The sequence below is a fragment of the Cinclus cinclus genome, chromosome 3, assembly GCF_963662255.1.
Source record: "Cinclus cinclus chromosome 3, bCinCin1.1, whole genome shotgun sequence".
NCBI classification, from domain to species: domain Eukaryota; kingdom Metazoa; phylum Chordata; class Aves; order Passeriformes; family Cinclidae; genus Cinclus; species Cinclus cinclus.
The window spans coordinates 97,694,344-97,830,676 of record NC_085048.1 but is presented as its reverse complement, the minus strand read 5'-3'; the positions used below and the strand labels follow the sequence as shown (position 1 = coordinate 97,830,676).

At 42.3% G+C, this 136,333-nt stretch overlaps 3 protein-coding genes across 12 annotated transcripts; all 3 read right to left on the bottom strand.

Annotated features, from left to right (window-relative positions):
• Window positions 1–9,848: 9,848 nt before the first annotated feature.
• On the bottom strand, window positions 9,849–19,179 carry STON1 (stonin 1). The gene is made up of 3 exons (XM_062489366.1): window positions 17,235–19,179; window positions 10,300–10,502; window positions 9,849–9,923 (listed from the first exon to the last, which is right to left on the bottom strand). Exons 1-3 carry the CDS (start codon window positions 19,162–19,164, stop codon window positions 9,849–9,851), a joined length of 2,208 nt encoding a protein of 735 aa, XP_062345350.1. The 5' UTR covers window positions 19,165–19,179.
• A 17,150-nt stretch (window positions 19,180–36,329) lies between these two features.
• On the bottom strand, window positions 36,330–70,024 carry PPP1R21 (protein phosphatase 1 regulatory subunit 21). 8 transcript variants are annotated; one of them, XM_062490516.1, is made up of 23 exons: window positions 69,890–70,024; window positions 67,864–68,449; window positions 67,096–67,164; window positions 66,560–66,706; window positions 64,685–64,786; window positions 63,839–64,003; window positions 63,680–63,738; window positions 61,216–61,310; window positions 58,883–58,935; window positions 56,780–56,929; window positions 51,668–51,769; window positions 51,504–51,592; window positions 50,501–50,637; window positions 49,711–49,803; window positions 48,722–48,849; window positions 48,210–48,362; window positions 46,653–46,745; window positions 45,229–45,462; window positions 43,840–43,875; window positions 42,547–42,663; window positions 41,543–41,641; window positions 39,431–39,559; window positions 36,330–37,663 (listed from the first exon to the last, which is right to left on the bottom strand). In XM_062490516.1, the coding sequence occupies exons 2-23, from the start codon at window positions 68,041–68,043 to the stop codon at window positions 37,634–37,636; spliced, it is 2,460 nt and encodes an 819-aa protein (XP_062346500.1). In that variant the 5' UTR covers window positions 68,044–68,449; window positions 69,890–70,024; the 3' UTR covers window positions 36,330–37,633. The 8 variants fall into 8 exon arrangements, with proteins under 8 accessions (XP_062346500.1, XP_062346502.1, XP_062346503.1 ...); XM_062490518.1 differs by lacking the exon at window positions 69,890–70,024 and having other exon boundaries at window positions 67,864–67,944; window positions 68,239–69,715; XM_062490519.1 differs by lacking the exon at window positions 67,864–68,449 and having other exon boundaries at window positions 69,890–70,007.
• A 9,560-nt stretch (window positions 70,025–79,584) lies between these two features.
• On the bottom strand, window positions 79,585–109,144 carry FOXN2 (forkhead box N2). 3 transcript variants are annotated; one of them, XM_062490512.1, is made up of 6 exons: window positions 109,110–109,144; window positions 97,335–97,885; window positions 90,466–90,590; window positions 86,880–86,944; window positions 83,795–83,863; window positions 79,585–83,340 (listed from the first exon to the last, which is right to left on the bottom strand). In XM_062490512.1, the coding sequence occupies exons 2-6, from the start codon at window positions 97,869–97,871 to the stop codon at window positions 82,823–82,825; spliced, it is 1,314 nt and encodes a 437-aa protein (XP_062346496.1). In that variant the 5' UTR covers window positions 97,872–97,885; window positions 109,110–109,144; the 3' UTR covers window positions 79,585–82,822. The 3 variants fall into 3 exon arrangements, with proteins under 3 accessions (XP_062346496.1, XP_062346497.1, XP_062346498.1); XM_062490513.1 differs by having other exon boundaries at window positions 86,880–86,941; XM_062490514.1 differs by lacking the exon at window positions 83,795–83,863.
• Between the last annotated feature and the right edge of the window lie 27,189 nt (window positions 109,145–136,333).

Below are 136,333 nucleotides of genomic sequence, written 5' to 3'. Positions count from 1 at the left end.
TTTTTTTTTTTTTCCTGTCCTGTTAGCAGAGATAGCAGGAAGGAGCTTCAGCCTTGAGGATCTTGCTGGGCCCCGAAGGTCACAGATGGGGATCCTGCAGCTGGCTGCCACTTGCTCATCAGGCAGCCAGACCTGACAGAGCCATGGCCCTACCAGTACACTGTGCAGGGCTTCTAGAAAGGTGTAAGTGCAGAAAGAAGATCTGTGAATGAGCTCCCTGCTTCTTACCTCCCTCTGGTTATCCAGGGGTTACAAAGTGCCTTAGAATCAGAACGGTTTGTACGCCTAACCTTTAAAGGAAGGAGAGCTGGGGACCTTGATACCAAAGGACTGCTCAGCTGTCTCAGATAGTGGTCAGGTGACTTTGCCTATGTCCACAGAAAAATTTGCAGACCAAAGAAAATGATCCTTACCTGCACTTGAGGTGGATAGCAGATCTCTGCATTTGCATTCCCACAAAGCACTGTGGGCATGCCACATCTGTTCTAAATTATACTCTCTGTATTGTGAGTAACAAAGGGCCTGTCACCAGGACATGTCAGCTCCCTTCATGCTGGGACAGTAGATAAACCTACTTACAGTACACAGATATCACTGGGGATAAAGTAGAGATGGGAATTGGAATAGGACTTTCCACATTGCACATAGAGGTTGCAGAGGGCACTTCCTGCTAGCCAAGACACTTCCATTTTCATCTGTGGTCTAGCAACACACCTAATACAATTTCTTTTACAAATTCCTAAGGAAGGTGTCTTTTCTTCCAAGCACTCTCAGCTGAATAGCATGAGAAAGCCTGGTATGCACAGAAAAAAAATCAGTCGTTTCTGAACAAGGGGAAAAAGATAAAAATATCTGTGACTAGCATTACTCATACTGACTGGCTAGCTTTGATATGGTCAGCTTAACCTACTATCCATGTCCTGCCAATACTGTTGTGGTTTTCATGCTTATGGAAGTTTTTAACATTTAATGCCACTTCTAAGAGAAGAAACTGAGGCACAGACCTTTCAAATATCTTGCCCAAGCTCACAAGTGGCAGGCAGGAACAGCATCAAGGTTTCATCAGTCTTGGTTCATCTCCCAGTATAGCTCTCCCCACTGTAGTTTCTTTAAGAGCTCACAAGAGTTTTAGAGAGGAGGCCATGGAAAAAATTTGCATGCTGTTCAAACCCTCCTGATTTCGCCGGGGTTTTGTCTGCATTTGGGATAGTGCTGCTTAAGGGCACCTCAAACACTCGTTTACTAGACAGGTTTTAATTTGTAATTATTTATACTCCTTTTGGTGCATGATGTCTAGAGAAGATTTATTTTTGGATGATAAGCCTTTATTAATCATTAAAAAAATTACCATTTTCAAATGTCTTCCCTCTAAGAAACAGAGAACCCTCAGCACACTCATATGCTTGGTCACGAATGCCCTCTCCTGTTTAAATCCAGCATTGCTGCTGGAGAGGAATATGGCTGCACAACTGCAGGCTGCAAAATTCTTTCTCAAGGCGTTTTATACAAACACTATCTTGCCTTTTCTCTCCAAGTAAAGGCAATCATTCTTAGGAGGAACTGGTTGCAGAATCCAGGAAGTCCTCATGGAGATAACATGACACGAGCAGAGGTGTAATTTCATTTTAAACATATCCTCTAATATGTTCCCTTTGTTTTCAGCTGTTAACTCATAGATATATGACACTCCAGTCTCATAATCAATTTTATTAACAGCGTGATTTTGTTACAAGCTCTATCATTTCCCTCAGAGTTCTGAGACAGATAATACTGGGACCTATGATTTGTTCCTTTTTCATTTATCATGTATGACTCCTGTTTCTTCAGGAGCCTCTCTTTTTTTTAACCTGATTTAATCCTTTATCAGAACTATAGAAAGAGCTCTCCCTTAATTCAATTTAATGACAAATTTTCAGGACATTGGGTGGTTTATGAAGGGCTCTGACCTGTATGAACTGCTATATAAAAATGGCAGCGTGATGGATTGAATATACTGAATAGTACTGTATATCTCAACTCCTCAGTAAGTCCAAAGACTTATGTAGTATCAGTAAGCTAAATTAAGGATGAAACAAGCCTTGCCTCTCCTAAATACTCACCCTGATTCATATGCCTTATGTGGACAGAAAGCCTCAAAGGGAAGCAGCAGCCACCTGGGCTGGGGGGGAGGCATTTCAATGTGCTTATTCTTGTGCCTTTCTATCACCCTCCTGCTGCTGTCCGGCTCAGTGCTCAGCCCCTGATCCCTCACCTCCTTTGCTGTCTGCCTTCTTTCCCTGGGCATGATGTCCAGTGGTTCATACCACCTTTTTTTCCCAGAGAGATCCCAACCTCCTGACCTGCATCCGAAGAAATTCCACAGTCTAGCTCCCTCCTATTTTGTCCATTGTCTTTGCTTTTATGGCTCTTTAAGCCCTTTTCCTGCTATCTGGTTTTACCCTTCATCAGTGGATGAAATCTCACCCCTTCCTCACCTGTCTGTAATTGCCACAAATCTGCTCCCTGGCTCCTATGGGGAGGGATTAGCTACCAGGGGGTGCAGAACCACACAGAGGCAGGCTGCAGTGGGAGAATAAATGCCAGAAATATCATTTCTCCTTATTTGAATTAGCTGCTGGAAGTTCATTTTTGAGCAGATGATTGCAAAAGTCCAGCAATTTTAGTGTGAAGTAAGAGCAGAGCAGCATGTTTTGGTCAAGGCCAGTTTTCTCTGCCTAACTTAGCATTTGCTGATTTCAAGAGGAATAAAGCTGAGTGATTGCATCAGGCCTTTGCACCAGCAGTGGAATTTGCAGCACCAAGCAACCACTAAAATCACCCAGCAAGTGACTTTGAGAGATGGGCTGAAGCACAGCTGAGCAGTCAGGCTGTCCTTCTTACTGCCTCATTAATACCAATTTAACTCTGCTAAAGAATAATTCAGATGTATGGAGAGTAACCTTCATTGCTGTATTGGCTATGGGAAGCATTTCTGTGAGGACCCCAATATCTGTGAAAGGTCATATTCCTGATCTTCCTTTTCTGAGAAAAACGGAGGGGCCCCTGTTGTCCTAATACGCAACTGTACACACCTTTTAATTTTTCTTTGTTTTTTACTTTTCTTTTTACCCCCAGCTCCACTTCTGTGTAGACCTACCCTGAGCAGATTTTCTGCATTTTTATTTTGACATTATGATCACATCATTAATTAGCATCAAAATAATGGATTTACATGGAGGGGGTTAAAACAACCTGTTCCCTTTTCTGTTCAGGCAGCGGCTGGCTCCACTTTGGATGAAGTCTCATCTAAATCCCAGTGTCGTTACTTACATTTAGACAGTAACACCTGCTCCATGCTAGAGATGAGAGATGAAGGTCCCTTCCTAGATGGCAGTCCAAGAAGGTTACAGTGGTAGTTCACCTCTGGATATCATCAGGCTGATTCCTAAATTCTTGCTTTAAATCCTCCCTGTTGCTTTTGTTTTGGGGTTTTGGGTTTTGTTTGATTTTTTCATGCATTTCTTACAGCGTTGACCTTGTCATTTCCATGGCATTAGCAAGATTGTCCTGAGGACAGGTCACCATTGCTGAGAGCAGTGCAGATGTGACACAGGGATGCTCCAGGCCCAGCAAGTTCTGCTTGGTGCACAATGGCAGGATGTACTGCATGAAAACAAGGTCCCCCCCACCCCCCCGGCCTGGCACTGCTCTGCTCGGGTGGGAATTCTTCACTGTGCCCCCCATCAGTCTCACAGCCACCTGCAGTGGCTCTGCCCATGCTCCCCCTGTTCTTTCTCCAGCTGCTTCAGCTCCTCCTCCCCACCCCAGGAGATCATTCACTTCCTTTCCCCATCCAACCACTCGCAGCTATTCCCAACTTTGTTCTCAATACCTTTCCTTGAAGGCGCTTCTCTGTATGGGTTCCTCCCCCCACTCTTGTCTTTCAGTCCCTTTCCTCAGTAAACTTTTCAGCTTGGAGAGGCAGCAGTTCTCCTGAGACAGCTCCGTGCAAACACGCTGTGCTTGCTGCCCTCTCCTGTCAGCTCCCGGTTCATTCCCGGCTTCCTCTCTTACCCCCACTGCTGGTCACTCCTCATACATCTCTTCTACTCCCGCCACATCCCTACTTCAGACTTATTCCCCTTGTACTTTTATTGCTGGGAAGGGAAGTGAAAGTTATTCTCAATTTAAACCGGAAAGGTCATCACGATACAAAGTAATACTAGATTGTACCCATCCCCAACCAGAAATACTTCATCACGCTGGGATTTGGGATAGCAATGCAGAATTTTGAGCAAATGCTTTTATTTTTATTAGTGAGGCTTCAGCAGGGAGCATGAGCACCACTTACAACATGTTATGCTTACTATTGTAAAAAATTACAGGTTGTTTTTGCTAAGAACATTGCTATAAAATAGCACATACAAGGCATTGCAATACTGGGAAGGTGTCCCAAAATAAATGTTTTCATGTTTTTACTTATATTCCAGCAATTTGCCATCTCATTTTTTCATGTCCCTGAATCATGTTGTTCACTGATACCTTTAAACATTGCACAATGTTTAAGCTCTGTAAGGGAACTATGCTTTTGCTAGATACCTGCTTTCCATTTGCAGGTGCTTTTAAGGATAACACACCACTGAAGTGAGAATGGATGTTAACTCTATTTCCCGGTGTTTCCCAGAATAGCTGATTGCTTCACTACACACACCGCAGCACAGGACAAGTGGCACGGTTATTTTATTCTTTAAGCCCTCTCTTTGAATGCTGCCTCATAAACCTCTTGCCTCATTCCCATATTTCCCCACAGAGGTCTCACTTGTTTCCCTAGTAACAGAACTTAACAGAAGTAACAGAAGAGAACAGGCTTTGAAATTTGTGAAAGTCTTAAAGAGTTGTTGCTACATTATATTCAAATATCCCAGAGAGATCAGAGGGAGCGCTCAACAGGAAAAGCCATGGCATTCTTTGGGTTATTAGTGCTATGAAATAAGGCAGAAAAGGGTCTGCCATAAATCATTGTGAGAACCAGCCAGAGTGCTGCATCCAGCTCTGGGGCCCCCAACACAAGACAGACGTGGACCTACTGGAGCGAGTTCAGAGCGTGGCCACAGAGATGCTCAGAAGGCTGGAGCACCTCTCCTGTGAAGACAGGCTGAGAGAGCTGGGGCTGCTCAGCCTGGAGAAGAGAAGGGTTCCCGGGAGACCTTACAGCAACTTCCAGTACCTAAAGGGGGCTACAAAACGCTGTTACAAGAGAAATTAGTGATAGGACAAGGAAGAACGGTTTTAAATGGAAAGAGGGCAGGTTTGGATTAGATGTTAGGAAGAAATTCTTTACTGTGAGGGCGGTGATGTACTGGCACAGGTTGCCCAGAGAAGCTCTGGATGCCCCACCCCTGGAAGCATCCATGGTTGGCTGGGACTTTGCACAGCCTGGTCTAGGGAAAATTGTCCCTACACATGGCAGGGGGATTGGAACTGGATAATCTTCAGAGTCCCTTCCACCCCAAACCATACTATGATAAATGTAATATAGCACATTGCTGAGTTTTCTGCAACCGATTTTATCTGAGACATATTCCCTACTCACAGACTAGAACTGTTCTTTCTAATGAACTGCAATACCCGATGATCAAGATCAACCAGTTAATTATAGTAAATTCAAAACTAGCTTGATAAATTTCTAGTGAGGGGACAAGAAACTGCTAGTTTGAAATACAACTTTATTTTTTAAATCAATATACAATCTACAAAATGTTATTACAAGATTATCAGCATGATCTCTTTGCACTTATACTGACAAAAGTCTCAAATAAAATTATAGTTTCCATTAGGAGTAACAGCACTGCTTCAGAGTTATCAAAATTATTGCTAAGAGCTACTAACTGCAGCAGTTAGTTACTGTGTTAAGTATCAAAAAGACAAATAAATGCAAAATAGAAGTCTGGACACCAACACCACAGCAAAGAAGTCTGCCAAGTAAAATAAACACAACCAAAAGTAACATGTGGAAACCTATGTTCAGAAGTAAAATTATTTTGGACAATTGATACAAAATCTGGAAGAAAACAAAGCAAGGAGCCTAAGGATGACAGTGGCTTGGTATCAAGTTCAATGGTGTGCATCATCAGTCTCATTTCTGAAGTTTCTTCCCAGGGGCAGCAGAACCATTGTACCCAATCACTGCAAAGCTTCAGCTGTGGCATCCAGTAACACCTCTTTTCCTACCCTTTGTGCTCTCTTCTGGTTGGAATAAGCAAGCATTGCAGGTTTCTTACTGACATAAAAAAATCATCTACAGACCATTAACACTATTCCTTTCTTCTTTTTTTTTGCCTCTCTTTTCTTCTCAAGAGACTTTGATGCAGATCCCATTTGGTCAGTTAAAAGACTTCCACTGACTCCAGTGGGTGTTTGAATTCAAAAATACATCAAGTACCATTTACCTGGAGTAATACAATTAGTATGAGAAAGATGAATGCAAAGATAAACTTTATAAAGTTTGTCAGTTTCAGCAAATACGACATTTTGTAAGTAAGGCAAACACACTATTAAAATAGTTGTTCTCATTGATTTCTGTTTTAAATATAAAATCTCCCAAACCCTGCTGGTCCTTTGCGAAAGAAACACAGATAGCATCTAAACAGTACCCTGAAGTAAATGCTAGTGAAATGTCAGCATCTTAAGTGACCTAGACAGTTGGAAGCATTTCAGTGACTGCAGGCAGTCGCTGCAGGAAGCAGAGATCAGACACGTGTGAAACCTGGTTCCTCACATGAAGCCAATACCTCATGGGTTATTTAAAGCTCCGGTCCTTCTGCTAACTGGACACTGCTTATGCATCACAACAGCTTATAGCAACTGTTCCTCATCTCCATTCCCTTCCCAAAATTACAGTCAGACTACTTGTAGCCCAGATTTTTAAAGAATTCAGAGCCCATATGTTTACTCAGTATCAGCTGCTGTAACATTAATGGAAAATGTTAGCAATGAATTTTAAAGTTAAGAATATTTTTTTTCAGTAAATTCAGTTGGTCAAGACAACACAGAAGAAAGGAGAAGCCTGGTTATTCTGGTTTGGCATGTTGCAATATAATAGGAAGTTACAATTTGATGGCAGGGAAAAAAGTCAGACAAACCCAAATTTCCTTTCATTAAACTGCAGCCTATTTCTAAATATTCTGACATAAAGGCATATAAACATCAATGTGAGACTGAACAGGGCAATTATTCAACCTTAGGCTGCACTAATTGTCAAGTTTAAATTGAAAGCCATGTATTAAACAGAGTAACTTTCTTTCAGTGTAGCAGTATTTCTGTGGAAAAAATTCCCTGTTATCCTGATCTAATTCTGATTAATCACAAGTCTTGCAAGCCTCAGATGAAAATCCAGAGGTTTGCAGCACAGATAAAGCTGCGGCTTGACCTTTTCATGTTACTGAGTTCAGTAAGTCTGAATTATCATTTGCACCGTAACACCTTAATACAACTCTATAGCAGGAATCATGACTTGTAAGGTGGTCATTCATTATTTAAGCCACTCATTGCAAACAATAGCTTGTATCTTGAAGGGCCAACACTACATAGGCTCCTTAAACACGTCCTGAGACACACCTGAGAGCAGAAAAGCAGCCACAGCTTCTGAAGGACCTGTAATACCACCAGGTAACCAATGCCCAGGAGGCGAGTGCTGTGAATGGGGATCCTAAACTGAAAGAGATGGAATGGAGATATTCATGTTCCTCCTCCTTAAAACCAAAAATAGGGGCCAGCTGGGCGAGACAGGCTTTGGAGAGCAACCACTGTTAATAGGTTTACTGAATTAGCTGTTTAATGCCAATCAAAACAAGTCAACCTGGGACAAAGGTAACTGCAGGTAATTGCAATGCATATTTTGCTTCCTCTACCTCACTGGGCAAAGAGGTTAATAAATACTGTAGCTGTAGTACAGCCATGGACTTCAGCAAACTGCAGAGCTTGCCACATTGCTAAGAATAAACACTTTGCCCTGGTGGCAACACTGTGCCCCTTAGTTCAGATAAGCAGAATATAAACCAAAATTAAAATTAAATATTAATAAAACACACCAAATATGACTTGGAGGTGCTAATAGCTTCTCAAGTCAAAACACAGACGGAGAATGCAACAGCTGAGACATATTTGGATCACTACTATAGTCCAATGCTCGCCTAGATTTATAACAATATAATCTGCTAATAAAAAGGGATATATAGAGAAGCCCAAATACTGTAATAGTCTGTTTGGGGCTTTGGTAATACAATACCCATAAAAAACCTGCCCTCAGGACTTACTGGAGAATCTATTACCCATTTCATTCTCAGCTTCTGGATGGGGGAAGAGTTTATTGTGATGAACTAGGTTCATATTATGGTCTTCTGTTTCCTCAGACTGGTAATTTTCTCTGTGTATATCCCACATATTTCTACTTTTGGGGAATACTATTTATGTGTATTTTTACACAGTGTTCATATAAACAGTTACAAGCTGTACAAAATATAAAGATATAAAGTGAGGCAGTGCATTACTATATTTTTGTTCTCCACTAATTTTAGTTTGAAGTGAGGCTAATTTTAAGAAAACTGCAGCTGAAAAAAAAAGGGTATAAAGAGCATTTTTTATCATATTTTTGCAGACCTGAAATTACAGCCTGCAGAAAATAACAAAGGGGATAATGGCTAAAGGGAAGTATTAGAACCTTTCCCTAAAGGCCAACTGTTTGTTAAAAACACAATTAACACATTGGCATTAGTGATTAGTAACTCAGGCTGCCTAATGAAGCATCACAGCTTCATGTCTCTTATGACAGTCCATTCCTGCATTATTTCCCCATGGAAAACACCTTTAGAGCCAGAACCATGAAAACATCTCCCTTTCCATGCATGTCTTAAAAGTTGCTCAAAGCCACAGCTTCTGATGTTACCATACCAACATCTGGAACTTGCATCGTAAAGGAGACAGAGCAAATAGCAGCAACCAGGTTTTTCTCCAGCTTGTTGGGAGAAGCCTCCTCTGGTGTAAATTCTCCAAGCCTCATCAGATTAAATGGGCCTGGATTGATTTACACTCACTGAGAATCCACCCCTTATCTCACTTGCTACAGTAGTGAAATGTGTCTAATGCTGGTACACAAACTTCGGTCACATTTGACATACGGTTTTTTTCCCAAGAGATTATATTGATATTATATTATATAGTGAACTATAAAGTTCACTATAAAGGAGGAGACAGTTGCAGCCACAGAAGAATAAAGAGCATTATTGCAGAGGACCCTTTTTTCCCAATGAATTCACCCAGTTTCCAACTCATTAATTAAGGCTCTGGTCAAGAAATATTATTTGGACTTGTTCTGCTCACATACAAGGAGAGCCAAAACATAAGGAATCTTAGTTTTCAAACAGCACTAAATATGTAATTGGTCCTTCTGGACCTTACACAGGTGCTGATAGATCATAAGCACTCTGAAAGTTTTTATTACCAAATATTACATGTCCGAGTGGCATGAACCCTTTGAGTAGTGCCATTTAGGTTTCAATACGGAGTATGAGATATTTCCCAAGTCACAGATACACAAGAGGAAAATAATACATTAGAATCAGTCAATGAAGTGCTCACATCCTGCCACTCGGACAAGGAGACCTTACTCATAGCAGGTCTCCCATGACAGGATGTTTACTTGAACACAGGCCAGTCAAATGAGTACTGATTAGGAGACTCAAACCCATAAGTACTAAAAAAAGTCAATGACTGTGTTTACCCTAAACTAGGTCACTGCTTCTTCTAACAATAGAATTTCCTATGTAAATTGATTCCTACTAATATCCTGTGACGGTGCCTCATGTCCTCTTTCATTGCATTAGGCAGTTGCCAGCCTTATCTGGGTCTTCTCCATCAAGCCTAATCCACTTCTTTTCAATTTCAACCTGTAGGTAGAAAACAAAAAACAGCAGGTAGAATTAGCAAATAATTGGACACTGAAAATGTGAACTGCAGCAATGACATGGAAAAAAGCTTTGACACAAAATCAAAATATTTCCAGACCCAACAGATTTCAAAACCACTACTCCCAAAAATAGCTCAAACGAGGAAAAAAGAAGCTGCATTCACAGTTCTGTTTTCCAGTCTCATCTTTGATCAGACAAGGAATTATTATTTAATGATTCTTTTGCTCAATGTCATTATCAAAAGTGCATGCAAGATATGTTTAGAATACAAAGCACATTTTCTTTTCAAATACTATATGGGGGAGCAGGGAGGGAGAAGGGGAGGAAAATATGGGAAGCATAGCCCTGATGATACCTGGCAATTGTAAAAAGCTTTCTGAACCACGTGTTTCTGGGGCTGCAGATCACTCTCTATGCCCAGGGACTTCACTTCTGTTCCCGAGGCACAGGTATCATGAACAACAAACTGGACAGTAGCAAATGGGTACCAGTCAGATGGTATCTCCTGGTCTGATCCCAGTTCCAGTTTGTAAGAGAGGCTGTGTGGATGATCCAAACCTTGGAAAAGAAAACCACCAGACCATTAGAGAATTATCTTTTCTTTGTTTAGGTTCATCTCCCAGCAAGAGAATGCAGCTTTACCTTTTATAAATGCAGAGCTGTTGTTATGATATAAGATTATTCTATCTATAATCTTTTGCTACTTGGCATAAGGTGGCCCCTTGTTCCTTTTCTGTCAGCTTCACCATATTTGTCACAGTCATTGCAATTTTACAAATTAATTTACACAAGATTTACCATATCCTTTCAGCTTCTAATTGAGAGAATATTACAAATGTACGGCTTTGTGGCTAAATTCAAACTATTTGATGGAGTCCTGGTTTTCCCTTAAAAATATATTTCTTACTCTCACAGAAAAATAAAAACTGGAAGGTCGCAATGTAGCTAAGGCAGAGATGCTACCCTGTGTCAAATAACCCCCTTTCCAGAGCTCTCTGCTGTAGAAATTTTACTGCAGTGCTTATTTCAAGTACGACAGCTATCTTGTGTACCATCATTTATTACAGTATGTCCACGGCAGGAAGATAAAGGTGCAGCTCAGAGTGCTGCTCAAACAAGATACATCCCACCTGCCAGGATAAAGGCTACCTGGAGTCTCTGTCTAGTGTGGAAAAAAACATAGCCCACTTCTTAAAAAAAAAAAAAAAAAAAAGGAAAAAAAAAGTACTGCTAAAACAACTGTGATGCTATAAAGCAGAGTCATTAGGGATTTGTGCAGCATATTCTGAATTACTTCAATCATCCTAGGGATGATCCTAAGGATCACTTGCTTCAGCATTTCTTACATGTGGCAATGATAAGGAACTTCTGGCACACAGGAACACCAAGGTGAAAGCCTGCTTCCCAAAGTAACTGGAGTCAGCAGACCATGTGTGTGAAAGCAAGATAACACAATTTAGTATAATGAAAAGAATCTTCTCCAAATTCTTCAGGGCAAAACGTAGCAATTCTGCATTTCTCCTTCTCTCCAGGATTTTAATCATCAGCATAGATGCTGTGGCTGCAGGCAGGAAAAAATAATAAAAGAAGAGAAAGGATTGCCTGTATTTTGTCAAAGGCAAGCCTGGCAGTGTATATTTGGTTTTCATCCATTACATTGAGTGGAATCTCGAAGTTCAGGAAGAAATGTCCCATTCTTTATGCACAGGTTTACTTCAATGACAGGAATCAATTCTATGTCAGAATAAAGGCAAGACCGAAGATGGAGTTAACATAAACTGAGCTTTATCCATCCCATGGGAAAAATCATGCTAATATTCCACATCTACAGGCTCATAGGCATTTTGTAAGGCAAAAAAAAAAAAAAAAAAAAAAAAAAAGCTGCATCTCCATTGCTCCAAGGAGCCTTGGGCTGGGTGCCAGTTTGTGCTGCAGTGTTTCCCTGTAACATTACACAGATCTCTGGGCACATCTCAGGAAAGGGTCCTGAAAGACGCTGGAGCACAAAAATCCCCAGTTTGCAAGGAGTGCCATGCCAGGGACATGCAGCATGTGGCTGAAGTCTCCAGACAATAACACAAAACACAGAGACAAGTAAAACGGAAACATCAGGAATTTTATTATGGAAATAGAGGAAGGAACAAAGTCAGAAATAAGGATTGTAGCCACCTGCCAGCATCCTGAGAATGAAACTGGAGCATGGAACAAGTGTGAGGAAGAGATCGTGTTTCATCACTCATATACCCAGGGACAGGCAGATCTCTGCACCTCTGTGATGTGAACCTTGTCCATGATCTGCTCCTGGTCACCTCTTGCTGTGTCCAAGCCCAATTCTCTTGCACTAATACTCTCTTGGTCCACAGTCCCTCTTCCAGACTGCCTGGACATGATGGAATGAGCCTCTGTTGATGTGGGCCTCTCCATCCTTGAATCCTCCATCTTCCCAGCAACAGGACACTATGAGGAACATCTTGTTCCAGAGCCACATTGCAAAAATGTCATCTCACCTGAACTGTGCTCCTTCTGGCTCCCAGGACCTGCTCCTCTCTCCTATGGTGGTGCCAGGATGCAGCTAGGAAACAAACACATTTACTCGACCTGCTCTTTGTGCTGTTTGCTGGGTTGGGCTGCACAGACTGCACAGTGCCAGCCACAAGTGAAGCATCCTGGGGAGAACAGCAGGAATTGCAGCACCAAGGTGGCTTGGCATGTCTTGGCCAGGGAAAAGGCATTCTCTCTCTCTGGGGCTGTGGTTAATCAAGGATCTGAGGAAAAAGGGTTTGTTGCTTGTAGTTAATTTGTGGTAGAAGGCAACCAGCAGAGATCTAAGGGCTTCTGGAGCAAATTTAGAACCTTCCTGGGGATTTTATGAGGGAGGCCTATGAAGCAATGGGAATTGTCTAGCACATTATTTTGTCTTCTGAGAAATGGAATCCAGAAGTAATCACTGCTTGGAATTTTCCTGGGCAGATATCAGATGGTAAATGTTGGATAACAGATGTCCACTTGAGTCCAGGCATAGATGAACATACCTCTTGGGCTGTTGCCGAAGGTTTCCCTGCTAGACATGGTACAGCTGTGATTCAGGACCATCCAAAGAAACCTCTGGGTTTATATTCCAGCTGACCTACAGCCATGAGGTGGTCTTGCTGTTGGGATACAGTGAATTCTGGGGTGCTTCCGTTTTCTTAGGTGGTAACCTGCAAAGGCAGAGACAACAGGTTTGGGATTTGGATAAGGATACTGCCTTGGGTCCTCTGGAGCATCCTCCATTGGACCTTTTTGCCTATTCCTAAAACATAGGGCTTCCCTCAGCCCATCTGTCTCTTGTACCAACACCAATACCAGAGGGAGGTACTCACCCCTTCACTTGTGGAGAAGTTCTTCTGCCACTGCTGGGCTCTGCTGGGAGTGTAGAGCAACTTCTTCCCATCAGCTGTCAGACGACAAATTGACTGACCAGCATTTTGGAAGACTGTGAAGATCCCCCCAGTTTTCACCTAAAACTGAGCAGTTCTTGTCATCTCTGCTCCATGAAACCACTGTTTCCCAGTCCTTGTGTTACACTGAAGTTAGAAGAAGAAAGAGAGACTGTGTGTAGAAGATCCTTTTGCAAAAGAAACTGTAATGCTGAAAAAGCCAGATGTTGGCCAGAAGGAAAGAAAAGGTGGTGCTGTGGAAAGACAGGTGGGTTGGAGCAGGCACAGTGTGCTAAGGTGACATATTCAGAGCCCTGACATATTCAAGATGACAAATCCAAGCCCAGCTGTCCAAAATGTGGCACATCAGGCACTGTTGAGACATGATCACCTAGACTGATGTAATCAAACCACTCCTGAGAGGCAACCAGTAAAACTGGGGCAAATTACTGAGCTTTTACTGTCTGACTTATGAGACAGAAACCCTGAAGTTTAGGTATCTATGCAACTTGTTAAGACTTGTGTGACCTGAGAGATTTTAGCCCTAATCTGAAAACCTGGCTCTTATTTCCTGAAAGCATTCCATTCTTGCTCTCTGTCTCCAAAGAATACCAACAAAAAAACCCAAAACAAACAAAAGATCAGTACAACTAAAAAAGTAGATTCCAAATAACATTTAGCATTCATGTAGCATTTCAAAAGTAATTAATAACCTAACTTTGCAATTATTAACACTATTTAGCCCTTTTTCACGTGTGTAAGTAGCATTCATGCAATCTTGATCTGACAAAGGCTCGTGAAGCAAAGCAATTAAAGCCAAAATAATGTACTGGTTATCTTAGTTATGTAATAATTCTATTTTTGCCAAAAGACGTCCAGTTCTAAAACTCTTACTTTGAACATGAAAGCAAAAACAATTACTAAGAACAGATTTACATGCATTAGGGTTGTTAGTAACTCCTGCAGCTATGTCTAAATGGTTACATTTATCCAACCTGCTGCGAGAAGTGTGTGGGGAATAGAGGAGTGGGACAGTACCACCACCAACCACCACTTCACAGTGGTGCCAGTGCCAGAAGGAGGTGGCTGGGCAGGGATGGAGCCCATCTGACAAAGCCATGGCTTTGAGTTTCCACCTGGGCATCTTAGAAAATAAGAAAAGCAGCACCTTGTGGTTCTTGGGAACCACATCATCTCTCACAGCAGAGTCCATGCACAGATGCTAAAGGCAATAACAAGGCAGCCAGCAGCTACAACCCCCTGAAGCTCCAATTTGCTGTGTTGTTCAATCCCTGCTTCCTCAGTGGCTCCATGATGCAGCATGAAAGAAGAAGTAATCAGCTGAGGAACTGTTGCTTTACACAATGGCTTGAGGAGGATGGAGGCTAGAGGAGGAGCTAGCAGGCAATATTACAGAGCTCAAAATTACACAGCAAGTTATTGAAGCACAGTGCTTTGCAGTTTAGCCTCTCCCTTGCCCCCTGGGAGCTCCCTGGGAAGCAGCTGACACAGCTGCTCCACTGAGCAGTCTGGCCCCAGTACTGTGCATAAATCATAACATGTTCTGTGTTTCCTTACACAAAGCCCCAATTTCACAAACATACACCAAATTTGCAGAAATTTCACTGGATCAGTCCTTCAAAGCCTATTTCTTTTTAATTTTTTTTTGTTTTTTAAAAAAATAATGCTAAAATTCTGACTCCATACATAATATCTATATATCCAGATAGGCAAAGGCAGCTTTTAAAAGTCTGGTATTTCTTGTAGCTCCTACTGACTTCACTTGACCAGCACTTTTCCAAGAAAACACTTCAGTAGAATCTAGTGGATATTAAAATATTTCAGTGTCTATAAATGGATCCACAATGTAACTGTAGGCAATCTTTCCTTCTCCCTTCCTTTTTTATTTTTTTTGTAAGAAGCCTTGGACAAAAGCTTTTTGAAAGCAAAATCCTCAGCATATTTTTCTGCCTGCGGTAAACACATTATGAAAGTTTACATATTTGTATTAGTCTGACTGTCTCCAGACTTTTGGCACGCCTTGGGACAACTCTATTTTTAAACTCTTAACTGTGTACAGAGCACTTGATGTAAAGGTTTAAAATTTATCTGGGCAGTATTACTACCAAAATGTTTTTTCAAATGCACGAACATTTCACAGAGACAAATGATTCTGCAGATCTCAGCTAGAGGATTTATTCAAATGTCAGAAGTTTAAGCTACTGGTAGAAAACAATCTAACGCTGAGGAATGCCTCAGAAAAAAAACCCAAACAAACAAAAAAACAATCAAACAAACAAAAAAAACCCCAGTTCTTCCTTTCTAACTTAAATCTGAAGTTAATTGTACACATGAAATCTTCAGGTGAAAGAACTGCAGGGAATTCAGAAGACTTATAATCTTCTTTAAAATTGCCTAAACAGCTGACTTATTTTACAGAAGCAAACCTACACTAAATAGCAAAAAAATACTAAAAGCTACCCAAGCAGTCCTGTAAGCCTTGGGAAAACACATGGATCATAGCAACATGGTGCAAATCTCTGAAACTTGGAGCACAGGACATGGATTTTTGAAGACCTGAAGAATTTTCTTCTGCCTTCTCATTCTACATCTCGTCATCAAGACCTCTGCCCTCCCTGTCCATTTTCCAGTCTCCCCAGCCCATGCCCTTCACTTCCCTCTCTCTGTCATTGCTCTTCCCCACCATTAGTCCTGGCTTAGTAGTAGAATGTCCGAGACCAGGACATAAGAAGGTAAAATCTTTTCTGGACGTTTTAAAGAGGCAGTTAGCCCAGACAGGATAATACAAGACTAGGACAATCCATATGTTATGGATATGGATTATCCTAGTCTATATGTATGTAAGTAACATACACTTACCCCCTTTTTTAAAAGTACAGATTTTACAGATATTTTACTTGAAATGCTTTAACAGGTGCCCTTCTCTTGCACAGATCCCCAAAGCCTCAGGTACACATAATGCAAAGGATCAAGCAAAGGATCAAATGCCTTCACTCTAGTGAAGCAGGATATTGTTTTCCTCAAGAATTTTTGTGCCTTTAGAAAAGTGCTATGAAAGGTGCGGGTAACATGACTAAAAATTGGAATTTTAAACCCAAATATTTATATTTTTCTTCTCCAAAAAGTCATATTTTCTCCTTTAAATTAAAATAAATTAACTGCTTCCATGTGTGCAATTAAAAACTGTAGCTTCTTTTACTGCTACAAGTCTTCCGTGAGGTACCACCACCAGAAAGAAATGAGAATACAGTGGGAGGCATTTTTTTGTCAGCGCAGTTATTGCCATGAATGTACAATCTCAATGCACAAACCCATGAAAGAGATAATAGAAACCAGCCTTTGCAAAAGCACAGTTGCCTTCCTACAGCAAATCTAATCTCAGCACCTTCTAGTTCTGTATCATACCTACCATTTCTTAAACAATGCTAGAAAGCCAAGATCCAGCAGTGACAATACCACCTTTTCTCTTAGCTGTGTGATACTGGGTGAACAAATCATTTTACCAACTTCTGCTTCCCATCACACCCATTGCCCAGCTGGTACACGGGAAGCATAAACCCTTCCCTCAGCCTTGCTGCTACAGACTTGAGATTTACTTAGAATGATCAGCTCTGTTTCCATGATACCACACACTTGAAATGACTGACAGTACATCTGCCTCTATCAAATAAATCACAAAAACATGGTTTAAAGAAATTGATACGTCTGTATTCTCTTTTTCCTAAAAGATAACTCCGGCTTCTACCAACAGCATCCCACAGATAAAAACCCAAATCACGACATCTGATGAAGGTGCACAAGCATAAACCCAGTGAAGACACACACCCAAGCCCATAGCACAAATTATTACTTGAATTTTTATCTGGAAGCCTGTCAATCTTCCACACCACGGCCCTGTAGGCACTCTCGTATTTTGCTGTTCCAACCGAGACTTGGATAACAGGATCAGATTCAACCTCATGCAAAGCCCCAAGGCATGCTCTCCTATTCATTTTTGCTTTTAGGGACTTCTGTCTTTGGAGGTTCATGGTCCAAAGTGCTTTGATCCACTGTGTGGGAACAGGAAAGCGTATCATAACATTTTCACAGTACTTCACAGAGGGTAAACGTGTCAGGATCTGAGCAGTTGAAGAAATGTTTATGAAAGCCTGAAGTTCAATGTATGCGCCCTGAACCACCACTGCTGCCTTCACAGAAAAGGGAAGGTCTTGCCCATTGTAGCGTGTCCTGAAACGCATCAGTTCCAGCCTGCAGGCATCTGGGGGTGTAAACTTAATAATCCGTGATTGCTCAAATTCCTGTGCTTTGACACAGTTATGGAAATGGCAGTCGAGAATATTGATCCACTTCTTCTCCTGCTCCTTCTCAAAGTAACGCTCGTCCCTCCTGTGGAGTTCCAGGTCGTTCAGGGTTAGAAAACACTCGGCACTGCCGTTCACAAAACACAGGCAGTAAATGTGTGTGATCACTGCACTTTCTACGATTTTTCCTTCGGCCTTAGTGACTTTCCCCCAAAAGTTATCCACTATTTCCAGAGTCATTTCTTGCTCTTCATAATTCCTCTTTTGTCTGGAAGCAGTAGGAAGTTTCATGAGCTCCTCCTCAACCGTCATGAGGAAATCAGTGAAGTCGTTATAATCTGTGGTGCCCAGCTTTAACATCTGCTCCACCTCCGGCTCATGGATCACCTCTACTTTGGGGTGGTACCTCCTCTTCTCCAGGTAAGACACACACTCGATCTTCACAGTGTGGATTTTTCCTGAGACATTGTAGCTCTCCAGTTTAGGTTCGGACAGCTTGCACTGTGGCTGCAGCTGGAATTCCTTGAAAGGTTTCTCCAGGCCCTTTTCATAATACATCTGCAACACCCCTCCGGCCAGGACACTCAGGTAAATAGGGCCCCACTGCCGAGATGACATCATGTTCTTCTTTTCAGGAATCCTCAGCATGAATGGCCACCCATCTGATCTTTGGCTCCTGAAAAGGCTGCGTGGGATGGTGAGGGAGAGCTTGTGCCATGCGTGGGTGCTGGAGATGGATGGATTTTCCACGGCCTCACAGCTGTCAGCTTGCAGGTGTTCCAGCCTCTCACAGATGTAACTGAAGGAGCCCTGGTTAAGGCTTTTCTGATCGTGACAGGTTTCTTTGTGTCTAGGATGACACCCGCTCCTGTCAAGCACTTTGTCCTTCCTGGGCATGCTAACATTAGCTGGTGACATGCTGAGGGAACACCCTTCCTTCCAAAAAGGACTGGAAAAAGCACAGTCACTGTGAAAGTACGGAAAGTGTCCTGGAGCCAGTTCCTCACAGCTTCCTGGTGGGTTAGGGTTTCCTTCTTCTGCTGATTTGGAGACCAAAGTCTTACCTGGATGGTCACTAGGTGAGGGGTTCAAAGGAAGGCTGCTCAGTTTCTGCGAGGCTAGGGATGAGCAAATCCCAGGGGATGGAGGAGGGTTAACATTTGATGGCCATTCAGGGATAGGATAAAGCATGTGAATCCCAGACTTTGGAATGCAGGGGTTTCCCGGGTAGTCTCTGGTAGGTGTAGTAAGTGGAGAGTTGCTGGGGGGTCCAGGACTTATGTAGAAATCAACTACAGGAGATGAGAGCGGAGTGCTGCCGGTAGAGGATGACCTACTTGAAGACTCATGAACACTGGACAGGTTGAGCTTAAGGCCATTTGGTTTGCAGCTACTCTGATTGTCAGCCAGTTTCTGAGGTGACTGGAAGAGAGGCTCGTCATCAAAGGTGACCCAGTTTGCTGGATTTGGGGAACACATCTTGTAGGAGAAACTTGAGGTACTTGCACAATGCATCACCCGCAAGCCATCTATGAAGAAACAACAAACATGATTCAAATCAAACTCAAATCACACAAAACTCAAATTTGCAAGCAGTTTGCAAATTCAGTCTACTTTGTCTATAATCTGAGATAATAATATTCAGTCTATAATATTCAGTCTATAATCTGAGATAGCTGTGTAGAAACAGACAAACTGCCCATGAATCCCCACTGCTCTCCCAGATTGGGGATTGAAGGGAGTTCTAAGCTCTGCAAGCTATTCGGAACATCTGATATACAGAGCCTCTCAGAGAGCAGAGTGCCCCACAGCAGTACAGGACTGCTTAAATAATACTTTCAGCTTCTATATATATACTATTTATATTACAACATAATACTATACAGCTTATGCATAATTTGGAATATGGAGAGAGATTTTCCATACTGTGCATCTCCTCTGGGTAAGATTTCCCCTCCCTCCCCCATCAAAAAAACCCTATAATTTTACTAAGAATGGTGTAGCTGTTTCCAAAAATAGAATCAGGAGGGAGAGAGGGGATTATATTTTTTTTAGAGAAGCTGTAGCAACTCAGTGCCGATGGCAAAGGTACACATGCTGCTGCCATCAGGGCAAAAACCTGGATGCCTGCCAGACCAGGGTAGGAATCTCTGTATATCAGTTCCTTCAACCTAGGCTTATGCTCTTGGAGACTGGACATGTTATAAGGAACCACTGGAAAGTCATTAAACTTTTAAACAAGAAATTAGCCCTAAGGATGAGCAGTACATTCCTGCTGAGGAGTAGACTGCAAGCCTCCGCCGCAGACAAAACGCTGATGAAACACAAGTCAAGGCCAAGTAACAACATTCACATCTGCCAAGCACTGAATTGGCTGGTGGCCTGGAAAAAGGACAGGTCTTAAAACCAATTAATAAACTCCACTTCATCAAACAAAGTGTCTTTGGTAAAGGGCTCAGCTGGATGTCCTCGGAGCAGGACTAGAACCAGTAAATCATTAATCTTGCCTTGGGGGTTCTAAAGTGTGCGCTGAAATTTAAATGCTTGTTGCATCCTTATGCAGGGCATGTTGGCCCCCAAGTTTTTCCTGCCTACTGCTCCTGCCTGATGAGGGAGCAAGCAAAAAATTGCCAGTGCCTGAGGAGGAATCGAGTACAATGAAACACCAGGGGGGCGCATATAAACATCACTCATTTGATAGAAACTTATTCTTGTTCTGTCAGAACACATTCATGTTTGCCTGAAAGCACAAGGAAGGCAGAGTTCATATAGACAACAACCACCTGCATGTACATTACTCCATAAATTAATTCATCAAGGTCAGCTAATGATGACTTAGAGCTATTGCCCTTCATACACAGCCAGCAACAGCCAGGCTGTTTAATTGCACAGCACTACAGAATCACCTAACCATAAAAGCCATTCTTTATCTGTAGCATTTAGAGAACAGTTCACTTCTAGGCATGCTACTGTTCAGCCAAGTGAAAGTTGTGCTTCAAGTCTTCATTTTTACCATTGCTCCATTATTTCTGGGGCAGTTTGTAGCCAGTAAGAAAGTGCCATAAACTGTGGCACGATGCTTATTCTGAGGCTGAGCAACAGAGAGCTCTCAACACAGGGCTCTGGTCCTTCATTAGTTTTTGAACTCTCGACCTTTTTGTTCAGAAAAATATTTGCACTATGCTAGTTATTTTATAAGCACTCTAATCACCACTTAGAGAAAGAAGGAGAGAAAAGGAGCAAACAAGTACAAATTACCATCATAGCTCAGACACACACAACTACCAGTGTATCCTTCACCCACACAATCACTTCATTATAAAGCGCAGCAGTGGAAAGAAAAATCACAGCTATTTGGTCTCTGACTTGGTCATCATTTTTTCCTCCCATACCATACCCTTCACCTCCTCTCCCTCTGGTTGCCACCATGGCTCTTTCAGCGCTAATTATTTCTAGAGATGAAGTTTCAGAGTTTTCAGCCCTTTTTTCAAAGCTTCATTTGTTAAGAGCAGCTAATGTGATGCTAACTCAGGGCGTGGCTTTTTCGTGGAACAGCCGGGACACTGGGGCAGCCTGGTGTACAAAACATAAGGAAACAGCTTCAAAGTCTGCCATTAAAAACTCCTCTGGCATTTACAAGAGATAAGGGATGGCCAGAAAGAGAAAAAAAAAACACGCTGTGGATGGGAGAGAAGCATTTTTCTGCAGAGGGGCTCTGGGGATGCTGCTACAGTGTGACCACAGCCATGCTCAAGGGGCAAATCACACAACACTGAGATGCACCAATGGAAAAGAAATCGTAAAATCGGGTGTTTACAATAAAGAACACATTTGCAGACTGTTTCCCTTTCTTGTTAGAGACGGAGATTTTCAGTGTCCTTTATTATTCCCAGATGTTTGGGTTGTTTTTTTCTTTTTTTTTTTCCCCCAACGTCTGCTCCTATTCACTTTTTAAAATGTGATGTTGCAGATTGTTTGGGGGGGGGGGGCGGCGGGGGGGGTGTTGCCCCATTACAAACCAAAAAGATGTTTGAACTCCACCTGCCAAACATTTAACTTCTGTCAGTAAGTGTAAATGAAGAAAACCACTTTCCCACATGGAAAAAAGTGTAAAAAAACACTTTCCTGTGCAGTCACAATACTCTCCCTCAGTGTACCTGTCAGAGGCTACAGCTTTCATCTCTTGTTGCTGTTGCAGTTATGTGGGCATTTTTTGAAAGAAAAAAAGATGCTGATGATAACAAAAACACACATGCAAAAAGTGTTGAAATATATAGTGGTTCTCCTACTGTTCCTCACTGAACCCCAAAAGTTACGACTAGGAATGCAGGAAAAAAGCCCAATTGGATTTTTACAAGCTGATTGGATAAGGTAAGGCTAAGAAAAGGAAATGCACTCTCTTTCTTAAGGATAGCACCACTCATCCAGTATTAAAAAAGAAAAAAAATCAGTTTTATGCTGCTTTACATCATTTGTTCTCTGATTCTTTTACATCTGCACAATGCAATAAAGTAATGCTTTCAATTTCTATTTTCTTCTAAACCATGCTCCAAATTCCTTCCTATGAACTGGGACATTCTTCCTTGAAATCAAAATAAAATTCAGGCTTCAGGATGAATGTGTTTTGCCTCCAAAAAGCAAAGGTCCCCCATGGGACCCACATAAATGTAACACAAATGATTTGGATAAAAGGAAGATGATACAAGATACCATTGATCACAAACGCATTATATGGCCTGTGACATTTGAATTACAAGCACATGTGTTATCTTGTTCAGATATGAGGCAGGAAATACATTTTTAGAATATTGAAACTGCCAATGAAAAAGCTGGCTGAAATAACAGTTGATCCTAAGTGCATTAATTCCAGTGAACCCAAAAGTTGCAACTCATTTCAATTCATCCTCTTCTGCCTGAAAACAATCTTCCCATTTATCAAATTAAACAGTCCCTCAGCATTTAATGAGCAGTCATTGCAGCTTAATTTTTTTCATTTTAATACCTTGAGGATGGAAGGAATAGAAGTCCTATCCTATTATTGAGAGATTTCATAGGCTGTAGCTATCACTGGGTCTTTTGTTGCTTCAGAAATCCCAGATCAAATCTGCAGCAAAAATATGGCTCAACTTTCACGCCTTGCTGGGGGATGTTGTTACCTCTTCCTACACTGAGCACTAATAATAACTCCCTACTCACTCTAAGGTGTAACTCCAGGTTTTGGCTTTGTCACTTTTAATGCAGATGCAGCCGGGTGCTCATCAAGCTGAGGATGCTGACGTGTCACCAGCAATGTCCCCACCATGCTGACAGCACAGCTTTCTGTCACCTCCTCCACAGCAGCAGCACTGAACCAGCACAGTGCACCACTGGACCCCCTGCACAGCTCACTCTCAGGGGTCTTCCCTAAAATTTGGCACCAATTAAAATCCTCAAGCATGTTCAAGGCCTGTTCAAACACAGAGGCCCTCTTTTAAAATATTGGAGGAGCATGGGGTCAGCTAATGAGGAACCTCAGGGAAGCACCTCCCTTCTGCAAAGCCTGAAGCAAGTAAATGCAGTGTTTAATAGACAGTACGCACATTCCCAACACAGAGAAAAACATAATTTTATAAATACATTCCTTATTGCCTCTCTAGCTCCAGAGGCCATTGCAGCTCCAGAACTGTTAAGCTACACGTCCTCTAAACAAATTCTCTTTTTAACACCCAAGCAGTATCATGTGTGACACTTGTTCAGTGGGGCTTTACTGGGTAAATACCAGCCTCATTGCTTGTTCTAAACTCAGAAAGAACCCCGGATTTAGCTACATACAGTGTGACAAAAGAGTTAAATAACCCCTTCCAAATAAGCTGAGCTCTTTACCTGAGCTGCTCTGTTTGTGGACAGTGCCTGGTCATTTTTATTCCACCCTTTCAGAAAAACTATAGACCCCATACACTACTACACATCAATTTTATTTCCAGGAGCAAGGTTGTCTGTTGCATATAGAAATTTAATGGCCATATAGAAATTTAATGCAAAGCTCTGCATCCTGTGCATGCTGTGCTGAAGCTGTCCCATAACCACACCATGAGTTGTTGATGTTCCTTGTACAAACACCCATACAATTCTTCAAGCATTTTACCACAGAGTGCAATAGTCTCACAGGGAAGTCAAATTTCTCTGCAGCTTAAGCCATAAAGCACATATGGTATACAAAACTCCCTAAATGTTTCTAAGCCCTTGTGATATCCAAGTAAAACATGGCAGATTTATCTCTGTGTTTTACAGTCATATTTTATGTGTCACTGTTTTGGTTATTACTAAACTCTGCAAAAAAAACCCAAAAAAAAACTTGAAGCACAACTTCTACATAAAATACTGCTTGATTTATGATGATTTGCTTCAAATTTTACTTTGATATTACATGTGGCTGCACTTCTATTTAACTCTGTTCTTTCTATCCTACATACACATAAAAATTTTTATCCAGTCTATACTTCTGAAATAAATGTAAGCAAAAGCCACAGCTGATGGGAAATAGGCATTCCTTGGCATTTTCTTGTATTTGGGATATGGATTAAGCCTCCCACTGCATTACTCATTTTTGAAAATAAGGAACTGGTGTAATAGTCAAAAATACACTGACTTCAAAGTGCAATGTGACCTTTTATTTACATTGCTCACTCTCTGGGGCATAGGCACAGCTGGGAGAAGTTCGGAGCTTGCAGCTAATCTGTTTAATTTGGAATTCCTTACTCTTGGCCCCAAAAGCTGGAGGAATTAAAGCTTTCATCTTTTGACAGTGTGCACCTCCCCAGAGCAAGGGCAGGCCCAGCTCTTGCAAACACCTCCGGCTGTTGCATGTTCCTGCCTCGGTCACAGGCAGGGTTACAAATCAGGTGGTTGGTATTTGAAGGCACAAGCTTGAAAAAATTGACATTTTTAAGGGTATCAACGCAACCTATCACGATTCCCAAGCAGTGACAGCACTTACTTTCCTTGACAGGGAAAAGGGTTGGGCAGAGGCTGGAAGGCTCTGTACCAAGGATGATGTCACAGGGTTTGGGGTGCGGGGGACTCCCCAGCAGGAGGTCAGGGACCCACGGTGACATCACTGCTGGTCCCTGCACTCCGGGAGACCATCCGGAATAGGGAGGGATCCTACAGGCACTGCACCATGGGGGCCTGAGGAAATTCCAGCTCCTCTGAGGAAATTCCAACTCCTCTCAGGGACGCACCTCATGCTTTAAAAGGCTGTGAGCTGATAGGAGATTGACAGCAGAGGGAAAACCCCTGGTAAGCTCCCAAATGGAAAAGGAAAGAAAAACAGCCAGAGTGACATCTCTTTTAACCATTCAAGCCTGCTCAGCTGTGGCTGAAGTGGATCCTCCCCAAAGAAGTAGCTGTTCTTGCTGACAAGAGGAGGAGGTTGGATGGTGAGGATCTTCCGCTGTATGTGAAAATTGCCACGGATAATCACTCAAACCTCAGCTGTTATGCACTGTAAAATAACTCCTTTTCATGTGCAGATCCATTCTGGGAGTCCTTCCCTAACACTCAGATGTGAAGTCATTCCAAAGCTGCCTCGAAAAGACAACAAAACATCATGCATGACTGGCCTTGTGTGCAACACCATCAGCTTCAACCACTCTTCCCAAACACAGTGAGCCATGATTCCCACACCCTGCCTCACCCCAGCCAGCAGTCACATCACCATGGGTGACTCACATCAGCTTTGTCCTTCACTGCTTTCTTACTGGGGAATAGGAATCAAGGCAGAAAAGCCTAGAGACATTTTACTGGAAGTGTCTGTATGATACTATGGAGACAAACCAAAGGTATTTCCTAAGGAGATTCAAAGATTTTTAGAAATCACGGCCGCACAGCCACATGGGATGTCTCATCATAATCATCATCATAATCATCATCATCACTGTCATCCCTTTCAAGGATTTTTTTGCAGACCTTTTTATCAGGAACATAACTTCCAGAATGAGGTAACGTAAACTAAATGGAATAAACTAAAAATAATAATTTTTTAAAAAATTAAGAAGAAAACTGAAATAGAGATCCAATTTATGTGCCATCGGGAAAGATACTGGAATGCAGACCTGAAGCTGCAAAAAGCAGCAGAGATCCTCTTACCCCACAGTCCACCTCCCTCTCACCTGAGAAGTACCACAAGGTTTTTTTCAGCAGGTCCTGCACCACCTGCTGTGACTCAGCCATATCCAGACACCTTACAGAACACATGAACCAGTGGATATAAGAGCATGGAGAAAGAAGTCAGGCAAAAATCAGCTTCCAGCTATGAAACATCCAAGGATCAGAGGCTTGCAACTAGCACTTTCTAACATAAAAAAAAAAAAACAGTTTTCCCAAGCCACAGCTACATGTAACTGTTTTGTTTCAGGAAGATGAAAGAACATCTTACATCCCACCCCAAACTGCATAATTCTGGTACATAAAGAAGAGCCATATACAGGTACACTTAGAACCTGTTTGTCTTTCCCTTTAATGTAACAAAGTGATAAAAAACACATTTATCTCTGGCATATCTGTAAGAACAGCTAACAGCAGTGCTCAACACAAATCTGAGCACCTTTCTTGGGTACATCAGTTCAAATTTCTCAGTCTGTTCATGCAGATTTCACCCAGCAGGGTTCCACCCTGGCTGTCCAGCGTTTTCCTGTTCACTGGACAGATTGCCCATCTCAGAAGGTGACAGACTGTCCCAGGTCTCACTAGCACACATCTAGGGGCCTGTGGTTCTGTGCATCTTTGGGCTCCAGGCTGAGAATGGAGAAGGCAGGACAGGATGGACCCCTGCTCATGACCCATTTGCTGGTAAATGGGGTGGCCAGGAAAACCCAAACAGTCTGCTGTCAAAGACAGTAGGAACAGTGACTAGCTCAAATTAGAACTGGATTAAATCCTGAGAACCACAAAATGCTTCTCTATGTTTTAGTGAACATCTTTGACAGAAGAAAGTTTGCTTTTCCTAGAAGAAATATTACTACTAAATATTACTACTACTAAAAATTAACTACTCAGTGTTTTTATTCTCTTCCTTTCTGGATACCACAGTGCCTTCTCAGACATATCACTTGTGTGCAAGAGGTGACTGCAAAGTGTGATGCAAGACATGATTTCATCTTCTCAAAGCAAAATAAAGTTACACATAGCAGTGTATTGTGAAAACTTTTATGTTTTTCTAATGTTAGAAAGTGCTCATGCAAACTTGTGACTCTTAAAAGTTTTTAGCTGGAGGTTGGTTTTTGATATATGCTGTTACAATTAATTTCTTCCCATTATCTGCACAGGCAAGACAGGTAAATCATACTTAATTCACTTCACTGTGTTCCTGTCGTGTGTACAACACACCTCCCACAGGCCCCACTCACATTCAGTTCCTTGGACTAGTCCTGCTTCATCCTCTGAATCACACTCCTCTTCATCATCACCACAGTGATGGCAGAGCTTGTATTCCACAGGCAGATTTCAGAGAGGCCAGGGACAGTAGGGATTCATGTAAACTGTTAAACTGTTTATTGACACCAGCTGACATTTTACCATACAGAAGGTTTGTTGGGCTCTTTTAATTAAAAAAAAAATTGCTCTGGCCTAGAAGAGACAGGAAAACAAATCTGTTTTTATTTGCAGTACTTCTGCAGGTCACTAAGTAAATGGAATGTTACTGCATCTGCTGAAGCAATTTTTAACTGTGTTTAGGAAACATATTATTAGGAATGCACGCACATCCCGCAGGAGTGCTCTGGCCACAGTAGCTCTGCACAGGGCTCTGGCAAGTACTTTAACATGCCAAACCTCTACCTCTCTTCTCCCCCTGTGCAGAGACAGGGATTTATAATGGACTAAGAAGCAGCAGAAATGCAGTTATGAGTGACTGTCCCACTTCTTTAACAGCAACAGGCTTTTTTTTTTTTTTTTTTTCTTTTTTAGGATTAAGCAGCTCTCTGGATTAAAAAAAAAAAAAAAGCCTGAGTACTTTGGCACACAGATCACATATCAAAATATTAAGATGGCTGTTGTCAGAAAGAAGTTCAAGTCTGGTTCTCTGCTAGTGTTTGCAGTGTCCAAGGGAAGGGAGAGGGATGAAATGCCACAAAGAATACACAGCACAGAAGAACACTTCAAAACTCTTGCCACTAATCTCAGAGTGCGTAATAAAAGATAGGGAAGCTAACAGAAATACTGTAGGAAAATCACTGAACAGCATAAAGTCCCTTTTTTTTTTTAAATTTAGATTTAGTTCTGAGTCAGTTTTTATATCCACCCTTAAAATTGCCTCATGCTTTAGTGCCCAACAGATATATAGCAATACCTTCCTGGAGTATAACCCATGACATAAGATTTGCAGAGGTCTTCTAAACATGAAAAGTACTGTCTGACAGCTGTCAGGAACATTTTCTGACAGAACAGCTCTCTCCTCAGCTGTGGGATACTCCCCTTCTCCCTGCTTTAAGGCCTTGCAGGAATACTAGTACTAAGGAGAAAACATGCCAATGAAGTCCTTGTTCATTCGGATACAAGTATTTTTAATAGCAACTGATGACAGTCATGTCACAAAGTGTAATTCATGGCACAGACACCAAAAAAAGCCTCATTTGGGTTGCTCTCCAAAAGTCTTTTAAGATACACACATGGGCAGACTGATTTTCTGGAGCAGAAGATGACAGCTTATATTTATACCAATCAAAAATAGAAGAAAAGGAGTGGTGGACTAGGGGGATATTGTGCACAAAGTCAAACACTGCTCAGGATAGTGCATCTCTGCTTTCATGTTGGAGTTAATGTCCACACACAGATTAATTTACAAACCTACTTAACTTGCTATTCAAACATCATCAACCAGATGGGCCCTTAATTTTGCAAATCCCAGTAACGTTTGAAGTGATACAAAATATCACTTAATACATATTAATGAGGGAGAGGGATGAAGCAAGGACCTCATACCTTCCTTGGGGCAGGTTTTCCCAGGGGTGTGATTTACAACTCCAACACCAGGTAAATACAATCTCTGGCCATGCTCCCTGTTGTACAAATTACTCCTAAACTCAGCCACAATAGGTTACAGAGCACACTGCTCAGTTCTCCTCCACTCCCACACAGACGCAAGAAGGCAGCTCATCTTTCCTCACTGCATTTTCCCCCGTTGCACAAATCAGGCAACATGGAGTGTTGTCTTCAGCTACTGCTTTTTCTTCTTCCACAGCTACAGAAGAGTCCCAGTCCCCAGGCAGGGCAAAGCGAGTTAACACCAAAAATGAACAGTTCATGTTTAAAAGCCTCAGGCTCCAAAATTTCTGTTCCTTCCTCCCCAGTCAGTCATTACCACTCTCCCCAAAAAATGCTAAAGAGAAATCAGTCAGGGTTTCTCCATCTCACAGGAAAAAAAAAAAAAAAAAAAACCACCAAAACACTAGGGAAATATAGAATTGTGTAACTTTCACTTCGGTGCGCAAAAGAGCTTAGTCAGCAGTTTTCTCAGCACACTCGTTTGCCCCAAGCATCAGAACAGCTACACATTTTAAAAAACCTTACTGCAAAGCCCTCCTTCGGTGAGCACTTACCTAAAGCCAGAAAGGGGATGTTTTCTACTTTTGGTGTTTTTGTTTTTTTTTCATTTACACCATCCTTAAAAGTCCATCCCCGGGATGTGCACTAGGGGGATGTATGGTCAGTGCAGTTTAAACATCCCAGTCCTGTGCAGCACATCCTCTGCATCCGCTCTGTGTGTTTTCCCAAAGCCCTGCGCCCCGACTGGATTTATGGGAGAGATTTCTACAGCAACGCTTTCAAACACCGTCACCCTACGTGCATACTTTAACATCATCGCCCGAACCACTAGAAACCATGAGAAAGGCTCCAGGAATTCAATTCACTTCAAGTATTAAATAAAAACACTCCTCGCTTGCCCCAGTCTCCTCCCGAACAAGGCAAAAGTCATGGGAATACACTGCCCGGCACACAGACCCTCCCGATTTCCGCCGAGATTCAAAGCCCCGGGTACCCCTGGGCAAAACCATCCCCTTTTCCCCACTTGTACTCGAAAAGAAGAGGAAAGGGGAAAGGAATAGGGAAAGGGGAAAGGAAGAGGGAAAGGAAGAGGGAAAGGAAGAGGGAAAGGAAGAGGGAAAGGAAGAGGGAAAGGAAAGGAAAGGAAAGGAAAGGAAAGGAAAGGAAAGGAAAGGAAAGGAAAGGAAAGGAAAGGAAAGGAAGAAAGACCAAGATGGAAATAATAGGAAACAAGAAAAAAAAAGAAAAAGGAGCCAAATATTTTTGTTAAATGTATCATGTTCTTACACCAAAACAAAAGAGCCCCATCCACCGGCCCGTTTCAAGCCAGAACTTCGTGGCCGCGCCTCAAGTGCCGGGAAAATTCCACTTCGGCCGGAGTCACCCCCGTGCCCCGCTCCTCCGGCCCGTTTCCCCCGGGCAGAGCCGCTCCGTGCCCGCTCCTTACCCGCTCCGGTCCTGCCAGGCCCGCCCGCCCCGGGAGCGCAGCAGCGGCCGCGGCCGGGCTGGAGGCGGTGGCCGGGACAGGCTCCGCCCGGCGCATCCCGCGGGAGCATCCCCCGGCACGCCAGGAAAGGCAGGGCATCCCCAGGGGAGCCAGCGCGGGAAAAGCTCCTCCGGGGATAGGAGGTCCTCCAGGGACGTGAGGCACGAGGCTTGGAAAATGTCAGAATAACCAACAGGACTGTACGGTTGTGTTACCTTGAAGCGACACAAAGTCCTTCTTGTCCATTCCCCTGTGCACGCACCCACCAAAGGTGACATGGTACCGTGCAGAAAGACTGCTCCCGAAAGGCCAGAACACACAGAGAGAGGGTGGAGGATGAAGAGGGGGAAACCACTTCTAAAACCCTCCAGAGCATACCCAGGGACGTGGAGCAGAGCTGCCAGGGATTGCAGACACCCAAACTGTCCCTCCGAAAGGTTTTCAAGCAGCAGGGACAGCCCACTTAGAGCAGAGAGCTCCAACTTCTTGTGTAATCCATCCAAAATTCTTTGTCAAGCATTATACATCCATTTCAGCTCCACTGCTTTCCAGTGGTTGAAATTTCCCTTGTATTTTAATAAGGAAGGGCCTCCTTCCGCAAACCGGTTTCTTTTGTCCCAGTTATCTCCTCTGTGAAGTTTTCTTGTTTTCTGTGAAAAAGAAGCAATCCTACCTCTTTGTTTAATGCATGGGAAGTACTATTCAGGCTTTGTCTGCATTTGCAATAGAAGTGTTCAGTACAGTTTTTCCTACAAATAAATTCTTCTGTAAGCTTAACACCATTACTCAAAATGCACTGGGACAAACATTGCCCATTAGTGGTTTAAAAAGTTGTGTGTTTGTTATCTTGATTTTTAAAAAATCCAGTGCCAAATTCAGCATGATTTTTTTCACCACAATTTAACCAGTAACTTGGAAGCCGGTGAATTGTTACATCCTTCTCTCCTTGAATGAGCAGTGCCAGGCTGAGGCCTCCAGGCTCATGGCACAGGGTTAGGCATCTCCACCTGCCTCCCTCATCCCAGTTTGGCAGCCCTGGAAGTGCCAGAGCCTCATCCCAACCTCTGCCCTTGGGAACTCCATCCCTGTAAGTATTCTGCCCTTGAAATTCAGGCCTGATTTCAAAATTAGGTTACCATTAAAAAGCGTATCTTCCGTAAACAATACAGTCTTCTGCCTTCTGCCAGGACACACCCAGTCCCTTAGCAGAGGGAATCAGTGGATCAATATCTGCTCTTTTACCAAAATGCCAGGAAATTTGAAATAATTTCTAATACTTTTCTATATGCTCCAAAATGAGTCTTTCAAACTCTCATGTACTCCTGCACAACATTCAATGAAACTTTTTTTCCCGTTTAGCTTCCACATTAGCTCTTCCCAATGGTTTTCAAGTGGGAAGGGTATACATTTCTCATATCTTCTTGTCAAAGCATGCACATCTAAAAATAGATCGGGTTTTCCTTTGCTGAAACAAGCATGTATGTTTTCAAGACAAGATTATTCTTCTGCAGTAAATTCTGATCTCATTTTCTCTTCCAAAATAATTCAGTGAAATATGAACTCAAGCATCAGAGAAAAAAAAAAGCCCTGATACTAAGATTTAAAATTCCTTAATATAATTTGACTTTGATGAACAGTATATGCAGAAACAGTAAAAATATTAAAAGTTATTTCTACTGTAAGCACAATTTGAAGAGCATTTCACATAAAGATACAGTATTATATTTTGCTAGAGGCAGTTATAAAACTCATTCAACATTTTACAACACTAGCAAATTCAGTTTACATTGCTGACTATACTTAAATTGATCTTAACATGATTTGAAGTATATTAACTGTTTATAACATGTTTACCATCTATGACTATTTCATCAAAAGTGAAACCTGTCAGTTCATATCTGCTAGAACCAAATATTTGTAAACAGAGACAGAAAAACACTTGTTTCTAGACTTAAACTCTTTCTTCTACTGCTTTGCCTGTATTTTCGCAATAAATTTCTGCAAAAGTTCATCTTAACTAAGATGCATTCTGCTTTGAAAAACCAAATTCTCCTCACATTAATTTAATCCATCTTTCTCTGAGTATAAATGCTATTAAAAACTTACAAGCTTAGTATATTCACTATTTAAATGATGTATATTTATTACATATGAATTGGTTATAGAAATTTAGCATATTAATGTCCTTTTTGTGAGAAACAGTCCTTGTTGGCTTCAAATGTTCCTGACCTCATGGGCTAGATCAGAAGTCTAAGAGAAACTTGTTCTTGCCTGCTTGTTTGGACTAAAAATAAATCAGACTTCCCAGACTTCAAAATAAACTTTTGGTCAAGTTGACTGTCCCCACTCCAGGTTTGTATTTTCTGTCCCTGTATATGCTACAGACAATTTGAAAGTCACTAAGTATAACAGACAAGAAGAGATGCAGCACCAGTTCCAGGATTACAGCTGTCCCCTATGCCAAAGGCTGCAGTTAATGAAACTGCACTGAAATTCTCAGTTCAGACCTTTGCAAGCTCATAGCTTCATTAAAATAATCTTTCTTCGACACAGCTTCCTGCATTCACTATTCAAGCACAAACTGAAGACTTTTAAATACAAGAGAAAAGAAACTTGAAGCTTTAAGGGACAGCAGGCAAGGATGAAGGCTCTGTCTGGGGCAGGAAGGGTGATGTAAGGTATTCTCACATTCATTTCAGAAGCAAAGGACTTTATACAGACAGAGCCTGAAGGAAGCTACATGCCACCATTGACTAGATGCCAAGTCAGTTCATGAAAGAATCCCTAGTGCCTAAAATAACTGGAAGTTACCTGGACTCTTAAGCTTTGTGGGTTTCACTCTCCACAGGACAAAGCCATGTTGTTTATGGGAGACCATAACTACAGTTTTGACACCAGGCCTGGGGTCCAAAGGCTTCTTCATTATTTAATACCTCATCAGCTTAGAAAGTTTTGGACTCACAGGGTGAATCAGTGCTAAAACAGATAGCATAATAGTAGAAAGCATAATTTATCTCTGCAATGTCCATGGTGGAAGTTCATAACCAGAGTTCTTTTAGGGCTGCTAGTGGGGTGTCTTGCCCTGCAAATTAAGCCCAAGGCGAATCACACACTTGTTTTTTTTTTTGCAGCTCAGCATTGTAGCAATATGAGTATTTGCCTCCGTAAGGGGCTGGGTGACTCTGAATGAGCCCCGACGTGTCTAAAGCTGCCTACACAGGCAGGAGAGGCACACAGTGAGAGCTGCCCCAGGCAAGTTTCCATGGGCTGCAGTTCACAGCCCTGCTCAGGCCCTGCTTTACAAAGGTCACCCAAAACTCTTCTCTGTCCCACTCTGTAACCAAACTGGCAGCGCTGCAGGCACAACTGCACTTGAAGAAAGCTTTTAACTCTGTGATTAAAATAAATAGTCGGGAATTTGGGAAATAAAATGGCCTCTTCTAAACAAACGTGGCTTGAATTCCCAGCTGAGCAATACTGCAGGTAGTGACAGGGGCAGAAAATGCCGAGTAACACAGAACAAGCATTCTTAGAGCAGCATCCAGCCTTCGTGGGAGGAAGTAATCAGACCCCTGGCAGCAATTGCCATTTTTTACTGCACTAAGCTTTGTTTTTATTATGACCCGGCTGTTGCTAAGATAGTGCTCTCAAATTACCTTATATACAGACTGTATTAAACAACAGGTTTGCCCAATATACAGGGCCAGATTGTTTTCCAAAGTTTAATACATCATTGGATTTACACTAATAAAAAAACGCCACAGCCTTGACACTGCTCAGCCAAGCCAGTAAATAACTTCTCCCTTCTCCTGAGAGGGCACGATGTGGATACAAAGTTTATTTCCTTTCCTGTTTGCAATTGATGCCTTACATGTCGGAGCAAATCCGTTTTTTGGAGCCCTAGGAAGCAGTGTTGAACAGTGAAGTCAGCATCCAGAAAACATGCTGGGCCAAAGACCTTCACACCAAAACTTCATCTGCCAGCAAGGGAAGGTAGTGCAGGTGGAGCAGCAGGATTATAAACACAAATTAGAAATTAAGGTGGCTTGGGGAAAAGGCAAAATAACCATATAAACAGCCAAAGGTAGGAAAACAAACTGTTCCAGCCTGGATATTTTACATCCCTCAAGAAGATTCTGGCACCATCATGCTATGAGGTGTTAAAGTAGTTCAGAATGAGGCTGAAGGGATTAACCAGAGACATGACAAACACCACCAACTTTAAACCAACACTTCAGCTGACTGCTGCTTAAATTATAGACGTAGCAATTAAAAATAATCATTGTTCAAACAGCAACGAGATGCACCCTTGCACAGCTTATGAAGACAGCCTAAGATTCCTGTTTTAGAAGTTAAGCTTTCAGGCAGGGAAACCTCTGACCTCCAGGAGTTTAAAGCCCTTTTAAAATGGACAATGGCTTTGGTGCTCCTTGGGCAGCTTCAAACTGATGAAGCAGTGGTTCTTAAGAGGGCAATCTTGAAGTTATATTAATACCTGATTACAAGTATTTATTTTGAACACATAGAATAGTTACTGGGGGTGTGCTTTCAGAAATCTAGGACAGCTGAACATTTTGAAAGCCTTAAACGTGTTAGTATAACTTTAAAACAAAGCTGAGGAAGAATTTTTTTTTTTAAATCCAATTACAACCATTAAAATAGCCTGTTTGCTGAATTAGCCACTTAAGCCTGAGAGTGAGAGATTATTCATGAGGCACCTGACATTACCGAGAAGTACATTAAGCACTCAAAAAATGCTTTAAAAAGTTGTGTGTCTTAGGGAACTGCCATTAAAAAAGCTAACTGGCATTCGGGCTTTTCTTTAACCCTTCTTTTACACTGTACTGTGCTAAAGGTTTTTACACTTTACAACTCCTTCTCACTGGTTTCCCCAATTAACCACCTAGAAGGCAAACATTCACACTGTACATATTTAAAGATTAATTCTACTAGTAAAATTTCCTTGCCCAGATTTTGCACATTCCACGATACCCTGCATATACCATTGCAAACAAAGTGGTTCAAAATAATTTTTCTGGCAAACTTTGCCTCAAAGATTTTTGGCTGCAATGTTCAAACAAGTCTTCAGTTTTTTAATAGCAAAGCCGAGTGCAGTAACCATTCACACATTTAACAGCATTTGAGATATTAAGAAAGACTGAGCATCACTTGGTTAGCAAATAAGCACAAGGAGTTGGTATTTCCACTTGATCCAATTTCTAATGCCACTGAGTTAAATGTAATATCCTGTGGCCCCTTACAACACTACTACAGCAGTATCCAAAACACTGTTTTAAATTTCTTTTGCCAGATTTTATTTCTGGGTATTGATTGTTTACAGTTGTCTATAATTTACTCAAAACATTTCCTTGAAACACTGAAGGCAGCTTAAGTGACCAGAACTGTCTCTTCTTCAGCACGGTTACTGCTTGGTGAGGGTGACACCCAGATACATTCCCAAATAACACTGCAAAGAAAAAAATGCTGATAAACTGATGTACATTGGAATTGTACATAGATGCCTATACATTCTACATGAATTTCAGCTTGGCTTTTGGGGTATACTCCGAACATGCAATTGATTTTTTAATGCAAATTCTAAACACACACTATTTTTATTTAGACATGTAAAAAATGGCCTAAGCAAAATCCTTTTCTAAATGCAGCAACCTATGAAAAGCAGTATCAGCAAAAAATAGTATCAAGTTCAGCAATATGATTCAGAGAATTAAAATAAGTGGATTAGTACCTTCAGTGCAAGATGAAAATTCTCAGAAAAGGCAGCTTCAAAAGAACTGGAAGAAAACAATTAGCTTCCCAACCTCAAATGAAACAGTTGAAGCTTTATCTGCTTCCATAAAATGGCTGGAGAGAAAGCCAACACTTCCCAACCCTCGTTAGCACCAGCACATGGTTCTTAATTCAACATCAATTAAACCCTGCAGGCTCTCCCCCATTACCTCTCCCTTTCAAAACCACTTCTATTTTGCATTTCTGAAAGGAAAAACTATCAGAACAAAGAGAAGCACTGAGAGCACCTAGACTGGTGTAAGAACATCAGCAACAGCTAGAACACCCCACCACAGTGTCACACTCTGCAGCCTGGACACAGCCAGAAATAAGGAGAAAGTCAAGCTGGCTTCATGTGGTTGATTTTATTATTACATATTGATAATACATTTCAACACATCTGATATCAGAGTAAACCCCTGTGGGACAAGTAAGTGTCATAATGGAAATTATGGAATGGAAGATTGGTGTGGAAAGTGTGAAGCAGCACAGCATCTGATTAAAAAAAACAAAACAAAACCAAAACAAAAAAAAAAAAAAAAAAAAAAAATCAACCAAACAAAAACCAAACCCAACTCAAAACCAATAAACCTCACCCCCCAACAAATCAATGCCATGAAAACTCGTGATATTAAACTTCACTTGAAAAAAACATTTCAAAAAAAAAATCTTAGAAGAGGCCTAAAGTTCACAAACTTCAGAACACAGGAAATGCCATGTGCATGCCCACAGTGAATCCATCACAACTTAATTCCATGAAGACCTTTTGCAAATTCAGTGTTTAAATCTTCTACATATTTCATATTCTTCTTTACTGTAAGAGAGCACTGTAAGCTGATCTATTCTACTCACATTGTTTCACTCTTTTGGGGCAAATGACAAGCACAGTTTCCTCTAGCCTTAAACAGCTATTTCAACCAATATATATATATATATATATATACATACACACATGTGTAAACAAAATGTTATAGAAATGGCTTAAAGCAATTTCATTGAAGTAGCCCAATTCAGCTATTTGTGCTCTTTACCTCAAAATCCAAAGTGCCAAATACAAGCAGGAAAGGTTTCCACTGTTGCAGTCTAACAACGATCCCATTTACTTGGTGAATTTGTAAAAATTATTTCAAGCCACAATTCCAATTAATTCTAGAGGGCTGAGAACAGGACTAATACACTTACAGTAAGTGCACAGCTTGCATGGCCAAAGAAAGTCTCCAAACTCATTTTTAGACTGCTATTAACAAGTAATGGAATGTACATGGGCTGACCATTAAATGCAGAACTCAAAAATAAACACCTACTGCACCGATCCAAATTTGTTAATGCAGAAACATATTTGAAAATATACAAAATCTGAAGTTGTTACATGAAATCAAAACCTCGTTTTAAAAAGTGCACAGTAAAAACTGAAGGTAATTACTATATAAATTATCCACAGAATGTGTATTTCCTGGTTTAGAGCCAACATTAAGTTCTGTTTTATCTGTTACAAATTCTAAATATTTTAAAGCCATTTACAGCACCAATTCAGTTTTTACTAGACCCAACACCAGCCTCTGCTTCCTGGAACAAACAGGAACTGTATAATGAATGGTCACTGTCTGCATCCTGTGCAGCAGCAGCAGCTTCCAAAGACTCAGCTGTAAACTATCGATTTTTATTCTTTTTAGAATTTCCCTGCAAGAAGAAACAAGCAAAGAGAATGTTATCATTCAGGTAAGGAAATCCAGACGGGTAACATACAAAATCTGATGTCTGATAATTTATGCCTACAGCAAATAAGGTAGAGTCAGACTGAAAATACACAGTTCACAGACTTCCAATTTTTGACAGATTGTAAACATTTGCTCTGAAAATTCCTCTATGTCTATAAGCGCAGCAGAGGCAAGTACCAGATATTTCAAATATCCACAACAGTTCCTTACAACTGAAACCTGTGAAAGACATTTGAGGCATATCCCAAGACACTCAACTGTATTAATTACCACTAATATTGTAAGGGCAGTGAAGGCAAGTCAAATCATAATCCACATTCAGGGGGTACTCCAAATAACTTCTTATACAATAAATGCATCAAATTAAAAATTAATCCCCCACCATACTGTGTTTTTTTTATGAAATAAATTTTATTTTAATTCAGGTTGTACAGATTATTCCTAGTTCAGAACAGAGTTTGTTCCACAGCTAGCCAACTCACATTCGACCTGCAGTAACTCCACAAAGGAATTGTGGAGTTTAAAATAAAGTTTTGTGCAATAGTTACTTGCTGGCAATTCTCAGTCTTCCTATTTCCTGAAGATAACATTTGTTTTCAATCTAGCCAACAACTCCCTCCAAGTGATAAGGGCTTTAACTGCATCCCCTTCTACATTTGGTAACATCTGAAAACCTGTGTGGCTTCTGCTGTGAGATTCTGAGGTCCTTACAGACAGAGTACCAATTCAAGTTTTACAAGTATGGCAAGTGAGAAATTCTAGAAAATATTTTATAAAAACATTAAGTGCTATGGTCAGTATGCAGCCAAGAGCTTCCTTCTGGAAACACAGGGGCTTATACACCAAAAACTAATTTTAAGGAATACAATGCCAATTTAAAAGAAAGACAGGGGGAAGAATTTACTCTAAAAAATAAAATCTCCATCATGGGATTTTTAATCAGAACATGGACTTTTTATTTATTATTTTTAATCCTTCAGTGACACCTGCTTCCATGCATCCCACAGTGAAGGAGAATAATGATAATATAATTGTTTCACAGTCAGACAAGTGAAGGGCAAAGGCTTTCACAACATCTGTTCCTCCCCAGAAGAACTGGAATAGGATATAGCATGGTTTAATCACTGGCTGCTCAAAAAAGCAGACTTCTGTATTTTTCATCATTAGATAAGTTAAAAATCTGTTTCTGACAAGTGAGTAGACTACTTTCCTGGTAAAGAATTTTAAGTGTGCATTTCAAGCTCACAGAAGAATATAAGTGGCAAATTTTTAATTCCTGCACGAAGGACAGATGAGCCAAAATATGGAAATAAAACAGAGGAAGAGACCAGCTGCCAAGGACAAACCATGCTGCAACCAAAAGGAGTGCAGAAGAGACACTTCTACCAAGAACTTAATCATAACCACCCAGCCTCACCAGCTGGATTTACAAATACTTCTATTTTCACCACATTTAAATAAAAAAATCTGCCATCAGAGGGTGCATTTTGAGAGCCTAATGTGAAGCAGTGACATGAAGAGCTTGTTTTTTCCCACATGTATGTTTTGCAATAATTTTTTCTTCACTGAAACCTGAAGGAGCAAGTTTGGAGTTTTCTTTCCAACTGGCTCAGAGTGAGAATTACAGTTTGTGAGGTGGTTTGCCCAAGGGCAATACTGCAGGAACACCCAATGTAACCCTCACACCCCCAGCTGCAGCCAGGGCCCTGTGCCAGCACTGCCAGCTCACCTTACTGGTCATCTTTAGTGTATCAATCTCTTCCCTTTGCTTAGTCAAGGTTTCATTCATACTGCACAGATGGTCACTCATCATGCTTAACTGGTCCTCGTAGCTCCTCTTTGTCGTCATCAATTCATCCTAAGGGAAAAATAAAATAACCAGAGGCCCTGGCTCAGTATTAGTGATACCTGGCAAAGCAGCACACTTCCACCTCGATTTACTAAGCTCCACTTTTGATGCTGAGTATGTGTAATTCAGCTAAAAAACCCCAAAACTGTTTTTCTGAAAGGAAGTCAACAGCTACTTTTCTTTTACCTGAAGTCTGATGCATGGTTTGTTCCCTTTTCCTTTAGATTTCTCCCCCACTTTTTATGGCTTACATAAAAGAGTAACAGCTAAGTTTTCAACCATTGCTTCCAGCCAGGAAACAAGTAATGTTTATAGGGTTAAAGCATGGCTTGCACAAGAACACACATGGCATCCACAGCTGAAGGAATCCCCACTCCATATGCAGCTAGAGAGAGTTATGATCCTTCTGAGATTACAGAGACATGGGAGGATAGTGTACATGACTAGAACACAGCAATGAGGGGATACACACACCTCAGGAAGGACAAGAAGGGAAGAAATCATGCTCTGTGTGAAGAAGTGGCTTGAAGATGATTAAATCTCATAAGTAGGAGAACAACAGATAAAAATCACCCATCCACAGATCCTGATCCTCATAAGGAATTTCAACTGCTCTGACATGTCCCTGAAGGGCAGCAAGGTGGAACACAAACAACTGAGGAGTTGTCTTGAGTATGGCAAAAAATTTCTTGATTCAATGGGATCAAGAGATGCTCTCTGCTAGACATGTTACTCACAAGTAAGGAAAAGCTGGTCAGGGATGGTCAGCTGCCAATGGCAGCCTTGGCTGCAGCTACCATGAGTTAGTGGAATTCAGGATCCTGAAGGAAGGTAGATAAATAGTAGAATTACAGCAGCCCTAGACTCAAGAAGAGTAGATTCTGGCTTCTTTCAAGGTCTGTTTGGAAAAGTCCCAGGTAAAACTACCCTACAAGTTACAGGGACCCAGGAAAGCCTGAATCATCATGGACAGAATGAGGAACAATCCAATGCATAAGACATGGAATGACTGGCAGAACATCAGCATGGCTGTATAGGAAATATCCAGTTCCAAAGCTTGATCTGAACTCTCTGCTCTGACCAAAGGAAGGGGACAAATCACCTTCAGAGGATCCTTCCAACCTAAGCAAGTCTATTATTCAGTATTATGCAGACTACTAAACATAAAAATAGTGTGTGCCTGCCAGCTTTTCCTAGGAAGTTTAATATGTAGTTGGAAATCAACATCTCATGTTGAGTTCAACATCAATTGTGGAATTTCTTAACGCAACAAATAAAAAAAGTGTTTAAAAAGAATTGTTCATAGGCACAACAAAGCTTCTAACATTGTATTCACAGCCTGTATGGAGCAATTTTGCAATTGAGCTCCTGTATGGAGCATCACAGACAGATGAGCAACAATGGTATGAACTAAGTGTGAAGAAAATGAATTTATGAATTGTGTATTTATTTATACTTTACTGTACTACTGGCTCCTTTCTCAGCTGTGTAGAGGAGAAGGACAAAGGGACAGGACACTCACAGGATGGCATAAGAGTTCATTTTTGTTAACAACAGCTTCTTAAAGATTACCCCAAAACTATCTTTGCTTAGTATTAAGGTATCTATATTAAAAAAAATCCACATCAACCTGGCATTTTTTTAAAACTTTCAGGTCCAGGAGCAAGAAAGGATTAAGAACTGCTTGTGTCATCTGAAATCAGTCACACAAACATCCCTTTTGACATTACAACTCTCTCATTTTCATGAAAATCCTTGACATCAAATTTGGCCACTATAACCTTTTCTTGGAAGCATGTTCAACTTTATACCTGGAATTTCAAGTGTATTATTTAAGGCTCTCCTCTACATACCATCAGACTTTTTATATTCCACAACTCAGTGGCATGGTAATGGCATGGCCAGGCTAGATGGTTGTAATTTTTCTGCTCCAACTTCCCCTTATACATGATTACAAAATGCATCTATTACATTACAGAACAATTTACTTGCCTGTAATCTGGTGATGTTTTGACTCGAGAGCTTCAACTCTTCCGTGAGTGATTCCTTGGACTTCTCTGCCAGAGAAAGTCTTTTGGCAAGTGCTCGACACTACCAAGAACAGGATAGGGAGGGTACAAGGGACAAAAATCAGTTCCAGAATATTGCCTTGCGGCATCTTTAAGTGGTTGCTTTGGACTTTTCCATCTTTCTGTGATACTTGGATGTCAAGAAACTCAGTCAGAGCTTGTGCACATTTTTAAATGAAAAGGTAATAGAATAGTTAGCATTGAATGTTTCATTTTGCTGAGATACTATATTGCCAATCCTCTAAATATTTGATTTTTCACATAACTGCTACAAAACTGTTCATAAGTAAAAAGCAATAGTAACAACTCACTTCACACAAGGCTCAAATACAGAAAAGATGATTCCTCCATACTGTGCCATCTTCCATTAAAAAAAATATATAAGAGGCTTTTCTCTGTTAACCTGGAGCTTTGGTGTATTCCACATCGTTTATTACACAAACAATCAAAACAGCCACTACTTTCAAGAAAAGTTCCCTCATGATTTGAGAAGGAAACCATACATACAATGACTCATCTTGTTCATTCTTGCAGCATAACTTACGCCTAAAAGCCAATTTTCTCAGGAGAGCTGTTTCCATCACTTCATAATACACTCAAATATTTTTGAATGACATCAACATCACTATAAAATTAAGTCAAAACTTCCTTAGTAAATAAAGCCAGCTGCTTCAGCTTATGTGAACAAACCTATACATGACACACATTATACTACTTAATACAGCCAAGACAAGGATACCAAAGGATTTATTAAACATAAAAAGTTCTTTTACAGTATCTGTTTTTATGCATGCTAGACCACAATAAAAAATATTCCAGAAACAGATTTTTGTAAAACATTATGCTTGATATACTGAAACTCACTATCATAGCACTTGCCTGTGGGAAGTTCAAAAAGAGATTTATTGTCATTGCCTGCATGCTCACCTCAGCATGGAAGTGCACTGATTTGCTGTCAGCAAGCTGCAGGTGAGAGGTCAGCTCTGCTATCCTGGCCATGTAGTGAGTTTTTATCAGGTCTTCACGAGACTCAGCATCTGGAGCCTGGCAAAGAAATTATTTTAAGCAGATACCATTTACATTTAGTAGACTGAATACCTGAATCACAACATTGCCTCTATACAGACTTTTTTTCTTCTTTCCTTCTGAGCCCTGGCTGCTCTATCAAAAGGTATCAAATTCCCCAAACACAACAGAGAAATTACAGCAGGCCACACTGAAATTTGTCACCCTGATGGGGACTCTTAATGTCAGATCTCCTTACAGGACCAAGAGCTGACTGAAGAGGTAAGAATTTAACTTGCTTTAATATAGCAAGTGTCTGATGAAGATCCACTACAGAAGTGAACAGGTTTCACCTACATGAAAACTTACTGTCTCTCCCCAACAAGGAAGAATTACTTCACCTAATTGTATTTCAGAAGTGTACAAAAGTCATAACTATTTCTAATTCTGCATGTTCCAGAAGACATTAGAAATTTAAAAATAAAATAAAGAAATAAAAAAGCCTAACAATTCAGTAGTTTGCAGACTAACTCACTGGAGTCAGCTTTCACATGATTTCTCATTACCTTCCAGTTCAGCACTATGCAGAAGCCTTTAAGAACTTGTACCAGTTATCATCTAGCCCCCTTCCCCTTTTTAATCACACTTTCAAAAGACAATGAAGAGCAAACTAAACCATGCATCAGTTCCCTGTGATAACAGAAAAGGGAAAGCAGTAAATCTTACTCTCTGAAGTTCCTGAAGCAATATTATATTATAGCAGGGCTAAAAAAAGAGTTGATATTTAGTCCTAGGGCTGGTTCTAAGCTTATTTCAGTGTGACCTGTGCTTTGTACCCCAGACACTGCAGCCAGAGTATTTTACCCAGCTTGAACCCTTCCTTGAGGGTTAAGAATCGAGGCTTGGAATGCAGTTTGGGCTACTGAGGAACAGACAGACCAGTGCCTTCCTCAAATTACAGAGAGCAGACCCTGACTCCAGTTCACACTGCTCCAAAATGCTTACGTGGGCTAAATAACACCTCACTAGCAGAAGAAGAAAACTAAGGAACGTATGGATTTCAGAAATCTGACCATTTCATAGATAAAGACTAGATGGTCAACTTGCACCCTTAGGCAGGAGTATTCTTGGTAATTAGACCTGTGGAATAAGTTTAGCAGAATCCGAATTGAAGTATTTAACAGATGGACTTTAACAATATTTAAAACAGATTACCTCTTCATTATCAGTAGTTACAGTCAACATTCCAATCTAGAACAAGGAAGAAAATACACTTAATGAGAACTGCAAAAACATAGGTACCATAGCTGCATTTTGGTTTCAGTCATAGAAGGACATTGAATTTAAACAATCTTGCAACTGTTCAAACTGAAATCAAATTTAAGTACTTCCACCTGTAACATAAAAAAAGAGTGGTTACATGAGTGCCTTCAACAGAATTGAACCTGACACCAGCTCTCAAAAATATATCTCCTGTCTTATGAGGTACACAGGGAAAAGGCAATAAAAGCAACAAGATGCAGCTGGGCTCATATGGTTATGCAACTGCTTGATCATATGAAACTAATTCAGAGCCACGTTAGCACACTGAAACATGACTTGTCATGTTCAAGAGGAAGGAAAGTCAACCCGGATTTCTTGAATACCTTCCAAATTCCTGCCTTTCTCCTCTGACTAGTAAGCACTGACCAAACTCTACAGGAGCAGTGTAAGCCAATACCTGGTTTCATGAAAGGATATCTTTACAGAGAGTCAAAGGGGCTTTTTCCCCCTTGATCTCAACAAGACTAGAGACTTATGTTTATGGGAAATATTCATACAATATGTTGACCTGTGAGCAACATTCTCCTCAAATTCCTAAGGATTCAAAACTTAAGATGCCAGTTTACTTCAAAACAATACACTCACTATTTTTATCTTGGAGCAGGAAAGTGGGGAAAACAAAAAACAGAAAATCCAAACCCAAAAAGAGAGAGAATTCTATTGAATGCTGAGTAGATTATCATTTCTTACAGCTTACATTCCTGTAAATACCACCATGCCACTTCAGAAGTGGAATTCAGGGGAAAGGCCAATTCATTTTAAATATGAGTAGTAAACAGGAAAAAGCCATTTACCAACAGAGAAGAGCAAGGAAAGAATGCATGCCATATCCAAAAACAATTGCTGAACCCGAACTGACCCTAGTAAGTCTTCAAACCCATTTACAAACACTACCTACCTACATCCATTTGCTTTAACCTACTTAGAGATGAACAGAAGTATTAGAAACACAGGCCCAACCTGAGATACACACCACTTGCAAGGTTTCCTAACTACAGACAAATCAGGAGGTTAAGCACCTATTATTTCCCCCTCAGTTACACAAGTACAGAACTACAAAAATATCTTCACAATACTAAAGACAGCAAACAAAGTCTCAAAACCCAAGAAATGCTAAATTCTGCAGAAAGAATTTGCAAGCAGCTTTGCAAATACAAGGACCCCAGGAGTGAATGCTTTTCAATACAGTCAAAAGGCTTTCATTTTCAGTGTTCCACTGATCAAACAGCACTGCTACTAAAGAAAGTGGATTTTTCTCTATTGAAGGGAAAGGTCACTTACCAGACTAGTGCTCTTAATAGGTTCCCTCAGACTCTTTTCTGTGGTTTCCTTCTTTTGTTCTGCTTTATTTGGCAACACTGAATGCTCCTGGATAGTTTCAGTTAAATGTCCACTATGAGAGTTCTTCAGTTTTTGGTTTTCTTTCTCCAGCTTTATTTTAGCTAGCTGGGCCTCCAACATCCAGTGTTCTTTTTCTTGTTCAAGTTTTGCAATTTTCTCCAAACTCTGCTGGACCTTTAGGAGGGAAAGTTTACAGTCCAGGTTATTGAACCCAGGGAGGAAAAAAAAAAAACCACACAGAGGAAATGTTTGAGGACAGTATTATTTTAAACCCTTACATAAGTGAGCTAACAAAGTGCAGCAGGTAAACAACCACTGGTTTGAGCTGTATGTTTAGCTGTGGTTCTTTGTTCAAAATGGCCGCATTATTTAATTAGTTTGAAGCATGCATAGCTCATAGAACTGGCAACATTGTACTAGGTGAAAAACCAAAGCAAAACCAATCTTAGAAAAACTTGAAAGATGTGTTCCTGACACTATCACTGCCTTTTTCTATGCTAGAAAGACAAACTGTCCCCTTCCAGCTGTCCCACCTCACACAGACAAAAACACCCACTTTGTCCAGGTAAGAAAACAACTACGGAACAGAACACATCCAATCACTGCACATTTCTGCTGAAATTCATTTAACTCCTACTAATATACTTAGAATACTGGCAACTACAAAAAAAAGGTCATCCAAGTACTTGCTTCTGTAACAGTTCAATAACAATGAGTCAAGCACAGGCTGAGTATACAAGCTAATAAAGAAGTGTCAGTATTAATAAGTTATCCTCATTCATATGAAGCAGTAGAGAAGCTGTGTAGGGCTTTTAAATACCATGTTACCCACCCTGCTTCACCTTCCAGAAAAAAATAATATATATATGCATACTAGAAGATAGAAACTCTAATATATTACTCTTGAAAAAATCCCTGCTCTTAATCAGTGCTAATAATTCCTGCATAGTCCAAAAGAGGACTCAAATGAGTACACAGTGTTCAAAATTAACCCTTCAGCACGTCTTATTCCTGTCTTTATTTTGCATCTATTTTAATTATTAAAGATTACCTGATTTCTTGCACTTCCAAATGAAGATATCAATAGCATAATCCTGGCTCTTATATCTATCTACATATACATTATGAAGATACCAATGGAATAATCCTGGCTCCTGTATCTATCTACAAATACAGTCTGCAGATAATCCAGCCTGATAAGGGTTTTAGTTTCAAAACTCTACAAGACATCTACAGTCAATTTTAAGGTTCAGCATATTAATACATACCTACAAATGACCACAGTCAAATGTGGAGACTTTGATACAAGTTTACCTTTACAAACTACATTAACACATGTGTTAGTACAATGTATACCACAATACCTGTTGTGCAAGACCTTCCCTGCTTTCTGTAGAACTCAGGAGAACTCTGCGATTGGCTAAAGCCTCTTCATAAGGCACTGAATCTGCACAAGGCTGCAGAAGAATCAAAAAACCGCTCTCAAAACATGTTACACACTAGATCGGAACATGCCTTCTACTTCAAATTTCTTACTACTTTCCTTAATTTAGTGTTAGACTGTGGAAAACAGAAGCCTCTTTGAGTCCCTCAGAGAGAGATTAGAATGTAGGGATTGAATTCAAACCTTTAGAGAAATTAAAGTACATTAAGCCGCACAGATATGAAGTAGAAGGGTAAGCTTTAAGTAAGAATATGCTTAAAGTGCCTTAAGAGAGTAAAAAGCCCTAGAAAGTAGCGTAAAGTTTAGGCCTTGGTAAAAGTTAAAATACTTAGCTCTAGATAAAATGAAAACATAGTAAGAACATTGCTTACATTTTTGAGATAGAACAGATACAACTATTTGCATGAATAGATAGAGTTATATGCGTAACTCATGTGTGAGAATTAACACCACTTTCATACTATAGAACAAGAATTCTAACATTTTAGGAACATTTTAGGTTCATGCTTTTAGCTCATTGGATGATTTATGAATAAAAATCTCCTGTATTGGGATGGAAAATGGATCCTCTATCATCATCATCATCATCATCATCATTACTAGCACACATGGAAGGAGAAGAAGAGGAAGAACAAGAAGAGAAGAAACACCAGGAAGCTGCTGCCTCTGCTCAGGACTCTATGCTAGAAAGCTTTAACACAGACTTTGATAATCTGTACTCTTTGCCTTTGAGACTGATGTGCTTCTGCAATAAACTTTACAGCAACCAACAACTGCTCTTGTTTCTTTAAAGGCCTAAACCCATGAAAATCTCAACACTTTAGTAAAGGGAAAAAACTCCATGTTCCAAGTGCTTACCAGGCAATAGGAAAAAATGGTTTGAGCGCTCAAGAAATACTGTCCAAAAGATACAGCTGATTAAAAACTGCCCAGAAAACTCCAAGTATTAATGATCAAGGGCATCTTATGATCCTCTTTACAGACACTGCAGTAAAATGATTTAGTAACAACTGCTAAGCACATCATGACTTAATTTTAATGGAGACAACAGGGAGATCTGACAGCATTCAATCCTTTGGTTCAGCACATTTTCTCCAGGGTACCTCCCTTTTTTCCCCCCATGTCTTCCAGTGAATGCAAGTGTAAGAATATGGTTTTATTTGCTTCATATTCCTGGTGAATACAGGAGGAAATATAAATAAGCAGCCACCCTCTTCTCCTTGGAGTATTGGCAGAGAAATAATTAGTGGAAATGGGTAATGGCAGAATTGGCACATACCCTCAATTGTGAGGGTAACTCCACTGCCTGAAGTTTTCAGTAGCATTACTGCACTGAGGGGTCCATTACTTCAGCCAAAACCTGTCATTCCATTCAGTCTCTTCCATTGCAAATACTACAAATCCTTAGTCTGTATTGTCCTTGGCACAACCAACTATGGACAGAACCTCTCTGTGCAAGCATGCTGGCTGAACAAACCTTCTTCAAGGACTTGATGTAAGCAGCTGCCTTCTTCTTGTACTGCAGCATGCACTCAGCTGAGAGAGGGCTGATGAACTCTGCTCCTCCCTTAGGGCCATAGCTCAGCGAGCTGGTGAAGTGATCCAAGTTGTTGCTGAAAAACGAGGCCATCTAGACAAATTAAGAGAAATGGCTTTTTTGAATTTAGTTGACCATAAAGAGTCATTGGAGCAATTAGTCTTTCAAAAGACAAGTATTTAGTGAAACTGGACTTCTTAACAAGACTTTGAAACAAGCTACAGGCTCCATATAACTTAGACCTTCCTAACACAAAGCATCCTCTTCACAGTATCTACTTTTATCACTCACTCAGCTGTTTATAACTCAAGAATCAACCTGGCACTACAGATTATTAGTATCAGAGGCACACAGGGATTTTCTAAATCATTCAGCTAAGTTCAGGTTTTTTTTTTCTTAAAAGTCTGCACAAGTTAAGTCACTGTTTGAAACAAAAATATCTATTACCTTACCTTGCCTGCTCCATTAGTTAAAGCAGCAACAGAGGACAAAATACAGTCATTTGTAGTTATGAGTTTCTGTGTGGCAGTTGGAACTTCCTGTTCTAAAGCAGCTTTCTGACTATAGTGCTTGGAAATATCTGGAAAATTAAAAGCACATTTATGCCAAATTAAGAACACAAAACATTTTGAAAGTCACTCACAAAAGCATCTTAGCCTAAATATATTTTAATAACGCCAACATTTAAAAATAATCAAGTATTTATCATGCAAGAACATTCTCAATGTGGTTTAATTAAATGAAAAAGCAGTTGTCTGACAACTGAACAATGTGCACCTATTTTAAAAGAGTAGTATTTCTACAGAATGGAGAAATCCCATCTGATCACCACCACAAATTATAATCTGAAGTAATCTTAAGAAGTTCAAAGTTAGTTTGGATGGAGAAAGAAGAGATATATCAAATATGCTGGAATATGGGAGTGTGAGATATTAAGAACAACATTTCTGTTGATAGCTAATGAGTTCTACTGACAGGTTTCCTCACTACTTCTATTTTCTGCATTTCCTTTAAAGTGTAAGTTGGATTGACTTTACATTATAGTGACCATACTAAGAGGTCGAAAGTATTTTAAAATTATCTATGCTATAAAACTCTTGGTTTAGGGTCTCACTGTAAGTACAGTCTTTAATATCTCCTATTTTTCTTTAAAATGAGGACTCTGCAAAATGGGGCCATACTATTCATGCTACTTTGGGAAACAAAAACAATTTTGCTTAAAACTATGAAAGCTTAATGTTTAAACAGCTGACTAGTAAAAGTTCAGTTCATCTCTATGGATTATTTATTTACTAGTTTCTTAGCTTGTAAAGGCAAAACCAACCAGATTTATCACATATCAAATTTATCACATTCAGCACTGTTACAGAGAGAATGCACGTGTGCTTTGCTAAAAGAGAAAGAAGCAAAGCTGAAAAAAGACAACATTCCCAACTCCCACCTTTTAAAATGTCATGGAGTCCATGAAGACTTGCAGCAATGTTTGTAAACACAAAGTTGTAATTTGTCCTAAGGAGTCCTTCTGGTCTTGTACCTAAGAGCAACACATGGGAAGGAAAAAGAAAACCACAACACTAAGAGTTTACCATGAATGAAAAAAGTTAGTTTTGAAAATAATTCAATTTCCACCTACTAGAACCATTTGTATGGAGTATGGGTCATAATAAATTAATTTACTTAAATTTCCCTTTCAATATCAAATATTCAGATATCCAATTTTGGCAGAGCAGGCAGGTGAAAGACTTTCAAATTCCCTACTTTTTATTCAGATTTCATAAATATCAATTGTTTTAGTCTCAAAAAGATATAAAATATCTTTTCATATCATACATATGATATGAAAATACAGAATAGACACACATACAGAAAGATACGTTCACAGCTGTAGGAAACACCATCTGGGCCTTTCTAAAGAGTGAAGACTGAAATAACCTGAAGCTATATAATAACCATTTCCTACTGCTATTTATAGGATGCATTTGGAGACAGTTTCCCCCCACACATACACACAAAGGCTTTACCTCATTTTATTCAGTGGTAATGAGGCTATACCTTATTACCACGACAGTTGTAATAAATTTATGAAGATGAGGGGCTGGGAAGTGATGATTAGTAATAAAATGTAGTTTATTAACAATTTCATAATTAAGAGGTGACAAAAGGCACACTGTCAGTCACACTACAAAAACCCACAGAAAACCAGTCACAGGGTAACCAACCAAGACACCTACTTGGTAAGGCCAGAAGACTGACATACGTGTGTAGCTTCTCAAAGACTGCAGTCAACCTTTTCATGTCTCTGTGCAGCTCCATATTTCTAGCTCTTAAAGCAGCTGTGCAAAGAGAAGACTCACACTCTTCTTCCAAACTAGGAATATATGAATTATTTTTTTAAAATCAAGCAATTGTCTTAAAATAAACAAATTCATGAGTTCTGGAGCACATACATGTTCTCTACCTCCCCAGTCCAAAGAAACAGCAGAGCAGGAATTTATTTTAGAAAGGCTAACATAGCAGAGGAACTTAGCAATACATGAAAATTACTGTGTGCATCTCCACTCCCAGGTGTTTCTGTCACAAGCCAGGAATTACTTACTCTCACAGCAAGGAACTGATTGCAGCAATTTAAGTTTGAAGGCTTTTCCCTCTACTACATAAATTCTCTTTTGCTTCCTAAGGAGCATGTGAACAGGTATAAAAGAGGCATAAATCAAGGTTTTTCTTCTTCCTTAGTCCAAACCCTCTCTTAAAGTAGTTCTTTGCACCTATAATTCATCTCCCTTCAATCAACTCAGGAACAAAGATTTTCACAGCAGAAGGGATGTACATCTGGCCAAGTTTTACTACATTGCTACATTTACTGAATGACGAATAATCCTCAGAGAGGCTCAAGGCATTAACAGTTTCAGTGTATCACACCTGAATAGTATCAATGCTATTGAGTAACACTAAGAAACATTAATGAAAGCTTCATTATTTTTAAAGCCTCATCTGTGAGGGAAGGTGTGTGTGGAGCAGCTTTAAAATACATGGTTTTAGTCCTAAATGCCTCAAAAAGCCATGCCTAATCTCAAGGTTTAAAAAACAACATTAAAAAAAAAAAAGTTCAGCCTTTAAAGACAGAGCAGAGGCCAGAGTGTTTTAAGGTTTGACTCAAATATTGAGTTGTAGGTGCTGACAGTGCTGCATGCCTGACACAGTGCCTTTAAATTTGATCTGTCAAAGGAAAGGTACCTTTTTAACTGGTAAGGAAGTATCTTTCTTAAAAAGCCTAAGTAGGAAGCTAAATGTTCTGAGAAGCCCTTCAATTTCACAGTTGTTTCCTGAAAGGAAAAAAGAGCAGATAAGTGTTTTTGCTCTGTAAAAATATTTTTGATACTAAAAGGAGGAAATCTTACCAGGACTGTCACAGTATCCTCCGTGATGCTCTCAAACAAGTGCAGCATTCCTTCCTCCAGAGGGCGAACATAGGAAGCGTTTTCATGGAGATACTGTGAGAACTGAGGACAGAGAAGGTTTGGAATGGCACTTACTGACAGCTCCTGTGAACTCTGCCAAAGTAACAACTGAACGGGACATTTTGGCAAAGCCCCTGTCCCCTTTAACAATGCCTAAGGTGTGATTAATGAGATACAACAGTCCAGTGATGTACAGCAACCTGTTGCTAGGTCAAAAACACACCTTGAGGGAAAGTGAGAAGTACTGGAAGTCCAGGCACAACCTCACCTAGGGCTTTGCCATGGCATCCTGTCTCATTTTAACTGCCATGCACAGCACACCAAACCCTCACTTTCTAGTTTTAAATATTCCTGCATTCCTTTCTCAACTCCATATAATTAAGGCTAGATCCATGCACCATTTAGCCACCAGAATAAACTATCCCACCTTCCTCCCAAAAGCTGTTTGCCTCCAAGTCTTGTCCATCAGCACAAACATCTGCAAAGCTACACTGTGCAAAGTACTGAAGAACTAAACCCAAGTCAATGTGAGAGCAAGAGATGTGTCTGTGTGTCCAGTCCCATTTTCAACACAAGTCAAAGCATGCTCATGCCAATGCAAAGCATGGAGGTCCAAGTGATCACAGAATTCTTGTATCTAAAACTGTGACAGGTTTTGGCAATAATGAAACTTTGGCCTCATGGACCTGCCTGACTTTCCTAAAAATTTCTTAATTAAATCCTATAGTGAGTTTTGCCTTCAAAGAAGCAGACCTGAGAACATAAGGTGTACTCTTACATACAACCAAAATGTAACAACACCATCAGCTTTCCATTTTGGTACCTCAGTATCACAAAAAGCTTCTTCCACAAATTAATACACACAGTCAAAAGCAATCCTCGTTTTTATTTTACCCCACAGAAAGCTACCTTCACCTTTGATTACTTAGACCACAATAGCAGCTAAAGATCCCAGGCAAACAGAGTACAAGAGATTTTAATTATTTCTTGTATTATGACAGTGCAGTAACACAGTGTTTACAAGAAGAGTAAGATGCTAAGCTCTGATCCATGCATGCACAAACCTGGCTGGAATTAGGGAAAATTCCTAAATCTAAGGAGGAAAAAATAACATGCAGAATATTCCTGGCTCGTGTTGCAAGAGAGAGGACTTGAATTATCCAGCATGATGCTGTAGACCCAGCAGAACCCAGCAATCCAACACTTAAAGAGAAAAGGAATACTTGAACCTGGCAGGGAATTGTCCACATCTACTTTGAGTGTTTGGTGGGGAAAATAGCTTGAAAGCACCAGACAAGACCTGGAGTTGGGGAAAAATAAATCAGTGCAAGTCTGCTAAGCCACTACCTGACACTTGTTTCATTTTCTCTACCATATTAAAGAGAGATTTTTGAACAACTTGGTAGAGTAGCTAAACAGATTTTTAAAAAAAAAAAAAAAAAAAATCACACTGAGAACACTTGTCAAGCAAAGAGATAAATTAATCAAAAATATAGGACCAACTACAGCTTCAGTGAGCAATAAAAGATGCTTCAGTGCTAGAAAGTCACAGCACAAGCCCGGAGAAGTAGCATGCATTGAGGGGAATTAGGTCATGGATACACAATGGGGCAGACTACAAGAGACATAATTATGAAAACAAAGCCTGAACTGCTGAATCAGTCAATTATAAGAAAAATGAAATTAAATTACGGTTCTGATTAAATTACATGTTTCAGCTGTGTTGAAAAACAAGGATGTGTTAACTAGGAGCTCATGGGAAAAAAAATGTGTGAGAAGAGATGTCTAGGAAATCTGATTTTCTTGCCTTAGCATACACTGCAGTAGCAACTGTGAACGCAGTCACTACACAGGGTATCCTAGGGTGACTGTATGATGCTGGTATCCCCAGCTGCCTATTCAGTTTGTGCTGGATGTTAAGTTCTGAAGCTTTAAGACTAGTTCCAGGATTAAAGGAAGAGAGAAGAAGTGCAGAGTTTGTTATCAGAGACTGCACTTGCTCCCCCACATCCTTCACACAGACTGGGCTGTCTGCAGTGGACAGTAGGAGAGAGCTCTCCTTTGCTTTTGGTTAGTTTTGAGTAGCTAAGGCAGAGAAGTTCCCTGTACTGGTTTTTTTTCTTTTTCTTTAAACTGTTTGTTGAACCTGTTCTGGACTGAAAACCCAGAAGAGCACTGGGAGCTCACAGCTGTGTCCCACCAGGCCTGGCCTGGGCTGTGGCATTTCCCAGCTCTGGGGGGACTGAGAACAGACTGAGTGACCCAGGAGTACACCCAGGTGTGGAAAATTCTGAGTGGTGTGAGAATGGGAAGATATGGGCCAAACCCTGAAAGAATATTCTGACCCTTATAGCTTGGGACTTTCCACATGAACAAATACAGAACCCAGCTGAGGTAGGGAAATACCTGAAAGAAGTGCCATGATGACTCCAAGGAGAAATTGCAATAAGCTGGCCCTAGACATTGCTGAAAGAGAGAAGTGGCCAAAGCTCTAGCTCTATACTGATTCCAGGATGATAGTCAATGCTCTGTGGGGCTGGCTGGAAAGATGGAAAAAAGCTAACTGGCAACATAGGGGAAAACCAATCTGGGCTGCTGATGAGTGGAAAGACATTGCCAGTCGGGTAGAGAAGCTACCCGTAAAGGTCCGTCATGTAGATGCCCATGTCCCCAAGAGTCGGGCTAATGAGGAGCACCAACACAATGAGCAAGTAGATCAGGCTGCAAGGATAGAGGTGTCACAGATAGACTTAGACTGGCAACACAAGGGAGAGTTGTTCCTGGCTCGATGGGCCCACGATGCCTCAGGCCACCAAGGCAGAGATGCTACCTATAAGTGGGCACGAGACCGAGGGGTGGATCTCACCATGGACAGTATTTCCCAGGTTATCCATGACTGTGAGACGTGTGCTGCCATCAAGCAAGCCAAGCGAGTGAAGCCCCTCTGGTATGGGGGGCAGTGGTCCAAATATAAGTATGGGGAGGCCTGGCAGATTGACTACATCACACTGCCTCAGACACGCCAAGGCAAGCGCTACGTGCTGACCATGGTGGAAGCCACCACTGGATGGTTGGAGACCTACCCTGTGCCTCATGCCACTGCCCCTAAAAAAGGGGCCTGCAGAAGGATCATTAGTCAAGATATTTGTCCCAGTTTAGGGCAAATTCAGGAGAAAACCTCCAAAGAGGTCCCTCTAGAAAGCAGACTCAAGCAGCCCCTCCCGCAACTGGTTCAGGAAAGGATTTCCTCACAGAGAAGTGGAAAAAACTTTTTTATAACTTGTTTATATAACAGGAAAAGCATTCCACGGCACGAAAAAAATGGCTAATACTAGACAACAAAACCTCTCACTTGTCCGAAGAGATGACACATTCAGCAGAGTCCCTTTTGTGGGCTGCAGCCCATCTCACTCAGTCTGTTCTCAGTGCCTCCAGAGGTGGGAAATGCCACAGCCCAGCCCAGGCCTGGTGGGACACAGCTGTGAGCTCCCAGTGCTCTTCTGGGTTTTCAGTCCAGAACAGGTTCAACAAACAGTTTAAAGAAAAAGAAAAAAACCAGTACAGGGAACTTCTCTGCCTTAGCTACTCAAAACTAACCAAAAGCAAAGGAGAGCTCTCTCCTACTGTCCACTGCAGACAGCCCAGTCTGTGTGAAGGATGTGGGGGAGCAAGTGCAGTCTCTGATAAACTCTGCACCTCTTCTCTCCCCCTTTAATCCTGGAACTAGTGTTAAAGCTTCAGAACTTAACATCCAGCACAAACTGAACAGGCAGCTGGGGATACCAGCATCATACAGTCACCCTAAGACACTGGACCACATTGAAATAACAGACACCACTCCTGCCCCAAAAAATCTGAAAGATGACAAACCCACATAATTTTCACAAGAAGGACATGCCCTTCTGAGTGCATTTGGTGGCAGTAGCAAGACAAAGTCCTCAAACTATGCTGAATCTCTGCAGGAGGATATTCTTGACTAAAACAGTTGAAACAAACTGAGAAGGCAAACAGAAAGGGTTTTCTCTAGTGGACAACAAACCTCATAAGTATATTTTTTACCTGCAAAGAGATTACAGGAGGTTTTCCAAAGAACAGGAAAGTTTTATGATAGTTAACAGTGACACCACATGCACTGCAGCCACTTGATCAGTGCAAACCACATTTCACCTCAGTACCTTAAGTCTGAGCCCTACCAACTACTAAACTGAAATTAAGAGACTGAATCACAAAATACTCACTGCAAATTAAATACTCACAGATTCCCTTAAACTATGAAGTCAACTCTGATCTTAATGCAATTTGTTCCAAAGCATACATATATGCATCCTCACACAAATCCTTGTGCAGAGTTATTTTCTCTATTTCACAACACATGAAAACAAGATCAAAACATGCAGCTTAACAGCTCTGGATGATACTTTTAAAAAAATCTTTCCAAGGAATTGTGTCAAAAGAAATGAGTCAGATTTTTCATATTAATTTCAACATGCTTTACGAACTTGAAGCTTCAGAACACTTAGAGGAACCATCTTCACCCAAGCAGCCCAAAATCAGGTTATAAAGTTGTTTTTTGACAAGGGAACAGAGTCCGGGTTATCTCCCTCATAAGCCCACCTTCTATCCTTTAATATTACAGCTAAAATCTTTAAACACAAGACCACATTCTGTCTCAACATCTCCTATGCCCCAGCGCATTAACTAAAATAAGCACTATTCAGCAATGCAGTATTTGTGCATTATTATTTTAAAACAAGTCAGCTGAACATTCAACAAATGCATTTCAATTTAGCAATTTAAAAAAGCAAAGCTTTGATTTGATTATCATATTTCTCTTCTAGGAGCAGAGGCACAGTGGAACAAGGATTCTCTGCAGCTACACCTCACCCACACTCAGAGAAATTCACAGAGCAGAAAAGATGTCTCATGCAGGAGGATCTGGCTCTCAGAAACACACTCACAGCATTCCAGTAAAGGCAATGCAATTTTGCATGAAATCACTCATTAAAGTCTAATTAATTTAATATATTTGTAGCTGAAGTGTGTCAACTTTACCTTCTGATTTAAGGGTGATATTGTGTCTGTTGCAGAATCAATGGGGAAGATCTGTACCTTCTGTTCAGTGTATGTGTGGAAGTTCAGGAGAGCTGTTACAAGTTCTTGGACAAAAGCCATGGCCTGGCCAGCAAGGTCTCGCAGCTTCAGCTGTAAAGACAGTAATAAAATGATTGTATTTCACACAGATCTATTTAAATATAAAAAAAACTTGTTTGGACAGACAAAAGTCATTATCACTAATTTCTTTCTTGTTATTATTTCAGCCTAAAATACGTAACAGCAATTACATTTAACTTCATTTTTATTCATAAACTACAATGCCACTCAGAAGGGCACACTGTTCTTTGACAACAAAGTATCTTTTCATTTCACACAACTGGTGACGGTTTGCCTCTGCTGCATTTTTCAAACTTGCAAGCAACAAAAACACTTAAGAGGCCAGCACAATTACAGAAACCATGTCTGAAATTTCCAAAGAACAACTGACAGCAGCTCAACACCAGGTTGCAAGGAAACCTCAATTTAATTAGTAAAAATCCAGTGATGTTTTCTCCCAGAATTAAAGGTGTCTGCTTCTCTAACCAAGAACACTCAATTCTTATTCTCCTGGACAGAACTGAGCTGCTGCTCATAAGTAAGGATATTCTGGGGCTTTAATAAAGCAGGAAGCTACCAAAGAAATTAATCCAGAATGGAACATAAATTTAAGAGAGAAAAAACTATTCTCTGTTGGGATTTATGGGAAGAGAATAATGTTATAGTGACATTTCAGCCAAGAATAACTTATCCTTCAGAGACATACTCTCAATGCTTCAATGGACTGTTAAATCAGGTCAATCTTGATTATGGATCTGGGATGGTGGCAAGTAATTAAAGCAGTCATTATACTCAGTTTGTGTATGTTAATTAGCCATGCAAGGAAGGCAAACAGACACTATTACTGTTTTGCTGTCCTTTACACCACAGTCTATGCTAATACACCAACATTTTGCCTCCATTGTCAAAGCCAGTCATAAAAATGTGTCCTGGAACATTTTCAAGACTGCAGATCTTGAAGCATGAGGCTGCCTAACATAGTGCTGGCATAAAATAGTAGAAGGAGAAAGTCGCCATTCAGTTATTCAGATTTTTCTTTTCAGCAGCAGCAACTTGAAATTTAAGTCCATTTCCATCATAAAACTGAACAGCAGGTCACCTGATCTCACAGAAGCCATTGGAAAAAAGGTCTCTTTACAGGCACTTCTGAAGAATGGAGAAAGCAACTGTTTTAAATCTTCCTGCAGTAGCATCTAAATGCACTAACTTGAATGCACAGTGATGTAGAGCCCATCCTCAGTGATAGCAACACAGAAAAATTTTGACTGCATACAGGCTTCTGATTAGCTATTGTAAAAACCCTTAAAATATTCAGCCATTCACAGAAAACCAATGCACATTTTTGAATAGTAAATAAACATACACAAGGAAACTCATTAAATTAAGAAATGAACAGAAACTGTTTTCTAAAAATGTTTCAACATATAAGGGTTATTTTGCTGCAAATAAGAGGTGCCTTGGCACGAAGTATCCCACAAAATGTAAATGAACCATGCAGAGATCTCTAAGTGACACGATTTATTGCTTAAAAGAGTTGTGACTGGTGACAAGTAATGTGAACTAATATGGCATTTTAGTGCACACACACCAGTGTGCAGTTTTTAAATGCATACATTCTCTGGAGCTCAAGTGATGTGACTGAAGAAGCTCAGTTTGAAAAAAGGAATTTAGGATACCAAACCTACCTTTTATCAACTAAAGATCTCTGAACTACTATAGTTTTAATCAACTTTAAAAATTAAGTGTTCCAACTTCGAGCTTACTGAAGGTTGAACCAATAAAATAGTATTTCATACAGCTTTAATAACACTCCTTGACATAACAACAATATACACAACCTCTTGAAAAGGGAAGAGGCTCTGCGGGCAGAAATGCCCTCAGAATACCATGACAGTAGTAAGACAGGTGATCTTCTGCCATTTCATGTACTAAAATGACTTGCTTAATTTCAGTATCTGTGTAGAAAGTTGCACAGAGTCACATGAAACCACAAGAAGCACTTACCTGATGCCTTCTGTTGTGCAATGGTACATTCAGAGCATTGTATCGAGTAGACCCTACAGGACAAAAAATTCAGTTAGATGCACTGGTTAAACTGTGGGGGGTTTTAAGAGATATTTTTTGGTAAATACTGATTTTTAAAAAATTGCAAGGATATTAAAGGTTATGTAAGCAGTATTAACTAAAGAGATACGAACAACTGACTTCAATAAGGTAGGTCTAAATATCCTCATTTAAGAGTTTCTGTGATTAAGTGGAGGGAAAGCAGTTCAATACTTGCTTCAGACTGTAAGTCAAATTTAATCATCAGAAGACCCTGAATTTGAAAGATAAGAGTAGACTCCTCTTGCCCAAAGAACAACATTCATCACAAACAAGAGTAAGAAAATCTTTCAAAAAGAAATCACACTTAAAGAATTCAAGATTATCCTCAAATTTCAATTACGTTCCAAGGAGGGGCCAAGTAAGACTAATATATTTTTGAAAGGTTTCAATGTTTTTTAGAGCTCCTGTATACATTTAATATGTTGACAACTTAGACCAAGATGTACTCTCCATGTATTTCAGCATTATTCTCCAGCCATGAACTAACTGGAATGATTATTCTGTTATAAGCAGTCACAATTAGAGGGGCAGAGGGCTATTTATATCTAGAGAACAGCTTATAAAGTCTTAGAGATTTAAAAGGGACCAAACCCATTCTCAATTCAGTTGAGACACAACCAGATTAATTTAAAATTTGCTCACAAAGGAAAAGTACAATTTCTTAGTCCTTTTGTGTCATTCACATTTGGCTATTAACACATGGGAAGAGGTAGTTACATTTAGAGGAAAAAAAAACTCGTCCAAAATTATTGGATCCTACTTCTAACTAAATGCTTCAGAAAACTTTTTCTGCTCTGGAAAACAGGCTTAGCAGTCCTTTGATTGTTACTGAAATTAGCTGCTAGTTACACTTGAAGCCAACTACAGGGTCTATAGGAAGACAGCTGGAATCCACAGCAAACAAACATCTCCTGACTTTCACTGATCTGTCACTAAAGAGATGTTCTGTTTGCAGTGTTTTCTACTACACAAGCAAAGGCCTTATGCTATGGTAGCTGAGTGAGCAGATAAGTTATCTCAGCAAAGTTCTTGCTACAATGATAACCACCTGTACAAAAATGCAAGCTAAGGAAGCCAGAGAAGTAGAAATAGGCAGCAGATGCCAGGCAGTGAGAGAAGTGAAAAGGATACCAATTCAAGGCACCAACACCTAAGCATGATGTGCAGTATGGGAGTCAACATTTCCTAAAGAGATGATGATCTGGTGTTCCTAAGCCAAGACTCACTGGATTGCCAAACCAGCAGAGAGCTTGGAACACTCACCCCTGCAGCACCTGCAAGATCAGCTTTTAGAGAACCTAAGGCTATTTAAAACATTGCCATCAGGTTTTAAACTGAATGAAAAAAATGCAAAAGCCACCAATGAAATATATAAGAAAGCCTGTTTTCACTTCTCTGCTCCTTCTTTACTACTTGCAGCTTTTCCACTATTCCAGGTCCTCCTAGTCTTGAAGGGTCCAAAAGAGTCCAGGCAAGTGCCTCCCCACCCTTGTGTTCAGCTATTTAGGACAGCACACAGTGCACAGCACTGACCCAGCACACACTAACCCATGCTTGTAGCAAAGCCATGCAAAGGCTGAGCACTCCTAACTCTAGGGGATCCTCTGCACTTCAGCTGATCTAGCAGCAGTTGGAAAGGCAACAGAAAAACATGGCTACAGGTAAAAGCCCCCAGGTTCAAAGGGCTTTTTTTCCCCATGAAGAGATGAATGAGGCTAAGACACCTTCAGGTAAGAACCACTCTCTGTGTGTTTTCTGATCAATGAAGCACCCTGACAAAATCCCCACTAGTAGTAAGTGCAGACCATTATTGATAAATTACCTCTGCAGCCATCAGTTTTCCCCTGCCTTAACTTACTACAGCTCTTGAATATACCCTGCCAAAAATAATACTCTTTGAGATGAGTAACCAATCTTTATGGAGCAGCCATTAATTTGACAGTGTTCCTTCACTGTTTACAATAATCTGTCAACACTCAGCAAGGCAAATGGGAAATCACTTAAAAACCTGCAAAAGGTTCAGTTTTCATTATGTATATAAAAACTTGGTATTTTAGAACTACTGAAGAAGACCATAACAAGTATCAGGAATACTTACTACAGTTACCTCCAAGTGTCTGTTCAGATGTCCAACATTTCTTACAGCTAATACATTTTAATTCACATGGAGTACTCCCTCCAGATGGATACCCAAAAAATCAAACAAGATACCCAGGCCAAGGCATACGTACTTGTGTCATTAAAAGGTACTTTTTCATTAATTATGCATAGAGATTCTTCCAGTCTACTGCCCAAAGCTGCTTGAAGATTCTTTAGCTGCTGCTGGCTAAATAACAAAGAGACAAACAAAAAAACCACACACACACACACATTGTAAACCTTTAAAATCTCATCTGTATAGCCAACAACGTATGTCACTATAAGCATCCCTTGAGTGTACAGGTATCTGTCTCCTCCTATAAGTTAGACAGAAATAAGACAGTTGGAGTCATTTGTCCTCCTTTACCTCATACTTAACACAACACTGAATCCTAATCCCTAAGAAAAGCAGGGAGTTACCAGAAACTTGTAAATCCTAAATTCCATTCTTGAGAAGCTCCTTTTACTTCAGAGCTGAAATTCACCTTATTTTCCTATTATATAAGCTATATGAAGGCATTATTTTCTGCTAGAATTTGGATGGGAAGGTAAAAGGGCCTCCAAATTAGTTACTATGCATCCAGTGCAGTTTTCCAATAAGCAGGTAATGAGTTGTCAATAATTTAATTAACTATGTCACATCACTATTTGAGATACCTCAAAGCCTTTTCAAAACCCCATATTTAAACACTGCTATCATACTGCCTGTTCTGACAAGACTTGACAATTATGTTTCTGATGCATTCTCAAGTGATTTTTCTCTATATTTTCTTTGCTTGCATTTGACTGTGTATATATATGTGTACCAAAGTAATTAAGATTACTAATATAATGAGAATAAGCTCCTGAAATGAACAGCAATATATTCCAGCATTATATATACATTTCTACAAAGAACACTCCATTTTTGATGACAACCAAATTCCGTATCTTACCCAACTTAGGCCCCTAAATTCTTCACTCTTTTGCTTCCCATTTGACATCTAGAACTCCTGCACATATAGTGGAGGGTGGGACGGAAGGTGTCAAAGTGACAAGGTTTTTTCCTTTCTTACAACATTTGATGCACAGAAATTTATCAGGTCTGACAGCAAAATAATCCAAAATAGACAAGGAAGATACGAAGAAACTGTTCAATAGGTAGCTCATGCACATTAACAAGTCTTTTTCTTGGAGAGCAGCTCCCAGATTGCATAGAAACTGTACAGCAGCTACTGCAGTAGCATTGAGCATGACAGAAATTAACTCCAAGACAACTGAAAATGTACTGATATTTCCAATTCATACTGTAGGGGACTGACAAACAAGTAGAGTTTGACATGTTTCGCCTTACATTCTGCCCTTTAATTTTCAAAACATGCAGGCTGTCACATCTCACATCCCCTGGCTTTTCTGAGTAAAGTATGGGTGTCAGAGGCAAATGGATCCCTTCCTCTGACAAAGCAGGGAAAACAGAAGGGCAGTATTCTCAGAGATACATCTGCCATGAGCCCAACAGACAGTGATTTCAGTGTTTACAATGAAGTGTCACGCTTTATTACTTTTAAAAACTTAATACAGCATAACTGAAATTGTAGGGACAACTTCTTACAAAGGCATGAATTACCCAGTCACCACAGAACATGACAGACAAAGCCTGAACTGAATAGTAGCAGATTAAGACTACAGTTTTTCAAACACCACAAAAAAAGCAAACACCAGCCAAACACACCTTTCATCCTCTTTTGCAAGTCATTTTTAGTGAAACCCTAACTTGCATTAGGGAAGTTATTTGATTTGAGTATCTTCACATCTATCAACATAATTAAAATACACACTTCAGGGTTACCACGTGAAAGAAGGAACTCTGCATCTGATCATTCACTACACATCTTATTCATTAAAGATCTATATTGCACATGTATCATCTAAAAAATGCAGCTTAATGAACTTCAGAGAAATGCACCCTAATTTCATTTGGCCCACAGTCCTCAACATCACATTTCTTCTACAACTTGTCTTCAAGACAACGAAAATATTCCAAAACTAACAATATAATTCTCTGATATTAACTTTCAAATATTCTAGCTGAGAACATTATACATGAAGCAAAAACAATTGTTCAATAAGGTTTTGCAGTGAAGAGGGATTTTTGAAACTCTTTTCAGTCAGTTCTCTCAGCATGTTACTCAAACTTTGTTCTTAGAAGCAGTTTTTTCAAACTTACATATCATTGTTTCATACAAGTTTTTGGTTTCTATGGTTTTCCATTACAAATACATTCTTCAAGCTTTTATCAACATCACTGCTATTTAAAAAGCTTGGAGACTAAACTGTTCTTACTGAATGCAGAAACTGTGGAATTGTCTAGTTCCATACATAGCAAAGGAAAAGAGGGCTTGACCTGCACTGCTAACACTTCCCTTCACGATAATATAATCAGAGTTTTATCAAAGTATTTTAATTACACCCCTTTTTACAAAGATACTATTCTTAAAAAATAATCCAGTTAATGTTTCACAGCAATTATTTCTTTACATCAATGAAATTTTCATTATATGAAATAAAGACACTTACCATTCTTCAGTTCGAAGCCTACAGTCCTTAGCTTCTCTTTCTAGTGTCTGAGACTTGATCTTTATGCAAGAAGATAATCTCACAATGTAAGTGCTGACACAGCAAAACACTGCATTTTAAAACTTTTCAAACTTGCAAGCAAGAGGAAAATCTCCTTACTTCTAATTTGGCTTTATCATTCTGCAGCTTTTCTATGGTTTCTGTGTATTTCTTCGTTAAGCTGTCCACCACCGCTTGGTGCTGGGCAGCATCCACTTCCAAAACCTCCAGTCTGCTCCTCAGCTCTGCTTCTAAACGTTTGTGCTGCTCATCTGCTTCAAAGAACTACAGGAAAAAAAAGAAAAGTTCTTTAAAAAATTTCATTTTACTATTGAAACCAGTCCTTTAAGTGACTCTAATGTCATTAGCCAGATCAGGTTAACAGCAATTACCAGTTCTCAGACAAATAGAAATTTTATTTTATTTACAGAGAAAAAGATTTGGGAACAAAGTACTTTTATAAAAACAGTTTTACAGTACTAAGCATTCTTTAAATATATTGGTGACTAATAGCAGATACATGAAAAATTGAACTTGAGCCAAAAGATTTTTCTCAAGTTTTCTAAAGTCAAATGCATTCCAATTTGGTGGATTCCTGACTTAATTATGGCAACTTGCAGAAAACATTTTAAACTTTAAAGCAATTCTGAAATAGTTAATGAACTAATAAGAAATTTACATCCAGTACCAGGATATTTTCAGTAGGGCAGCTGTCATTAAAAGTTAAAAATCTAAATGAGAAAATACGTATTATGTGATTTCACACACTGTCTCATGAATCAAAAGCCAAAATACTTTATTTTCCTAATGAACATCTTTATAAACCAATCTGATCTAATCTACTGCTTTGCATACAACTAAGCTTCTAAAGCCATCGGTTTTCAGACAGTGCTTTACCTTCCATATCTTTGTTTGCATCACCAGTTTTCTGAACCAAAAATAAAGGCAAAACAAAATTTCACTCACAAGTATATGCAGTCGTTCATTTTCTTCTATTTTCTTCTGAAGATCTTCACTGAAGACACTCTTCTGTTCTTGACTCAGCTGAGATGAGGATTCTACACTTTTCTAAAAGAGACAAAATGCACTCATCTCCAAGTCCCAGGTCTGTGAGAACGGCTCCCACAGGTAATTCCCTGAAGGGGCACACCAGCAGATGTCCTACTGACACTGACTGATATATCAAAACGTGTGAATATTGCACACAGCACCAGCCTCAAGGCAGCACACTTTCCTTCACACCCTTACGACCCTACAGTGGTACAACACTGCCAAAGTTGTACTCAGGTGTCCCATTCACACACACAGGGAATCAATCACTTGGATGGGCAGCAGCCCATCTGAATTCACTGGAATCTTGCACGATCCCACAGAGTAACTAATCCAAAACCCTCCACGCACTGGCTCAGTTGGTTTGGTAGCTGTGTGTAAGGCACACCTGACACCAGCAAGGCTGCAGGTGTAAGCAAAGCTGCTCTCAGCAGGCTGTAGCACAAGGTGCCATGGAAACCACAGGATCTTCCCTGCCCATCAACCAAACATATCCTTCCGCCAACTGTTTCCTCATTTTTCACTTATTTAATCCAAAAGACTCAGACCACCAGTGAAACCCATACACCACAATACTGAAGAAAGGTATTATCATCACCAAACAGAGGGGAGACTCTTTGCATTTAAACTCAATACCAAACTTCAAGAACTAGGGATATGCAGGGCAGATAAGCCACCGCTCTATTTGATGCCAGCCTGTGAACTCCACCTGAGATATGGGCACATGTCCTGCTCCTTCTAAAATAATTGCAGTCTGACATAGATCAGGGAGCTGAAGCTGTGCATTTTAACAGATGAACAGGAGAGAAATTCAGTGGAAATGGCTTGCAAAGCCATTAAAGGCAGGCTGACATCCCTCAAAATCTGAAAACACAGCTAGCAAAACAGTAACTTACAGAATTTGAAATAAAGAACAGAAGGGTCAAACTGCATTTGAAAGAACAATATATTGTGGTGCATGAATAGTGTAGTTCGAAGCACTATGCTTGTCAAGGAATGGGAAAGCAGAAAAATGGGCAAGAGTTTAGGGGAAAAGTAAGGAAGGTGATCATATTACTAATCAATTGAATGATTTCATTAAAGCCAGTCTTGATAACTACACCACACTGAGAAGAAAAAACAACAGGAATTAAGAGGGGTTTCCTCATGAGGAAAGTTGCAAGAGACACTTGAGAATTACCTAAGTCGAAGTAGACCACCTCTATAATTGTGGTGCTACCTACAGAAGGCACAGTTTGTCTTAAAATATGATATCACTAGGTTCAATCAGCAAGCACTTGGCAGAGAAAGATCACAGTGTTGAGATCATTCTGTCATTTTGAAATAGCAGAAAGAACACAAGCTAAAAATTTACATTCCAAAGCATTTGAGAAGATTCACATAGAAAAGCTATGATCACAGGCTGAAGAGTTAACTACCAACATCAAAATTACAAAGCAAAGAGGTGGGGATGGGAAATGAGGAGTGATCAGCTTTCTGCATAGCAGCTGACTAATCACAGAGCTCTAAAGTATTTCCCAGTTGTTTGAACACTTAATAAATCTCTATAAAAGAAGACAGCAATTCAGCATCAGTCAGCTGACAGACTAGAAGACTAGAGAACTACACAGCATGTATTTTATATATATATACATAAATACCTGTTTTATGGGTATTTTCACTAACATCAGGTAAAAGAACATTCAGCTCAACCCTTGACACAAAATACCTACTGCTAAAAATCAGGATAAAGCTTTGACAGGTGAGGAGTAGACATCTGCTAAGCAAATATTTTTTGCCTTCAGCACATACTTTGCTCTTTTTGCCCCGAGCTTCACTTAATGCAAGTTCATCTTGAAGTAGTTCCACCCGCTTGGCAAGTTGCTGATTTCGAAAGGTCAAGCTGTCCATTTCTTGTTGCAGTTTCCTCAGTGATTGATCCTTCATCTTCAGCTGTTCCTGAATGACAAAAATAATTAAATTTCAAATTTTCACACTTATTTTTACACATTAAAACAAGAACAAATTAGAAAATTGCTTCACTTTTTAAACACTGAAGAGACAAGAAGTATAATTTCTAAACAAAAAAAAAAAAAAACAACTTATTTCACTTCCTTGAGCTGACCAAGTAGCTATTTAATTCTACAGGATAATCAAGAAACAACCTTCCTCTTTTACAAACTCAGTGCTTACAGAGAACAGGCTAGCTGCAAAACAGAAATTCTTTTATAAAAAATCAAGCTCCTTCATCATTCTTTTACTGACATTACTTTTCAGTAAAAGGTACCCCTATATATTTATTTTGTCACAGCTTAGTACACCTGACATGAGCAGTTTTCAGAGATTACCTTCAGTGAGGCAGAGTTTGCTTGCTCATCTACAACTCCTTTTTTCAGGACTTGGTTCTGAGCACGAAGCTGAAAAACAAGACATGCCGGTAACTATGCAAGACAACAGAATGCATAAAAGCCATTCATGAGACAGTGCAGAAAGCATCATATTCTCTCAGAAGAATACCAGGTGGGAATGCTCTTTCTAGTGCTCTCTTCAGGTAGATAGCAGTGGTATCAGGTTGAAAAAAATGTATTCATTTCATACGCTGAACTTGGCAAGGAGAAAGAAGTAACTTTACCACCGAAACGTTTTGGTAAAATAGAACAGAATTCTTACTCAATAAATGCCCTTGAAGACCAGTTACTTACATATAGTTAAGATCTGAAGAACTAGGAACAAATATGGAAAAAGTTGCAACCTCTTCCCTGACCAATGAAGTTCTTGGTCATATTCAAGGCTATTTCTGTCTTTCCCCTCTTCTCCTCATTTATAACCAGCTCTAGAACACAAGCGGGACTCATAAAGTCAAAATCTGTATCAATTCAAGAAGAGTTTAATATAAAATTACTTATTACCAGTGGCAGCAGATGATCCAGAGAAAACAAACAGACTGACACAAAAAGGCATAAAAAGCATAGAATGAAAAGCCCTCTAAGCCTTACTTATACACTACCCAAATCTGAGCTAAAATCACTGCAGTGAAAAGCAATACTCAAGAAATCTATTTCCCAGTCACTCCACAGAGTACCTCTACCCTGCAGCAATGAGGAAACTGCCATTACCATCTTCCCATTCCTTGAAAATTGCTTGAATCCTGGTTTCTTCAAAGGCAGTTTGTATTCCTTTGACATGTGTGAGTCCAGCTGTTGCAGATATAAATTAACATGATTTGTATAGTGCTTGGGAATACCTCTGGCAGGTGCATAAAAGGCAAAATTCAGTATAAAACAGCAGTGGCTCATTGTTTCAGTGTGATGATTGAGTGTATCTGAAAGGTCAGAAGTCACTGCTAAGCACAGCTGTTTCCCCTGCAGTATTCCCACTGTGCTGCTCAGGCATCACAAAGGCAAGACAAGAAACTTTCCAGTGCACCAGAGAAAAACTTCCAAGCACAGGGTTACCCTAGCAAGAAGGAGCAGTGCAGTAGTTTTACACACCTGTCTTTGTGCCACAGCTACTACTGCAGGAACACATCAGGCGCAGAGAATGAAGCAGCTCTGTCCTGCTGCACCCAGAGACCCCAGCTGAAGTCTGACCCACACAGGCAGTCACAAAGCAGCTTTGACTATCCCTTCATGAGAGAGCCAGAAGCTGCAACTTGTGTGTTTTCAGAGTCTCTTCTTCTTCTCATCCTGCTTCTGGACTGGTCTGTGAACCGAGAGGAAAAGCAATCCTTTGGCTGGGACTTCCCCCAGCACTGCTTGAGTCTGTCAAACTCTTGTCCACCTTTCTCCATGGTTTTCATAGCACCATTAAGTGACCAGGCTGCTCCAGGGCTACTCTCCATTTCCACCTGCACACAACAAGCAGCTGACAACAAGGAGGAGAGGTTCTGTAAAGGGAAGTCCCACAATGAACTACACGAAATGGGATGAGATGAAAAAAATAGTCCCCACAAAGGAGAAGGGAAATGCCACAGCCTGAGATGTGCATGATGAAGCTCAAAGAAAGCTTCTGGACACCATGATACTAAGAGAAAGGATCCAGCAGACAGAAATTTTGGAAGCTACAGTCGGAAGTCCACATTTCCAATGCTCATTCAGTAATCAAGCACCAAAATCCCTCCATTATCTTATCCTCAGCCACTATTTATCTCCAAGGAATAACAGAGCCTCTGTATAAAACAAGACATATGAACTGTGTGACCAACAAAGCTGCAAAGTAAATAAAATTTTCTTAAAATTATTTTGCGGAAGCATTAAAAGGACATCTATCTGGGAACAATTTAGATGATACACATTGTGTTTTTATAACAGTTCCAAGGAGAAAAGTATTTAAAGACATTTAAGGCTGTAAGCTGGGAGAAGTGTCAAATACAGACAAGCACTTTGTGCCTGTTGCTGATGTGGGGCTACACAAAACCGAGCTGCTGCCTTTCTTCCCCAAAGATGTCTGCACTCAAGATCAAGAGTCTCCTTTGCCTTTTAGTGAAGAAGAAAGAATGAAGGGCTCTGTATTAAGCAAGGCTCCACTATTACAGAAGTAATCTCAGGCACCTTGGAAAGGGAAGGCATTCTCCACTATGGGTTACGCATCTTTGCAAACCCTGTGCCAAGCAGCACCAGAAACAGGATGCAAAGCCACCTAAGGCAGAAGAAAGGGAACAGACAGGGGGTAAAGTGTGGAAGCAAGTGTCCCGCTCACTTCCAAGACACTGCAAGCACCACTGACACCGGCGAGCTCCCAAACCCGCCAGCCAGAGCGAGCTCACAGGGCTGAGATGCACGACCAAGACCTCCGCAAATGTTCACACTCGGGCAGATAAAACCTAGTCTCGCACCCAACTGGGCAGCGGAGAACAAGGCAAACACGGCCAGTTTCACTTCCCTGGCACAGCCGGGCCCACTATATGCGTTCCAGGATGTCCTGCAGACGAGGCCATTCCCCTCTCGCCGCGCTCCCTCGGCTCCTGCAGACCCGCCCCTCCCGTGCCCCCCGGGGCCGCCTCCGCCTCATCCCCCGGAGGAAGCACCCCTGGGCCCCCGGCACGTGGCGCTACCACGGAAAGCAGCGCTGCAGCTCCGAGCGGCGCCAAGGCTGCGGCCCCCGCGGGGGGCGGCACCGGGGACAGGCGCTGGTGCCCGGTACCTTGGAGTACTCCTGGGCCAGCTTCTGGTACTTCCCCTGCAGCTCCGCCGCCGCCATCTCCGCCCCGTCGGCTCGGCTGGACTCGGCTGAGCTCGGCTCCACTCGGCCAGACTCGGCTGAGCTCGGGCGCTCCCGCCTGCCCCGCACGCCCTCGAATGGGAAGACGCACTTCCGGGTTCGGGGCTGTGGGAACGCGATGACACAACCACGTCGTGCACGATGCGGAGGGGCGGAGCTTTAAGCCGCCGGCGCCACCATCTTGACGCAATTTCCAAGATGGCGCCAGGAGGGGGGCGGGCCTGGGGGAGCGGGTGACGTGACGCTGGCCGGGCCCTCGCGGTCCGTTGCCACGGCAACGGCTGCGAGGCCGCGCTCGGCCTGCGGTCTACGGAGCGCCGCCCCGCCCAAGAAGCTTCGCCCGCGAGCGGAGCCGGGGGCTCATGTCGTGTCAATCGCGACTGGGGAGGCGACGAGCGGTGCTCCACTGCCATCCCTGCCTGGGCACCGTGGCCCCGCCCGTCCCGCCGCTCCCCGGCCGGGCAGCGCTGTCGCCAGGGGGAGCCCCGACACTCGCGACACACTCAGAAACTGAGGCAGCCGCGGGTATTTGCGGGCCCACAGACGACTCAGTAAAAGAAAAGCCGGTTCCGTCACTTCCCGTAGCTCGCAGTGGGTGTCAGTGCTGGCGCTTGGATCTCCCTACAGCCTCCAGCCCTCGTATCCTAACTGCAGGAAATACTAAGTGTATCCATTATATCCTAATGAAGGAGAACACGGGTAGGTCCCGAGTCGTGCAATGCCCTCTCAAGCTGCAGAAACTCAAATTCCATAGACTGGGGCATCGAGAGTGGTTCTTACCAATGCATATAAATGTCTCAGAGTGCCGAGGGGACGGTGCCAGGCTCTTTTTAGTGGTGCCCAGTGACAGGACAAGGAGCAATGGCTGTAAACTATAACTCAAGAAGTTCCACCTCAGCACGAGGAAGAATTTCACATTGAAGATGGCAGAGCACTGGCACAGCTGCCCAGGGAGGTTAAGGACTCTCCCTCCCTGGTGACATTCAAACCCCCCCTGGACATGCTCCTGTGTCACCTGCTCCAGGTGACCCTGCCTTGGCAGGGGGCTGGACTGGTGATCTCCAGAGGTCTCTTTCAATCCGAACAACTGTGATTTTGTGATTCTGGGTATATGCGCCCAGTGTTTCCTTGTGGGGGGAGGGAGGGGCTTCTCTGCTCTCTTCTCTCCAGCGTATAGGTCTGTGTTTCAGAGCCAACTTTGAGCTTCTCCAGCATTCAGCCGTTCTATAGAGACTGCTCTGCTACTTATCTCCTATTTGCTTCTTTATCCTCAGACTGGCCAGACATTTAAACAGTTAAACACCAGCACACTTCAAGCAGTAACTGAAAACATCACAAAAGGTGTATTTGGTCCTGCCAGGTACTCAGCCTACGCAAAATGTTGTTTCTGAACATGACTGGAAACAGATGTGTAAGGAAAAGAGTAATAAGGTAAAAATGTGATGAGACTTCACCAGTATATGCTGAGCATCTGGCAAATTGCAGGTTAAGGGCTTCCTGAGAGATGCAGCAGCAAATTATTATTTTTGTTCCATTTCCATGGTATCATTTTTTTCTACTTGATTTCAGCACGGTGTCTTCATAGCTGTTCCTCAGTAGTGGGTAGTGCTAGAGGTGATAAATAATTGTTTTGTTACCTCCTTTTGTCTTTGTTCCCCTTAAGTAGGAGTGGATAGAAGGTGCCTGTAATGGAAGCTAATACTTTCCTTAGTCTTCAGGCTTTGATAGTGTGTGTGTGTGTGGTGCTGTTCTTTTGCTTATCACAGTATTGGAGTTGGCAAGCCCCAAATATGACACCGGGACCAGATTAGTAAACATGTTTGTGTCTCCACAGGAAGTCTTAATATTACAGGACATGTTGCTGATCCCTATTGCCAACAACAACACTGCATTTTTTAGGAAGTATAAAAGGGGAGATAGGCAAAACACACACTGTCATCATTCATCCAAATGATCTTGCTGCTGTTCTGCTTGACCAGAAGAGCTTAAACAGCAATCCTGGAATAAGAAATAAGGAAGCTCTAGTTTTTAACTGTTCGAGCAGATACACTTCTCTTTCCACTCCATTTTGCATCCTCTACAGAAGTTCTCTAGTGAAGCAAATGGGGTTTTCAATTGCTGCACATCTGTGTTAAGAGCAGCATGCCTTCCATGGAATATCCTTATCTGTCAGTGCAATAAATTTTTGTATACGAAAATTGTTTAATGCCTTTACATTTGACTCCAACCTGTACTTTTAGGTTTGCATTTTCTAGGATGTGTCTTTCATTGAAATGTCATACAAATACTTTGAATTTGTGCTGCCTTCAAAGATGCTTTTGTGGTGCTGTTTTCCCCTTCTCTCTGGTGCAGTGAGTGCTGGCAGAGAGGTTTCACAGCTGAAAGCTGGGAAATAGAGCTCAGGGAAGTACAGTGCCTAGTTTTGGCAGAATGAATTGCTTCCCCACTGACAACAGCAGTGTTTCTGACGGGACAGCCAGCACTCAGAGTGGAAGAGCACAGAATTTATTCATCTCCATCCTCCCAGAGTGGAAAAGCCCAAGTGTACATCGTATCATTTATCACAGGAGGAAATGCCAATTGCTTGAAACAACTGAAAGGAGCAAGTAAAAGCTGAGTGCTTTTACTGCTTTAAGGCTGAGAGCTGGCTGCAGGATTTTTAGGCTCATCAGAGCAGCCCTGCTTCAGTGTATTTAAGCATCAGTCCAGCCTCTTGTGTTTTAAAGTGGTGCTGTCTCTTGCCTAGTTTCTCGTGGATCCCAGAGTCCCTATAATGTCAGGAACGTACAATGTTGTATTTTATCAGTTATCCCATGGTGGTTCTTGGCAAACAGCATCAGCAGATTTCCCCAAAAACACGGGTGACAAAAGTTAGCTTGTGTGTTGATTGGGGTTTTTTTCACTCTCTCGCAGGGAATTCTCAGATTCATCCTTTTGATTTGCCGTGGCACTTGCAAGTGCTACTTCCCCAAACATCAGGTATGAAAAAAATGTCTTCATTGTTCTGTTTGCTTGCAAGCACATCCTTAATTCTCACCTCTCCCTGGAGAGCAAGGCTGTCCCAGCATTGCAGCCCAGGGACGTGTCACCACAGTGTGGTGTCATGAGGCTTCTCATGCTTCTCAGCACTGACTCAGTAATTGCAAGGGACTGTTCCTCTTGTCAGAAGTTTGGAGTGAGAGAGCTCATGAGAGCGGAATGCCAAGCAGCGTGGGGTGGTGGCCACAGGACCCCTAAAATACTGCCTTCTATCGCACACCCACGGGAATATAAGTACAGGTTATGGCAGCAGAGCTTCATGCAAGCTCAGACATGATGTGTGGAGCAAAGCAATCCCTCCCAACACTCATAACATTTTTGTTTCCGTGGGGGAGAACAAATAGCAAAAGATAGACAGTGTTACAGAGGCTGTCCTTCCCTTGTGTCTGTGCTCAGCAGCTGGTACAACGGGTGTTGGATTCTAGGTGCTGTCTCAAGACAATTAATTTATTTTAGAATTACTGTGATTGTTTCAAAAACATCCTATTTTCAAGCTCATTTGTCCTCCCTTCCTGCTAAAACCATGTCTTCCCCTTGGTCTGTTTAGTCAGAACTTGTACTCGCAGACCCCAGGAATAGGTGCAGGTAAAGAAATAAAGAACATACTTCAAATTGTCGAGGATGTTTTCTGTGCTTTGGGAAAATAAACTTCATTGTCATCACATATGTCCTCACAAGTACTCACAACAAAAGGGTTTCTAAGAGACAGAAAAAAATTCAAAAATTTCTGGAAGAGAGCCCTCTTCAGTCATCAGACTATCACAGGCAGCACATAAACCACATCCTCGGAAGCTGTGAACACCCGAAACTGGTGTTTTGTTTCTGTTATCGTAGCAACGGCAAGTCCGAACAGCAGGATGTGTGCTCACAATGCATGCTCGTTATTTCTCATGGTGACTGTAACAAACTGCTTATTACAAATAACCTTTCACCTCATAAAAACCTGATAACTCTGATAAAAATAGGCAAGTAGCAAAAACATAAAAAAACCCAAACAAGCAAAACAGTATGTATAGATAATACGCCTCATGGACCAGTTTAATTATTATTCTATTCACTATCCTCATTTCAGTGTTTCCATAGCATTTAAAAATATAAATGAGAGCAAGTCTCTCTCTCTCCCATGTCCCTTCCCAGCCCATAGGTTAAATAGCTTGAGTCATCTATAGGGTGTGTGCGTGGCCAGGGGAGCGGTGCCTTTGTACAGAAAGAAATTGCTGAGGACGAGAAGATGGAAAAACTGAGCAGGCAGCTGCCTGTGATAAGTCAGAGTTGAACTTTGCAGCTCATGTTCTATGTGGGTACAACACATACCAGCCCTGGGTGCAACAGCAGAAACTGCAGTCCCTCCACAGCAAATCCTTACTGATACTCACTCCATAAAACAGCAGAACTTAGCTCAAAAAGTTTGGGTTTTACTTTTTTTTTTTTTTTTAAATGTGGAATTCCCCCTCTCCAGGAAAATGAAACCTCTTCCCTAGCTCTGCTATCTTTTGTTGAAGATCTGTACATCTTCCGGAGCCTCGTTTCTTGCTTTTCTTTACACTTGCAGGGGCCATAGCTGAGAAACCTCAGCCTGGCTAGAACTTCCCACACTGAGATTCCAGAGCCTTGTATGTTTGCTGAGGAAAGAAAAATAAAAGCCATATACATTAAATCCCAAGAGACAAATTGCATGATTTCATAGAGAAGGAAGTGGAAGAGGAGCATTGTGAAGATTATGGAGTGAGAAGTGGATGCTCTCTCATGTACCCCAGTAGTGATACAGATCTGCAAGCCTTGGAAAGAAGTCCAGACTTAGCCCTGCAAGAACATTCACAAACCTGGAGCTGTTACAGCCACAAAGATGTCGTGCGTTTGTCTTCTCTCCAGAGACAGACACATGAGCAGGGAAAGGAGAGAGCTGGGAGATCTACCAGGAGTTTACCAGGGAACATTTTAATCAAAACTATTCTTGTTCATTATCTACTTTTTATTATTATTTTTAAAAGGATTGTGGTCCCTCTGGGAATAATTTGGGTTTTTGGAATGAGCTAAAGCCAGGTGTTCAGTGTGTAAAGACCAGGATGGAAAAAGAAGTGGGATGGAGGAGACATGGAACAGGGCTCCTCACTGACAGCACAGGGAGAAGGCACAACACACCATGCAGGACGAGAAAGCCATTAACAGTTTTTTGGGCAGCATGCGCCCAGCGATGGGAATGGGAACTTGGAGTGGTGGAAGTGAGGATTAAAAGGCAACAGGAGAGTATCCCCATCAAAGGGACTGCTGAAAAAATGCCTTGGCAGGGCCAGGTTTGTCTTTGTGGATTGACATGAACTGGGAAGAAGAGACAGCACGACAACAATGTGGTGTCAGTTTTAAATCCTAACAACGGGAGGAGGAAGGATCCTAGGTAGGATTATAAGGCTGAGATGAACAATATTAGCATTTAAAATGTGAATAATCTATTTTTTTTAAATTTTACTGCATTGGGGGAAGAAGGGGTTGTGCAGTTTTCTTTTGTTGTTATGATACTGACCAGTTACAGCAGCATTATCTCAGCTGAATGAAATATCACATTAGATAGCAGTAGAAGAAGGTAGCAGTGAACCTGAGTGCACTTACAGGGGCATGTAGTAATTAATCAGAGTCAGAAATAGTCAGCTAGTCAGAATTTTAATTTTTTTTAAATACCTGAGTAGCATTCCAGGCCTCTAAATTTTAGAAATAAAATGCAGATAACTATAAAAAAACCACACCAAACAACCCCCACAAAAAACACTAACAGAAATTCTCTGTAGAATTTCATCATTATCTGTAATGATTTAAAAGAATTAAAGATTTCCACTATTAAAACCCCCTTAAATTTCAAAATTACATTTTTTTTTTCAAATACCTTTAGGTAAGATGACAAGCTTCTTAACCTAGATGAAACAGAGCAATAAACAAGAGGACACATAATATTACTAAAAATTGAAGCTTAATTGTTACTGCCACCAGCACTCATTCACTTGAAATCCAGAATTCCTTCGAAGGAAAGCAGGGGTGAGCCACTTGCACGAGCCAGGAAAGAAAGGAAGATTCCCAGAACAACAATGAAGGATTTTCACCTTGTATCGCATATTTCTGTGTATAGATCAGAGCTAACATGAAATTTAGTATCGAGCTCTACCTGTGGCATTTTTGCTTCTCCTCATTCTGAGACATTAACTGTGATAAATAAAACAGCACCACTACAAGGAGCAGGGCATTTGTGAATTTGGGCACCAACAAGTAGGGATTACCCAGCACAGTGGAAATAATGAACCTTGACAGATCTAGGGTTAAATACTTTAAAATTAGATCCTGCTGAAAGCTGAATCTTGTTGCATAGCAACAGCCGCACGGGATGCTGCTGTCACTCAGAGAATGCTTCTCTGGGGAGATAACATCTTGCTCACAGAAAATGGGCTGTGATTGGGGCAAGGTGACATCATATTTTAAGGTAGCAGCCAACACGATTGCACTCGAGTTAATACCCAGAGATTTAAAGAAACATCTTCTCTTTTGAAATAGCTCAGCTCTGCCCACACCTCACCTGACCCAGGGAAGAGCCAGCACAGAACAGTGGGACCTGTCGGCCAACACATCACAGCCAAACTCAACAGGTGGAGTTTTCATCTTTTAAATTACTCAGAGCAAAAAGAAAAGAAAAATGGTTGCTATTTGTGGAGGCCTGACTGTATTCAGAGCATGGAAACCTCCACTAGCAGTTTAGAAAACATGCACAAAAACAGTGAGAGAGAATAAAATGTACCCTTACTGAAAATAACTGAAAATTTGGTTCACTGAGCTAATTTTAGCACTTGTAACAACTGGGAACCTACTGGATTTTAGTAAGGAACCAAGATACCAAGGTAATTAAATTTAAAAAAAAGCCGTTGAGGCACAAAACCTGTTTTTCAAAGGGATGCTGTGTTAAGGTTGGTACAGGCACCTACAGAGATTTCTCTGAACACCTTCCTGGCAACTCTAAAGCACATCAGCACTTCAGAGCATCTGAAGTTAGTCTGATAGGAACCATCCTGCATTTCTAAGTGCGAAAATACCCAGATTCTGAACTGCTGTCAGCACTTCTGGAATGGATACAGAAACTGGGTACCCAGTCCAATCTAGCATGCTGCCCATTAGGGCCTGGATAGTCAAAATATCAAGGAAATAGAGATTATGGAAACCAGCATAAAAGCAACACACAGATAGACATACCTAGATTTAGGGCACAGGATGTCTTCTCTGAACATTGAAAGAGCACAGACAGGTCCTTCTTTTTTTCTTTCTTTATTTTGGGCAGGCTGTGCCACAAAGATCATGACAGATCTCATTAAATCAACTTCCAGGTCATGAACTACCAAATTTCCTGCTGATTGGGACCTCACCATTTGGCTGAGGAGAGGATGGAGGAGAACAAAGAAGGGACATATTAGTTGATAATAGGATTAGTCAACTGCATGTGAGCAGGTAAAGACCATACACGCAGGAGTGCTGCAAAAGCAGGGAAATACTAAGGTCAAGTTTCAAAAAAAAAAAAAAAAGCACTCTAGAAGAGTGGCTTTCGCTCTTCTCATGCACATGCCAGCAGGCTGACTTTAGTCTGGAACTGAGGCACAGAAAAGTGGTTAAGAGGAATGAAGATCATGTCTTCCAAACGGAAAACAAATAATTCTGGTTTGTTTAACAAGTCAAGAGTCTAAGGAGAGAAATGATTGCTTTTGTACTGATGCAATAGGAAAATAAACACACCACTGTCTAACAAAGAGCTGTTTAAATGAACCCTGGCAGAGGATAGGTAGTAATTTTATGTCAGCTCTAAGGAGTTTGCAATAGTAAGAGCAGGCAGCTTTCAGGGGAGCCTTCTGGAGAAAAGGGAAGAAAAAAGCCCCAACCAAGCTGAAGACTGAAAATTCAAGCAGAGGTGATATTGCTTCACCTTCCCAGATATGAGAATCACCGTCAGGGGTAAAAACAGGTAAGATTTGTATGGCTAAATATGCTGGGAAAGCTCACAGTAACAGCATTTCTGGACCACTATGTAATTATCTCTAAGCTACATGTATTTACTCACGTACTCAAAATAAGAACACTTACAGGTACCTGTAACCTCAAAAACCTGTGAAAGAATAACCATAGTCCATGTCAAATTTAGACAACCATTTTTTTCCAAATATACCTAAATCTATTAGGTATTTCTTCAACAACTGTCGTTAAAATACAGCTGGTGTAAGTGCATAATTGCTTCAGTTAATGCTTTATTTTGAGAGTTGTGGTTCCATACAGAGGGTAATTTCCAGCAAAGTCATAACAGAGGAAAACACTCCTGGGAAATTTAACAACGAGCTCAAGATTCTCAGACTAATATAGTGAATAACAATTAGAAAGGTATTATTAACACATGATACATGGCTGTAATTTTGTCCCAACTAATTAGAACAGTTGTTCTCTTATTAGTCTATTAAAATGAACACTAAATCGAATATATTAATAGTGCCCATATATTCTGTAATGTGTTTTAAATTTTGTTAGATATGGCAATAAAACAAGTCTTTGTTAGCATCTACTGTTATCACTTGGAAGTACTGAGAAAGTTGTATTGTCATCGTATCCTAGAGAGCAAGATTAACTTAGTGATACCAGTGGGTTAAGCAAATAAAAATAAGAGATGGACCACTGCCTGCTTTTATTTGCGATAAACATCATGTCACATCTTGTTTTTGTTTTCTGGTGCTTCTACCTCTTGGGCACTGGAAGGGCACATATCCTGTGTGTGCATTTTAGAGAAAAGCTGACCCAAGAACAGCAAGCTGAGGTATAAAGTGGGATGGGGAATATTATTTCTGCTAGTAAGAGGGGTTATTCCCACCTGTGTGCTGTCCATAAGGCCTTCTGTGTAAAGAACCAACAGACATCATAAATCATTATCTAGAGAAAGTAAACACTGAAAAAAACCCCAAAGACCTATGCTACTTTATCCAGGGGCTCATTTTTCAAATTACCTGTCCTGTACTAGGCTGTTGATCTTTGAGTCTCATCCAAGCAACTTGGCCATAGCAACAAAGGCACAGAACAACTAATGATCACAGATGTTTCAACAGCAAAAGATTCAAGTTATTTCTGTTTATACAAGGGCTTTGCACAGGAGGGCAGAAGTCAGGCAGTAGTGTTTCAGCAATTTCCAAGATGTCAAAACATTCCTTAGGTTCCAGGTTAAAGGGTGAAACCATGGCCTTAATTAGATGCTCCTCAAATATTAGGGGCCAGCTATGGATCAAGGTGACTGTAAGCAAATCCTGCTATGGACTAGTAAGTATTTCACAGACAACTTCCACATGCATAAAAACATCTTAACCAACCCACAGTGAACCACACATCAGGCTTATTACACTAGTCCAGTCTCGTGGAAGAAGTTTAAATGGGAAAGTGGAATATTCAGCACCATCTGAGACCAGAGCCAGGGCCTGCACACAAAGAGAGAACACAGCGCTTTCTGTTTGCAATGCTGTTTATTTTAGAAAAGCCCCTTTGATCATCTGAATGAAAAATGTGGGCAGAAAAGTCACAAATGTTATAAAACAAAGTTTATTCTGCAATATTTTGTCATAATGAATTGCATCTCTTTGGTAAAAATAAAATTTATAAACATTTTAATTAACAGAGATTAGCATACAAAAAACTAAACTTTTGTAAATCGTCTTCAAAAGGGTAAAGGACTAAACCAGAGGAAAAAGGGTTAGAATTGGTCACCTACTGGCAAAATTATTCTAAACAAACCCAAGGACATTGCTTATGCTACATTAGAAACAAGCTAACGGGAATGGTTTAAAAACAACTCTGGTTCATTTGATCAGAAAGCATTCTTACAATTCACTTTTAAATAAATAATAGTTACAATGAATTGGCAATTATAAAATGTTTTATATCACTATATGGCAGTAACATAATACTTTTAATTATGCACTTTTTAGTTTGAAGAAATGTACATTTACAAAACAGACTTGATAATGGCACTGGCAGTTAGGTGTGAAGAATGTGCTTTAAGATAAAATAGCAGGTGCAACATTTAAAATATTCTACCTTTTCTTTTCAATAAATATTTTGACCACACCATTATTAATGTGTATGAGTATACTTTGCTTTAATTAAAGCTTGTACTTTTCAGGCTGATGAAAAGTTGCACACCACACAACTTCCATTTTACAGTTGGATTAGAAACATTTGATGTGACTTCTGCAGATCAGTAATTTAGGACTGGACTCTGAAAAGCCAGTATAGGTTTCTACAGTAATCACATCAGATTTACCCTGAACAGAGCAACCTCCCATGAACACAGGTCTCATACACTTCTTCACTGCATTTAAAGAACTGAATGTGGCTCATCAATACTTTTCTTGCCAAAATGTATCCAAGTCAACCATTGGCATTAACATTTTACATGTGTCACTAAAAAAACCCAAAGCCCAACAATCAAAATAACTTTTAATTATACTCCATTTATACTATATACACTAGGGTCTCTAACTGAGGTGGCAAACAAACCCGAACCAAACAGATATGTAAGAGAAAGGAAGGGCAGCTGTTCTCCCACTGCCAAGAGAGGTGTTCCACAACTGAGCTGTCGGTCTTTGCTGCCAAACGTGAGGGCAGAGGTCTGGGACAACACGGTGGGACAGTGCAGGGGGCACAGCTCATCTGCCTTCCCCTTTGGAAGCAGGGAGGGAAGACAGCAAAGTAGGAAGAGCAGGAAGAGCACGGCTCCGCCGCACTGCTCTGTGTCCCAGGGAAGGCTGCGACTGCTCCCCCCTTCCACAGTTCCAGTTCTCCCAGCTGCAAGGATGGATGGGATGCAGCTTTCACTGCTAACTGATGCTACTAACTGGTTCTCACTGGTCACTGCATATGGTGCTTAAATGCACTGCTAGCATCCCAATCCTTCAGATATGCTGAAGTCATTGTCACCAACTTCAGGGTTAACAGCAACACAGCCACACTCCCAATAAGTATTAACCTCCTCAAATTTTATCTGAGGCAAAAAATAATTCAGAACCAATCAAACCATGGAGCTGACTATGAACACAGCTTCCAGAATACCTGAACCTTGATCCAACTTTCACTGGAAGCTACAGAAAGCTGCAACCACTTCAGCAGCAGCCAGGCAGCACCCCTCTTCAACAGTGTGAAACTGAAACCATGGCACTGAGCAAAACCTCAGGCTGCTCACAATATTTTTGTGTACCTGAATCCTCCTTTTCACAATGACACAAGCTCTGCCCTTTGCAGTTTTCCATGAGAGTTCAAAAGCAACCCATGAGCAAGAAGAAGCAGTTCCACCAAGCATTCACATCTTCAGCTCCTGAAATCCTATGAACCACTGCGCTGGTACTTAAGTTTTTCCTCTAAATGGTGAGTTTTACCCCTACTACCCATCAGTAGCACATCCAGTATCAATCCAATTGGCTAGTGCAGCACTTGTGATAGCCAGAACACACACACACACCTGCACACACATTGCCCTGTTACAGGTGTAGGCTAACAGGTGCTCACACAAAGCAGGAATGAAGCAGAGTATTTTCCTTCCCTTTCAAGAAATAAAACAAATCATTCTTAAAACTAAATTGGAAAAAGGAAAAAAACCACAAAAAAACCCAACTTTTTTTTTCTTTCTCCTAGTGTTTGTGCTTTAAATTCCAAAACACAAAGAACCTTGAATATTTCATGCTTGATCCAACAGCCATTGAGTCAGCAGGAGCACCACCGTTGTCTTCAAGAGGCACTGGAATTGGCCCTCAGAGCAACAGACCTTCAGCAGCATGGCTGTATTTGCATTGGAAATAGACAGTTTAGGACAGGATTAATGAAGAGACTGACAAAGAAAAAAAAAAAAGAAAAAAAGGGGCAAAAAACCCCACATTAGTCTAAGAAAGGCATTCAAATAGCCAGGAAAATACTCCCTTAGGGAAAGGTTAACTTTTGGCTGAATCCAGCACTGTTTTCAACAGTGGACATTGGTTTCCTAAGTGGCTCTGCTCCTAATTTTCACCCAGCTTGCCCAACACCTGGTGGAAGCAGTAGCTTCACGTTGGTGAGAACACTTATGGCACATTATGCTACCTTTCAGCAACAGGAAAGATGACCTTGGATAGCTGTATACAATTCTGCAACATACTTAAGGCATCCTTGTATGTACAGTACTGTTAAAACCCACTCCAACAGGACTGCTTACCCACTTTTGAACAGAAAATTAAAAAAAAAAAAAAAAGGGCATAATCTACAGGAAGATGCAAGTAATCACCACTGACTTAAAAAGAAAAATAGGATAAACACACCACAAAAAAACATTTTTTGGCTGAAGGATGTCTAGGAACTATAAAGAGATCCTCTTATTGCAAAATGAATTTGAATCCTTTACATGGAAGTCAGAGCCCTTAGACAGAACAAAATTCACCTCTGCAGGTAGGGCCAGCAGAGTTGTAAATATGATCCACAGTGTGCATCTGAACAAACGTATCTCTGAAAAAAAGATAGCCAACTATTGAAAAGAAAAAAAAAATTAAAATTATCATTAAGAAGTATGCTTTTGGGTTTTCACAAGTCATGCATATCTTCTAATTTGATAAGATTAAATATTTTCTTTTTAGGTGGTGATTTAAAAATAAATGGCTAAATTATAGTTTGCGCTAAAAATAATAAAAAAAAAGCAGTGAGTCCTCTTATGGCTTTGATCTCCCTTGTGAAGGGCAAAAGTAGAAGAGTATTGCCACAATTAAAAAAAATATATGTATATATTCAACACTGACAAACATATTATTTTTTCCTTTGCTTGTGACAGTGGGTCTTTGCAGTACTTATTAAGGAACTCAAGCACGTTTGGATGCCAGCAAGGTGGAGCAGAGACCCTGCTGCTTCCTTCAACTCCTCATCGATCTCCTGACACAGCTCCTCAAGTACTTTCTTGCTGGGCTGACTTTCCTTAGAGGTATCTACACAAGGTTGGGATGCATAGCCACTGTCTCCCAGAGGATCATCTTCATAGTCCCCGTCCGTGTCCACCTCGCTGTGAAAGCCCTCGCTGCCATCGCTGCCATCGTGGCTGCTCTTGGAAATGAACTCGTACACCTCGTCCAGGGAGGACAGGGAGGACACGCTGGACCTGGAGGCGCAGCGCTGGGAGCCCATGCTGCTGGCACTGTAGTTGTGATCCTCGCTCGGATCGATGTTGGTGGCCGCGGAATCGTTTTCCGGCAGATTTATGGAGCTGGGAGGATTGAATGCGCTGCCGTAGCTCCTCTTCTTGGGTGTCTTCAGAGGCTGAGGTTTGTCACCTGTGAGAAACAAGAGTGTCAGTAAGCAAGTGCCCCAGTGAGATCACCTGCACCAAGTGCACACTGTGCCTAGCTGGCTGCAAGGGAAACTGAATTCCAGCATTTAAAGTCACGATGTGCTCGTTTACTGTCGCTCACAGAGGACAACAGTCATCACCTAATCTCAAGAGGAACAGAGAAGTAGCCAAGAAACTATTCTCACTATCTAGCACAGAGAGGGCAATGACAGAACTTTGCAGAAAAAAAAATCAAAATTAGCTGGGAAAAGAAAATAAAAGGCTGCTTCTAATAAAACTCTCGCAATACTAGCTGAAAGAATAATTAAACCAGAATTACTTCTTGACTACTCCTACTGTTTGGAAACTAGACCATACTCGTTTCCTGAAATTTTATACATTAAGTATTTAGTTACTGAGTAGAGAACAAAAACAAGAGTAAAATGGCTTATGCTTACAGTCCAGCATCCCTTGTTGAATGGAAGTATTTAACAGCATCATTGCAGTAGCAGCATCAATATCAGATTCTGTGAAGCAGAAGCAGCAAAATGTTAGAACTCAGGTAAGCCTGACAAGATGAGGTCTCTCAAATATACAAAGAATACACATAAATATATATATTTGCCTGTACTGGCCTACAACAAAGGGCAAGGGTGGTGAGGGATGTACAAACTCAGACAAAGCATGACCCTTGTACAGCTCAGTACTGTTCCAGATCAGTCTCATACCTTAACTATGACATTCAAAGGCTGAGTTCTCATGTTGCGTTCACTGAAGCCAAGAATCAGTGACACAATTAGACATTCATGTGACAATGCTGCTGCTATACTTAACAACTGCCTTTTGTTTGTACCAGTTGGGAGAGAAAGATTAGACACATGGCACAGCAAAGCACCTCAGCAGCTCCATACTCAGGCTGTGTGAATGTGCAAGGCTGAGAGCAGCCATGCCCATTAACGCAGCACTAATTCAGCACAGCTCCCTCCTCCAGCAGAATTTTTCACACGAGTAAATCAAACGGAAGAAATTGAGACTACGCAGGGGGAAAGGGCACTGAACTGCTCAATCTAGGAAGCAAGGGGATGTAAATAATAAATAGGCACGTAGAAAAGGTTGAGATGAATTGTGGCACTGTGAGCTGGTGAGAAGCACTGTTGCAAAATGCCATCCTTTGCAGAGTAGATTGCTTACATTTCTGAAAGGCACCTTGAGGATAACAGGGTAGAGAATGACATTTCTAATGAGAACAAGGTGAAAGGGAAAAGAAACAAGCACGCTTTCACAGTCATTTCAGGACATGCTCGTGCCCTTTAAAGAGGAAATCCAATCCATTCTTTGGCTCACTTCTGCAATGGATGATGAATACTCCTTATACAGGACAGCAGTATGTATGGTGGAATAACTAGGCAAAACAGGAACAAAGAGACAGTGAGCTCTCACAAGAGCCTGGGTGTCTGAGAGCAGAAGATCACGTCTGAGGTGTAGCTTGGTATGTACATATGTATGAGCAGTGAGTGGAGAACAGGGCTGGAAGGGACCAGCAGCAAGCAGAACAGGCTCTCAGTTCTGCTGAACTGGAACTCTGGGAGGAACTGTTAAAGCAACACATGCAATGTCATTTTTGATGGCATTTGTTTTCTTCCCCACATTACAGGCATTAACTATATTACTGAATTTAAGGGGAGGGTAGTATTGGGAAGGGGATGGCAGAGTTGTCAGCATGGCTTCCTTATCTTGATAATTGCCCCTAACTTCACCCTGGTCAAGGAGAAAATTAAAGAACATGACACCTTGGGAATGTTGTACCAACATGGGAAGGGGACTGAGCTGCTGTTTCCAACACAGGTTATAAAATGTACACATTTTCCCTCTTTGTTTTCCATGCCTTTAATTTTAAATTCAGCATACTTTAGGCTCTACCCCACTGTGCTCATGCAATTATTTTTTTTTCCTTCTGCTTTGGCTTTCTTTAGCAGAAACGGAGCCCCTGAATTCATAGGTTATATGCCTCCAACTGACAAAAAGAAGCAGAAAAATAAAGTGTGAAGAATTACTGCTCCTCTAGTGTAATCAAGAGGTGAAATATCCCCATTCCTTACTTGCTATCCCAGACATTTTATCATGTGATGTTGGCATATAAGCACCACCTTGTTAAAATGACAAGCAATCAGAGGTATTAATGCAATGCAGGATTACTACTTACAAAGAGTATTTCTGTACCATAATACTCCCAAAGAATGAGGAGAGGCACTTCTGCAGTGGCTTCTTAGCAATGCTGTGTCACTGATAATGTGCTTTGGCTTCATTTGTGATTGCTCTTCTCAACAGTGCAGTATTTCCCAAATTTATGCTTCTCCAGCAGAATGGCTGAGGAAGCACCTTATTACAAAGAATTCTGTTCACCTGCACAAGAGCTGTGCTATGGTACCCCAGGAACATGAATGGCTTGCCTCTAACGTCAAAGAAATGCTGAACAGGCTCCCCCACAAGCAGAAAATAAATGACACCAGATACCCATCATTATTGTGGCAACACTGGTGTAGCTAAATGGAAAAGGCAACATCAGACTGGCAACCTCCAAACCTGTCACAGACCACACCAGCAAAATCCTTAGGAGGAGAGGGATTTCTTGTTTTCACCAACAAGCCCTGAGAATCCCAGATTCAGCAGCCCTGCAGCCAAGGGATGTTTCCTTGCCACCCAGATGCCACCACAGAACCTCCAGCTGGGGTGCATGGTGATCATCACCTGTGGGCCAAGCCACTGCTTGGTCTCCAAAAAGCCTTAGCTTTGCTACCTAACCAAAGCTGCTGGTTTGTGGCCAAAAACTACAAGCAACTTTCTCATCTCTAAGCCTAGTGAGCCAGCAAAGTCAGGGAGCTGGGTGTCTGATCAGGTCCCACTTGGACAATGCCTTTCACTACCCTGTTGAGAGAGCTGCAAAAACACTCCTCTGCAACGCATTTTGTTAGATTCAACCCTTTTAAAATTGAGTGCTGTTCACTTTTCAGCACTTAAAAACCAAAGTTATTATTCCTTTTGTCTAGGACAAGCCTAATTAAGCTTTATTAATGAGGTGCAAGAGCTGTGCTCAACTGGCTCCTTTAAAAAAAAAAAACAAAAAAACGCTGCAACCCCCAGCACACTTTCTAGCTCCCTCTTGGTACTACAAGTTTTATGCACTAGCATTTGCTACCTTTGGTTCTCAGTTCTTGGACTTCAATAAAACTGACAAAGAGATGTGCAGCTTTCAGATTCATTTTCTACTGAACTATTCATTAAGTAGGTCATACTTGGGAGTGATGCATGTGCTGAATATTTTGCAGTCAGAACAAGATGGTCCCAATTACACCTTGAACTTCACCTCGTGGATTTAAAATAAATACACAAGTAGCTAATATAACACATGCGTTGTACTACATCTGGGGTTTTTGTCATCTGCCAGACTGTTCAGAGCAGGGACAGGGACAACATCATCTGGGCTGCAGTCCATGCCTGTGACCAAAACCCAGGGAGGGGTGTGAAAGGAAATTCAAAGTTTACCTTTGAGAGATCGGCCATGATTCTGCTGAAGGACCGAAGTCAGGTAGTGAGGGGACGACGACCTACTGGAAAAGAAATTCAACAGCTCAAAGCCAAGCCCTGATGAGGCAGATGATTTGTACAAAGTATAGCAGACACAGTATTATGACCGTAGAAGGCTAAAAACAAAACCAACCCTACTCACCACAGGAAGGCAAGCAATTTCTGCTGCCCTCCATAGATGGCTCAGCACAGGTTCGTAGTTTGTGCAGCACTACTTAAGCCATCACCAGCATTTGGGAAATACCTCCAAATACACACAATAAGCAAAAATCTTGTTGGCTAGAGTCCCTGACTTCTACAGATTTCCTATACCTGCCTAAAGGCTGGATTTTAAACAAAGATATGTATTTTTTAGTACATAAAACCTACACGTGAATAAAACATTAGCTCATAGCTAAGGGATCCTCAGAGGACAGGTAAGGACCAGTTGTGATCATCTGCCTTTCCAAACAGTGGTGGGCAATTAACAAAAACAAAAAGTAATAGGCAAAGACCTGTGGAAGGAAAAAAAAAAAAAAAAAAAATCAAGACAACTGCTGATTTTAAAGTTGATACTACCCTGGGTGTTTTTTTTATAATCAGACCAGCTTTGCACCAAAGTACCCTTAAATTCCTCACAAAATAAAGTGCAAGTTAAAACTTTCACAAGTATTTTATTCTGCTACACACTCAGCCCTAATAATTCAGTTTCTTATAAATATATTAGTGAGCAGTTAGAAGTAACTACAACAAAAATAGTACACACTATTAAAATTGGATGAAATGTAGCAATATGCATCTTTTATAGTGCTGCTGGAACAATCTGAAGGGTGATGACAGAATTTTCAAGCCCAACCTGCAAGATAAGCCTCAGCTGAATGGGAAAAATGTGCAAAACTAGAGTTCACTGTCTTGTATCTTTTCTTGTAGCAGCCACAATGTGCAAAGGGAATAGATCCAAAAATGGGTGAGGGGAAAAAAAAGTAAAATAATGAAAAGCAATGGTCTTACCCAAAATGGCTGTCCTTATAGCCCTCAGATCCACTGCACAAATAGATGCTAAACATCATCATCCTTTTGTCTAAGCTCAGATCCTTCAAAAATAATGTCTACAAAGCTCCCCCAAAGTAAATTAATGCCTGGTATTGATTAAGACAAGGCATGCAGAAGGTATGAGCAAGACGAGGACTGTGGCTGTGCCCAGGGCTGTAAGTCGTGTAGCACTAGAACCAGAATGCAGCCAGGGGCTTCACAATGACTTGTTGAACAAGCTGTGCAGAAATAAAATGCATCAGGGATGCCAATCATCTATAATGCAAATTTCAGTGTCACTAGACACAGATTACAGTTTTGGAAAGCTTCTGCTCAAAGCAACAGCTTAAATTTCATTTTAAAATCACACTGAATGATAGGCGTACTCCCCAAAAACACACTGTAAAATAATCATGAACACCAGTCTTCCCACAGGAAAATTCAGAGACTGTCACAGCTGAATTTTAGGATCACTCTGAAGATAAATTTGGACAGTATTTCAGTCTCTCTCCAGCTGAACCTCTGGGCTTCCTCTCCCTCTACAACAAGGCAGACCCTTGGGGGCCCTTTGCAAAATCAGGCAAGAATTTAAATCAAATTAAGCATGGAAGGGGAAAAAAAGAAATCTGTTTTTCTGTGTGTGATGGAAAGTCACATGAATGTTTTTTATTATTGAAGGAAAATAAACCAGCTTTCATTAGGGAGCAGTTTTGTATCTTAATATGTTTTTTCTTATTTTCTTGTACTCATAAACACAAGCACTGCAAAACCCTTTCCATGTTGAAGTCAGTGGGAATTTTGCCATGTGGCTTCATTAGATCCAGGATTTCCTTGTAATTGTTGGCAAGTGTGACTAGTCCTTCAGTAAAGGAAAAAAAAAAAAAAGCTACCAAAAACAACAGTTTCAAAATAAAGTCCTGATCTTCCAAGTACTTTAGCATACACATGAAATGTCTCCTTCCTCACACCTAATTTTGCTATGTTGCATTTATCCAAGCTAAGTAAATCACACTTAACACAACTTAGGTGCACTGATCCTGGACACCCTGGAGATTTTAAAAGCTTAACTGGTCAAGGCTCTGAACACCCTGCCCTAGGCTGAGTCTGTCAATTCTCTGCACCTCTGGCAGGACAAACAACATCCAGAGCTCCCTCCCCATCTGTATTATTCTCTACATTTTAAAGTCAGGCTGTACTAACACAGACAGAGTATTAAAGCTTTCAAGGACCAAACCTGCACTTGAGTTGTACCCAAAACCAGAAGCCTATACCCCTACATAGAGACACTAAAGCCTGTAAAAGCATTAAGTTCCAGAGCCCAATTACAGTAATTTCAATAAATCTTTATTCCTATAAACCCCAAGCAGTATCACCAGTCATCTCATAGTTTCCAAGCTGACTATTCCTTAATACTTAAATGTTTCAGGGTTATTTTAGTAATGCTCCCAATTCCAACAGAAAGCTGGAAAACAAGATACTTCTGCCTGGTTTGTTCCAGCCCAGGCTGGAGAGAGACCAGAGGCAGTTGGTTCTACCTTGTGGGTTACAAACATCACTGGACAAGGCCATGGCACACAAATATCTTGAGTCCCTAAGGCTTGCACAGGGGTGCCAGTTGGATCCTGAGAAATTCGGTCTGCTCAGTGAAATCCTGCTCCAGGAATCCCAGCTCGTCCTGTTTGTTAAGGAAACTCCTTGCAGTAAGGTTAAGGCAAAGGGCAATGTACAGACACCTTAATTACCTCTTATCTAACCCAAATTCTTTCCTGAACTAGACAAACCAGCTGCATGCCCTCCTCAGAACTGAGCTCACCCAACGTGCTGCTCTGCATTGTGTCCTCCTGCCTCCACAGGTTGACCCAGCTGCCGCTCCTCTTCCTCTACTCAGGACACGACTTTGACTTCAAATTCTGCAAAATCTATTATTGCCTAATCTCAAACTGTGTTGGTAAGGGAGTCCTGGTTTCAGAAGTCTTGCATGCCCCACTTGAGACTACGTTTTTGGCAAAGCCGCTTTTCCATCCCTGCTGCAAAATGCTTTTAAACAACCTCAGAGAAAAGCAACCCTCATAGAGCAGCATCTCAGCACTTCAGACTGTGGAAAAGTTGGATTGTTTTTGACAAAAGCACAGAATAGGCACATTTTATATCCAGACAAGTGACTTACAGGAGAAGACACCCACCTCCTCCACAGAGCAGCACCAGACATCACACTAGAACAGTCTTGATGGACTGTGCTTGAAAGAGAATTTTGCTCCAGTTCCCAGAACTATCCATCCTCTTGAAGAAATTGGGCTCTCCAGAAAGCAGCCAGCACATCCCTGACCTTCTTTTAAACTCTCCCACAGTTAATAAGAGAATTGAACACACCCCAGATGTGCTGTCTGGAAAGCATGAGCTTGTTACATCTCCCCACCTCGTCCAGCTGGTCTCACCTAAGGCCCACTCAAATTCCCAGGTGGCAGCAGGTAACAGCACTTCAACACACTGCTACTTGGAGCAACGTCCTGCTCGGATGAGAACTTTCACCTACCTGGGTGGCGACGCCGGCGGAGTATAAAATGCAAGTGCTGAAGAAAAAGGCTGCTTTTTCAGTGCTTGGACAAGATTGGGTTTGTATTTTGGGTCAACGCACCACAACGACCCTTTTCCATTCACCTGCAGGGAAGAAACACAGCAAATCAGAAAATCCAAGACCAGGCTGGTATACAGTCCTTTCTAATTTAATATCCCCAAGTTGCAGCACAGTGCAATGACTGCATGTCAGCATGCACCACTGCACAGCTGATGCACAGCATCCACAGGCAGCTCATTGTGGATGGTCCCAGAGTCAAGAAAATGGTCCTGAGACCCTCACTATACACTATGGAAGCACTCATCTTGCACAGGCAGGGATAGCATCTCAAAAACCCCTTCTCTAAAGCCCCATTCCCATTTGTCCCCTAAATGCTGTAAACCTTATTTTAACCTTCAAAAACACAGCTGTGAGTTTAAGGACCTGTCCAGGCACCAGCAGACTGATCAGCATTCTCTTCTTTAACAGGTTTCCAGCTAAGAAACTAAAGCACCTTCCCCTTGGTTTAGATACCAACACATACTCATTAAACTTTACATCACCCTGGAAAAGGATCTTGCACAGTGCCCAGCTACAAAATAGATTATTTCCACTTTTTCAAAATCTGAAGATCTAATGTATGCATTTCTGATGCACCTAACAATGTAAGCATCCCTGTGCCAGTTATTCTTGATAATAAATTTAATATATTGAAACTTAAGGAAGATAAAACTCCTGCTTGTCTCAAAGCTTTCTTCACAAATTTACTAAATAAAGAGCCTATTTTTTTGAGCCTGCTAGTTCTTGCAACTTAAAAGAAAATTAGATAGGACATTTAAAACAATTCTACAATCACTGACCTGAGGTATCAGCTAAAAGCTCTGCACATAGCAGCACCAGATTTTTTGGGGAAAACAGATGCTACAGAAACGGAAATGTACATGGCTAAAGGATGGGGCAGCTGTACACCTGAATAGTAAGATCCTTCTAAAGGATTTTTGGGGGCTAAATATGAGAGCAGAAACCCAAGCTTCATGGAGAAGTTCTCCTGTGAGCCCACAGTGGCCAGCTGGCCTCCTTCTGCCTGAAGCACAGGGGGCAATAATACCAATTTATGGATGGATGCTCCATGACTTACTCTAGACTATAAAAGACTTGCAAAGCATGTAAGTCTGTGCTTCTGTTTCAGTCACAGGGGATTTCTGAGAAGAGAAAATACCTTGCTATCAATAGAGAACAATCAATCCAGGGAGAGCCCCAGCTGAGAAAGAGATGCAGCTCTGCAATTGTCACTGAAGCCACAGCCTTTACTAAAGATCTCTGAGCTGCTGCATCTCTCCAAGTTATTTTTTTTTAATCTGAATCTTCCTTATACTTTGCTTTTCATGCTAAAACTGAGCACAGCCTGTAAGATACTTATCAAGAAGCTTACTTTTAAAAAATAAACAGCCATGGTGGCTGGCAGTATGATTTATCCACCTAGGTACTAACAAGGGGCATCCTCCCAACTGGCTCTATCCATCATCTCAGTGACAGACTAACACCCTGATCTTTTTCCCCCCCCGCACCTCTCACAGACCCATTTACCCAGCAGCCCAACCATGTGCAGCTGGCTTTTTTTTCCCCACCTTCCTTTCACAGTATGGAGGTTGTTGCCCCCAGGGAGCAGCAGGAAGTCTCCTGATCAGCAAATCACTATCTGCTATTTTCTCACTTTCTCTTCATGTCTCATTCAATTCAACTGCTGGGAGTTAGTTTCCCTCTTTGATCTTCCCAGCAAGGTACTCTCCAGTTTGCTGCCCTGACAACAAAACACAAGGATTTTGGGTGGGTATTGCAACAGCAAGCTGAACCCGGGCACACCCTGAAGCCATCCAGATACTGACAGATCCAATGCAACAGGCAGTAAACAGGGTGACTTCTTCTTTGGGTCATGTGTAATGTGAAACCACATGTCCACCCACCTTTGGAGACACTAAAAGTAGACATAGAGCTGAAGAGGTGATGGGGCTGCTCCTATGCTGTGAATGCACCCTCTGCTTAGCAAAGCCCAGGTCTGAAATCAAGCGTCACCTGTTAGGTGAAAATCTCCCACAGCTGGAGCTGGAAATGCCACAGAACCAATATCCACCATTAAAACAAGCCAGAACACACTCTGCCACTCCTCCTAGCAAGGACTAATTCAGGACACTCTAAAATGCTAAACTGCCTTTGGAGGTTAGTATTTCATTTCAACTGTGAGGCAAGTGCTGGAATGAAATGTAGGTGTAACTTTTACTTATGATCTACAGAAAAATCCCTCCAGAGTCAGTGAAAAGAGGCCACCAGGCTCTTCTTACTCTGCAACTCAAAACAGGGGCAATCATATAGTTCTGAGATTAGTTTTTTTGGTATATCACCTTTTCTGCATCTTTCTAATGTTTCTAATTTGACTTGCAGGATTTTATCTAGGCAAAAATAAAGGAAGGAAAATAATTCCTGCATTTTAAAGCACTGGAGCTATTTTGTAAAGACAGTAAGTTTCCAGCCCCCAGCATTTCAGGGCTGGATTACCAAAATGTGAGTTGGAAACAAAATGCCTCCCATGATCCACCCTTATCATTTATCACCACCCCACCAGTGAGCAAAACCCAAAGAGCAACCGAAGCAGAGCAGCTCAGCTGGTCCTGGTGGCTCAGGCTCACTGCAGGCACATGTCCCCATGCTGCTGAGAGCTGTCCATCCATCAGCTTCACACCTGGGCAGCAGTCCTGGCTCCATCAGCCAGGGACAGTGTTCACCAGCTGCATCCACCTAAGCAAGGTGAACCACTGGAAAATACTGTCTGTGTGGAAGGAGGTATAAAATACATTCACCAAAAGATTCATCACATAAAAGGCAGCATCTCTCTCCTATCTCCACAGGCTTATGGATGAGACCTGCCCTGCTCTTTGCCCAAATACTTGAAAAGCTGCACAGATTGTTTATCACCATCTCTGGACAAAAAAAGCCCCACAAAAACTACCCCACCAGAGACAAAAATACAAAACCCTAAACCACATATTTACCGGGAAAAGGAGGTTTGTTGAAGATATTCAAGCCCTGTAACCCCCAGCCTCTAGAGGAAACAGTGTCAGGGCCACATCCATGCAAGCAGGGGCCTGCCAAGTTAATGTTTGATGTGGATGCTGATCCTGCCTCCTCACACCTCTTCTCCTCAGCATCAATTAATGAATAATCCCCAATGCTGTAATCATAAAAACAAGTCTAAGCAAAGAACAGGGAGACTCTTTATGGCTTTCAGCCCCAAACCCCTTTACACTTGAGGTCCTCTGTGCTGTGGAGTAAATGCTGCTCCCTCAATAAAAGCAATGTCACAGCGTAGGCACCTCTCTCCCCAGCCTCAAGGCAATATGACAGTGCTCAAGATGCAAAGAGCTGTATCTTCTGAGGATCACTGACTCACAGTCACACCTCCATATCTTCAGGGGAACCAGGGCCACAGCAGGAACACTGGAAGGCAAGCAGGTGTCCCTGGGACTGCTCCAGCATCACCCCCTTGATGTTCATCATCACCATTATCATAGACTCATCTGCCTGGCTGACTGCAGACACGTTCTCAACTGCAGCTCTAAAAGAAAGGGTATTTCAGCTTGTGGGTATGTCACTGGGGTAAACCTTGACACACCACTTAGATACAGCAGCAGTGTGCCATGTGCACACAGAGCAGGCAATGTATTTTAACAGAGTGATGATGTCCTTCCATCCTGATCCCACAGCACAAGAAGCTCCTCCTCTTAACTGCAATGCTGGCTCATGAGGCAGTTACTTTCCCTTCAGCACCACTCATTAAAAGAAAACCACAACATATAATTTTTTTCCAGTGGTCCAAGCAAGGAGAGTCTCCCCCCAATCTCTGTTGGATGCTGTCCTAGACTCCTGAACCCCTGCAGCCTGCAGGTATTTATCTGACTGATGCAAATACATACACAGAATCAGCCACAGCTATGACCATCCAGAGCTACATCTGCAACATGACGGGGCACAGTCTGGTGGAAAGAGCTCTGCAGAATGAGGAAGTTGGTGCTGAGGGGACACCTCTTTGTGCCTCGGACATTCTGGTCAGATCTGCTCCAGCAGGATCCTGTGGACAACATCCAGAGCCATCAGGGCACAGTAAGCATGCTCCTGCAGCAACTCTTCCAGGGCAGCACCAGTCAAAATGAGTCCAGTGCAAGTGTCCTGAAACTGCCCTGCATTGCCAGCTCAGGGGTAAGAGGGGAAAAATCAGCTTTCCTTCAACATGCACTTCCAATCCAAAACAAAGTATCAGCATTATGGCAAAGATGAGGACAGAGTCTTTTTTCTTTTGCTGCCTGACCTCCAAGAGATTTCACAGCTGACAGCCAGCAGCAATAGCCAGGGAGATGTCAGAGAGCAGAGCCTGCCCAGGGATGCAGGGGCACAGACCATCCATCCCCTACTGCCAGACATTTAGACTCTTCCAACAGAAGAGCTCAGATTCATTAGAAAGGCTTTTTTTAAAACCCTGATGTTAACAAATAAACCAGGTTCCTCTGATACAACATGCCATGGACTTTTCTGCATCCACGGACAATTGGCATAGAAGAAAGCTGATTGCGTGCTCCCTTTGAAGTACAAAATGCCATTAACCAAGAAAAAAAAAAGGAAGAAAATACAAAATCATCTTGCCCTTTCAGAGAAGCACCCAGGGGCATGGCTAGCACATGGTTACAGGCAACAGGATCAGCAAAATGAGCTTCTGAGCAACTGCTGCTTGCTCAGAGAAGTGACACCTGAGGAGCTCATCCAAAGAGGTCTGCAGCATTTCCATCACCAGCCAGATCAACTCCCATGGGGTCTAAGCATGCTGCTGTGTGCCACAGACTTATTTTTCAGGAAGAATTTGGAGCAGTACCCTCCTCTGGTCCTTAGTTCTAAGTGGGGCAGAGGGTAAAGACTGAACTGCTGTTTGTTAGAAATGAGGAAGCTTCAGCAAAGTTTCAGGAGGGGCTTTTTTGGGTTTTTTTTTTTTTTGGGTTGTTTTTTTTTTTTTTTTTTTTTTTTTTTTTGTAAGCACAGTTTCTGTTCTTTAGAGTTACAGAGCTGTGCAATTTCTGGAGCCCTGGGAAACCACAGACAGAGCACATCAGCATCACCTTGCTAGCAACAGTGGGAGATATTCTGCATTTTGCTCTTCCTACTAAAGATGTCACATCAAGCAGCAAGCCACCCCCTGAGCCCAGCAATACTCATGGATATGCCAGGATAAGCAGGTGACCACGCATTGTGTCAAGCTGCTGCCACCCAAATGCCAAGGACAGGTTAACTCCTAACACATGAGGCTCAAAAACATGAGAGCATTTAAGGGCAGATCCACAGACAGAAGGAACTCCTACCAATTTAGATTTACCTTTCCTGCCTTAATTTTTCAGAAACTCATGTCACCCTCCTTGGAAAGAGTCACCCAGGCCTTTAACAGCACTTTTGTCACCTACAGCAGTGTGTGATCCCTGCTCAGATCCAGTTGTCCACACAGGGACAGCTTGAGCACCTCGGTTACCCCATTACAGCACCTTGAGCCACATTAAGAGCCCGTCCTAGCACTCAGCAGAATTCAGCAATGGGGCAGTTAATGGACTTGTCATATTGCAATAAAAATTCACTTTTTGTTCAATGCAAGGCTGCTGCTTGTGAAAACAACATTTTAATGCAGAAGCAGGAATATTGAGAAGCAGTGGTGTTCAATTCTATCAGTACAAGGCAGTCCTCCCCAATGCCCACTCAGCTCCAGGACCCCTCTCTACAGCGAGAGCTTGTCAAGCACTCCAAGCATTGCAGGCATTTCTGATAACAAGCCTGCTGTTATCACCAAGTCTGACCTCCAAGCACAGGATTTGTTTGTTGACTTCCAGTATGTGGTCTGTTAGTTTACTGAAGTTAGAGCCAGCTCTTTGAGGAACAAGATGGGGCATGAGAGGGAGAGAGAGGAAGAAAGTCCCTAGTAAAATCATATAAATCATAGTAAGAAAACTTGTACAGAAAAGAGTATCCCTGACATTAAGAAGTGTGTCTGTACTACACAGAGATGCACATCTTATGACATATGTTAAAGCATTACAGTCCATAAAATGCAGGAATTAATACGGTTATTGGAAAGCTAGAGCTGTGCTAAGTCTAACAGGATATCACAAGTGGAAGAGTCAATTTAATATTTGAGAAAGCTGTTGGACTGAAGAACACTCAGCTATGTACATCCAGTGTGCCCACAAGCAAAGGCACCTTGCAGAAGACCACCTGTGCACCCAGAGGGGGGACACCCCTACTCCCAGCTTCCCTGCCTGGTATCCCACAATATCCTCTGCTTGCCAGTCCAATTGTAGCCATGGCCATGCTGGAAAAGAAGGGAAGAAGGAACATACCCCACAATTTCAGCACTGGAAAACAGAGAAAGCACTAGTTTAAGAGGTTTCATCAAGAAATATTCCTAGGAGAGTTATCTGAAATTTCAGGCTGGTTATTGCAGGCTAACAAAATTGTAAGTAAATGGAAACAAGTGTCTTTTGCAATTGCATGTGTGCCAGATTTCAAAAGCATAACCACAGCTGGGTGTACCCAGGTCAACAACAAATAACAAAATCCAGTGACTTTAGTTAATTCCTGAAGCAGCATTTCCAAACCACCTTCATCTTCAAATAAAGTGCTAAGATGACACAGTGGGGTGAAAACAACCCAAACAAAATGTGCTTAAGAACAACACAACCTTCTCCACTTCTCCCTGAATTACAACCTTCTCCATTACTCCCTGAATTTCAGACTTGCTCCAGCTCCCTCCTGCCAGGTCTCACCTTGCCATGGCTTTTCTCCACCTTTCGGAAACACTTGTTCAAGGAGAGGTTGTGTCGGACCGAGTTCTTCCAGCCGGTGGGGGCCGTGGCGAAGTAGGGGAAGCGGTCCAGGATCCAGCTGTAGATTTCTTTGACTGGCAAGCTCTTGTTGGGGGACTGCTCAATCGCCATGTAAATGAGAAGGCTGAAAGAGTAAGGAGGTTTGGAAGTGGAGGATTTTTTCTCAGGGTTCTGGTAGCAGGATGGTGAGAAGGATGGCACACTGTCACCCTCGATGTCATACAAGGGGCTAACAATCGGAAGGCCCTCGCTGCCGAGGCTGAAGTTTGTTAGCAGGTTAGTACTTTCGTGCAGCCAGTTCAAATTTGTGAGCTCATCATCTGCTGAATCTCTGTCCACCACAGCAGCCTTTGGCTTGCCGGCGTCGCCCGTGTCGGGCAGGCTGCCCACCCCGTGGCATTGCCGTAGTCCTGCGGCTTTTTCTGCTCCGGGCGTTTCAGCTTTCTTATCCGGAGTCATTCCAGTGACTGGACCCATTTAGCTTGATTGGTCTGCAACAAAGGAGATGGTCAGAAATCATTGCAAACTACCACAATGACATTCAGCAGGAGCCTACCAAACCCAGCTGTGGGGCTGCACCACTCCCATAACGTGCATGAACACTGAAGCCACTGGTGAGAGCCAAGGTCCAAGAAGAGCCTCCCAGTAAACCCCTGAGCATGTGCTACCTCCTCTTGGTTTATAGCAGAGCTTATAGGAAACACCTGGAAACTGCTGTATCTACCTAGAAACACCAATTCAGACAAAGAAATAATAACGATATTCATGTCAATACCTGAAACCTGGAAAAAACCTTAACAGGTAGGATCTAATCCATTCGGCTCTCACATTAACTCTTAAGTTACTCATACTGCAAACTGACCCTGTTTAGCAGTGCTTGCCTTTGGTGTCCAAAGAGTGAAAAAGGAATTGCAAAGCTTAAATCAGCATAAAGGCTATGGTGGGCACAGTGCAAATGAAATCTTTATAACCCCTACAAGTCACAGTCATTCCAAAGTGCTGCTGCCTGTTTCTACCAGGGGAAGATCTGGCCAGCCATCTGTTCATCACCTGGGTCCCACAGAGCTGCCTGGATCCAAAAGATCTTTTCCCCCCCCTGCAAGGGCTGGCTGCCCTAACCTGGGCTTCCCTGCACAGCAGAGTACTGGGACCAGTTCTCAACAGGAAGGGACCAAACACTGGGGCGGCAGCTCAGACCTGCAGGAACAATGGCTCACCACTTAGATAAAAAAAACTCCAAAACAACAAAACACTAAAACCCTAATTATAACACGAATATCCATAAAACACTGCCCCTCAATGCATGGTCTAAAAGGCTACCCATGCTTTAGAGGCATTACACCAACAGAAACCACCTTGCTTGTAGAGTTTTTAAAGGGGTCTTCTAGCAGACTATGTTATGGGAACAGCTGTTTTTTTCCTGCTGACGTGGGCAGTGTACAGATGTAAATGTACACACACGTACACTGTAGACATAAGCCACTCCACCTATGGATGCAGTTCAAATTGTAAATAGCACAGAGCAAAGCTGAGGTTCATATTAACTATAAAAAGATCCAACAAAACAACCAAAGAAAAACCCAAACTCCATTCCAGTTCCCTGTCCCTGTAAGCACTATCATTCTGGTTTCATGCTGCAGGTCCCAGGTGCCAGAGCTCAAGAACAGTTTCCATATCACATCTCACCAGACAGCTCCACACTGGATGTTTTCTTACACCAGTCTGCAGTAAATGCTTGTCTCCTTGCACTTGCATCTTCTCCCACCAAGTGTCCACTGCCTGGCTCTGCCAGCCCCAGCCCCAGCCAGCTCTAACCTGGCAGCCTCACCGTGCCCCTGGCAGTACACTGCCCAGCCTCTTTATTTTGGAGAGAGAGGGGGAGTGATATGTGCAATAGAGGAGTGACGTGGTGACACAGAAAGGCAACAGGATAATCCATTTTATGCTCCCCAGTCCTGCCAGCCCCTGCCTGGTGCCAGGCAGTCATGAGGTGTAGATTTTGTGCCTCCCCCAGGAAACACACCGTGTTTCCCACCAGCAATTTTTATTCCTCTCTTCGTCTGCTCACACGCTCTTGCACCAGCTATTGCAAAGCCATGTTGACAATGGCACCTGCACTAATGCTTGCTTACCAGCAGCAGTGCTGGTAAATACCCATAATTTTTTATTTTCTGTTTCTTATTTCTATTAAGTGCAGTGATGAGTGTGATTGACTACCAGCTCAGCCAGTAAAAAGAAAAAAAAATAATGCAAAGTGAGCTGCTCAAATAGCTGGTCAAGAATAGCTTTGCTCTCCCTACAATGTACTTCTCCCCCAAGGCACCAGAGCAGATTTATATAGGCAGTCAGTGATGACTGGTTTTAAACACAGCCATATATACATATGCTCATGTCACTTCTTCAATCCTTTCTTCAATTCAAACAACAACAAAGAAAGACCTAGTGATAAAATTCATACAGTGAGACAAACTTCAACTCTGTTGCAACACGAGCTGCTCTGTTCTCTTTACAATGATTAACTTTGCCCCCTTGTTCAGCACCTCTTTAGGCAGCTACAAAGGAGCTTACACCTCACAGCCGTGTTTTGGTAATTTTAGCTCTCGGTTCATGTTACATGAAATCTCCCTTTACAAATCTTCCGTCAGCATGGCAGATCAAGTACATGCAAATGCCGACACACACATGCAAGTCTGAGGTCACTGTATTCATTTCTTAGGGGAAAGGGGGCAATAAAGTCTGTTCTCAACATGAAACTGGCCTGAGCACACTCAGTCTTCTCAGAAAAATAAGGGAAAAAATGCAGCAATTTATTAAGATGGCATTTATAATCAGGTAGACTTCATGGTGTAAATGCACTACTTGTTTGCATGCTACTACGTTTTAGCAGAAGATCATTAGCATATTTAATACCCTACTTGAAAATAAAAATCATTTGCAGGTAACATACTTACAGTAAATAATATAGGTTACTATCATATTTCTCCGAGTAGATTTTTGCATTGCAAAAATCCACATCTCATTTCCTTCTTATTCTAGTTCACCACCTCACACACCTATGTGAACACATCAGAAATTAATTTCTTTTTTTCTAGAAAGGTCATATTTTTTTCTAGAAAGGCCATATTAGACTACTTTCAACTAATAACTAAGAGAAAAATAAAATCACAGGAGCAACACCAGTGTCACTGGAGCATAACTGAAGGCACACAAGTGGACAGCTTGTGTGCTCTCCAGAACCCCTCTTCATTCACACAGAGCCTTAATGACATCCAAAATCCATTATTATTTTTTTTCTCCATGTATGCTCTACTTGGCTATAAGCCAACACAACTGAGAACACAGCTTCCAAGCTGTCATTTTCAAGATCACCACTTCCAATATTTGGGGTTTAATGTTTTACATAAGGCTCATGGGATTCACCAAAGCCAGCCTCAGCAGGGTTTTGTGCCCAGGTATGCCCCAGCAGAAAAACCACAGTAAGAGCAAGGAGAGCAAAGAGTGAAAAGGAAAGAGCACAGAAGTAGCTCTCCAGTGCAGATGTTTTGATAATTCCCATGGGGACAGCCCCAGCCCTGTAAGCAAAGCCAAAAGGCAACCTCCAGCCAGGCAAGTGCAAAAATAATATGCTTTAAGCACATCTCTGAAAAATATGGAAGTTTGTGCTCTGCCCATGTGCTTTACCCTCCCAACGAGTACAGAGTCACACAGCACACAGCTGTACACTGGTATCAACACTTCCAACTGGAAGCAGAGCCTCATGCATACAAATCCTAAGGAACTCAAGGATCCTGTTAGTACCTTCAAAAGAAAGGCCAACCAAAGCATTTATCCCTCAAAGCGTCACAGTGGAGGGGTACATCATTTTGCATGGTAACTACAGAGAACTATGAGTCCTAGGGTAAGAAGATAAAAAGGCTGCTCAAATAAAAGTCAGGATGCATCAGAAAAGAGGTGAGAGATAACCTTCTTCCAGCAGTCTGATTTTTGGCATCACATAAAAGCCAGGACCTCCCTGCTAATCCATGCCAGTTGAGCACCCAAAGCCCAGTGAAGACCTGCTCCTCACTCCGCACTCACAACCCAAGCAGCAGAGCCCATGTCTGAAGGGGCTGATTAAGGTTGCAGGTGTCTCAAGGCAGCAGTCAGGACCAGAGAAGCACAGACAGATCAGAGGAGACTCAATGTCCCAAGACAAGGTAATAGTTTTCGCAGACTTCTCTCAAACTCACTGGAGTGCTAAGTTTGGGAAAGGTTATGACCACTGAAAGGTCCTCAGCCTAGCAGAGCACATCTGGGTCGAACCAGCTTTGTTTGCCCCACAAACACCCCCTCCCAGAACCGAATTTTGATGGAAGACCTTGAGCACTGCTATGTCCAGCCACAGGAGCAAATGCTTTGATGTGTGAGCATTTAATCAAGACAAAGTTCCTCTAATAGAGGTCAACCACTTAACAAAACTGGAAGTCCACTTGAGCATATCCCCAGGCAAGCAGGGAAGCACGCTTATTTTGCAGCAGCCCTTCTTGGCAGAAGTCTCAGCTCCAGCAGAATCCAGGTCTAAAGGACAAAGCTGTAGCAGATGCCACCATCCCACCAGGGGGACCTCCTCCAAACTCAGCAGCATTGCAGGTCTAAGTGTACAGGTGTCGCTTCAGTGGCCACCACGCTTGGACTCACTGAACAGGCAAGAAAGAATTCAGCCTTTTTGTCATAAGATGTCACAGCCTTGTCCATGCCAAGACAGCATGAGAACAGAGCTGGTCTGGCAGCTTGATCCTTCTTTACCGTGGCATCAGATGAAAGGTGCCCTTTTGGCACCTGCACAGCATCAGGTTAGGACAACCTTCTCCACAACTAAATGCACCTTCTTATTTCTGCAGGACCAGCCAAGCAACTAGGTCACCTCTGCTAACAGTGGGAAGACCTGGAGCCTGCCAACAGCACAGTGATTTCCCTCCAGGTTAAAAAAAAAAATCTTACCTGCATATGCATTGCCCAAGTCTGAGGAGTGAACATAATTTTAATCTAGGAAAAAAGATTTTCAGCCATATCACACTTAATGACAGCAACTCTGAACCCACTCTTTCCACAACAAGCTCAGGGTGTGCAGCCTTAGTTACGGACACAACTTCTGTCCTGACACAAACAGGCTCTGTAAGAGTATTTAAGACAATTGGTACATACTCTTGTATGCACACAACTACACCAATAGCAAATTCCTCTACTGATTTTTCATATTCCCTTGCATCTACAAGAAGTGTAACGGCTTGTCCTGACTTAAGTACATCAGTGTGTGTTGTTCAAAACAGCCCAAGAGTTAGACAAATAAATGACTGTCACTGCTCACCTACCCAAACTGCAAATAAACTTCCAAGTCATTGTGCACATAGCACAGGACCAACTACAAGTCTGTGCATGCTGAAGGCAAAAGAAAATTTAAAAAACCATCCTGGCACAACTAATGCAAACCCATCAATAAAAGGCACCCATCTGCCTGACCAGGAACATTAAAAGGATGACACCAAACCATTTTGCTTCCTACTAATTCCACCTTCCCCCCCCCCCATTTCCTTTGTCTCAGGCTGCCATGCCCTGCACACCTCACACCCCTGCTGGAGGTCAGCTGAGATCCTCCCCCCCAGCCCTGAGAAAGCCTGTATTTGATTATAACACTATATGATGTCACGTATCCAAGACAACTAAAGGCATTACAGTCTTCTGAGGATAAAACCACCTCTCAGCCACAGATTTCAGCAAGCTGGGACCCAGTGTCTGTGTCAGAGATGAACACCTGTGTGACAAAGAACACCTGGAGATGCTCCCTGGGGCAGCATCTACAGCAGACAGGGCTCTTTCCATTCCTCCTGGCTTGTAAAGCAGAGGAAAATTTAAAATAATGGGTTTAAAAAAAACATTAAAAATGCATTTATCACCTTCTTAAATCCAGCCTGAAAATAAAATCAACCAACCAAAGGACTGGACAAGCCATAAGCTCAGTGGATTCATCTGAACCTTGCATTGGTGGCTCAAAGGGAAAGAGAGGTTTTCTAGGGATTTGCAGAAATGCTTCCAAGTCTCTCTCATGTCAACGTTCTCCCACACCCTGTGATATAATTAAAGGAGGGGGGGTGGGGGAAGTAATGAAAACCAAAGGTCCAGTATAAAGAAAAGCTAAGAAATCCTGCAATAGGGAAGGTATTAAACAAACCCCTATCATAGCCCACAGAAGTGCAGGGAGCAAGATGAAGGTTTCATCTAACTTTTTTTCATAAAAGTTTCCATTTTTTTCTAATTAAATGCACAAAGATACACACACAACTGGGTTCGTGTTTGACACAAGTATCTGGGAGAAAAATTATACAAGAGCTCACACATGCCCTGACCCCAATTCAGATCCCATACACGGCCCAGAGCCTCCGGATATTTATTCCACTGCTGCCTTCAGAGACTTTGCAAACGTGAATCTTTTCCAGAGGCTGCAGTCACTGTTGGACTTGGCTCCCTGTGCATCAGATTAAAAATATGCACATAAAAACAGTCTAACAAAGAAATTGGGATATAAAAATAATAATAATTTTTAAAAAACCCACACCCAAACAAGCAGTGAAATCTGAACTTCTAAGAAAAACCTTTGGTGAGACACAAGAAGGGGAGGGGAGGAAAGTAACTGCTTTCAAGAAAAATACTTTACAGCCAGTAGCTTTTCAGGAGATGCTCATGGGTCATTTTCCTTAAATTCAACATTGTGCTTGCTAAGTGGACTAAAATGCAAAAAAGTAAACCACTGATACATTCACAACTAAGCCGTTTGAGCAAGTAACTTGCAAAATAATTCTGATGCTAATTCCCTTTCCAGGGTAACCCTTCTGTGTGTTTCTCTACCATCCTCTTGAAACAGAAGTGAACATAGCTATTTCAGCCAGTGTAAGTAACAACTTACCAATGCTGGAAAACATAAAGCTATCTTTTCCATACAGCTTTTCTGCCTCCTTCAGCTTTAGTAGTACCAAAACTTCTGATTTCCAGTGGAAAACCAACAGCTCGAAGCTTCACTCCAAGTGACCCTTCTGCAAGATTTAACTGGAAAGCAACAATGGAGCTGTATCACGAAACCACATCACCAGTATATCTTCATGACTGCAAAGCTGTTCCCACTTGCTGCTTTCTAGCTCCTGCTCCTCAAGTGCAAATTCTCCTCCAGAGCCCAGGGAAGGCAAAGCAATGCTCTTCACTGTGCTGACCTCCGTGGACAACATGCTTTTAATTTTATTCCACCAGTGTAGAATTTGTCTTTCTGTTTAAACAAACAAGCAAGCAAACAAAAAACCCTCCTACTTTTGACTACTCAACATCCCTAATCCAAGCCAAACTGGCTGATAACTGATCTGGGGATGATTCTCACAGACCAGAGGATGAGTGGCTAATGCTTAGCAGCAAGCTTCCCAGCTCCCACTCCTTCAGCTCTACTTCATGAAACTTTTCCAGGTGCTGAACTCTCTTCATATCCAGTACTCAGCTTTTAGGCAACCATGTATTTACCCCAAATCTAAGCACAACAAAACCCAGTGACACTGTTGAAAAGAAAGCAAGCATGGGACCACACTTTAATTGGGAAACTAAAAGCAGTGACAAACTGCAAGATACGAACGCACTGAAAATAACCTGAGAGAAGACACGAAGACTGAGTGTGCAGAAGAGTAGGGGTGGGTGATGATGCCTTCAGTAGTCAATTTAATGGAGTCCCTAAGATTCTAAAACCCTTGAGGAAAAAGTAGGGAGTGCTAAATCTAATCTGAACATAATGGGAAAAAACTTTGAATGCACTCGGCAAAAAAAAAAAAAAGGTCAAAATCCACACCACTGACTTTTAGTATAAGTATTCCTATCTGCACAAATTCCAGGCTTCTCTTAAAACGGTCCTGGTGCCCCTGAGCAACCACTCAATAAAATGGGTATTCCTGCCCCAAACACAGCTGCTATGTTTCCCAGCTGCTGACCATACAGGCCAGCACTGAGTCCTCAGCAGCACCCTCCCAGCCTGGAGTGACCCAACCCTCGTGCTTCCACAGCCATCATGTTTTACAGGGAGCAATCAGTGTACCAGGGGTCAAAAAGATGCCGGCTGGCATCAGGCCGTACTTCTTCCATTCCATGTAATTTATTATCCAAGCACAGTGAGCTGTCTCTTCTTGCTGATCTAAATTGTATTTTGGAAGCACCACAGAACACCACTGCCTGTTTTTTACCCAGCACAGTGAGGATGAGAGGGAGAGCTCACCATCACCCAGCATGATCACCAAATCAGCAGGTGTAACACAACAGGGAACAAACACACATAAAGATACAGCCAAGAAAAAAGTGAAGCAGCATCTCAGGGGTTTCTTGTGCTTTCTCTGAGAAAAGGCAACCACTGGATCTGGAAAGAAACACCCCACATGAAGCCTCCCCACGTGGACAGGGTTTGCAAGCGAGCACTTGTCGAGAGCAGAGCTGGGCACTGCCGTGAGTCATCTGGAGCCACCAGAGCAGCCAGGGTGCGGGAAGTTGCCCAACACCATTTCAGTTATGGAGCACGGCAACACACACTGGGATGAGGCACTTGCTGCCTCCATCTACTTCCCTCAGGAAAAGTTACTATCAGTGCAGTGACACCCTACACAGAAGGCAGCACAAAATGCACTTATTTACTGGGAGGGGAGGAACTGCAAATGATCAAAGAGCGAAAGGGAATAACCCAGAAAGTTCCACCTCTGCTAAAAGGTAGTGAGCATTCATCCAGACTGCTGACAGCCATTTACTTATAGGGACTAGAGGCTGCTTTTCATCCATTTGCAGCCAGTTAAGGAAAGCTGAGTTTCACACAGCTCGACTTGCACCCCAGTAGTGCAGTGAGACTATCCCAAAGCACAGAACAGCATCAAGAGATGCGTGGCAGCAGTGGCTGTGGACACACTATCACTCCTCCCAATGCCCATCCTTTCTGCCACCTCGCTGGCTATAATCCCTCTGTGCAGCTCTTTCTGATAAGGTATCACAAACCTGCACATGTAAAAAGACTTCTGAGAGCCCGGGGTACTTCCTCTCACAAATACCAGCTCCTTTTAACCCAGACAATGAGTAGGCAAGGAGAGATGTCAGGGCAGGAAGGTGGAATTACAAGCTCAGTGAAACCAACATGAAAACTTCTGCTGCTGTTATAGGAACCAACAGCTCTGCACCAGAACTGTATGGCTTTCTCACCAAATACATAAACTATACTCATGTACAGCATCTTCAGATGCCAAACTATCTCATTCACCAGGAGAGTTTGCTTTTGCTCAACATGTCAGGTTTTCAAGTCTATTGCACTGAGTGGAACAGAGACCATGGTTAATAAAGACAGCAAAGATCAGCCTGACACGTCCCTAAGCCTCTGTCTTCTTCCCAAGGCACTCCACTCACTTGCCAGGCAGTACTTCTCGTTCAGCAGGGTCACTACACACACCTCTATCTGCTCCATTACTTACTAGTCTTGCACGTCCTGACACAGAGCTGCTGGCAATGTTGGTGCCTTCAACCCCAGGCTCTCTAGAGGACACTGAAAGGCTCCTCAAGCACAAATTCTGTGAGGGCTGGAGCTGTTGAGGCAACACAAGTTGGTTGGTGCTCCTTTTAGACAAAAAATACCTTACTTCTGGGCTGAAAAATTCCTGAGGAGGTCCTTTAGCACAGCCCCAGCAGCAGCACCCAAAGCAGGTCACAACTTCATCCTCTGGCCTAGACACTGCCAACAAAGACATCAACCAAGTTTTATTCCAGCAAGGTCCCTGAGAGTGCTCAGGGCCACATGCCTGGATTGACACAAGGCCAGTGCCTCCAGCTCCCTTCAGGACCTGCAGGGCAGCCAACACAGCATCTCCACCACAGTCTGCAAGTGTAAACACTGTGCACAGCAGCACTGCTCATCTTATGGGCACATCTGATAACAAAAAAAAAAAAAAAAAAAGCCCAGAAAAGTCCTATAGGCATTTCAGACAACTCAAACACACAAAGTGAGAATCACCACCTCCTCTCTATTTCTATAAAAGTTAGGTGGCACAGCTGGACACAAGTGAGCCCCCAGCAGAAGCTGATCTGCTGCAGCAGCGCACGACTGAGCTCAGAGATAACACACCTGGGCACCCGGCTAAGTTCATCAGCTCAAGCCCTGTGCTGCACTAATTGCTACTACAGAGCTTTCAGTTCAGACTGCTGTTCAACTACCTTCTGCAGAGCTTGGGAAATGTGAGTTGGCACCTGCCAAGGAAAAAGAAAAAAACCCAACAAAACAAAACAGGCAACCTTCGAACTAGTTCAAGTTTCCTGACATAAGATAATGCCAGCTGAATTTTTCTTGAATAGATGAGCATCCCACCAGACTTTAAGGGAAAAAAAACCCCAATCCAAGAAACGAAACTGAAGTTAAACGATTCACGTCAATATATTACAACCCACCTATTACTAAATTTGTCGAAAAGTAAGCCCACCAATAACAAGATTTGGAGAGTGTGCGTGCATATATACACATGGTAAACTATATATAAAGTTATATTGATTTAATAGATTATGCAAAATGCTAATCAAATTGCTTTCTCAGCATTTAAGTCCACCATAATTCAGTATGTTCAACTCCACATTTAGCATACAACATCCATCCACAGGCAAGCACCACGGCGGGAACATGAGTTTATCGGGTCCTCTTCAAGGTTTCTTTTATTTCTTTGTTCCTTTTAGTCTTTGTTTGGCCCTTGTCATAATCCAAACCCTTACCAACAAAAGCCAGTTTCTGCTCGCACAGAACCTGAGCACCAAGCAAGCCGGTGTGTCCAAGCAGGAGTAACGCAGGAAAGCAGCGGGATGCTGCCCCTCTGCCGCCACCAACTCATCGCCCAACTTTACCGGGGAAAAAAAAAAAAAAAAATCCCGAAAAACATGGGAAAAAATCTCCGAAGGGCCACGTGCAGATCCCAGCCTGACCTCGAGCACCTCGCCAGCCGTTTCCCGGATTTCACCCCAAAACGCGGGAACCCCAGAGCGCCTCTCGCACGCTGCCCCCACCTCTGCAAGCCACGGACTCAGCGCATCCCTGGGGGCTCCCCGCCGGCTCGGGGACAGCGCGGCGCGCCGGAACGACGCCCAGAGCGCTTTTATTTCACCCAAAGCAGCGCCTGAGTTGGATGGGGGTGACCCGGAGGCGAGGGCGCATCGGGGCCGCCCTCCTAGATCCCGGCGCCGCGCTGGCCGCGTTTTCCCTCATCCCAGCTGGAAACGCGGGCTTGCCCTGCCGGGGGAGCGGGTGAAGGTTGGGGGGCTCACCCGCGGAAAGCCGGCGGGCGGAAACTCCGCGGAGCCGCGCCGGGAGGAGGAGGAGGAGCCCCGCAGGGAGGGGGTGCGTGGGGACCCCCCCCCCCCATCTTCCCACGCATCGGCACCGAGAGCGGCTGGAGAGGAAGCGCCGCCTCCGCGGGGAATGAGGGGACGCCAGTCACGCCGCTCCCCTCCCCCGGCACCAGCAGGACCCGCCGCCACACTCCCCGCGCTTTCCCCTTCCCCCACGAAACCCTCACGGAGCGCCGGAAACAAAAAAAACTCACCCCCCAAACCCAGGGAAAAGCCGAGAGCTAAACGGGGAGAAGGCGCGGGAGCTGCCCGAGCAGGCGTGGGGGCGCGGGGGCGGCGGGCGCGGGCGGCACTCACCGCGGTCATGAAGCCGCGCGGCCGGCGGCGGACACAATATGGCAGCGGGGGGATGTGTCAGGGAGCAGCTGCTCCCTGCGCAGCGGCGGCGGCACCGCCCTCCCGCTCCCCATGGCAACCGCGAGCGAGCACGGCCCCCCCGCCGCCACCGCCGCCGCCACCAGCCTCCTCCTCCTCCCCCCTCTCCCCCCTCTCCCTCTCCCTCCCGGCCGCCCTCCCTCGCTCCCGCCTCCAGCACCGCCCTCGGCAGCGCCGCCGCCCCGCGCCCGTGCAGGGCGAGAGCGGGGCCGCCTCCCAAAAGTTCCCATTCCACTGCCCCCAAGAAATACGGCGCTTCCTAAATTTTAAAAATTTTAAAGTAGAAATGCATAAACTCTCCTTTTAGTTTCACTTCCCTTTCCTCACCTTCTTTATATATATTTCTTTGGTTGGTTGGTTTTTTTAATCCTCTAGACAAAACACGAAGCCGCCGCCGCCGTGTTCGCCAGCCTGCTTTGTAGCGCCTTGTCATCCGCTCGTGCTTTTGGCTTTCGGCTTTCCAGGGCGAGAACTCTGCTGTTCGCTGGCCGGGGCCGGACGGCCCTGCAGGCACTTGCAGTTTTACAACATCATAGAGAGGACCTCGGGAAGCCACTTGCAGGAAGACGTCTTGTATGGCAGCTGATCTGCCACTGAGGTGGGGGGGAGAATAAAAATTAATCACTTTCCCAAGGTTTACTCACCTTCTGAAGGATACGGCTGAATCCTGCCTCGTGATGACTTGGGGTAATTTCATTTCTAAGGAACGATGGAAATGCACTTCAAGGAAATTTCCCCACTCCACCTTAGGAGGAGAACCAGTGGTTGGGTTGATTCTTCTTTTTATTTGAAACAGTTTCAGAGAAAAACCTCTTGGGTTTTTTGAGAGTAAGGATACATCAGGCTCAAGTTTATAGCAGGTATTCTCCCACGGGCAGAGGATAGAATCCTTCCACTGTACCATGAAGCATGACCAGCTTCAGAAACAGAGCCCAGCCACAGAGTTTTTGGCCAGAATAAATTATTCTCAGCAACTTCCATTTAGCTCCTACCTAATTTCCACTGATGGAATGCGTTATGATTCATCCAACCTTTTCTTTTTCCTTTTACAGCCTCAGTAGTTAACCAGGGCCGTCCTACCCTCTCAGCAGACAACAGAAGTGCACTTGTATTAATTATGTATTGCTGAAAGCATCCTCCATTCCCAAACCATTAAAAATAGACCTAGCACTGCCGGTACCAGCAACGCTTTGCCTGTAAGAGGCTCTTTTGCCTAAATTCCTATGCCTCTGATAGTGCACATCAGCGTGCCTTGTGTGCTTTCCACACCTCAGCTGCCTCGGCAGAGGAAGGAGCAGGGCCCAGCAGAGCTCTGTTTGCCCACTGGGATCAGGGTGTGTTGCTCTGACTTTTGCCCTGCTAGGCGGCAACCTGAAAGAGAGACGTTTGAATCCAGGGTCCCTCCAGCTTCAATTTATTACCTGGAAGGCTCCGTTTGGGCCACCAAAGGTGGTGTCTGTTCTCAGCCTTTGATTGTATTTACACCCTGGCCTTTCAAGTGTCTGCTCACAAGTTCTTTCCACTTACCCCTTAAAAATGAGTTCAGTAGGAACGCATGCTCTCTCCCCCTTTAGTGGAAAAAACCACCACAAAACCAAAGAAGAATTAAAAAGATAAAAGTTTTAAGTGTCCTGAAGTCGACAACCCCCAAAGAAGCAAAAATAAAACTTGGCCTTTGAACCAGCATTTTATTTAAACCAACTTAGAGCACAACACTTCAAATAAAATAGTGTTTCTACACCTCCTGAAAAACATTGTCACCTTTATCTTCCTCAGCCCTCTCTACTCCTCAACATACCCATGCCAGGTCTTTTTGGTTTTAAACCACACTACATTTTTTCCAGATCAACCAATTTTTCATCAGTAGAGACAGTAACCAAGATCTGAGGTTTTCTGGAGCACCTTCTGCATCTCCCCCTCATCTCCAGGTCCAGCCACAGCCACCTTCACTCTTTGGCAGCCTGTGAACTCACTGGTGGCTGCAGCAGTGCACCTGGAACAGGGGACAAAAGAAAGCCCAGCCTCTTAGAGAGACTTAAACTTTCTGCCTCACCTCCTACTCATCCCCAAAAGGCTCAGTAGGCAGAGCCAAGCCTCCCAGCCATGCACGTACAGTTGCAGTGCAGCAACAGCTTGTCTGTGCAGGGTTAGAGGAACAGTGCTGGCCTGGACTATTGGGGTGCAGAGGATTTTTTGGTCATCAGGGCTACACTCACGGCTCTCCTGATGTTTGTCCCTGCCTGTACTGATTCCTGACCTCAGTCAGCATCAGGATGCCTCACTTAGTGCCCAGGCAGCAACCAGATGATCGAGGGAGCAGTGTTTGTTCTCGGTGTCTGCACCACATTTGATCCCTGCTTCCTCACCATGATCCGTTCTCCCTGCCGAATTCTGCATGGAATTGGTGAGAAAAGAGGGGGCAGGTGGTGAAGACATTGGATAGAGCCAAGGCCACTGGTGTTGTCCTGTCCTGCATTAGATCACCTCCAAGAAGTGGAGGATGCCCTGCCAAGGTGTTTTGTGCAGAATCCCTGAAAGCTGCTTGCTCCCACATTTCAGACTGAAGGTATTAACTCATTTTTTCCTGCAATGTCCCTGTCCCACAAGGGAGGCCTGTGGCTGCTGGCAGTCTGAGCTCACACATCACCTTGGGTCTCCCTCTGTGCCATGTTAGTTTTCTACTCAGATCTACAGAGGGACACCTACAGCAAACGAAGCAAAGCAGAACTCATCCAATAAATATGACAAGGACATGGTGCTATTTTCCAACACAGACCTTTAAAATAGGCAGGACAGACATTAGTCATGGTACTTCATGTGGGTCACTGCACAGTTCCCCAGGATGTCCGTGCAGCACCTCCTGCAGCCCCCCAAAGCAGGAGGTGTGGGGAAGATGGGCTGCAGAGGTGGAGGCAGGTGCTGAGGAGGTGGCAGGAGATGCCCTCCACCCTACCCTTGTCACCTCCTGCTTTGAGCCAAGACACACTCACAGAGGCTGCTGGTGCCTCCTGGCCACGCTCCAGGCTGTCCTTGAACGTCCTGCCCACGGAAGGACAGCCGTGCCTGCTTTGCCAAGGCAGCTGTCATCCCTGCAGCCCTCCTTCCTGCCTCCTGCCAGAGGCTGGCTGTCCTCTCCCCTTCAGGGTACAGCCGTGGTTCTGGGTAATTTGCCATCACCACAGGTCGTTGAATGCAAGAGAGAAAAAACAGAAACACATAAAGCATTTTTGTTGTTTGGGTTGTTTTCTGCTGTGGGCAGAAAATCGGGCTTTCCACCTATCCCATGTCAGGGTCAATATCCTCAAATCTCCACTCTTATTTCAATGCAAAATACAGATGGAGAAAGGCATCCTGGGAGAAGAGCACAGAGGTCATCCAAACCTGTCATGTGGAGGACAAGCCCTCGGGGAAGATAACACCTGCCTCCTGGCAGCTGTAATTTCCTTCTCCTGAGAGGAGAGGGCACAGTGGGGATCCTCCAAGGGACACATCAGCTCACCTGTGCCAGCCAGCACCATGAAAGCACCTCCTTGCCTGAGCTGCCGTCTAAAGCTCAGTGCATGTTCGGTGCTCCTAGGTTGCACCCAAGAGTGTGGAGAACAGGGAGGGGCAAGAAAGGAACTGCTGCAGAGCAGAGGGGTGGATGCCAGAGGTGCAATGATGTGGGTGTGTGCTACAAGAGCCAGAGAGCCCCAGTTACTCTGCTGGGATTTCTGCCACACATGTGAACAGGCAGCTCAGGCTTCATACTGTCTCAGCACTTCTCCTCATGAAACCACAAGCCCTTTGATCCTGGTGACATACCCTGTAAAAAGCTGGCATAAGAGTTAAGAGGTTGATCCATCCACGAATAGCATTGTTTCTTCCACGGGAGCAAACCAGGCTGCTGTTCACGGCTCTGGCTAATTTTTCTTTCTGCCCAGGGATGCTGTGAGAGGAATAGTGGCCCATCACTGCTTGGACACCTGCTTCTTCTAGGAATTCTTGTAGGAAGTGGCATCTCTGATTTACATTGACTATTAACAGCCCGTTTTGAAGTGATAACTTCAAAGTGACTTCCTATTACTCCAAGTTGGTATGTCTGCCTATTCAGCTCCCACGCCGTAACTTTCTGCTTGTGGTTTCTATTTGGCAATGTCTCCTGCTTTGCTGTCTGCTACCACTAGCCTAGTTTAGAATCTGATCTGCTCCCTTGCCCTAGGCAAAGCCATGAGGGACATTGTGCTGTTTGTGGTTCATAGCATTTCTTCCTCCACCACCCCGCTGCCTGCCACGTTTGCTTTATCTCAGCTTTTTCTATGTCCTGAATGGAGACAGTGCTGAAGTTCTTGTTCTCATTCTTGTTGTAGCTATATACAGACAGGTCCACAGTCAATCATTTCAGGGACTGAATATGCCCTCCTTTCCCCTTTAGCAGCTTCTTCTAGGACTGAGGGTCTGTTAACATCTGCTGAGACCCACCTTTCTATGAAAATCTCACCAGTGTAGATCCAGACCTCAGACAAGCAGGTAAACTATACAGGAAGTCATAGGAGTAATGTTACCTGTAAAAACTAATAATTAGATGATTTCTCAACCATACAACCAGTGATTGGAAAAATGTGCAGTGTTGGTTGCAGTATTCAGTATTCAAGAACTGAACTAAATTAATTGAATTACCATCAAAACATTAGGACTTTTCAATTTTATATCTCCAAAAATGTTTGCAGAGCTAAGTTACCTTTATTAGAAAGAATCTGAGAATACTACTACTCTGGGAAACACTCTGAGTGGGAATATCAATCCTAATTGCACCTGTTTGTATGGTATAGCTTATGCTAGCTCAGTAAATGATGTAAGCTTAAACCTGCACGAGATGGTTCTGCAAAAACAGAATAGTGAATACTTTTTTCCAGTTTAGCTGAGTGACTTGAGGGTGACTTTTTTTTCTAAATTTCTAAATAATAAATCTGGAAAATACACACAAGGAGGTCAGAGAAGATGCAGTCTTGTTTGAAAGCTTGCGCAGAAGAACTTACTCAAGAATGGACAAATCATGAAACAAAGCAAATGTGGTCTGCCTTAGCAAGATGTCATATATTTAGCATTGTCATATATTTACTCTTAAGCAGAAGTTTGTCTGCAGACTTGCTATCCTCAACAAAAGATGAGGAGTAAATTCAGCATCTTCACTATTGGAAAGAATCATGCGTTGTTGAGAGGTAACTTACCTCCCTCTCTTTATGAGTAAAACAAATACCTTACAGAAAACAGTATCACTTTCCTAAATAAGACCAAGTCAATTGTTTTTGTTGTGCACAAACAAAAAGATTCATGCCTTTTTGTATCTAGCCCACTATGTAATGTGCCAGGCTGAATTACCCAGAGATACTTTGTTTTGAAAAGAGTGCAGAAATCCTGCAGGTTTAATTGCCAATAAATCAGCATGACCTACACTCCCTGACACTTTTTTTTTCACAATGATCTTTTCAAGCAGAAAATGAAGAGACTGATTTTTACAGTGTGTGCATACTGCCTTTGGAGAGATAAGAGCAGTGACACACAGGCTGGTTCCTCCATTAAAAGCTATACTAGATAATGAAGGACTCGATCAATGGTGTGTTCTGTTTGCTTTCTGCTTATTTTCACTTTGTGTTATGGCACTCTTTTTTTGTTGTGATTAGGAGAGTAGTTGCTTGTTTAACAATTGGCTTTCAACTTGTATTCAGCAGTACTTGAAATGAATTTACTTGTGGTTCATTTTTATGCTGATGCTTAAAATTTTGAGACAAATGGCAGTAGTTCAAATTCTGATTTGAGGCTAAATATCTGACTAAAGACTTGGTAGCTTGAAGAGAGCTTGAGTACTTTTAAAAGAAAGTATTTTGATTTCAATGCAAAATACTCATTATGGTGCTTCTCTGTAACAAAGTTTTATGGTTAAACATTATAATTCAAAAGAAAAGGTATGGTTTAAAGCCCAATGAAAAACCTGAAAGCTTTCTGCACATTATAAGCTTTACTTCTCATACCAGCTTTTGCTTAGCCTATCTTTAATACAAATATCTTCAAGCATTTACAAGTGCTTAGCTTCAAAACACCAACTGAGGCAGCTGGTTATTATAATCTCCTCTAATATAGATGAGTTCATACAGGGGGGGCATTGGGAGGGGAACAGCATCTCATCATTCTACAGTGGTGGGCTGGGGTTCAGCATTTCTGAAATAATCCTCAGAGAGATTTGCTTTCATCCTGCCATCGGGATGTGTTTTGGCTTAATTAGGAACAGCACAGAAGATCTGTGCTGTTGGATGTTTTTGGTGTTACAGGTGATGCCATCCTCATGTTCAGCAAGAGGAATGCACAAGCTTTCCAGGGCTGGGAAGACAGGTTTGGGACACACTCTTTGAACGTCCCCTTTGCACATGGCACTTACAAAACAAAGGAGCACTTGGCATGAGACAAAGCAAAGCAGTGATCAGCCTACCAACTCTTTGTGTCTTCCTGGGTACTTTGTGCAATGGTTTCAGCTAGGACAGAGCTCATTTCCTCTCAGTAGCTGTTGCAGTGCTGTGTTCTGGATTTGGAATAGGAGTGGTATTGATAGCACCCTGATGTTTTGTATTTTGCTAAGTCGTGTTTACCCTAAATCAAAGACTTTTTTTCTTGTCTCACATTCTGCCAGTGAGGAGGTACCCAAAAAACCTGAGAGGGAGCATAGTTGGACAGGTGACCTGAACTGACCAAAGTTATATTCCATACTATAGAACATTAAACCCAGTATATAAACTGGGGGCAATTACCTGGAAGAGGGGATGACCTGGGTTCAGGAAGGGAGGATCTGGCATCTGTCAGCAGGTGGAGAGCAATTGTGTTATGCATCACTTGTTTTCTCCCTTTTAATTATTATTTACCATAATTACTGATTTTTACTTTATTTTCCATTATTAAACTGTTCTCTATCTCTCTAACCTACGAGGTTTACTTTGATTCTTCTCCCCATTCCATTGGGAGTGGAGAGAAGGGGGTTGAGAGAGCAGCTGTGTCAGAGTGGCTTAATGTCCTGCTGGGCTTAATCCACAACCAAAGCTTTTATGTCAAGGGATTGCTATAGAGTTATGCCATCACTGGTATCGAAGTGTTGACTCAGGCAGTACAAGCTACCAGTTCCAGTGACTTCATGATATGATATGAGCTCATAAGAAGAGTAGTGTGGAGTTCTGATCCTTCCTGTCTGTGGCCAACATGATTTCAGACTCCAGGTACATTGAAAATTGTGGGTTTGCAGCTTGGTTCAGCAGGGAATTTATCCTTTGTCTGAATCCCCTCCCATTCCTGAAGTTGAGGCAAATAGCATGGGCTAATTTGGTATAAGCCAATTCCCAATGCATTTGGAATCTTAGCATTTTTTCAAGAAAGCTAAGAAATTCACTCTCACATGGATGATATCCCATCATGAATTGAAAAGTCACAGCCTGTTCCAGTCAATGATTTCAGGCAGGCTCCCTGTCTGGAAATGTTAGAAAGATAATTGTCAAGGACCTTGTGTCTTGTTGCTGCACAGTGTCTGACAGTCTAAACCACATTTTTGTTAAGCATTCTTTTTCAGGGGGTGAACACTGAAACTCTTATCCCCACAGGCTGGGGGCTGGTAAAGCTTCTGAGGAGCTGACTTGGAGAAACAGAATGAAGGCATACCAAGTAGATAAAGATACTGACCTGTGACATTGCCATCACTCGGAGTATAAAAGGCATGAGAGAGAAGGGTGATTGAAGTAGCTTCTGTATTCTGTAGACAAAAAATACTATTTCATTCTTTCATTGCCTGGGCGGGACGTGCTGGACAGAAGGATCAACTGTGTTGAAACTTCTGGCTATGGAATAAAATTTGTTCTCTTCAGTCCATTGATTCTGGGTGTAATCTCATGAGTCAGAGCAGGAGATGGATGAGGGGTTGGAAAACAATCTGGACTCAGATGTCCTGTTGGCCATGGTCTTATTTGGAGGGAAGAAAGCCTATTCAACTGCAGCTGGTGCATTTCTCTGTGGCATTCAGGAAGGTGCCTTCCAATTGATAAAGGGCAGCATAATGATCATGCAGCATTTTGTTTGGTTGGTATACTCACATACTTACTGCAGCCAGCAAACTGTATGCCACTAATGGTCCTGGTTGAGTGTAGGAAGCCTTTTCTCTGCAAGCCAGTCCTTTTAGGCACATTCATAGTATCCATCACTCATGGACTACCAAGGTTTTAATCTACTTCACTATCAAAGTGCCAACAGCTGGCTTGCCAATATTAGGCCTGTGGATCATGGATGTGCCAGGTATCTGAGGCAGTCGTGCCAATAATGGCTGGGGGTGTAGATCTCTACACAGGCTGACACATCCTGCTGGGGAATAGCCCTTGAGGTGTTCGAGTGGCATCTCCACCCCTTCAGCTGGGTGGCTTTGGCAGCTGCCACAGTCCAAGCAGGGCTGGCAGGTCCCTCTCAGCACAGGAACGTGCAGCACAGCACCTCTCAGACTCATATTGCCATGGCATACAGCTGCAAACAGATGATGGAAGCTCCCCAGGGATGTTTCTGTTTGTGAACGGGAATTTTCAAACTGATAAAAAGCAGATAAAATAAAGGATGCACTGAACGTTGGAACAACCAAAAGCAATTCTGTGAAAAATCATGTGTCTGCACATGTATGTCTAGAAAATGTCCTGATTCCCATCTGAGGCTGGTTTTAGTCAGGAACCAAAGAACAGGCACCCTCCCTCTCCATCCTTAGGTTATTATTGTTGGCTCGCTTTTGGGACAAAGAAAATTTTGGTATCCAGTTAAAGATAGTCCTTCAACCCTTTGTTTTGTTCACCAAGCACAAGTCTGTGTTGAATATGCAATGGAGAAAATCCATAATAATGCTGTCTGAGATTCATTTATGAGCCTGTCATTGCCCTAAGGGGGCTGCTTTGACCAGAGGTACTCAGTGCCAGAATAAGACCACAGAGTTCATTAAAATGTCAGGAATCAGCAGTGTATATTCCTTTCCATATATTACTTTCTACTTGTACTTTTCAAAAATGAAGTGTTTTGGCCTCTTATGAATCTGTCAGGGAAAAAAAAAAAAAGCAGAGGACTGAATGAGAGATCAAAAGCAAATAAAAAAATTAGAGTTGAGATGCAAATGCATCTGATAACTCGGATATGCCTCATGAGGGGCTCCTGAGCTCAAATCCAAGGTAAGAGAGGGAACAGGGTGGGAAGAGACATAGACTGTCCTCCAGGGCATAATCTGTAATCAGAGCCAGTTTTAAGAGGCCACTTTGCACAGAGTTGGTTCTGGGGAGGAAGACCCAACACCATGTCCCAGTGAGCTTGATCCCTGAGCTATGGAGCCCCTCACCAGCAGGCATTTCTCCACATCTTATTTCCAATGTCTTCGGAAAAAAAAATAGTTTAATGGCAAATATTGATCCTACATCCTTGGGAAAAAGTTGTGGTTTTACGACCAGGATTTGCCTTTCTTTTTCCACTTCAAGATTAAGATTTGGCCAGTGAAGCTGCCTGTTGAGTTTTGGAGAGCTGGCAGTGTGTCTTCTGCATCTGCCAGTGGGGATGCCAGTGGGGTGGCTCTGACTTTGATAGGCTATAGCAGCCTTGATGTCCTGATCTTTCTTTCACCTGTAAAATCCCACATAACTCAGAACTGTCTAAAACTTAGAGCTATTGAGGAGAGAAAAGTTTTCTCTATCTTCTGCCAGTCTCAAGGCTTGAGATGATCCAAGGTGGAATTAATATTCCTTCGATCTCGCTGCTGCCATATATCAGATTTCCCTAAAACTACTGTAATCAAAACACTTATCACTGAACATTACACTTAACAAGCATTTTCCACATTTGCATGTAGCATTGGTTACCACTCAGCAGCAGTTTACACCTCTGTAATCATTGCAAGGAATTTTCTCCATATGCCCTTGAAAATATCCAAGCTGGTGTTTCTGAACTGGACTGTTTAACTTATTCAGGGTTACCCTCATAAAAGGCTTTCAGAAACACTATGAATTACTGGTTGTATTCTACCTCTACATTTTCTTTGTCTTTTGAAGCTGAGATGATTGTATATATGTGTGTGTATGTGTCCTTTTATATGTGTGAATATATGTATATTTTGTATACACATAATTTAACTGTATATACATATATATATTTGAATGGTAAGATTATACTAAATATTCAGTATAAATCCACTTTGTTATAGGTGTGCATGGAGTTCAGCAAAACAATGGGCAATGTTCAGGTTAGAATATCTGGGGTTACAACAAAGTGAAGAGGAGTAGTGACAAATGGCTGGGATCAAGCACAGTAATCCTCATTTGAGTAAATTTTCCGGGATTTTCGTGGGCATCTTGCTTGGTTTAGGATGACAGAATCTGCCTCAGAGCAATTTCTTTCCTTTCGGTAATCTGTGAGAACATCTCCAGTTGGGTGCACAAAGTCAAAAGCACCTTCTGCACTCCCATTTCCCATATTTGATAGGGACTGCCTCTGCCAAGGCAACATGAGGAGCTTTCCCTGCTCCTTCCAAAGAGGCAGAAGGGACCAGAGTTCAGGCTCCGGCACCTTTTTTCCCAGACTGCCAAAGCCTGTGGTCCCAGGATGGTAACTGGAGAACCTTTTAGAGGACTTTCTCCCCTTGGACAGGAGTAATTGCTATAAAACCCCTTGTAACTCATCTGCAGAGAACCAGCCACCACTATGACCCCACTCAGCAGAGCACCTGCACTTCCTGGCAGTCCTGATGGCAAACCTGCAAGCTCTGCATGTTCAGAGCATTGTTTCCTGCCTCGTTTCTCTGTTGTATCTCTCTTCTGAAAGCCACTCCTGATTTACAGTAACACGACCTGGACAGTGTAACTGAGATCAAAATCAGGCTCTGAGGTGTGCACCTTCTGTATACCATTACACTTTATCACCAAAAATCTTTAGATTCATATGATTTGGAGAGTTATTTAGAAATCAACAGACACTGGTACTACATCCCACTGGAGGGGTTGTGCTGTGGGCAAAGAGAGGAGGACTTCCTTAGATGATGCCTGTAACCTTCCCAAACTAGAAATTCTTCTGACATGCACATCTGTGCAACAGCTGGCAGGAATTACTGCCTGGACCTGATTACAGCTGTCCAGTGGATTCATACATTCTGGCATCTGCTTGGGGATAGCCTCTGCCATAGCTGGGGATCCATCAATTTCTGTTTAATCTACACATAAAGGATGTTGCATTAACAAAATTGCATTGTTTGCCTTTCTTGGAGTGCCCAAGGCCTCCAGACATTGCAGGTGCCTTGACCAGAACCTGGGGGTGGAGGAAAGCCTCCAACCCACGTGGAAAGCACACACTCATGCCGAGAGAGGCAGTGGGGAGATGGGAGCCTGATGAGAAACATGATGAGAAACAAAATAAAATGCAAATCATCATTAACGTTTCATGCTATGTTGTTTGACATCCGTTCTGGCACTGACCCCTTTGTCTGAGAGAAAAACATCAGACAAACTCAGGGGACTGAGAGAAAAACAATTTTTTAAAATTGTCACAATGAACAAAAACTGCATTTAATTCTCTCTGATGTCTTGCTCAGATCAGTTTTGACTTGGAAACATGGAAGATCATCAAGAGGACCAAATTAATTATTCCACTGGCATGTCTGAAGTCGTATGAAACCATGCTGGTTTTTTCCTCTTTGCTGCAACTTGAAATGTGGAGCTTCAGTGGATTAGAATGAAGCATAGAAACTGCTACTCCTTACTTGAGGGTTCATTTGATTATTGTAAGAACTCACGAAAGGTAAGTTAAACTTTATATTGCATAACTTCTAACATAGACAAACATTGCACATGAGTAAAATTACAATGTATTAGGGCTAGTCTTTCATGTAGAACTTTGATCATAGATCTACAACTACGTCCCCCAGCAAAATGCAATTTTGCTCTGTTAACTTTGAAAGATCACTTCTACTTAATTAAGATGATGAGTTTACTTAATGTTTAAGAAAAAAGTCAGTCAAATAATGTTAAAACTTATTTTTGGTGCTATTCACTGTTCCTATATGCACAGGTTTGAGCCACCAATAAGGCACTCCATCCAAATTGATCACCAAAAAAGCACTTCTTGTTGCCAAGGATCCACACAAGAATGCAGCAGTGTTGCCCCAAACCCTCCTGTTCTGAAGATGAAATCATTAATTATGGAAATGCAATAATTTGTCCTCTGCAGAGGCAGGACCTCAGCAAGAGGTGATCTGTGTGAACCATCATTCAGAGGCTGTGTTGCGTTCCTGAAGGCCACCAACGAGGTGACAAAGTGGCCCTGGTCACTCCAGACAAAGACCCTTCTGGCCCATCATTCTGTACCCAGCCATAGCCAGAGGTGGACGGCGAGGGGAGGGCAGGAGCAGCACAGGTGTAACGTGATCCTTCTGTCCCTATCATTCTCTCCTTACGTTCTGCTCAGGGGCTTCCCGAGCCTGCTGTACTTTGTCATTCAGTAACCAAAGGGCCTCCCCTCCAGGCACTTTGCCATCTTCCCTTTGAACTCGTGAAACACCAAGCAAACACCAACCTTTGGAAAAGACTTCCTGAGGTCCTAAGCTCCACCACTGCTTCTGTGGAGCACCACCTCCTTTTGTCCTGACCCTGGTTTACTTGTTTGCCTCCCTATAATTCAATAGCAGTCAAGGAGAGGTCACCCTGCTCCCTGTACGAAATTCCAGCATCTCTCTTTGTAAAGACCATCTCTGTATGACAAAGGCTGGCCAGCTCCCTGAGCATACTGACAATAAAGTATTTTAGTCCAGAACAAATTTTTGCCCTTTAACAGAGGGGAGCTAGGATGGATGGATGGATTGCCCAAGAGATGGAGGCAGGTGGCCATGCCAGGGGGCAGCTTGGTGGCAGGTGAGGTGACCTAGCACTGGATCTATGACCAGATGGACATGAGGAGCAGCCAGGGGTGGGAATGGGGTGCGTGGGGATTCCAGGAGCCTGTCAGTGGGTGCACTCAGGACCCTGGCAGCCAACAGCAAAGGCCAAACACACTGCTTTAAGGGGTTTTGGCTCATTTTCCACCTTCAAGAGGAAGGAGGCTGTGACAGGAAAGTAGGAATTAATCCCCTGGCTCAATCTCAAAGTCCAGTCTGTTCAGCAATTCTGATGCAGACTAGTGTTGGATCCTTCCCAGGGTATAAGAAAACCTGTGGTTTTCATCCCAACACCAGGAGTTAAACACTGGCTTCCAGGAGGCCATTCAAGAGCTTTTTCAACTTCATTCTCATTTGGTTTAGCAACAACAATAGTAACGCTGGGTATTCCTGGTGGCACCCGTTCCCCTTTGAGAATGGGAGGCAATAGGGAAGCGGAACTGGAAACGATTCCTGTGGCTAAGATCTGCAGAACAGAGGTGAACTGTTGGCTGAGCCAACACGGGCTCGTACAGATATCTGAGAGTGTTCTGGGCAGGAAAACTCTTCATCTCGGAAACAGGAAGCTCCCCCCCAAAAGGCATTAGCAAACCTTTTTTAACTTCCTGATCACATAGCTGTGTTTACACCACCCGTGTTATTTACTGGCCATGTGCTTTGACAAGCACTTACCATGAGGAATACTAATTCAAGGTGGCAACAAATTTCAGGCAGACAAGCAACTTTCAATCAACATTTTTTCAGTTAATACTATTCCCAGCCTTACCTAAACACAGGGACCTGCTTATATGGAGATTTGTATGGTAAATAATTTACATTCTCCATACATTTGTTTCAAATACATGCAAGAAATGCTTCTGTTTAATTTTCTATTAAATCCAAATGATATTTTCGTAAGCTAATGAATAGTGTCACAGCTTTATTCACTTGCTGGTTTTCTGATTTCTGTGTCAGAATCTCTTTATATGAGATCTGAAGGTCATAATATCACTTGCTTCAACCCTGCAGGCAGTTGCCAAAGGAATGTATAGTGAGAATAAAACCAATTAAGTATTAAGATGGCCTCTCCTGTTCTTCCAGGCACACTTTTATTTCTATACCAAACGTTTCTGACTCTCAAGTCAGTTGTAGCTGCACTCATTGTTTTTCACAGCTTCCCAAAAGTGAACGACACAGCAGCTGGGGCTGGCTCCAGTTTGGGGGAGCAGAAGATTCATTTGTCACTCAAACAGCCAGAGTTACAAAGATTTTGGAAGCGTGGATCAAATCCCTGTCCACAGCACATCATCACCTCAAACTGAGATCATCACATGGAATAGATTGATGAGGGCACAGCAAAGTCAATTCCTGCATGCCATAAAAACCTACCAGCATGTGCAAGGACACGTGTGATGTGGTATTTACAAAATTGTATTTACACATGACAGTCAGTTCCTCTGTTTATGTAATCATTGTATTGGCATCCACAACAACCTGCTTGCAGGAGCATATTTTGAATTTTCAAAGCATGGCTAAGCTGGCAGGTGCTGTGTGAGTCAACATCAAACTGCAAAATTGCATGTGAGTGATGTCCTCTCACATGTGAATATTGGTGCTGTATAAGGACACAAAAGAAACCTTCACAAGGTTTAAGTTAAGTGCACTTTAATTAAAATTAATTATGGCAATGATCTCAAACTGGATGCAATTACAGCTGCTGTTTAAAAATGTGGTGAAAGTTAAAAGTAGAACCCTCAGTTTTCACTGCTGGAGACGTCTTTTTGCTTGTTTTTGCAATCAGATTTTTCAGTTTGTCAGGAAGTCCCTTATGCTTTGATGTTGCTGATGATGCAAAAATATAAATATATTTCTTTATTATCCCCTATAATAGAAAAGCAAAGTGTCTGCTAAAGAGGGGATGGATGAGCTGTAAAGGATTACACATATCCAGGCTTTTGCTGGCTGATACAATGCATCCTTGCCCTACAGAAGGACACCAAATCAGTGCCTCACCCTTTGTCAAACCAAGCCACCCAAGAAGAAACCCAGCAGCCACCAAGGTGGTTAATCAATAACACTGTCCAGCTCTGTGCCTTCAGCTCCTCCCTTGGGCCTTTACCACCCCTTTCTGAAAATACAGATATGTTGTGTGTGCAGATATACAGAATATGTTCCTGGGAGCAAATGACAGCACTCAGGCTGGGCATGGCTGAGCCGAGATGCAGGTCACCATTTCTGACCTGGGAAAAAAGGAAAATTTCTTCTGCTGATGGAACTGGTTCAGCTCCACTGAGCTCATTAGGAAGATTTGTGTTTGCATCAGCTGCACATCTGTCTCCCAGCTTCTTTTGCTTACTCCTTCCATGGATGAAGGGGTCTGAAAAAGAGCCCCGTAATGTCACTCTGCGAGCCTGTTTTGATGCAGGGACGGGCAGGGCAGAGTCCCTTGCATGTGACAAACCAGGCATAACATCAACACTATCGATGTGCATCGGGCTTGCTTTCAGCAGCCCTGAGCCACCACAGCCTCGGCTTTCAGCACCACTGAGAGTGTGATGGGAAACAACAGCCTGGGAGCTCACTGAGAGAAACAAGGCTGGCCTTGCTGTGCCTTACCAGAGCCCCTCTCTTTTCAGGGGATGTCACATGTACAAATCCAAGATGCTGAACTTGATGGCAAATGGGAACTTCACAGTTGGACTCTGCAGAAATGCAATTAAGTCATCAGTGTAAATTAGCTTCATTTTATTTTTCCATGAAACATCAGACTGATGCAAGTCCCCTGATTTTGGTGCTTAGAGATGCTTTCTGGTTACCTTGGTGGGTACATTCTCCATTATGTTTCCTCTGAGTTCTTTTCCTGCTGTCTTTTCCCTTTTCCTATGTCTTGAACAATGTTGTGCTGGCTGTCAGCATTTAGCAAGCTATAAAGAAACAAAAGGGTAAACTTTTCCCCTGAGAATGAAACCAAAACACAGCAGAAGATTGTTTAGCAACTTTATGAAAAGCAAGGGAAGCCAGCAGGGCTCCTGAAACACCTGTGTAGTGGTGTTTCATTAAGTTTTAAAACTAAATCAAGGCTTAATGCTTTATTGCATCTGAAATAATATTCCAGACCCAGGGCAGGGATATTTTCCTCCCAGTTATGTGACCATACAGCTGTTCCACACAGCTACCTCCAGGCTGCTCAGGTGAAGGCTTCACTTTGAAACCAAATGTGGAGTCACAAGGACAAGAAAAATGCTCTTCCACTGATGAAACAACAGTGGCAAAATAAGCCACCAGCACTTGCAGACCCAACAGTGGCAGTAGAGTCTTTTTACTGTATGAATCACATTCACTGGGGGAATTTTGTCTCTCTAGGAAGAAGGTAAGTTTTGTCATTACAAGTGCTGTCTCTACTGTGGTCTTTGCTGACAAAATCCTACTAATAAAAACACCTATACAACAGCCATCAGTCATTCCTAGGTTCATTTCTTAAAATGTGGATGCAAATAGTTTGTTTTTATTAACTGAAAAAAAAGGTCTTTCTGCTCCTAGCAGTATTAAACAGCTCCCCACACATCCTCTTATTCATATTAATTTATTCCCAGCTTTAAATATGTTTTCCCAGCTGCTAAGGCAAACCTCATTCACGCTCATGACAGTACAGATTTAAAATCTGTATCAGTCTGATAACATTCAGACATTCATCTTGAAAACACAATTTGAGCCATGACCACAGAAGCAAGTACACTTGTTTATCACCATTGTGGTTATTTCTAACACTGTGGTTGCTTAAAAAAGACAAGACTCTTTTAAGTAAAGTCTTTTGGCACTCCCTAGGATGTTTGTAGATGTAGATAGCACATTTTCAACAACTCAGCCATGTATTCTCAATAATGACTGTAACAGTGAAACTGTTTTTCATGTTTTTACTGATGTGATAATTGGTTTGAATATTGCAAAGTATGGGACATGAGAAAGTGTGGTTGTTACATTTTGAAAAAGCTCTCTGTTCTGTTTCCATAACGCAGAGGAAGTCATATGAGTCATATTGCATCCAGATGAGTCTTATGAGAGTTATCCCAGGTCAACATAACTTCCTCATGAGGGGAAGCAGAGGGGCAGGCACTGATCTCTTTTCTCTGGTGACCAGGGACAGGAGCCAAGGGAATGGCCTGAAGCTGTGTTGTGGGAGGTTTAGGTTGGATATGAGGAAAAGGTTCATCACCCACAGGGTGGCTGGGCACTGGAACAGGCTCCCCAGGGCAGTGGTCACAGCACCAAGCCTGACAGAGTTCAAGAAGGGTTTGGACAATGCTCTCAGGCACATGCTGTGACTCCTGGGGTGTTCTGTGCAAGGCCACGAGCTGGACTCAGCTGTCCTTGTGGGTCACTTCCAGCTCAGGACATTCCATAATTCTATGAGGACACTGTCTACACAACCTGAATTTCCAGTGGCTGCAGGGATGGAGCTGATGTGGGAGCTCCACCTGGCCATCCCACTCCTACTGCAACCAGCATGGATGAAATGCATGTTAGCCAAGGGGAGGAAAGAGATTTAAGGGTTAGTAATCTGTGAGGTACTAAATGTACTAGGAAGAGAAAAAGAGAATGCCTTAATTGTTGAAAAAAGTGATGGTAGAGGGTGTTTCAGCACCTATTTCCTAGAGAGGGAAGGCACAGGCCCCAGACTGTGGTGCAGATGGACATTTCCTGCACTTCACGACCCACATGACACTAAAATTACTGTTCCCCACTAAATGAGACAAAGATTGTAAGAAGTGATTGCAACCTTTACTAAAACAATTGCCCACACAGGAAGAAAATTATCCATCCCTTTGGGTGCACAAGCCCCTTTCCTAGTGATGAAGAGAACTTCAAAAAAAGACACTTGAAGCACCACACAGCTGCATTTGGCAATAGGTCGTGCCCAGCCTGAGGTTTCTGCACAAGGGACTTGCCTGTCAGCTCTTTACCATCGTTCCAGCTCACAAAACCAGTACTCAAGTGCCTGATTTTTAATAACTTACCACTCCCAGAGGCAATCTGACTACACGTTCCCAATTACTGCTGCAAAGGAAAAGGGACCTCCATGGTTTTGGGGATTCAGGAAAAGATAGCTCTGCTGCAGCTTCTCAATTACCTGCCCTGAAAGAAGAAACAGGGTGTGCTAATAATATAACCAAACTCGAGTGCCAGACCTGGGAATTTTCCATGCAGATACCCTGGTTTCATCCTCAAGAGACAGCCACTGGCCCACTGAGCACAGGCAGTGTGTGTTGGGAAAGGACACCAGAGGCATCACCAGTGCTCTGTTTTACTCACACACAGAAATATTATTATGGACTGGTTTCTAAAATGTCTAAAAATGCACCCTGCCTCAGTACTGTGACACTAAACCCAAACTTTAAATTATATTCTGCTTGTATGGATATTTCAGAAACTGAGCACCTTGTGATACTGTGCATAAACTATTCACAACAATCTGACTAAAACCACATTGCTGATAGAAGCCCTTTATCCATTTCTTTGAACTTGTAAGGCTGCAGGAATGTTTTATCAGTGCAAGAGGAGGCTTGCTGCTGGGCAGGCAGAGCATGTGGCCTCTGTGATCTTTCCTTGGTCACTGTTTATCTGTGTGATGGCAGATGTTGATGTACTGGTCAAAGATAACCTCAGCTGGGAGATTTTCATGGAAAATATTTGAACATATGAATATTTTACCTGTCTCTCTGGCATCTGTATTGAACAGGGCAATTTGTGCACTGAGTCAATCTTAGCCAAGCACACAGCATGAACAGGGTTTCATAGGTGAGGGTTTAGGGTCATGTACTCAAAGCCTGAAAGTGGGCAAGGAGGGAACGTCCCATCCAACAGAAGTTTTCTTCTACATTCTGACTAATGGCAGTTGCCTCACGTCTAGTTTGCAGCTCATCTGATGTAATTGGGGATATTCTCGTGACTTCCATAAAAAATCTAACATCTGGTCAGCTCCTGCGTGTACCAAGTCCTGTCACAGAGAGTGCTGTGGTCCTTGGTACAGAAGTCCTTCCTTCCCTGCCTTCAGTGCTTCTCCACAAAGGGAGACAGAGAGTGCTTTTGATCCAGGTTCTGTGAACACACAGGTATTTTGATCTAGGTTCTGTGAACACACAGGTATTTTGTGCTGCAGTCCCTGCAGCTCTCAGCATCTTCCATCAGTTCAGGGCTGTGGCAGGAGCAGACACTACAGGGTGACACTGAGGAACACAAAAGAGAGAAGGAACTTGACCTGCCTCTTACATTTACAGTGCAAATGCTCCATGTTTGATGTGTAATGGAAAGTGGAGCCTGTTTCTCTTGCTGTTGCTGTGACCAGCATGAGCAAAATATTAGATACAGAGCACAGAGCAAAATATGAGGAAGCTGATATGGGATACAGATAATCACACCTTGCATGTGGTGAAAGCAGACTGCCAGTCCACACTGCCTGCAAGGACAGGACTGCCGAGATATCTAAGAAAACATTATCTACTCCATGGCAATAAGCAGAGTTTTGTTCCAGTTTATTTTTAGCTTGGTTCCTCCTCTTCCTCCACACATATGAGCCCTTCAGCTCAAGGCAAAGGTCCAAGAACAACAGCATTTCAAGCCAAGGACTAACCTCACAATCAGAAAACCAGAGCCTAGATATGACAGGCTGCCTTATTTACTAACACAGAGCACACAAACCCAAACCAAACCAAAATAACCTACTTCAATATTTTTGCTTCATAGAGCAAGGAAAGCAAGTCTCCCTTGCACTCATCTCTGATGTGCTGCCATGAGGAATACCCTGAGAAGTCAGATGAGATTTATTTAGAACACTGAAACCCTTGTGTGTATGTTCTTGCCATAAATTCGAACCTCAAATGGAAATGTGATTTGAATTTAAACACTTAAAGCTGTGGCCTTAACAGTAGGCACTTTTGTATATTCATGCTCCTGTTACTGTCCTCAGTCTCCTGTGCTCTTGAATGACATGTTGTTTTTACACAATTGGCTTCTTGTCTGCAGAAGAGCAGTTTGGCCCTATCCCTTCCATTGTCTTTTATGTCCAGCAAGGAAAAAGGGGGAGAACACAGAAAGAGAGAGAGACAGATTTCAATCAAAAGCACTACATTGATAAGGGATTAATAAAAGCCTGCCTTGTGATCAGATGAAACCTAACAGTCATCCTGGATGCCTTATATTTGATAACAAAACTGATCTCTGCCAAGTATCGCCCGTAGAATCGAGTGTCTGCATCACCTGGGGCAGCAGCAGCTTCCAGCAGTGCCTGCTGCTGCTGGGTTTGTGCTCTGGCAGACCCTGCTGTGGCAAACTCATCTTAAGGACAAGAATTTGTCAAGCTAATTGAGAAATGCAAAGACGGTATTTAACAGCCACAGCTAACGCTGAATACACAAACAGCTCTTTCCTAAAGGCACACAGAAGAACCTAAAGAACACACAGGTGAAGAACAAAACAGGCAAAACCAGGTATTCTGCTGAGCATGGCATTCCAGTGCTGTATTTTAACTATTCCAGCAGGTTTTTAGGGCTCAATGTTTTAAGGGCCAGATATGCCATGACTGTGGAGGAGCCAAGAGGCACCAAAGAAGAGAGAAGCAAATATGGGGCAGATGGACACTGCAAAGGGAACACGGCAGTTTGGGTGTAGGCTTGGGAATGTGTGAACCTGGGCACAAGCCAAGTCCTTGGCACATGTTGCTGTTTCTTGGGAGACCCAAACCAGTCCCCACTGAAGAAGGCAGCAGAAGCACCATCAATGTGTAAGAAAGGTGCTTTCACTATGAGAGCAGTCTTAGAGATTCCAAAGAGAATAAACTGTCATGGATGCTCTCACTATCCACTGTTGGATCCACCCAGGTCTCTGGGGATGTGCAATTCACTCAGTGAACTAACTGCAGTCCCATTCCCACTGCTGCAGACAGATGGGACTGCACCCAAACAAGTCAGTCATCCTTTATCCTACCCTTCACAGAGACAATTCAGGGTCTGAGTCACTGTCACCATGTTTCACTTCTTTTCATTCATATTTTTACAGTCACATGTATATTTAACCTGGGCCAGTCCCAGGGAGCCACTGAAGGGCAGGAATACCTCTCAGGCAACTGGGACCTGTTTTCCAGCTTTGATTTCCCTTTATGCCCAGGGGAAGGGGAAAAGGGGCACGTCCTTGTGTCACTTTTTTGTTGCCACAATGAAACACACAGAGGTGCTGTGTAGATACCATAGGTAAACATGGGCTTCTTACACTGAGAAATAAACCAGCTAACAGGAATAACAGCTACCTCATGCTTTTTGTTGGCTCTTCCTCAGCCTCTCACATGGTTCACATGGTTTGCTGGGAGGAATCCCTGCCCTTGCCAACACTGTCCCTGTCAGGACATTTGCTGGTGACAAGCCGGTCTGTCACCACTTCTCTCAGACAGAGATAGTTCAGTCCCAAAGTATTCTCTGAAGTTGAAATTGGTTTTCTTCCAGGCACACACCTATGGCATAACTCTTAAAATCTGCACACAAAAAAGCAGCACCCACTGCATGTGCAAAGGAAGCCTCCTACGTTTATGAGGTGTTGCCCATCTTGTGCGCACCCCAGAATGCCAGGTTCACCACACACAAAATGAAGAGGCACTCTTGTCTTGGAAGCCAAGGTTTCCAGGAATCTGTCAGGTTACCAGGAAATAGTGGAGGATGTAAGATTATTGGTAGAAGGGACAAACCAAAGCATCTGAGCTGCCTGAAAGAGGCTTGACACATCACAAACTATGTCGGGTCCAAACAACACATAAACCAGATCACACAACTGGGAAATCAGTGCAGGCTCAGAAAGCACTAGCAGAAGCACAAACACCCTAAATCTAAGCCCATGTTGGCCCTGGTAATTCACAGTATCTAGGGACGTTGAGCACAGAGACTGTTTTCTCTCACCTGGCTTAGTTATCCCAGCAACGTGAGAGACACTGCACTGATGAAAACTTCCTGTTGGTTTCAGCCTTTCCCCATAACCCTTCTAAACACTCCCCTCAGTCACTTCTGCTGCTCAAAGTTTCACAGAATCATAGAATGGTTTGGAGTGGAAGGAAGCTTAAAGAAGATCTCTTTCAACCCCCCTGTGATGGGCAGGAACTCCTTTCACTAGCCTGAGTTGCTCAGAGCTCCATCCAACCTGGCCTTGAACACTTCCAGAGACAGTGCATCATCCTCTTCTCTGGGCAATCTGTTTCCATTAGCTCTCCCATCCCCTTCCCTCTTGAGTAGAGAAAAGGTCCCATTACCTGCCTAAATCAGTCCTTGCCACCACTTACTTTTGTGAGCCTTGATACAGCCAGGACACACCTTAAATGTTCACAGCAATGTCCTTGGACAAGTATGGGTGACACAGTGGTAAACACATAAGTTTTCACAGCAATGGCTCATACCCCATCAGCTGTGATTCCCGGATTCCCCAGCCCATCACAGAGTGGTGCCCATTTTCTCTTTAGACATCTTCACTTCCTGCCTCTGGGAGATTAAATAAAAAAAACAACACTGTTTCTTCAGTCAGGCTGAATTTGCTAAATATCAAGTTAAATACAACGCAATGGATTTAAAGGTCTCCTGAGAATGGCTGCAGTGCTGATAAGGATGGGTCTGTCAGAATTCCCTTTGCAGCTGTCCCATGGTCAGTGAGTAATTCACACTTGCAGCCTCTAGCCTGAGCGTGTCCTTCATGACCACTGTGCTTTGAACATCTTTCACCGGATAATTTGGCCAGGTCCAACACTATGGAAGATGATAGTCTATATTTCACCTAGCCTGGGATATCACGAAGGAACGCTGGCAATTTCTTGCATGGAAGCAGTCACATTTTCCATCCCATATCAGGTGCACACTGCCCTCAGTGGCAGCTCACCTCTGGAATTAAGAGAAACAGCGATATCCGGGTTCCACAGCCCCAGCCCTCGAACAGCCTGACAATACTCTTTAAAAATGACACCACAGATGTTCTACCAAGCTCCTGTTCACCATCTGCTCCAAGTGACACCACCAGTTATCCTCACAGACGGTCAGAGCCAGCATCAGTGGGAAGACGAATGCGGCTCTCACGTGCTTAGCTACAGCTGAGCTGTGCCTGGTTACGGGGTGTGCACGCAGTGGCCACAACAGCCTGGTCCCTCGTTATGGAAATCAGCCATCTGCCCAAGGCAGCCCAGCAGAGCCAGCAGCCCAGGGAGAAGAGCAGAGCCAAGGAGCCCTGAGAAATGGTGGGAAATAAAGGCACGAGCCCTTACCCAGCACAAGGGGGCACAGCATTGTGCCAGGCTCTCCGTGTCAGCCTTAGCTCTCTGAAGGTGTGTCATCAGCTGGGCTGGTGCAGATGTACCTGTCAGGGTGGTCATTACCCATGGGAAACAGAGATGCAGCTTTCCAAGTTTGTGTTAATCACATTCTTAATCTGAGTTCTGGGAGAGAGTGAACACCTTGCATTAGATATAATCGAGCGCTGCCAAACAAGATGTAGTCACACCTTCAGACCAAATTACAGCATTTACTCTGACACTCACTCACCTTCTCACATGAGGTGCTTCAGCTGTGTCTGTACAAATAAACCCACTTAATAGCGGGATAATGTACAGTGTCAGCATATCCTGTCATTAAGGCTACATTCCAACCTCATCCATAACCATTCACTTCACTGGTTCCTAAGCGCTGACAAAAAAGTTCCTCTCAGACAGCAATTTTTTATATTCAACTTCTATTTAGAACTATAAGTGTTTTTTTTAAACTTAAAAGGGGCTGAAGAAACATTTCTTTCTATATACAGAATTAGTGAGCTCTGTGCATTAGTTTCTGCTCACTGCAGGATGTGCAATACGGTAAGTCATGATATCACAATTTATAATACTTTAAACAGCTCATGCATTTAAAACAAGAGGAACAGCAGCCTGGAGTTACTTTTGAGGCATGAACTCCATAAGACTCAGTTCAAGGGAATTTTGACTAGCAGAGATCCCAGGGATGGGGCATGCAGGGAGTATCAGACAAGCAGTGCCTGCAGCAGCCACCATCACCCAGTCCTTGCTATCCCACCAGCTACAAGGAGCTCAACAGCTTTCACTTTGCCTTTCACTTACAACTTCCAAGAAACTTTTCAAGTCTTTGCAGTTCAGCTGAGAAGTGAACAGGGAATGCCTAGAGGCAGCTCAGGCATCTGGGTATATTTATTGATCTGTCACTATGAACACATCTCATTTAGAGCTCATTTCAAAACCAAGCCAGCCAGCAACTCCCAGCACAACACATATTCTTCTGCTCTTCAAAAGCACTTTGCTTGAAAACGAATTCCAAAGCAATTTGTATATCTCAAAGGAGACATACAAGTGGGTTTCAGGAGGAATGACAGTGAGGATGATTGGAAGAAATCTAAGGAATCACTAAAAATGCCAGTGTGAGCATCCTCACTTACCTACAAAAAAAAAAAAAATTAAAGCCTTCCAAACTTAGGAAGATGACACCCTTTGTACATAGCTATGTCTTTAGTGGGGACTTTGGGTGAAGGGTAGCACAGAATCCTATCTGCTATTCTTGTAACATTTGCTGTTGTACAGTGCCCAGGCTATTTCTCATGGACTGAGACTGCTGTGCAGCTTTTCATGCCAAGAGAAGCAAGATCTCAAGCCCAAGGATACCTACCCAGATGTTTGAAGGCATTCTTCTGTGTTTGAGTGGGTTGGTCTATCTATATGTATAATTTAAAAAATATGTATTTATGTATTTATATGTATTTATTTAAATATATAAAAACTGGTTTATAGATCTATATATATAAACCTGACACTGTCAGGTTTTCTGAGACATTGATTATCTTTAAGGTATTGCAATTGTGCAGCTTTAGATCCTCATTTTATATTTCAGTATCTAAGGAGCAGAGAGATCAGATCCACGTCCACAGGATATATTTTGGCATCCAGTTCCCTTCAAGGTAAAGTGGAGGATGAAGGTTACTAAAGCTAAGAGTTAGCAGGGAAGATCTGTCTAGATAAACTTCAAGAAACACAGCAAGCCCAACAGAAAACAATGCCCAATAATGTCTGTTGTCAATGATGTTTTATTTAGTCTGTACATTTTCCCAGCTCTGGAACTGGTTGGAGATTTACTAACTCACTTTGGGAGATGGACTACACGGCTCAAATGAAGCAGTAATGGAGCATTAACAGAATTAGTGCACTGAAAGTGCTTTGTAGGCTGGAGTTAGACATTTTCACTCGGGATGAGGAGATCACTTTCCTGCAGTAATTAGCGGAGCAGCTGACATTAACTCCGTAAGTGACCTGTTTGTTGCCACCACTGTGAATCAAAATTAGATTAGCAGCCCCCTACAGATGTGGCTGCAGTATGGAGGTTAAAAGCACCCAAAATGCTCTGCTGATTCCAAGAGAACCAAACTGCATCAAAAGGATTATGTACCACTTGTATCAGCTGCACACAGAGAGGATTTGGGAAAGATCCTATAGCCCCAGTGAAGGCAGGTGAAGTGTCAATGCAAGAAACAGTTCTTGCTAAGTATGGAAATATTTATTCCCAATCCATCACAAAATTTACAGTTGTTCCAGGTTGCACATATGTGCTGTGTTCAAAAGCAAGGATGAAAACAAATAAAGAAACAGTGGTTTGAATAAATAAAAACCCAGAAACCTCCAATGTAGTGAAGGGGTCACTGTGAAAACACATTCTGGGAGAAGATCAGAAGAACTGGTGTCTCTCAAATTATGTGTCTTGCAGTATTTGGTTGTTTGAAGTGATTCCCCCTTAAATTCCAGGTTTATTATAAAATATAAAGTTCTAGCCTTCATGGCTGCAAAACAAAGCTTGAAAATGTGACCCAAATATAGCCAAAGGACTTCTTAAAAACCCAGACAAAATAGAATGAGCTCTAATCTCTTAAAAACAGTCTCATGATTCCTGAGCTACTCTCAAAATGCTGTGAGGGCTTAGCAAAATTTATAACATTTGTTTCAATTCTGTTGTCAGGCATAAAATCCAAAGCATGGAAAAAAATAATTTAAAATCCACAAGAATTAAGAAATCAAGAAACATCTTCTGGAGCGGCATCCTGTAACTTTGTTACAATCATTAATCCATTGTGATTGAGTTAACCAGGGGGAAAAAAAAAAAAAGGAACCCAGGAAAACAATATGCAATTTTTTAAGGCATGTGAGTGATTGAGGCCAGCTGAGGGCATGAGCACAGGTCAGGAGAGGGAGAGCTCCTGGAGTGGAGACATTGGTGTCAGCACACAGCAGAACCCAGTGTAAGACCTGCAGGACAGAGCTCTTCTAACTGTGGAAGGAATAAAAGATGGGAAACAAGCCAACATGGAATGGAACAGCAGAGGGAAACAGGAGTCCAGTTGGAAGAAAATGAACAGAAAACTGAACAGCAGCAAGGTTAAAAAAAATAAATTAAAAATGTAAACAATGAAAAAGTATTTCTGGCTGAACCAGATGGGGAACTTGCACTTTGCACAGTCTCCTGATCATATAATTAGAAGACTATGTATTGACCATAATGGATTTCCATAAATGCCAAGTGTCTCTGCAGAAACTCTGTTGTTTCAGGCACACAGATATCAAACTGTTCTTCTCTAAGTTCTGATTTTTCAGATGGTTTCTGGATAATTAAGGACATGCACTGTCACAGAGAAGAAAAGAATTTCCTTATATTTTTTTCTCTAAGGAAAAACTGAACAACAGGCCAGCTGTAGACAGACTTAAACTATGTTAGACTGTGCCAAGCATAGCAAGCTGTTCAGAATGCACAGATAAACTCACATGGTTTTTAGAAATAAAGTTCTTTCACACACACACACACACACACCTTGGACCACAGGATGTAGTAAGCAGCTATTTTAAAATATTCATGTGACCCTATCCAACCTTACAAAATCAGATTGCTGCCAGAGGACAGACTGTGACCAAAGCTGTGACCAACTCCTTCCCCAGACCTGACCTATAAATGGCACTGTTTAAAGTAAGCACAGGCACTACTGCTCTTAACCTACCTTTGAGATGAAAGAAGTGCAGCAAATACCTTAAGACTAAAAGAAAACATCCTGTTAAAGGTTTTGCTGCTGACCTGCAGCTGAAAAACAGCTGAAGTACAGGCAGGACTGCTCACAGCAATAGGTACCATGGCTCACCCTGCAGCAGTGGGGCAGAGGGATGTGTGGT

Bases quoted from the DNA above. Each gene is read 5' to 3' on its own strand.
- FOXN2 (XM_062490512.1), bottom strand. From the start codon at position 97,871: ATGGGTCCAGTCACTGGAATGACTCCGGATAAGAAAGCTGAAACGCCC. The intron at 83,864-86,879 runs GTAAACTTTGAA...TCTGCTTCACAG, and splicing joins TCATGGCCGATCTCTCAAAG to AATCTGATATTGATGCTGCT. The intron at 83,341-83,794 runs GTAAGCATAAGC...TGTTTCTCACAG, and splicing joins TCAACAAGGGATGCTGGACT to GTGACAAACCTCAGCCTCTG.
- STON1 (XM_062489366.1), bottom strand. From the start codon at position 19,164: ATGTGTTCCCCAAATCCAGCAAACTGGGTCACCTTTGATGACGAGCCT. The intron at 10,503-17,234 runs GTAATAATTTGT...TTCTTTTCCAAG, and splicing joins GCTTCCAGATAAAAATTCAA to GTTTGGATCATCCACACAGC. The intron at 9,924-10,299 runs GTATCATCAGGG...TTCTACCTACAG, and splicing joins AAGCTTTTTACAATTGCCAG to GTTGAAATTGAAAAGAAGTG.
- PPP1R21 (XM_062490516.1), bottom strand. From the start codon at position 68,043: ATGAGCCACTGCTGTTTTATACTGAATTTTGCCTTTTATGCACCTGCC. The intron at 63,739-63,838 runs GTAAGGAGATTT...TCTTGCATAAAG, and splicing joins ATGATAAAGCCAAATTAGAA to ATCAAGTCTCAGACACTAGA. The intron at 46,746-48,209 runs GTTTGTTCAGCC...ATTCTTCTGCAG, and splicing joins ACATCAAGTCCTTGAAGAAG to CCTTGTGCAGATTCAGTGCC.